At 41.9% G+C, this 132,316-nt stretch overlaps 3 protein-coding genes, 1 long non-coding RNA gene and 1 pseudogene across 7 annotated transcripts; 2 read left to right on the forward strand and 3 right to left on the reverse strand.

Annotated features, from left to right (window-relative positions):
* Window positions 1–24,184: 24,184 nt before the first annotated feature.
* Window positions 24,185–56,856, reverse strand: LOC311113642 (spastin-like; annotated as a pseudogene). Its single transcript, XR_014615944.1, has 17 exons — window positions 56,499–56,856; window positions 52,816–52,899; window positions 52,429–52,512; window positions 48,134–48,218; window positions 47,372–47,562; window positions 46,895–47,031; window positions 46,518–46,611; window positions 44,899–44,973; window positions 44,186–44,257; window positions 43,886–43,961; window positions 43,532–43,623; window positions 40,068–40,147; window positions 39,093–39,135; window positions 38,900–38,979; window positions 34,682–34,752; window positions 34,539–34,579; window positions 24,185–25,116 (listed from the first exon to the last, which is right to left on the reverse strand). The product of XR_014615944.1 is annotated as a spastin-like (transcript).
* On the forward strand, window positions 56,588–58,717 carry LOC311113643 (protein dpy-30 homolog). The gene is made up of 5 exons (XM_084156911.1): window positions 56,588–57,134; window positions 57,643–57,683; window positions 57,794–57,841; window positions 58,171–58,313; window positions 58,508–58,717. Exons 1-5 carry the CDS (start codon window positions 57,125–57,127, stop codon window positions 58,578–58,580), a joined length of 315 nt encoding a protein of 104 aa, XP_084013037.1. The 5' UTR covers window positions 56,588–57,124; the 3' UTR covers window positions 58,581–58,717.
* Window positions 58,718–59,247: 530 nt separating this feature from the next.
* On the reverse strand, window positions 59,248–70,354 carry LOC311113661 (presenilin-2-like). Its single transcript, XM_084156937.1, has 11 exons — window positions 70,238–70,354; window positions 69,690–69,856; window positions 67,499–67,719; window positions 66,275–66,416; window positions 65,971–66,038; window positions 64,844–65,064; window positions 63,701–63,799; window positions 62,955–63,023; window positions 62,617–62,739; window positions 62,164–62,279; window positions 59,248–61,136 (listed from the first exon to the last, which is right to left on the reverse strand). Exons 2-11 carry the CDS (start codon window positions 69,816–69,818, stop codon window positions 60,981–60,983), a joined length of 1,344 nt encoding a protein of 447 aa, XP_084013063.1. The 5' UTR covers window positions 69,819–69,856; window positions 70,238–70,354; the 3' UTR covers window positions 59,248–60,980.
* A 10,007-nt stretch (window positions 70,355–80,361) lies between these two features.
* On the forward strand, window positions 80,362–92,039 carry LOC311113752 (3-oxo-5-alpha-steroid 4-dehydrogenase 2-like). The gene is made up of 5 exons (XM_084157057.1): window positions 80,362–80,745; window positions 89,186–89,349; window positions 90,003–90,104; window positions 91,260–91,410; window positions 91,603–92,039. The coding sequence occupies exons 1-5, from the start codon at window positions 80,468–80,470 to the stop codon at window positions 91,667–91,669; spliced, it is 762 nt and encodes a 253-aa protein (XP_084013183.1). The 5' UTR covers window positions 80,362–80,467; the 3' UTR covers window positions 91,670–92,039.
* A 1,066-nt stretch (window positions 92,040–93,105) lies between these two features.
* Window positions 93,106–94,506, reverse strand: LOC311113753. 3 transcript variants are annotated; one of them, XR_014611039.1, is made up of 3 exons: window positions 94,436–94,506; window positions 93,729–93,960; window positions 93,106–93,486 (listed from the first exon to the last, which is right to left on the reverse strand). It is a non-coding gene; the product is annotated as an uncharacterized lncRNA (long non-coding RNA). The 3 variants fall into 3 exon arrangements; XR_014611040.1 differs by having other exon boundaries at window positions 94,312–94,446; XR_014611041.1 differs by having other exon boundaries at window positions 94,322–94,439.
* Between the last annotated feature and the right edge of the window lie 37,810 nt (window positions 94,507–132,316).

The following is a 132,316-nucleotide window of genomic DNA, read 5'->3' on the forward strand; positions in this document are numbered from 1 at the left end:
CCAGCCCGATGTACCTCAGCCCAAGGATCACATTATCTGGTCACTTTGCAGCCTTGTGTACGGCAACCCATTCTGTTTCGGAATGTTAGCTGTGTATTTCTCCATAAAGGTGAGTTGGAATTCTCATTATATTACTTATTATAGAAATGTCTGGTATGGGTGCTTTTATTGTCTGGATTTAGAAGTTGAGCAAGTTACTATATAGGCGACCCACTTTGAACTATGGAAGGAGGAGGACAGTATAACATTTTTCTAAATTCGTGTTTTGCCTGCTTGTTATCACACTGTTATAAAAATGTGTAGCCTATACTTCATCTATAGGCTCTATAGACCTGACCTCCAAAAGTGTATTAAGGAGTATTAAACCACTGAGATAATACATTACTGAGATCCTCCCATTAGTGTGACATGTTATGTTGTGGGCATGTTGTTAACTAATATGCATAGCTACATAAACACAATCAGCAACATATGAATGATTCTATAATATAAATTATTGTACATTTTGTTTTCCAGTCCAGGGATAGGAAGATGGTTGGAGACTTGGAAGGAGCAAGAAAACTCGGGAATACTGCATGCTGCTTTAATACTGTGACCCTGACCCTGGTAATCCTCGGGCTGCTCTTCCTCTTCATCACCTATGGTATCATCATCAAACGACTCATACGCTGAGTAGTTCCAGTCTTAAACACACACACCACAGAAGTTCCTTCAGCAGTGTGTACCAGATCTTATTTGCACTTCTTTAGTTTTGTGTTTTAGAGATGCAAGATGATTCTGTTGAAGTTACATTGAAATGTTATTTTCATCAATAAATTGTATTTGTTTGTAAATGCATTACGTTTGAGTTGTTATAGCTGTTAATGGATGTTAATGTTTCTGTTTGACTCATCCAATATAGACATACACTCATTTAATGAGACATGGCTTGTCTTTCTACTTTGTTGTCACTCTTCAACAATGTTTAAGGCACAATCCGTACTATTTCTGGTTGCTAAGATTACTTGTCCTTGTGTGATATAAACATGTAGGAATTAGAGTATGTTGAACAACTTTATCAACCCCAAAAACGAACTGAATTAGGTATTTTTGACTTATTTGTCACGCCCTGGCTCTGGGGACTCTTAAATGTTGAGCCAGGGTGTGTAGTTTCTATGTTGTGTTTTCTATGTTTAGTTTCTAGATCGTTTAGATCAGGGGTGTCAAACTCATTTTAGCTCAGGGGCCACATGGAGGAAAATCTTTTCCCAAGTGGGCCGGACCGGTAAAATCATGGTATACAGTGGGGAAAAAAAGTATTTAGTCAGCCACCAATTGTGCAAGTTCTCCCACTTAAAAAGATGAGAGAGGCCTGTAATCTTCATCATAGGTACACATCAATTATGATAGACAAAATGAGAAAAGAAATTCCAGAAAATCACATTGTAGGATTTTTTATGAATTTATTTGCAAATTATGGTGGAAAATAAGTATTTGGTCAATAACAAAAGTTTCTCAATACTTTGTTATATACCCTTTGTTGGCAATGACACAGGTCAAACGTTTTCTGTAAGTCTTCACAAGGTTTTCACACACTGTTGCTGGTATTTTGGCCCATTCCTCCATGCAGATGTCCTCTAGAGCAGTGATGTTTTGGGGCTGTCGCTGGGCAACACGGACTTTCAACTCCCTCCAAAGATTTTCTATGGGGTTGAGATCTGGAGACTGGCTAGGCCACTCCAGGACCTTGAAATGCTTCTTACGAAGCCACTCCTTCGTTGCCCGGGCGGTGTGTTTGGGATCATTGTCATGCTGAAAGACCCAGCCACGTTTCATCTTCAATGCCCTTGCTGATGGAAGGAGGTTTTCACTCAAAATCTCACGATACATGGCCCCATTCATTCTTTCCTTTACACGGATCAGTCGTCCTGGTCCCTTTGCAGAAAAACAGCCCCAAAGCATGATGTTTCCACCCCCATGCTTCACAGTAGGTATGGTGTTCTTTGGATGCAACTCAGCATTCTTTGTCCTCCAAACACGACACGTTGAGTTTTTACCAAAAAGTTCTATTTTGGTTTCATCTGACCATATGACATTCTCCCAATCCTCTTCTGGATCATCCAAATGCACTCTAGCAAACTTCAGACGGGCCTGGACATGTACTGGCTTAAGCAGGGGGACACGTCTGGCACTGCAGGATTTGAGTCCCTGGCGGCGTAGTGTGTTACTGATGGTAGGCTTTGTTACTTTGGTCCCAGCTCTCTGCAGGTCATTCACTAGGTCCCCCCATGTGGTTCTGGGATTTTTGCTCACCGTTCTTGTGATCATTTTGACCCCACAGGCTGAGATCTTGCGTGGAGCCCCAGATCGAGGGAGATTATCAGTGGTCTTGTATGTCTTCCATTTCCTAATAATTGCTCCCACAGTTGATTTCTTCAAACCAAGCTGCTTACCTATTGCAGATTCAGTCTTCCCAGCCTGGTGCAGGTCTACAATTTTGTTTCTGGTGTCCTTTGACAGCTCTTTCGTCTTGGCCATAGTGGAGTTTGGAGTGTGACTGTTTGAGGTTGTGGACAGGTGTCTTTTATACTGATAACAAGTTCAAACAGGTGCCATTAATACAGGTAATGAGTGGAGGACAGAGGAGCCTCTTAAAGAAGAAGTTACAGGTCTGTGAGAGCCAGAAATCTTGCTTGTTTGTAGGTGACCAAATACTTATTTTCCACCATAATTTGCAAATAAATTCATTAAAAATCCTACAATGTGATTTACTGGATTTTTTTCCCTCAATTTGTCTGTCATAGTTGACGTGTACCTATGATGAAAATTACAGGCCTCTCTCATCTTTTTAAGTGGGAGAACTTGCACAATTGGTGGCTGACTAAATACTTTTTTCCCCACTGTATATAACTTAAAAACAACAACTTCAGATAGTTTTCTTTGTTTTAATACTATCAACATAAAACATAAAGCTGGAGCCTGAGGACAGTGTGTCCAAAATAGTACAAGCACAACATCACTATTAATCATAAAACACCTCAAGTTTATTTGAAAATTCTAAAGAAAAATAACACACAAACACACAATGCCTCAGTGATTCGCAGAACTGTTTCACAGATCACAGAACTATATCAGGGTGTCATTTCTCAGGCAGAAATGTAGATACAAATAATGAAATCCTGTTCCCCAAACAAGTGCAAGAACCACAGTCAAGAATAGGTTAAATATACAAATAAAATAAAAACAATTAAAAACAATAGCACATCAACATAAAAACATATAAACATAAAGCTGGAGCCTGAGGACAGTGTGTCCAAAAGCACAACATCACTATTAATCATAAAACACCTCAAGTTATTTGAAATTCTGAGGACAAACAACACACAAACACACAATGCCTCAGTGATTCACAGAAGTATATCACAGATCACAGAACTATATCAGGGTGTCTAATGCAGCACTTTAAGTGGGGTTGCATAGTTTATTTGACTCCTGATACCTGGCATCTTTTAGCTTTCACCAGCGCATCAATATCAGGCGTCACATCCTGAGTGGCAGCCAACTTCAGGATGTGATTCAAGTGCTTGTGGTTGAGCCTTGAGCACAGCTTTGTTTTATTTATGCTCATTACAGAGAACTTGCTCACAAAGATATGTGGTTCCAAACATGCACAACAGTTTTGCAGTGAGGGCTGTCAAGTTGGGGTAACCTGGCAAGAGATTCTGATAAAATGTGTCCAAGCCAGCTGCGGCAAATTTGCCCTTCAAATCCGAGTCACACTGCAAGTATATTATTTCAAGTTGGATGCTGACGGGCAGATCAGAGGGATTCACAGTTAATGGCGAACAAAAAACGTTGAAGTCTTTCTCCAGTTCACCAAAAATCTGAAAGCGTTGCTCAAACTCCCTTAACAGTCCCGTTATTTTATCTTTGAACCGCTTCATGTCTGCCACATGTTGGGTCGCCCACACATTTTTCAGACAGGGGAAGTGAGCTGTATCACCACCGGCGAGTTGCGTCTCCCACAATGACAGCTTCAACTTGAAAGAACGTATGCTGTCATAATACTGCGTGGCAACTTTGTTGCACCCTTGCAGCTGTTTGCTCAAGTTATTCAGGTGCTCTGTAACATCCACCATAAATGCAAGGTCCTGCATCCATTCTGCGGAATGAAATTCTAACACTGGTTTGCCCTTTTCTTCCATGAACTGTTCAATTTCTTCTCGTAAATCAAAGAAACGCCTCAGCACAACACCTCGGCTTAACCATCTTACCTCAGTGTGGTATGGCAGGCCATAGATGTGGTCTTTCTCTCTGAGAAGGCTGTCAAACTGACGTTGATTCAGGCTTCTGGATCGGATGAAATTAACAGTTTGGATAATATAATAATAATAATATAATAATAATATAATAATAATATAATAAAAATAATAACCACCTTCATGACGTTATCCATCTTTAATGACTTGCAACACAAAGCCTCCTGCTGCAAAATACAGTGAAAAGTCAAAAAATCACATCCTCCATTTGCAGATTGCACTTTCTCTCTGAACTTTGTCACAACGCCTGCTTTTTTCCCGATCATTGAGGGCGCACCATCTGTAGCCAGGCTGACAGCGCGGGACCAGTCCACTCCGACCCTGTCCAGCGCGCTGACGAGTGCAGTGAAAATATCAGCTGCTGTCGTTGTATCTGTCATCGGCACCAACTCCACGAACTCCTCGGTGACGGTCAATGTGTCATCAACTCTGTGGATGAAAATGGCCAGTTGTGCAACATCTGTAATGTCCGTGCTTTCATCAATTGCAACCGAAAACGCAATAAATTACTTTACTTTTTTCTTCAACTGGCTGTCCAAATCCACTGAAAGATCGGAAATCCTGTCTGCAACTGTGTTTCTTGTCAGGCTGATATTTGCAAAAGCCTGGTGCTTTTCAGGGCACACAATCTCTGCTGCCTTCATCATGCATGTTTTTACAAATTCACCCTCACTAAATGGTTTTGAAGCCCCTGCGATTTCATTAGCAATGAGGTAGCTAGCTTTCACTCCAGCGTCACTGATGTCTCGGCTGTGAGTAAACACAGACTGCTGTTTCTTCAGACCCGCCAACAGTTCATTCACCTTCTCTCTTCTCCGCTGTCCTTGAAAGTTGTCATATTTGTCGGCATGAAGACTCACATAGTGGCGACGAAGGTTATATTCTTTCAGCACTGCAACATGCTGTGAACACACCAAACATACAGCTTTCCCATTCAATTCCGTGAATAAATAGAAGGATGACAATTTTTCTTGGAACACTCTGCACTCTGCGTCCACTTTTCTCTTTTTTGACAGAGACATATTGGGGCAATGAGGGTGCCAAAGCACATAATGTTAAAAGTAGAAGCCGTAATAAATATCGCGGGCAAAACAAAGTAGCTCATCCGGACTGGCTGCACTTGCTTGACCTATTTGCTCTGCCCTGGTATAAACAGTTTGCTTGCTTAACACAATTGCTATTGCGCCATCCAGTGGACACAATTGGAACAGCAGTTTCTTTTATTGAAAAATTGCAGCTCATTTTTATACTTTACAAAATCATCTCGCGGGCCGGATTAAACCCGTTTACGGGCCTGATCCAGTAGCTCATCCGGACTGGCTGCACTTGCTTGACCTATTTGCTCTGCCCTGGTATAAACAGTTTGCTTGCTTAACACAATTGCTATTGCGCCATCCAGTGGACACAATTGGAACAGCAGTTTCTTTTATTGAAAAATTGCAGCTCATTTTTATACTTTACAAAATCATCTCGCGGGCCGGATTAAACCTGATTACGGGCCTGATTAAACCCGTTTACGGGCCTGACACCCCTGGTTTAGATCTATGTTGGCCAGGGTGGTTCCCAATCAGAGGCAGCTGTAGCTCGTTGTCTCTGATTGGGGACCATACTTAGGTAGCCTGTTGGCACTAGTGGGTTGTGGGATCTTGTTCCGTATAGGTTTGTTGTGTGTAACCTTAAGACTTCACGTATCGTTTGTTTGTTGTTTTGTCGTGTTTGCACAGTTATAATAAACATGTACGCTTGTCACGCTGCGCCTTGGTTCAACCAATCTTTAAACGATCGTGACAGAAGATCCCACCAAATGAGGACCAAGCAGCGTGTCCAGGAGCAGACAGCCTGGACCTGGGAGGAGATCCTGGACGGGAAGGGATCCTGGACTTGAGAGGAGATTCAGGCCGGAATGGATCGCCGTCCTTGGGAGGAGACAGTGGAGGCGCGCTATAGAGAGGAGCAGCGGCAACGCAGAAGGTGCCGGCCGAGGAGGAAGCCCGAGAGACAGCCCCAATATTTTTTTTTGGGGGGGCTAAAAGGGTGGTTGGCGGAGCCTAGTGTTAGAGCAGAGCCAACTCCCCGTACTCATGCAAGGAAGCGTGTGACTGGGCAGGCTCCGTGTTATGCGGAGCTACGTACTGTGCCGCGAGTGTTCCGGCACAGTCCTGTACGTCCTGTGCTAGCACCACGCACGTGTCGTGCGAAGATGGGCATTCAGCCAGGACGGGGTGTGCCAGCTCAACGCTCGTGGTCTCCAGTACGCCTCCTCGGTCCCGTATATCCTGCGCCGGTGCTACGTACTGTATCGCCAGTACGCGTGCACAGCCCCGTACGTCCTGTGCTAATGCCTCACACATATTGTGTGGAAGTAGGCATCCAGCCAGGACGGGTTGTGTCAGCTCTCCGCTCCAGACCTCCAGTCCGCCTCCACAGTCCGGTACGGCCCGTTCCTGCTCCCCGCACCAAGCCAGTGGTGCGTGTTCCCAGTCCGGCCCGGCCCGTTCCTGCTCCCCGCACCAAGCCAGTGGTGCGTGTTCCCAGTCCGGCCCGTTCCTGCTCCCCGCACCAAGCCAGTGGTGCGTGTTCCCAGTCCGGCCCGGCCCGTTCCTGCTCCCCGCACCAAGCCAGTGGTGCGCGTCTCCAGCCCAGTCCGGCCTGTTCCTGTCCCTCGCACCAAGCCAGTGGTGCGCGTCACCAGCCCGGTCCGGCCTGTTCCTGTCCCTCGCACCAAGCCAGTGGTGCGCGTCGCCAGCCTGGTCCGGCCTGTTCCTGCTCCTCGCATCAAGCCAGTGGTGCGTGTGTCCAGTCCGGCACGGCCCGTGCCTGTTCCACCGGTGCCTGGTCCGGCATCGGTCAGCTGCTCCACACCACGGAGCTAGAGCAGTCCGCTCCACCGGTGCCTGATCCAGCTCCGGTCAGCGGCTCCACGCCGGAGTCAGAGCAGTTCGCTCCACCGTCGTCGGGTCCAGCTCCAGTCAGCGGTTCTAGTCCAGACCCAGACGTCAGCCCCTCTCTAGGTTCGGGGTCTCCCACACCAGGGTCCAGACAGGGCTTGGTACTTCGTGGGAGGAAGGAGAGGGGAGCAGCGCGCCGAGGTCCAGACCAGACCAGGGGCGCAACAGGGAGGCGGATAATAGGTGGTGGTCACGCCCGGAGCCGGATCCGTCTCCGAAGCGGAATGCCCACCCCGCCCCTACCCTGTTATGTTTAGGTTGTGCGGTCAGAGTCCGCACATTTGGTTAGTACTGTCACGCCCTGGCTCTGGGGACTCTTAAATGTTGAGCCAGGGTGTGTAGTTTCTATGTTGTGTTTTCTATGTTTAGTTTCTAGATCGTTTAGATCTATGTTGGCCAGGGTGGTTCCCAATCAGAGGCAGCTGTAGCTCGTTGTCTCTGATTGGGGACCATACTTAGGTAGCCTGTTGGCACTAGTGGGTTGTGGGATCTTGTTCCGTATAGGTTTGTTGTGTGTAACCTTAAGACTTCACGTATCGTTTGTTTGTTGTTTTGTCGTGTTTGCACAGTTATAATAAACATGTACGCTTATCACGCTGTGCCTTGGTTCAACCAATCTTTAAACGATCGTGACATTATTACTCTGATACAAATTGTAAACAGATGTTGATGTAAAAGTGGAATTTCCAGCAATGTAAAAAGTCCAGGCCTCGTTTCCAGAGACAAGCTATGTCACCCAGAATTGCTGGCTGGCTGTGTCACAGTACTCTTGAATAGCTTCCTATCATCTATTTTCCCTCTGGAGCGATACACCGTGTAGGTTTGATGGGTAAAATAAACATTATTCAATTCATGGCCCTGTTAAAATACTTACATTCATCATTCCTTCTGTCCTTCCCCTTCTCCCTGCCTAATCTGACAAAGTTGGATTGGTGAAAGCAATAGCTGGAGACTTTATCCATTTACACACAGAGATTGCTTACTTCAAGATGGGGAGGAAGGCAGCAGGGCTTGTAACAAGGATGCATTTTAAAGGGATCACACAGGTTTCCTCTTGTCAGTATAGTTTGTAATGGAAAGCAGATGCGTAGCGTGAGATGATCCAGATTGGGGCTAAGAGGAGGAGACTATGGGTGAATGTTTATTTCCTACCCTTATTAAGGCTGCTGCATAATGTACATGTTTTCGACCAGAAATAGATTTGTATCAGAAAACGCCACATTAGACAACTATGTTCCGTTTGCAGTTTGCTAAAAGGCATAAAGCTCAAAAGGCAAATTATTATTCTGAGTCTCAAGCAGGGCATGAAATGAACACCCGCCACCCGCGAGTAGATTTAGATATTGGTGGGTAAAAATGTATATTTCACCAGCCACGTTGGCGGGTGGTCAATTTGTAAGGCTCTACTGTGCAAGCATTACATTCGTGAAAAATAAGTCAAAAGTCAAGTAAGAGCACACGTGCGAGTTAGGGTTAGAAAAATGCTTCAGTATCTGTTTTCAAAGTATTTCTGCTGTTTTGTTTCATAGCTGCTAATTGCACAAATAAATAGGAACCCTATATCCCACCTCGCAGTAACACTGCCTGGCAGGGGAGCTATGCACACTGAGTGAAGTGCTGATATATTCATTTTTGGAGGCGCTGCACACAGGCATAACAGTTAGTATAATTTACGCGAAAGTCTACAAAGTGATTCTTTGCTATTTACTTTGTTTTGCTCACAAGCTCGGTTGTTTTTCAAAGTTAGTTTGAGTCTGCTGCTTCAACTCATAGCAAAGAGACGCCCTTGTCAGATCCCAAATCTCTCTCTCTCTCTCTCTCACACACACACACACACACACACACACACACACACACACACACACACACACACACACACACACACAGGGCGTGTCTAGACTTGAGTTCATGCAACTATTCTGATCATAGAGTTCTGATCATGCAATTCCGAATGCGTCGTGCATCTACACCAACATTTAAATGTGTCTACCGTGTCCACAGTGTGTCCGGATTCCCTTTTCCCGCGATATATTAAAATGACAGTATGCATTCTACAAACGGTGGAATAGGCAAAATATGATAACAACAACTGATGGCAGTGGCTAACTACTGTTGCTAGCCAGCAAGCAACGCTAAAGGGATTGTAAATATGTTTTTTTCTTCTAAATATTAGTTAGCTGGCAAGCATTTATGAGGCCAGCAAACACGTTCCTCACACGCTAGGAACGTATTTCCTCCAATGTTATAATGAAAAGGTGCCTCTTGGTCCCAAAACACACGTTTTCTGGAGACTTGTGCTGTTGAAGTTGCCCACTGAGGAGAAATCTGTACACAATGCATTCCTGACCACCTCCTGAAGGGTAAGCCAGATCTGAACACAATCAGACCACAAAGCCACTTTTGTGCGTCCAGACTCGTCATTTCAATGCAATTTCCGTATTCTGATAGCAGAAGTCGCATGTACAGTGAGGGAAAAAAGTATTTGATCCCCTGCTGATTTCGTATGTTTGCCCACTGACAAAGACATGATCAGTCTATAATTGTAATGGTAGGTTTATTTGAACAGTGAGAGACAGAATAACAACAAAAAATCCATTAAAACGCATGTCAAAATTGTTATGAATTGATTTGCATTTTAATGAGGGAAATAAGTATTTGACCCCTCTGCAAAACATGACTTAGTACTTGGTGGCAAAACCCTTGTTGGCAATCACAGAGGTCAGACGTTTCTTGTAGTTGGCCACCAGGTTTGCACACATCTCAGGAGGGATTTTGTCCCACTCCTCTTTGCAGATCTTCTCTAAGTCATTAAGGTTTCGAGGCTGACGTTTGGCAACTCGAACCTTCAGCTCCCTCCACAGATTTTCTATGGGATTAAGGTCTGGAGACTGGCTAGGCCACTCCAGGACTTTAATGTGCTTCTTCTTGAGCCACTCCTTTGTTGCCTTGGCCGTGTGTTTTGGGTCATTGTCATGCTGGAATACCCATCCACGACCCATTTTCAATGCCCTGGCTGAGGGAAGGAGGTTCTCACCCAAGATTTGACGGTACATGGCCCCGTCCATCATCCCTTTGATGCGGTGAAGTTGTCCTGTCCCCTTAGCAGAACAACACCCCCAAAGCATAATATTTCTACCTCCATGTTTGACGGTTGGGATGGTGTTCTTGGGGTCATAGGCAGCATTCCTCGTCCTCCAAACACGGCGAGTTGAGTTGATGCCAAAGAGCTCGATTTTGGTCTCATCTGACCAGAACACATTCACCCAATCATTCAGATGTTCATTGGCAAACTTCAGACGGGCCTGTATATGTGCTTTCTTGAGCAGGGGGACCTTGCGAGCGCTGCAGAATTTCAGTCCTTCACAGCGTAGTGTGTTACCAATTGTTTTCTTGGTGACTATGGTCCCAGCTGCCTTGAGATCATTGACAAGATCCTCCTGTGTAGTTCTGGGCTGATTCCTCACCGTTCTCATGATCATTGCAACTCCACGAGGTGAGATCTTGCATGGAGCCCCAGGCCGAGATTGACAGTTATTTTGTGTTTCTTCCATTTGCGAATAATCGCACCAACTGTTGTCACCTTCTCACCAAGCTGCTTGGCGATGGTCTTGTAGCCCATTCCAGCCTTGTGTAGGTCTACAATCTTGTCCCTGACATCCTTGGAGAGCTCTTTGGTCTTGGCCATGGTGGAGAGTTTGGAATCTGATTGATTGATTGCTTCTGTGGACAGGTGTCTTTTATACAGGTAACAAGCTGAGATTAGGAGCACTCCCTTTAAGAGTGTGCTCCTAATCTCAGCTCGTTACCTGTATAAAAGACACCTGGGAGCCAGAAATCTTTCTGATTGAGAGGGGGTCAAATACTTATTTCCCTAATTAAAATGCAAATCAATTTATAACATTTTTGACATGCGTTTTTCTGGATTTCTTTGTTGTTATTCTGTCTCTCACTGTTCAAATAAACCTACCATTAAAATTATAGACTGGTCATTTCTTTGTCAGTGGGAAAACGTACAAAATCAGCAGGGGATCAAATACTTTTTTTCCCTCACTGTAAGTGTCAAGTCTAGACACGACCACAGACACATGTGACAGGACTCGAGTGGCCCCGTTACTACGGTAACCAATCGCCCTTAAAGGGGCAGCTGAACATTTTGTCTCTGATATTTCAGTTAACAGACGCAGGTCACAAAAAATTTTATGAAATGAAATTAAACAACATTTATTGTTTAAGAAACATTACAAAGCATGGTCATTTGTTTTTTGTGTGTTTTTTTAATGTATGTATGTATGGCGGTAAAAATATTTTGGCTGGTAAAAAATCTGAGTGGCTGGTAGATTTCTTTCATCTACCTGCCACAAGTAAATTTTTTGCCCTGGTCTCAAGGTTATATAGCACTTCTGAATTACTTATTCATCAAACATATTTTATCTATAGAGAACATTTCTCACAGGGGATGCATTTCAAAGTGCTTAAAATAAAATAGTAAAGATAAAAAATAGGTTTCCTAAAATTAGATACATTTAAATATTAAAACAATAATAAAATAACAGTGGACTTAAGAGACTAATACATTAAAATAAATACAAATACAATAGAGGGGGATAAAATAAATAAAATAGATAGTATGACTAAAAGCACCCTAAGGAAAAGCAGATTTAATAGAAATATGGAAACACTGGACAGTTACAGTGCATTCGGAAAGTATTCAGACCCCTTTACTTTTTCCACATTTTGTTACGTTACAGCCATATTCTAAAATTGATTAAATCGTTTTCCCCCCTCATCAATCTACACGCAATACCCCATAATAACAAAGCAAAAACAGGTTTCTAGACATTTTTGCAAATGTATTAAAAATAAACAACAGAAATATCACATTTACATAAGTATTCAGACCATTTACTCAGTACTTTGTTGAAGCACCGTTGACAGCGATTACAGCCTTGAGTCTTCTTGGGTATGATGCTACAAGCTTGGCACACCTGTATTTGGGGATTTTCTCCACTTTTTCTCTGCAGATCCTCTCAAGCGCTGTCCAAGCGGGCTGTCATGTGCCTTTTACTGAGGAGTGGCTTCCGTCTGGCCAGTCTACCATATAGGCCTGATTGGTGGAGTGCTGCAGAGATGGTTGTCCTTCTGGAAGGTTCTCCCATCTCCACAGAGGAACTCTGGAGCTCTGTCAGAGTGACCATCGGGTTCTTGGTCACCTCCCTGACCCAGGCCCTTCTCCCCCAATTGCTCAGTTTGGCGGCGGCCAGCTCTAGGAAAGTCTTGGTGGTACCAAACTTTTTCCATTTAAGAATGATGGAGGCCACTGTGTTCTTGGGGACCTTCAATGCTGCAGACATTTTTGGTACCCTTCTCCAGATCTGTGCCTCGAAACAATCCTGTCTCGGAGCTCTACCTGACAATTCCTTCGACCTCATGGCTTGGTCTTTGCTCTGACATGCACTGTCAACTGTGGGACCTTATATAGACAGGTGTGTGCCTTTCCAAATCATGTCCAATCAATTGAATTTACCACAGGTGGACTACAATCAAGTTGTAGAAACATCTCAACGATGATCAATGGAAACAGGATGCACCTGAGCTCAATTTCGAGTTTCATAGTAAAGGGTCTGAATACTTATGTAAAAAAGGTATTTCAGTTTTTTGCAAAAATGTCTAAAAACCTGTTTTCGCTTTGCCATTATGGGGTATTGTGTGTAGCGTCATACCCAAGAAGACTTGAGGCTGTAATCGCTGCCAAAGGTACTTCAGCAAAGTACTGAGTAAAGGAGTCTGAAAACTTATGTAAATAGGATATTTCAGTTATTATTATTTTTTTGCAAAAATAATCTAAAAACCTGTTTTTCCTTTGTCATTATGGGGTATTGTGTGTAGATTGGTGTGTATACAGGTACTCCTGAGTGGCGCAGTGGTCTAAGGCACTGCATCGCAGTGCTAACTGTGCCACTAGAGATCCTGGTTTGAATCCAGGCTCTGTCGCAGCCGGCCGCGACCGGGAGACCCATGGGGCGGCGCACAATTGGCCCAGTGTCGTCCAGGGTAGGGGAGGGAATGGCCGGCAGGGATGTAGCTCAGTTGATAGAGCGTGGCGTTTGCAACGCCAGGGTTGTGGGTTCGATTCCCACGGGGGGCCAGTAAAAAAAAAAAATATATTCACTAACTGTAAGTCGCTCTGGATAAGAGCGTCTGCTAAAATGACTAAAATGTAAAAAGATTGGTGAGGGATGTAGTAACTTGACAAGGAACGCCCACACGCATTTCAATATTCCTTTCCTTTATTTTCAACCCAATAAATAAAAGGTGTACAGCCATGTGCAAACAGTACAACAGCAGAACAACACAGCCCACTCAACCTGTGGTAAAGTCACATTGTACAGATCTGACTCTGATGATGACATCATCAGAGGGGAAAGGTCACGGTCAATGCCAATAATAACCATGCACACATGAATAGCAATCATACTATACTGCAGGTAAGTACAACACATATTCAATGTAATTATTTATATAGTGTCCACACTATAACACTCACATTAAACATGTGGTAGGAACTATGCTCTTCCTCCTCTGTGCTCTCTAGGTGGTGTGCTGCTGACTGCGGCTTCGGTGCTGTGAACTTGCCCAGCCCAGTCCGCATACCCTCTGGCTTGCTCCTAGGTCCCCTGTATTTTTTAGCTAAATGTCCCTTTTTGTTGCAATTGTGACAGACAGTATCCTTGAACTTACAGTTGTTTGCATAATGTGTTCCTCCACATCTGAAACATTCCACTGCTTTTCCCCTTTTTCCTGCCGCCTCTTTTGTCACCTGATGCACTGCATAACTTCCACTGTTGGCCTTTTGAATATTTTTCACATTACTAGCGGCCATCTCCATCCCTTGACATAGTTCCAAGGCTCTCTTGAAAGTTAGTGTGGCTTCCCCCAGCAACCGGCGCTGTATGCTGTCCTCATTAATGCCACAGACTAATCTGTCACGGAGCATGTCCTCTAACATAGCCCCAAACTTAATGTTCAGAGAGTTCACGTAATTCAGCAACAAAGTTAGCAACAGACTGACCTGTTTTCCGAAAATGGTAGTTAAACTTGAACCTCTGGACAATCACTGACGGTTTTGGATTGTGGTGAGTCTGAACGAGAGCAACTAGATCCCCAAAAGGAATTTCTCCCGGTCTCCGTGGTGTAGCCAAATTCCTCATTAGCTTGTAGGTTTTAGCCCCACACACACTCAAGAGAATAGAGGGCTGTTTAGCCTCATCTGTAATTCCATTTGCCAAGAAAAAGTGTCCCAACCTTTCCACATATTCCGTCCAGTCCTCGTGCTCTTCCACAAACTCAGTGATAGTCCCAAACATTGCCATTATAACGCCAAGTTGTCCTTGATCCTCGTTAGCGATTTTCACTTGCTGCTGATTGTCCCCGTCAGCGTTTCCGTCCAGCTACGGCTGCTCTCCGTCGCTCATTAAGCTAGCTAGCTAACTGACTACCTCCACTGTTTCTTAGCTAGCTAGCACATCGCCCTGTACATGTTGATAAAGTGTTATATTATATGTATATTCGCATACATACGTTTTGTATTGACATAACATGACTTCCAAACTACAATGTACTTTATGTACCAAAAGTGATTAGGCCATAAATACTCCAGTGCCTTTTTATTATACCCATAATGGACAACATGTTTTAATTATTTAAATTACAGAATTAGTTAATTATGGTAAATATCCACTTAGCAGTCCTCCAAAGCGGTTTCAGAAGCTTCTCGTCATTCCACAGCTGGCTGCAATGTTATCCTGAGTCATGTTCATTAGGCACAAAACCTAAGATAACAAACCTAGACTTGTCCAATAAGAAATGCTCATTTTCATTTTACGTTGCAGAATGTTTTAAAACATTTCCCTAATGAACACAACCCTACTCTTTTTGTTTGATTCGTCCTGGTTAGAAATGGCTGCTATGTTTGGCTTTGCTGTCTAAGACACTAAAATGTTGACAATCCTCTCATCCCTACCCCATATGCCTCATTCTTGGATGTGGCAAGACAACTTAACTTAGGCACCATCCCAACTTGTCACAACTGTGGGAAGCATTAGCGTCAACATGGGCCAGCATCCCTGTGGAACGCTTTCGACACATTGTAGATTCCATACCCTGATGAATTGAGGCTGTTCTGAGGGCAAAAGGGGGTGAAACTCAATATTAGGAAGGTGTTCCTAATGGTTTGTACACTCCGTGTACAGCTGTGTATCATCAGCGTAGCTGTGAAAATTAACACCATGCTTCCTAATAATGCTGCCAAGGGATAACATATTTAAACTAAACAGTATAGGGCCCAAAATCGATCCTTGAGGGACACCACATTATATCTCTACTTTTCCTGAGGCATGGTCACCCAGGGCAATAAAATATTCTCTGTCAGTCAGATATGTCTTAAATCAGTTCAGTGCTGAGTCTGAGAGGCCAACCCTATTCTGTAGTCTGTCCAAGAGGATACCATGATCTACAGTATCCAGGAGTACAAAGACAGAGAGCTTTTTAGCATCTGTGTTAGTGCTAAAGACGTCCACTACCTTGACAAGTGCCGTCTGCTGTGGTGGGTGCGAAAACCAGACTGGAATTATTCTGGAATTATTACTGAGGAAGTCATTGAGCTGTTTAAAAATGTTGCTTGGAAAAGGGAGGTTAGAAATGGGTCTATAATTGCTGAGGGCTGACAGATCTAGTGTGCTGTTCTTAAGTGGATTCACTAAGGCAGTTTTAAGTGCTTTTCACATTGTCCACCTAAGCTAATACCCAACCTCATTGACGACATCTTATCTCTGAAGTACCCTGCAAACTCTTCACATTTAGAAGCGGAAAGCAGATCAATAAGGCTCTCAGGATTAATAAGGGGACAGGATTAATAAGGCTCTCAATAGTTGAGAAAAGCACCCTCTGATTATTCTGATTGTCCGATTTCAATATGGAGAAATGAGCTCGTCTAGCATTTCAAATTGCCTTATTTTAATTAGCAATGTGTTCTATTAAAATATCAAAGTGGACCTGTAATTTCGACTTCCTCCATACCCATTCAGCCTTTCGAAAGTTTCTCGAGTTGATTTATTTCCTCATTCCTCCAAGGGAGGTTTCCGTTTAGGGATTACCTTTTTTAATTTGATTGGTGCAACAGTTACATTTAACTTGGTACAAAAGTAATTTACTAGATCATCACAAGAGGAGGGTAGAATAGGCAGTGGCATATAATTTATATAACCTCTTAGCTACTTCAGAGGTAAGACAACGCTTTTTAACAATACTCTCTAACATATTGCATTGTGGGAGTCAATGCAGTGAAAAATGCACAGTAATGGTCAGACAAAGCTACATCAACAAGAGGATATTTCAATGTTGAGCCTGTGTGTCCTCACTAGGTCCAAAGTATGGCCATTGTTGTGGGTCCATTGAATTCAATAGACTCAAAAATGTCATAGATTTGGTCTGATTATCTACAGTGCCTTCAGAAAGTATTAATACCCCTTGACTTATTGTTGTGTTACAGCCTGAATTCAAAATTATATTTAAAAAAAAAAAAACTCTACACACAATACCCCATAATGACAAAGTGAAAACGTGTTTTTAGACATTTTTGTAAATCTGCTTTAAATAAAATACAGAAATATCTCATTTACATAAATATTCACACCCCTGAGTCAATACATATTAGAATCACCCTTGGCAGCTATTACAGGAGTCTTCCTGGGTAAGTCTCTAAGAGCTTTGCACACCTGGATTGTACAATATTTGCCCATTATTCTTTTCATAATTCTTAAATCTCTGTCAAATTGGTTGTTGATCATTTCTAGACAACCATTTTGAAGTCTTACCATAGATTTTCAAGCACATTTGAGTCAAAACTAACTCGGTCACTCAGGAACATTCACTGTCTTCCTGGTAAGCAACTCCAGTGTAGACTTGGCCTTGTGTTTTAGGTTATTGTCCTGCTGAAAGATGAATTCATCTCCCAGTGTCTGTTGGAAAGCAGACTGAACCAGTGTTCCTGTAGGATTTAGCAGTTTATTTTTTACCCCGAAAAACACCCCAGTCCTTAACGATTACAAGAATACACATAACATGATGCAGTCACCACTATGCTTGAAAATATGGAGAGTGGGACTCAGTAATCTGTTATTGGATTTGCCCCAAACATAACACTTTGTATTCAGGACAAAAAGTGAATTGCTCTGCCACATTTTTTACAGTATTACTTTAGTGCCTTGTTGCAAACAGGATGCATGTTTTGGAATATTTGTATTCTGTACAGGTTTCCTTCTATTCACTCTGTCAATTAGGTTAGTATTGTGGAGTAACTACATAGTTGTTGATCCATCCTCAGTTCTCCTATCACAGCCATTAAACTCTAACTGTTTTAAAAGTCACCATTGGCCTCATGGTGAAATCCCTGAGCGGTTTACTTCCTCTCCAGCAACAGAGTTAGGAAGGACGCCTGTATCTTTGTAGTGACTGGGTGAATTGATTCACCATGCTCATAGGGATATTCAATGTCTTTATTTTTATTTTATTCACTGTTCGACTGAGGGACCTTACAGATAAATGTATGCTTGGGGTACAGATACGAGGTAGTCATTCAAAAGTAATGTTAAACACTATTATTGCACACAGAGCGAGTCCATGCAACTTATGTGACTTGTTAAGCAAATTGTTACTCCTGAATTTATTTAGGCTTGCCATAACAAAGGGGTTGAATACTTATTGACTCAAGACATTTCAGCTTTTCATTTTTTATTAATTTGTAAAAATAAAAATAAAACAATTCCACTTTGACATTATGGGGTATTGTGTGTAGGCCAGTGACAAAAAACAAATTTAATCAATTTTAAATTCAGGCTGTACCACAACAAACTGTGGAAAAAGTCAAGTGGTGTGAATACTTTCTGAAGGCACTGTATATTTAAATTGAAATCACCGGAGATCACAATTTTGTTATAATTTGTGTGAATGATGGGTGGGACATGGCTTTGGTGGTCTATAGAGGGTTTCGACAAGGACAGATGGTTGACATTTTAACAATACAGCATGATGTTTAAAGGAACTTAAGTGACCGACAGAGATGTCCCTGCCATTTCGAGCATTTGAAAAATAGTGACTGTCCCTCCACCTTTTTTTTCCTCAAAGAATGACAAAAACTATAGTTCGGGGGAGAAGCTTCAATAAGACAAGTTTCAGTTAGAAACATATAGTTCTAGATTGTGCTCTGAACTAATACTTATTAGAGTGATCTAACATTAAATAGTCCCATCCTCATTTTGACAGGGCTGCCCTGTCTTTAAGGAACCTGCCTTGAAACAGTTAATGCAACAGGCACAAAAGGCACAAGATTTCTCACATTTGATTCAGGCTGTTTTTGTTGTCTTTGCTGTCTAGATAACACCTGTGTGAAGCTAGCCACAATAAGGATTAACCACGATAGTGTAATTTGCACTTCACCTTCTAAATAAAAGTCCCCCATTGAAACTGATCCAAATAGTGGAATAGACAAACATTTTTAAAATGGCATTGAACGGGGTATGGTAGTAGGCTTGAGGGGGGGGGGGGGGGTGGGGGGTGCAGGGTGCAACTCAATGTCACCAGAAGTTGTGTTAATGGTGAATATGCTGAAAAGGCAGGGTTAGGGTTAGCAAGGCAGGACTCTCAGATCCACCTCTACGCAGACGACACCATTTTGTATACATCTGGCCCTTCATTGGACACTGTGTTAACAAACCTCCAAACGAGCTTCAATGCCATACAACAATCCTTCAGTAGCCTTCAACTGCTCTTAAACACTAGTAAAACTAAATGCATGCTTTTCAATCGAACGCTGCTAGCACCCGCCCACCCGACTAGAATCACCACTCTCGACGGGTCTGACCTAGAGTATGTGGACAACTACAAATATCTAGGTGTCTGGTTAGACTGTAAACTCAACTTCCAGACTCACATAAAGAATCTCCAATCCAAAGTTAAATCTAGAATCGGCTTCCTATTTCGCAACAAAGCCTCCTTCACTCATGCTGCCAAACATGCCCTCGTAAAACTGACTATCCTACCGATCCTTGACTTCGGCGATGTCATTTACAAAATAGCCTCCAACACTCTACTCAGCAAATTGGATGTAGTCTATCACAGTGCCATCCGTTTTGTCTCCAAAGCCCCATACACTACCCACCACTGTGACCTGTACGCTCTTGTTGGCTGGTCCTCACTACATGTTCGTCGTCAAACCCACTGGCTCCAGGCCATCTATAAATCACTGCTAGGCTTATCTTAGCCTTATCTTAGCTCATTGGTCACCATAGCAGCACCCACCCGTAGTCTGCGCTCCAGCAGGTATATCTCACTGGTCATTCCCAAAGCCAACACCTCCTTTGGCTGCCATTCCTTCCAGTTCTCTGCTGCCAATGACTGGAACGAATTGCAAAAATCTCTGAAGCTGGACTCTTATCTCCCTCAATAACTTTAAGCATCAGTTGTCAGAGCACCTTACCGATCACTGCACCTGTACACAGCCCATCTGAAATTAGCCCACCCAACTACCTCATCCCTATATTGTTATTTATTTTGCTCTTTTGCACCCCAGTATCTCTATTTGCACATAATCTCTTGCACATCTAGCATTCCAGTGTTAATACTATTGTAATTATTCTGCACTATAGCCTATTTATTGCCTTACCTCCATAACTTGCTACATTTGCACACACTGTATATATATTTTCTGTTGTATTTCTGACTTTATGTTTTTTTACCCCATATGTAACTCTGTGTTGTTTTTATTGCACTACTTTGCTTTATCTTGGCCAGGTCGCAGTTGTAAATGAGAACCTGTTCTCAACTGGCTTACCTGTTTAAATAAAGTTGAAATAAAAAAAAAAAAAAAAAACAACGAAACACACAAAAAATATATGGAAATAATTGTATTAAACTCCCACACATATAAATCACTTCTTTCAAGTCACTTCAGTAAATATTCCTTAAAAAACAGGAGAAATCATTTATACAGACACTCCATCTTTACATTTCCAAACTGCTATTGAAGAAACATTAATTTACAGTCAACACATAACTTAAATAGTAATATCGTGTAACGCATTGCTGTGAATGAAGCATGCCTGAATATGAGGTCCTGTATGTGTGACATGAAGTCCTGTGGTTTTCTGTTCTACTTGGTCCTCTGTAGCTCAGCTGGTAGAGCACGGCGCTTGTAACGCCAAGGTAGTGGGTTCGATCCCCGGGACCACCCATACACAAAAAAAAATGTATGCACGCACGACTGTAAGTCGCTTTGGATAAAAGCGTCTGCTAAATGGCATATTATTATATATTATTATACTTGATAATTAATTGCACATACCTGATGTCCCAGGTATAAATCAGTCCCTGATTAGAGGGGAACAATGAAAAATGCAGTGGCACTGGCTTCGAGGTCCAGTATTGAGTTTGAGGGAAATAGGCGATTCACTTCAAACCATGAAGTCCAAATGTAACAATCAAATTCAGTACAGCGAAAACAAGCAACAAAAAATGTAGTGGTGCGTTGCATCATAACTATCAAGCGGAACAAGCATTGAAAAAAAAGTTAACCAAGCAACCGGTTGCAACATATTTTACACAATAAGTTAGTTCGTTTTTTTACTATGAAGCTAGAATCATTCACAGCAAATCCTTCTATACACAGAAACAGATTATTTGTAAAGTGGGAGGGAGTACCCTGTCTTATTTTACACAAATGCATTACAAAAGCCCTGATTTATGTTTGACATCGTAAAAGTATCCCACTGGGCACAGACGTCAATTCAATGTCTATTTCACGTTGGTTCAACGTAATTTCATTGAAATGACGTGGAAACAATGTTGATTCAACCAATGGGTGCCTAGAGGGATGCTGCTCAAAACAGTTTAATCTGGTTTACCCAAAGGAAACACAAGACCCCTTTAAATCAGTTGCAGATAAAGTTAAACTGCATTGGGGATTAATTGAGAATGTTTATGCTGTATCGGAAGTGTGAATCAAGTTTAAATCAATACCCCAATGAGCTGTTTTCACGGACATTGTTCTATGTTGACGCCAAACCACACCTGTAACAGTGTTAACATTCTGAGAGAAGCCACATTGTGGTATCCCTATCTGTCATTGATTGAATTGGAGTCTTAATGTCAAGCATATTGGCACATTATTCCAATGCATCTCAGTCAAAAGGCAGTGTCCATTTTAAAAACCCTCCCTTACGAAAAAAGATTGCAGTATAACTGCAGTATGCTGCAAATACTGCGCGCAAACTTTTTTTTTACAGCAGTAACTTTGCAGTGTAACTGCAGTTAGAGTGCAGAAGCACTGCAGTTATTCAGCAATGACTTAGTCCAAAATACCACAGTCGACTGCAGTTACAAAACTGCAATCTTTTTTTGTAAGGGCTGCTGTCACTAAGGTGAATGGCCAGAGAAAAGGGAAAAAACGAAGGCACAGATCCATGCTACCATGCACACGACTAAGGCGTCACTCGTTGGAGGGACGTCACGCACAAACGTTATGTACAATGGGATCGTTATGCACAGTGCATTCAGAAAGTATTCAGACCCCTTGACTTTTTCCACATTTTGTTACATTACAGCCTTATTCTAAAATTTATGAAATACAATTTTCCCTCATCAATCTACACACATGGGAGAACCTTGCAGAAGGACAAGCATCTCTGCAGCACTCCACCAATTTAGGCCTTAATGGTAGAGTGGCCAGACAGAAGCCTCTCCTCAGTAAATGGCACATGACAGCCCGCTTGGAGTTTGCCAAAAGGCACCTAAAGGACTCTCAGACCATGAGAAACAAGATTCTCTGGTCTGATGAAACCAAGATTGAACTCTTTGGCCTGAATGCCAAGCGTCACATCTGGAGGAAACCTGGCACCATCCCTACGGTGAAGCATGGTGGTTGCAGCATCATGCTGTGGGGATGTTTTTCAGCAGCAGGGACTGGGAGACTAGTCAGGATCGAAGGAAAGATGAACGGAGCAAAGTACAGAGAGATCCTTGATGAAAACCTGCTCCAGTGCTCAGGACCTCAGACTGGGGTGACGGTTCACCTTCCACCAGGACAACGACCCTAAGCACACAGCCAAGACAACGCAGGAGTGAGAATGGCGCCGGAGGGGATGGCTGCCGTTTTATGGACTCTTGACCAAACGTGCTATTTTGTTAGTTTTTTCTCATTGTTTGTAACTTATTTTGTACATAATGTTGCTGCTACCGTCTCTTATGACCGAAAAGAGCTTCTGGACATCAGAACAGCGATTACTCACCTTGAACTGGACAAATAATTTTTCTTTAATGAGTCGGACTAGAGGGATTTGCTCCAGACACCTGACAGGGCCCTCATCCCAGTCATTCACAGTAGAAAGAAAAGGAGATATCGCAGAAGGAGATCGGGGTGCCTGGTAAGGAGCCTGCGACGAGTGGCTAATCTGTTTTTGCCATCGATACTAATTGGCCAATGTACAATCGCTTGATAATAAAGTGGACGAACTACAAGCACGTATATCCTACCAACGGGACATTAAAAACGGTATTATCTTGTTTCACCGAGTCGTGGCTGAACGACGACATGAATAACATACAGCTGGCGGGTTATACACTGTATCGGCAGGATAGAACAGCAGCCTCTGGTAAGACAAGAGGTGGCGGTCTGTGTATATTTGTAAACAACAGCTGGTGCACGATATCTAAGGAAGTCTCGAGGTTTTGCTAGCCTGAGGTAGAGTATCTCATGATAAACTGTAGACCACACTATCTACCAAGAGAGTTTTCATCTCTATCCATTGCCGATGCGAGTAAGACCTTTAAACAGGTCAACATTCAGACGGATTAGCAGGACGTGTACTCCGAGCATGCGCTGACCAACTGGCAAGTGTCTTCACTGACATTTTCAACCTCTCCCTGTCTGAGTCTGTAATACCAACATGTGTCAAGCAGACCACCATAGTCCCTGTGCCCAAGAACACTAAAGGTAACCTGCCTAAATGACTACCGACCCGTAGCACTCACATCTGTAGCCATGAAGTGTTTTGAAAGGCTGGTCATGGCTCACATCAACACCATTATCCCAGAAACCCTAGACCCACTCCAATTTGCATACCGCCCCAACCGATCCACAGATGATGCAATCTCTATTGCGCTCCACACTGACAAAAGGAACACCTATGTGAGAATGCTATTCATTGACTACAGCTCAGCGTTCAACACCATGGTGCCCTCAAAGCTTATCACTAAGCTAAGGACCCTGGGACTAAACACCTCCCTCTGCAACTGGATCCTGGACTTCCTGACGGGCCGCCCCCAGGTGGTAAGGGTAATAACACATCCGCCACGCTGATCCTCAACACGGGGGCCCCTCAGGGGTGCGTGCTCAGTCCCCTCCTGTACTCCCTGTTCACTCATGACTGCATAGCCAGGCACGACTCCAACACCATCATTAACATTTACATTACATTTTAGTCATTTAGCAGACGCTCTTATCCAGAGCGACTTACAGTTAGTGAATACATATTTTTTTATACTGGCCCCCCGTGGGAATCAAACCCACAATCCTGGCGTTGCAAACGCCATGCTCTATCAACTGAGCTACATCCCTGCCGGCCATTCCCTCCCCTACCCTGGACGACGCTGGGCCAATTGTGCGCCGCCCATGAGTCTCCCTTTGCCAATGACACAACAGTGGTAGTCACTTTAATAACTCTACCTATGTACATATTACCTTGACTAACCGGTGTCCCCGCACATTGACTCGGTACCGGTACCCCCTGTATATAGCCTCGCTATTGTTATTTTACTGCTGCTCTTTAATTATTTGTTACTTTTATTTCTTATTTAAAAAAATATTTAATGTATTTTTGGTATTTTTTTGCTATTCTTTCTTAAAACGGCATTGTTGGTTAAGGGCTTGTAAGTAAGCATTTCAGTGTAAGGTCTACACCTGTTGTATTCAGCGCATGTGACAAATACAATTCGATTTGATTATTTTGGGGGGGGGGGGCATGTCTCTGAATGTCCTTGAGTGGCCCAGCCAGAGCCCAGACTTGAACCCGATCGAACATCTCTGGAGAGAGCTGAAAATAGCTGTGCAGCGACGCTCCTCATCCAACCTGACAGAGCTTGAGAGGATCTGCAGAGAAGAATGTGAGAAACTCCCCAAATACAGGTGTGCCAAGCTTGTAATGTCATACCCAAGAAGACACAAGGCTGTAATTGCTGAAAAAGGTGCTTCAACAAAGTACTGAGTAAAGAGTCTGAATACTTGTGTAAATGTGACATTTCTTTTTTTTAAATATAAATGTGCAAACATTTCAAAAACCTGTTTTTACTTTGTCATCATGAGTTATTGTGTTTAGATTGATGAGGGGAAAAAACTATATAACTTAAAAATAAGGCTGTAACGTAACAATGTGGAAAAAGTAAAGGGGTCTGAATAGTTTCCGAATGCACTATACATGTGCCTTGTCTCAAGGTACTGTTTTATTAATCATTTCAAATTGAAATATATTGATATTTATTTATAAAATCACTGACTATAATAGTTTGGAAGACAACATAACACACAATACATTGTTTCTTAGAACAGTCCTATGACCTTAGAGTTAAAGTAAAACAATATCAAAAAAATCTCTGTTTAAAACACTTTTCAAGCTGCTGTATGTGTGTCCCCTCTCGTCTCATATACCCGTGGTGTCCCCATAGTCCTTGTTCCAGCGCACATACAGGCCCAGCGTCTGTGGTCCGACACTCCTCTTGATCTTCTTCAGTGACTCCACGAAATCAGAGAACTGGATATTCCTCACCTGCACAAGGGCACAGAACACTACGGTGATGAAGAGTGCAACAGCAGGGTTCATTCATTCACAGCAAACGGAAGAAAACAGACAAACTGTGAGGGAACACCTGAACCTGTCCAATGAGAAGCGCTCGTTTTCTGTAGAAAAAAAAAGTTTCGCTATTATTATTTATTCTCGCCCTGGCATGTTTACCGACCGACAGATCATTCGAAAATAAAATTACAAAATGTAGATAGTTTATTTTGATTGTACAAATGTTGTGGCATAAGTGTCGGGAGAAAAAGTTTTGCTATATGGCGCAAGCGAATTAGCCTACCTTCATCAAAATCTGTGTCTGGAATAAATGCAGGCAGTAGTAGCCAGCCATGCATTAGGATATTTATTAGCCTATTTCGTTGATAATTGAATAGGACTGAGTAAGTAAATCATGTGCATTTTCATCTGTCGGGGTCGTTTACCATTGAACATTGTGTGTGAATGAGTGAAGGAACATAACCATGCGCTTTGAGAGTGATAGTGCAGTAGTAGATCCAATTACAAGTATCAAGTGTGATAAAATGGATCCGAGTATAATGAGATACTCTTACCCTAGACACACTACAGATTGCATACTGCCCCAACAGATCCACGGACGACACAATCGCCATTGCACTGCACACTGCCCTATCCCACCTGTATAAGAGGAACACCTACATTGCATTCGGAAAGTATTCAGACCCCTTGACTTTATCCACATTTTGTTACGTTACAGCCTTATTTTAAAATGGATTATAAAAATTCCCTCAATCTACACACAATACCCCATAATAACAAAGCAAAAACATTTAAAATTTTTTTTTATTACAAATAAAAAATGAACCTTATTTACATAAGTATTCAGACCCTTTGCTATGAGACTCGAAATTGAGCTCAGGTGCATCCTGTTTCCATTGATCATCCTTGAAATGTTTCTACAACTTGATTGGATTCCAGCTGTGGTAAATTCAATTGATTGGACATGATTTGGAAAGGCACACACCTGTCTATATAAAAGTCCCACAGTTGACAGTGCATGTCAGAGCAAAAACCAAGCCATGAGGTCGAAGGAATTGTCCGTAGAGCTCAGAGACAGGATTGTGTCGAGGCACAGATCTGGGGAATGGTACCAAAACATTTCTGCAGCATTGAAGGTCCCCAAGAACATAATTCTTAAATTGAAGAAGTTTGGAACCACCAAGACTCTTCCTAGAGCTGGCCGACCGGCCAAACTGATCAATTGTAGGAGAAGGGCCTTGATCAGTTAGGTGCCTAAGGACCTGATGGTCACCCTGACAGCGCTCTAGAGTTCCTCTGTGGAGAAGGGAGAACCTTCCAGAAGGACAAGCATCTCTGCAGCACTCCAGCAATCAGGCCTTTATGGTAGAGTTGCCAGACGGAAGCCTCTTCTTAGTAAAAGGCACATGACAGCCCACTTGGAGAAACAACATTCTCTGGTCTGATGAAACCAAGATTGAACTCTTTGGCCTGAATGCCAAGCGTCACATCTGGAGGAAACCTGGCACCATCCCTATGGTGAAGCATGGTAGTTGCAGCATCATGCTGTGGGGATGTTTTTCAGCAGTAGGGACTGGGAGACTAGTCAGGGTCGAGGGAAAGATGAACGGAGCAAAGTACAGAGAGATCCTTGATGAAAACCTGCTCCAGAGCGCTCAGGACCTCAGACTGGGGTGAAGGTTCACCTTCCAACAGGACAACGACCCTAAGCACACAGCCAAGATAACACAGGAGTGGCTTCGGGACAAGTCTCTGAATGTCCTTGAGTGGCCCAGCCAGAGCCTGGACTTGATTACCAACAACGACGAGACAGCCTACAGGGAGGAGGTGAGTGCCTTGGCAGAGTGGTGCCAGGAAAATAACCCCTCCCTCAACGTCAACAAAACGAAGGAGCTGATCGTGGACTACAGGAGACAGCAGAGAGAGCACGCCCATCCACATCAACGGGGCTGCAGTGGAGAAGATCAAAAGCTTCAAGTTCCTCTGCGTGCACATCACTGATGACCTGAAATGGTCCATTCACACAGACAGTGTGGTGAAGAAGGCACAACAGCGCCTCTTCAACCTCAGGAGGCTGAACAAATATGTCTTAGCCAAATATTACATTTGTTATTTTTCCTGTGAAGATCATTGCGTTGCATTCCATGTCTGAAATGTGCTGAATAAATAAAGCTTGATTTGATTTGATTTGATAGTGTTTTACCCACTTTATTTGTAGTCATAGTTCATCCTATATAGTGTAACTACTGCTATACACACCTTTTCTATTCCCATACTGTCCATACACACCATTCATATACATATATATTGATTATATTCCGGACTCAGGTTCAGAAGCTAATTTCCAAAAATTCTATCAATTTTGCCATGGGGTTTTGTACTGTGTAAATATATAGTGTATTCTCGACATAGCTCATTCTAATATTTCTACAACTGTACATTGCATTTTAGTTACACTGTTTATACACACTGCATATTTATTTATATACTGGATTCTTGACATAGCCCACTCTAATACAGCGGTACCCAAACTAGGGGTCGCAACCCCATTTCCACAGTAAATGGCTAGGCCCGCTATACTATGAAATCACACACTATTGCAGAGACTTTGATATTACCGGCCGCAATTGATATGGTGAAAACAATGTGGGGAGGCAGAGGCACAGAAACCCACATCAATACCTTTGTCAGATAGCACTTTTAAACAAATCATGTATTATATTGCTAGCAATCAAGAGGAAACTGAATGAATGACTCAAACTCCCCAGCTTATGCTCTCCAAATGGACGTTAGCTGTGAGGCCCGAGATGCCCATCCATTGACTTTTGTTCGCTATACATGTCGGGGGATGCTATTCATGAGGACATATTGTTCTGTCTCACGATTCCCGAGCATGAAACATCACAGGGGATGTTCAGTGTGCTGCGTGTCTATATTGACATAAAGCTGATTCCATATGGGATCGAATGATGGGCTTTTGCACAGATGGGGCTCAATCTATGGCGGGACGGCGGGCAGGCCTCTGCACTCTAGTTATGAATGTGTCTCCCTCTGCCGTATGGACGCATTGTATGATACACTGAGAGCAACTGGCGGCAAAAGAGCTGAGCACAGAACTCAGAGATATACTGCAGCAGGTAACTTCAATTGTAAACTACATCAAACCACAGATATGGGATCAGAGCATGGCAATGTTCTATTTCACACTGAGGCTTTGTGGTTATCGAGGGGGAGTGTTGGAAAGAGTTTTCGCCTTGAGAGAGGAACTGTTGTCATTCACATTGGATGTAAAATAAAACTGACTTGGTTGACTTTCTGTGTAATGAAAATAAAATATGTCTCCTTGCCTATGTAACAGACATATTTGGGAAACTGAACGCAAGCATGCAGGGGAAATACAAAAACAGTATACAGATGAGTGACCAAATCAGTGAATTCAGAGGAAAGAATTCTCATTGGAGAGTCTTTCAAAAGTGAACCACGCCCCCTTCCTTCGGCTGTACATGTTTCTAACAGAAAACAGCATCAGTAACTGTCCCACACGAGTGATGACTGCTCACCTCCAACGCTTGGAAGAGCACTATGGGACCTACTTCCCAATCTGTTTGACTGTGATCCTGGCTCAGTTGACATGCTGGTAAGTGAAATCGAACAGCTGATTGAGCGGTCATGTGACCGAACGCATTCACGGGCCACTACGGAGGAGTTTTGGTCTCACTCTGAGCATTAATGCAGTGTTCAAAAGAACTTGGAAATCTCCGACTTCTGACTTCAGTGTGTTCAAGACAACTGGGAACACTGAAAAAAACGAGCTCCGACAGGGAAAAATCTATTTGAACGGTCATCCAACTCGGAATTCCAACTCGGGAACTTCTAGAGCTCCGACTTCCTGACCTGAAGATCACTGACATCATGATTTGACCTCGTATTTTTCCTGAGTTCCCAGTTGTCATGGTACCCTTCGCCAGCTCATATCTGTGGCTGGATTCAGTGCTCTCGTCTGCATTAAAACCAAATATCGATCCAGGTTGGATGTGACAGCAGAGATGAGGTGCGCACTGTCGACCATGCTCGCTGACTTTGAGAAGCGCCAACGCAACATGCATCAAGCACACCCATCTCATTAGTGGTGGTGAGATAAGATACATTATGTCACTCTAATTTGCAATTGACTGTCATAGCCCGACAATAAAAGTATGTGATGGTGAGTTGAGAAGACAAATCAGAAATACTGTTAATGTTTTTTCAATTGACTGCCATAGCCCAAATAAAAAAAGTAAACATTGGCTGTTATTTACATAATTTTTTTCACATGGTTGGGGTCACAAGAGTTTTCAGATATCAAAATGGGGTCGTGGGCCAAAAAGGTTTGGAAACGCCTGCTCTAATATAACTAATAGTGTAAATATCATTCCTAGTATATCTTTTGTAAATGTATCTGGTGTAGATATGTATAGATTCCATTTGGATTACTGTTACAGTGCTTTTTGCATTGTTAATTGGATTTGTTCTGACATTTCTTCATTTCTTTATTTTAACTTTTGGGATTATGTGTGTATTGTTTTGTATTGCTAGGTATTACTACAATACAGTTACTGTTGGAGCTAGAAACACAAGCATTTCGCTGCACCTGCGATAACATCTGAAAATCTGTGTACGCAACTTTAATTTGATATGTTTTTACAATTCCAATTCAAAAAGTCTAAACAGTCTAATTCCAATTCCATCACATTAAGATTTTTTTACATTTGCATTTAATTCAATGTCAATTCTCAAATTCATGAGTGAATTCAATAATTTTTATTTCAAATTAAATTGGAATTGACCCCAACCCTGGTAGATACCCTTTAATTCAAGTGAGCACCAGAAAGATACTTGTTGGTTAGCAGTGTTTCTGTAGTGCACATGTTTGCTAAGAAATCGCCACTGCATTGATGCAAATAATCATGATGTCATTCTGCCAGGTAGGCATAGGCTACTTTGTAGTTAACATTTAATTGAGAAGGTTTTTGGGAAAGCATTATCATTAGCATCATCATTAGCATCATCGCTAACGGCTACACAAATTAGACAAACGCGCACACACAGACAGGGGCATTCCTGATGCATTTTGTTAATGTTTTATGAATTAATACAAGTTCAATACATTTTTGAATATTGTTGAATTCCATTTTAAAATGTTTGGATTCCGTGATACCGCCCCCGTTCTCCGCATCGCAGATTTTATAGGGCCCTAGATAAGTGTGTTTTTGATTAAAATTAAGGCGTTGGCAAATAAAATTAACGTGAAATTTGGCTATAGGAACAGTAGAGTTTGTGGCTAAATGTATTGTAATTTAGGTGGAATGAGAACATCTCTACCAGCCCAGGAAAAACCTCCAAAACCCAGGCCAATGTCCCTGATGAAGTGGCATTCTGCTTATTAAAGAAACACACAAAACACAGCCGCTGTGTTTTTTACAATCTGCCAAGCAAGACTACCAAAAGACCAAAAACTAAAACATGTGAAAAACAAGCATATTCCTCTCCTACTCATTACTTTAAGTCAGGACAACGTGCAAAATACAATTCTGCATTATAAAAACAAACTAAAAAACGCAAGCATAAAAAAAAAGGTATTATAATTTAGAGTAGCAATACCCCGCCTTAAATCTTTGGATCGATTCAATGCAATTCAATCTATGAGGACTGCAACCATAGACATAAAACCGCTATATTTAGCAAGTCTTGAGACCTCTCCAATTACTTTTATTGGTAAAAAAGCCTAGCGACAAATTCAGCTACTTTCAAGCTGCCTTGGAGAGTTTTGCACATAGAATTAGGAATTAGAATAGTAATTTAAAGCTGCAATATGTAACTTTTTGGACGACCTGACCAAATTCACATAGAAATGTGTGTTATAGATCTGTCATTCTCATTGAAAGCAAGTCTAAGAAGCGGTAGATTCTGCATAGTGCATCTTTAATAGGGATCACTATGGTTTTGCCACCAATGGTTTTGCCAGCATCTAGTGACTTTTTCCACTCACAGCAACAACGCACACACAGGCAGGGAGGGGGTGTGCGGCGGGCGAGGGGGCGTAAATGCTAAGCTCGGTACCGTAACTGTGCCGCAGCAAAGCAAATTTGTGCTTTGACGTCGACGCGGCAACAGCAAAACGTAATCTAGCAACAAATCAAGCAGCCAACAGCAATTCTCACAAAAAAATGTGTTGGCAACACTGTTCATGCTACTAATAACCCATGCAGACCTGGGCAGAAAATAGTTATATTTTGTAGTTTATTTTAAAATACAAACTTTTCAAATACTCGAGGAAGTCAAATATAGTTTATATAGAGCAGTTGTCACTAACCACTGTAAAAAAATGAATATGTAAAACAACAACGATAAAGGCCTTTTTATATTTTTTTCAGTTTAGCGCTGTTGGCGGTTGGTGGACTTGATTCAGCAGCCCTAGCACCGGGAAGGCAAAGTGTTCCCATTTTGAACCATTTCATGTGTCTCAAGGTAGACCTCCGCATACCCGGCAGGCCCAGAGAGCAAATCAAGTGCACCTATAGGCCTACCACTGGCCAATCAGATAGATCGTGTCTGGCAGTTTCCTCGAGCCATAGGCTGTAAAAAAGAAGCCTCAGCAAAGTTGATAAAGTGATATTTCAAAAATGTTAAAACTATGACTAGAGATTGACTCAATGAATACTGCAAAGAGCTGCTGTTTTTATGAGTTAATGTTTAAGTTGTTATTCAGCACTTTGTTCAACACTTTAAGCCATAAAATCCACGTTCTCCCTACTTCCACTCATGCTACAACCAGCACTGCAGCTGCAATGAGTGAGTATAGCAAAGTGTTTCACCAGGCGATGATGCAACCAGTCAGGATGCTCTCAATGGTGCAGCTGTAGAACCTTTTGAGGATCTGAGGACCCATGCCAAATCTTTTCAGTCTCCTGAGGGGGAATAGGCTCTGTCGTGCCCTCTTCAAGACTGACATGGTGTGTTTGGACCATGATAATTTGTTGGTGATGTGGACACCAAGGAACTTGAAGCCCTCAACCTAATCCACTACAGCCCGTCGATGAGAATGGGGGCGTGCTCAGTCCTCCTGTAGTCCACAATCATCTTCTTTGTCTTGATCACGTTGAGGGAGAGGTTGTTAACCTGGCACCACACAGCCAAGTCTCTGACCTGTCTCTCCCTATAGGCTGTCTCATCATTGTCGGTGATCAGGTCTACCACTGTTGTGTTGTCGGCAAACTTAATGATGGTGTTGGAGTCGTGCTTGGCCATGCAGTCATGGGTGAACAGGGAGTACAGGAGGGGACTGAGCACGCACCCCTGAGGGGCCCCATTGTTGAGGATCAGCGTGGCAGATGTGTTGTTACCTACCCTTACCACCTGGGGCGGCCTGTCAGGAAGTCCAGGATCCAGTTGCAGAGGGAGGTGTTTAGTCCCTGGGTCCTTAGCTTAGTGATGAGCTTTAAGGGCACTATGGTGTTGAACGCTGAGCTGTAGTCAATGAATAGCATTCTCATGTAGGTGTTCCTTTTGTCCAGGTGGGAAAGGGCAGTGTGGAGTGCAATAGAGATTGCATCATCTGTGGATATGTTGGGGCGGTATGCAAATTGGATTCTGGGATAATGGTGTTGATGTGAGCCATGACCAGCCTTTCAAAGCACTTCAAAGCATATTCATAATATAGCTAACTTAGCTAGTGAACATACAGAGAAAACAAGTTATAATTAACTGGCTAGCTAATTAGCGTTAGCAGTGTTTTCAATGGTGGCAAGTGCAGCTAGCTAACCAGCTAGCAAACAATGGAACAAAAGTATAATTTTGGATTCGAAAACTAGTCCAACAGGCTCTGCATTTCAGGAATCACCCCTGGTGCACTGATCAATTATTTAGCCATTTAAACCATTCATTTTTTCATGAATACTCTGTTTTTGCCACTGCCGTCATTGGTATCCTTGGATTTCAAACGTGAAATGGTCGGACTGGAGTCTGGTTAGTGACGGTTGCTATCCAATGGAGCGCTGCGATTGGTTGTACAAAATTCTGGGCCGGGATTAGTGAAGAGTCAATTCCCACCCCAGCATCTAACGACTTGAAGGAAATCTATCAAACGCTCAGTCTGCTCTGGTCGTGTCTGTGTCAAAGAGTCAGCACACTCAACCCCAGCAATTATTAACTCAAACCCTGGTCCCTGCGACTAATTCAAAAAGTATTATACCAAAAGGTTAAGGTGAGGTCTCTAGATGTTGTATTAAGGTTGTTTCGTGTTTTTACAAGGGGTTCACTTTTTTTTGCATCACTTTTGAATAAAAGTTAATAAAACTTGTATGCCATTTTTTTATGAGAATGTGACTATAATAAATAAACAGAAAAATAGCACAGTATGGAATTATAGGTGCGATAATATCAGATATTTGGAGTAGCATATCATGGAATAGGTATTCCCAAATATCGCCGAACCCAAAATATGCTCTTATAAATAAATAAATAACAACACCAAGATTCATAGGTAGAAGTTGCTGCCAAGGGCGCCAAGTTGGCACAGGATGCCCACTCTGTAGACAGGCTGCCGAAGGGTGCAGTCAACAACTCAACAACTAGCCATTGTATCTCAAACCGAACACTATCACTCAATATGCACGTTCACGAGTCAATCTCAATGGCTAGTTGTCGAGTCTACGAGGGCTCCACTGCACCCTTCAGCAGCCTCTTAAACGAGTGGGCATCCTGTGCCGACACATCGCCCTCGGCAGCAACTTCTACCCATGAATTTTAACCCATTACCTAGCAACAACATGGCCACTACTACTTTGCCCTCAAAATAGTCATAATGAATCTAAGATAATCATTTATTTGTAATTATTTGCTGAGGTCTTAGTCGTGCAATTTTACATAAGGCATTTTGTGCTTGAAGGAGTATTATTTTGGAAGTTTTAAAAAGTGCATGAAAAACAGCTGACCCGACACTGTTTAGAGAAACATGTGGTTCTACAGACTGATTTATGAGAACACAACTTCATCAGCAAGCTGTAAATAAAGGACAAGTTACACGCTGTTTATCAGCGGCCAAAATCACTAGCTTGTTAAGTCCCATCCCTGTGTTTGTCAGTGAAGCTAGCTGTTAGAACTAGTTAGCAGGCACTATGAGCAGGCAGGCTAAGTTTTGGCGAGTTGCTTTGGTGCTTTTTTGTGCTGAAGTAGAGAGATGCCGTTTTGTTTTTATAAGTGTACTAAAACAGGTCGCAGAAGGAGACAATGCTCGCAAATGGGTTTGGAATTTTTGAATATTGACAAGTGGCAGTTGGGATATAAGTGGTCGACTGGTCAAAGTGTTTGGTTTATTATTCAGCCTTTGATGTATACAGTGAATAGTGTAAACGTACCTCGTTTGCGGCCATATTCCTGACTTGTTCTGGACGCAACTCTGAGAATTGAAAGAGATTGGATTAGGAAACAAATAGACACATTTGTAAAGAGACCAATTGCTGTTCCGATCAAAAAGGTTTGAATGAATTGTGCCGCTTACCTCTGATGGGACCGAGGGACGCATCTTTGGCCAGTGAGGTCAGGTCACTGCCAGAGTAGCCTTCTGTCATTCTGCAAGGATTACACATATACCAAGCATTTCCATTATACCACAATATATTTATCTACATCTCTTAGATCTCTATACAGTCAGGTCCAAAATTATTGTCACCCTTGATAAAGATGAGCAAAAACGACTAAAATAAATAATACAAATACTGAGCTATATTGTATGCTCCAATTGTTATTTATTTATATTATTTTATACTAATATAATTGCTCAGATAAATAGATTTTGTTTAACAAGTAATACAAGTAATATATCATTTTTAAGACCGGTGTCAAAATGATTGGCAACCCTAAATATTCTATCTGCATTTACATTCTACTTTTTTAAGTTAATCTCATTTTAGGAACTGTATTGTGACCTTCCCTGGCTTCCTGTTTCACTGGGGTATATCCAGGCTGTCGTAGCCGGCCGCGACCGGGAGACCCATGGGGCGGCGCACAATTGGCCCAGCGTCGTCCAGGGTAGGGGAGGGAATGGCCGGATGTAGCTCAGTTGGTAGAGGATGGCGTTTGCAACGTATGAAAAAAATTAAATAATAATGTATGCACTCACTAACTGTAAGTCGCTCTGGATAAGAGCGTCTGCTAAATGACTAAAATGTAAATGTAAAATGTATAACAATGAGGTAACACGCATGTAAAATCCCTTTGTTATTGTCACACCAGCCTTCGCTTTGGCTCCCCCTCCTGTCCAGCTCAGGCGTTCGGCGTCGCCGGCCTTCTAGCTTCGGCCAAACCTGCTGCTGGCAAACACCCTTCACTCATCAACCCCGGACTTGTCTCGTCATCATTGCACACACCTGGTTCCAATCCCCACGCTATCACTGTGTATATATACCCCCTCTGTCTTTTGTCTTGGTTGGTCATTGTATATGTTGCTTGTTTTCATGAGAGGAATCTCTCCTACTATTTCCTGAGTACTTTATATTTTGCACTGTGGGTTTCGTCCCGCTTTAAGCTATGGTGCTTTAATAAATTCAGTAGTTCTAAACCTGCGACTGCCTCCTGCCTACTCCTCTCTACACTTGTGACAGTTATCCATCACCATGGGAGAATTCGCAAACAAAAAGCCACAGATGGTTGTTGAACATCATAAAATCAGGCAATGGGTACAAAGAAATTGCTAAAAAAAGAACACAACTACTAGGGCAACGATTAAGAAGTTTCAAACCACTGGAACAGTGGTAAACTTGCCTGGTATTGGACACAAGTGTATCTTGTCCCCACACACAGTAAAGAAGATAGTTTGCGAGGCAAAGAATATTTACGGGCCAAAGTTGGAAAATTACAGAACTTGTTCACATCTTGGGGTCTCCAAATCTACAATTAGACGCCACTTCCATGCCAATAGGCTCTTTGGGAGGGTTGCCAGAAATAGCCTTTATTGAGAGCAACCAACTCATGTAAATTCCTGGAGTTTGCTAAACGGCATTGGCACTTGGATTGGAATAGGTGCTCTGGTCAGATGACACAAAAATAGAGCTTGGCGTTGAAAGAAGGATGCATATGAAGAAAAAAACCTCATACCTACTAGGGCTGGGAATTGCCAGGCACCTCACAATATGATATTATCACGATAATTAGGTGTCGACGATATGTATTGCGATTGTCATAATTCTACATGTATTGCGATTCAATACTGTGATTTTATTGAGATTCCATGGTCCAAACATATTGCTCACCACATGTCTGCTGCAGAGTGACAAGAGATAGCCATGAGAAAACAAGTTTTGATCAGTCATGGAAATAAAAGTGCTGAAAACAAATTGGCTCCCTATTTAAAAAGAAGATGGAGAACAAGCTATGAAGGAAAAATACTGGAGTTTTGGTGCAGTTACAGCCAACTAGCACAAACATATTGCGATATTGTCAAACCGGTACAATACGATATATCATCAAAAATAATATCCCGATATGTAACTATTGATTTTTTCCCCCCATCAATAATACCTACTGTCAAATATGGTGGTGGATCTTGGATGTTATGGGGCTGTTTTGCTTCCACTGGTCCTGGAGTCGTTGTTAAGGTCAACGGCATCATGAACTGTAGCAAGTACCAGGACATTTTAGGCAAAAATCTGGTTGCCTATGCCAGGAGGCTGAAACTTGGCCGTAAGTGGATATTCCAGCAAGACAATAACCCCAAGCACACATCAGAATCCACAATGAAATGGTTAACTGACCAGAAAAATCAATTTTGCAATGGCCATCTCAGTCTCCGGACTTGAACCCCATTGGAAACCTGTGGTTTGAATTGAAGAGGGCAGTCCATAAGCGCAGACCAAAGGATATCAAGGATCTGGAAAGATTCTGTATGTGTTCTCCAATCTCATAAAACATTTGAGAAAAGGGCTCAGTACCATTATCCTCGCAAGGGGAGGGTGCCGGAGTATTGAAAACAGGGGTGCCAATAATTGACACCTACACTACCGGTAAAAAGTTTTAGAACACCTACTCATTCAAGGGTTTTTCTTTATTTTTTACTATTTTCTACATTGTAGAATAATAGTGAAGACATCAAAACTATGAAATAAAACATATGGAATCATGTAGTAACCAAAAAAAAGTGTTCAACAAATCAAAATATATTTTATATTTGAGATTCTTCAAATAGCCACCCTTTGCCTTGATAACAGCTTTGCACACTCTTGGCATTCTCTCAACCAGCTTCATGAGGTAGTCACCTGGAATGCATTTCAATTAACAGGTGTGCCTTCTTAAAAGTTAATTTGTGGAATTTATTTCCTTCTTAATGAGTTTGAGCCAATCAGTTATGTTGTGACAAGGTAGGGGGTGTATACAGAAGATAGCCCTATTTGGTAAAAGACCAAATCCATATTATGGCAAGAACAGCTCAAAAAAGCAAAGAGAAACGACAGTCCATCATTACTTTAAGACATGAAGGTCAGTCAATAAGGAACGTTTCTTCAAGTGTAGTCGCAAAAACCATGAAGCGCTATGATGAAACTGGCTCTCATGAGGACCGCCACAGGAATGGAAGCCCCAGAGTTACCTCTGCTGGAGAGGATAAGTTCATTATAGTTCCCAGCCTCAGAAATTGCAGCCCAAATAAATGCCTCATAGAGTTAAAGTAACAGACACATCTCAACATCAACTGTTCAGAGGAGACTGTGTGAATCTGACCCAACACACCTCCAGGCTGTGCATCAGATCACCTGGCATCCGCAATCCCCCGACCTCAACCAAATAGAGATGGTTTGGGATGAGTCGGACGGCAGAGTGAAGGAAAAGCAGCAAACAAGTGCTCAGCATATGTGGGAACTCCTTCAAGACTGTTGGAAAAGCATTCCAGGTGAAGCTGGTTGAAAGAATGCCAAGAGTATGCAAAGCTGTCATCAAGGCAAAGGATGGCTGTTTGAAGAATCTCAAATATAAAACATATTTCGATTTATTTAACACGTTTTTGGTTAGTACATGATTCCATATGCGTTATTTCATAGTTTTGACATCTTCACTATTATTCTACAATGTAGAAAATAGTAAAAATAAAGAAAAACCCTGGAATGAGTAGGTGTTCTAAAACTTCTGACCGGTAGTGTCTCTTTTTTAGATTACTTGTTAAACAAAATCTCTTTCTCTGAGTAATTGTATTAGTATACAATAATATAGTTTTGCTCATCTTTATCAAGGTTGCCAATCATTTTAGACGTGACTGTATATCTCTATACCTATCACTGACTCTTTATCTGTATGTCATTCTGAAAGCATAAAGAGATAGCAAACATTTCAAATATAGCATTATGTCTCTTCATCTCTAGATATCAATATTTATTTATTTTTATTTTTTGTTATTTAGCAGACGCTCTTATCCAGAGCGACTTACAGGAGCAATTAGGGTTAAGTGCCTTGCTCAAGGGCACACCGACAGATTTTTCACCTAGTTGGCTCAGGGATTAGAACCAGCGACCTTTCGGTTACTGGCACAACGCTCTGAACCACTAAGCTATGTGCCGCCCATCCATCATTTTGAAAGGATTACAGAGAACAAAACATTCTATAAATTATAAAGATAGATGGATATCATGATCTATAGCTCTATCAACTACCTATTGTACAAAGTTAATTCAAACCATGGTAAAGGATATCTAAAAGTACATACCATATTAGGTAGGTTTCCAATTCAATTTACCTGGCGAGCTGGGACAGTTCTTTCTGTGCGAGAGGATTCCCGTGCTTCCCCAAAAGGTTCTTGACCAGTTTTAGCCGTGTCTATACACGACACACAATTATATACATTTTTGCAGGGAAATTGCATTGGGGAATGCGATTTGTTTACTGTAAGGCTACAATTGTAAATGGAATTAATAGGTTTCTTAACATACCTCTTCTGTTGGTAAAGCCACGTACACCCGTTTTGCAAAACGTCTGTGAATAAAAACAGTTTGAGAACATGTTGCCATTGGGTAGGACTTGAAGACTTGAAGGACAATTCCACCACTTTATAACCAGTTATTATGCTGCTAGGATACACTGAGTGTACAAAACATTAGAAACACCTGCTCTTTCCATGACATAGTGAATCCAGGTGAAAGCTTTTATTCCTTATTGATGTCACTTGCTAAATCCACTTCAAATCAGTGTAGATGAAGGGGAGGAGACAGGTTAAAGAAGGATTTTTAAGCCTCGAGGACAAAAAAATGTGTGTGCCATTCAGAGGGTGAATGGGCAAGACAAAATATTTAAGTGCCTTTGAATGGGGTATGGTAGTGAGTGCCAGGCGCACCGGTTTGACTGTGTCAAGAACTGCAACGCTGCTGGGTTTTTCACGCTCAACTGTTTCCCGTGTGTATTAAGAATGGTTCACCACCCAAAGAACATCAAGCCAGCTTGACACAACTGTGGGAAGCATTGGAGTCAACACGGGCCGCCAGATGCCCATCGCTGTATTAGACGAAGACAACCACAGCAACATATAGCAGGAAATTCCAATATGATCAGGAAACTATAGACATGTTATATAGATAGCTAAAAATGACTGTCCATCATTTATTTTATTAGTTATCTCAGGGATCCTACTTGAGAAGCAATTTCCAGTTTTGCACATCACTAAACAGTCAATAGCCATGAAATCATCAAATTACACTAAAACTGTGTGTATGACATCACTAAATACTTCATAATAACAAACCAAATGTTAAATGTGGCGGAGTTGCCCTTTAACAGTGCTACCTTTTGGCAGAGAGACCTCACTGAAAAGTAAACCTGGGTTGTGTTCAGTAGGCACACAAAAACATATGAAACAGGTAGGGAGGTACAAATTGGGCATCCCCTGCCCCAACCACACTGGCCTACAGTACCTAAGTACAGCCTCGTCCAGCTCCTGAGGCCTGTTGGTGGCACCCATCACCAACACCCGCTCATCCCCACCAGATTGCACCTAAACACACACCAAAATAAATATTATTGGCAGCAACACAGACAATATACAGTGGGGGGAAAAAGTATTTAGTCAGCCACCAATTGTGCAAGTTCTCCCACTTAAAAAGATGAGAGAGGCCTGTAATTTTCATCATAGGTACACGTCAACTATGACAGACAAATTGTGGAAAAAAAATCCAGAAAATCACATTGTAGGATTTTTAATGAATTTATTTGCAAATTATGGTGGAAAATAAGTATTTGGTCACCTACAAACAAGCAAGATTTCTGGCTCTCACAGACCTGTAACTTCTTCTTTAAGAGGCTCCTCTGTCCTCCACTCGTTACCTGTATTAATGGCACCTGTTTGAACTTGTTATCAGTATAAAAGACACCTGTCCACAACCTCAAACAGTCACACTCCAAACTCCACTATGGCCAAGGCCAAAGAGCTGTCAAAGGACACCAGAAACAAAATTGTAGACCTGCACCAGACTGAATCTGCAATAGGTAAGCAGCTTGGTTTGAAGAAATCAACTGTGGGAGCAATTATTAGGAAATGGAAGACATAATCTCCCTCGATCTGGGGCTCCACGCAAGATCTCACCCCGTGGGGTCAAAATGATCACAAGAACGGTGAGCAAAAATCCCAGAACCACACGGGGGGACCTAGTGAATGACCTGCAGAGAGCTGGGACCAAAGTTACAAAGCCTACCATCAGTAACACACTACGCCGCCAGGGACTCAAATCCTGCAGTGCCAGACGTGTCCCCCTGCTTAAGCCAGTACATGTCCAGGCCCGTCTGAAGTTTGCTAGAGTGCATTTGGATGATCCAGAAGAGGATTGGGAGAATGTCATATGGTCAGATGAAACCAAAATATAACTTTTTGGTAAAAACTCAACTCGTTGGGTTTGGAGGACAAAGAATGCTGAGTTGCATCCAAAGAACACCATACCTACTGTGAAGCATGGGGGTGGAAACCTCATGCTTTGGGGCTGTTTTTCTGCAAAGGGATCAGGACGACTGATCCGTGTAAAGGAAAGAATGAATGGGGCCATGTATTGTGAGATTTTGAGTGAAAACCTCCTTCCATCAGCAAGGGCATTGAAGATGAAACGTGGCTGGCTCTTTCAGCATGACAATGATCCCAAACACACCGCCCGGGCAACGAAGGAGTGTCTTCGTAAGAAGCATTTCAAGGTCCTGGAGTGGCCTAGCCAGTCTCCAGATCTCAACCCCATAGAAAATCTTTGGAGGGAGTTGAAAGTCCGTGTTGCCCAGCGACAGCCCCAAAACATCACTGCTCTAGAGGAGATCTGCATGGAGGAATGGGCCAAAATACCAGCAACAGTGTGTGAAAACCTTGTGAAGACTTACAGAAAACGTTTGACCTGTGTCATTGTCAACAAAGGGTATATAACAAAGTATTGAGAAACTTTTGTTATTGACCAAATACTTATTTTCCACCATCATTTGCAAATAAATATATAAAAAATCCTACAATGTGATTTTCTGGAGAGAAAAAAATCTCATTTTGTCTGTCATAGTTGACATGTACCTATGATGAAATTACAGGCCTCTCTCATCTTTTTAAGTGGGAGAACTTGCACAATTGGTGGCTGACTAAATACTTTTTTTCCCCACTGTACAATGCCTTCGGAAAGTATTTAGACCCCTTGACGTTTTCCACTTTGTTATGTTACAGCCTTGTTCTAAAATTGATTAAATTGCTTTTTCCCCCTCATCAAGCTACACACAATAGCCCATAACGACAAAGCAAAAACAGGTTTCGAAATGTTAGCAAATGTATTACATAAATAAATATCACATTTACATAAGTATTCAGACCCTTTACTCAGTACTTTGTTGAAGCACCTTTGGCAGCGATTACAGCATTGAGTCTTCTTGGGTATGACGCTACAAGCTTGGCAAACCTGTATTTGGGGAGTTTCTCCCATTCTTCTCTGCAGATCCTCTCAAGCTCTGTCAGGTTGGATGGGGAGCGTTGCTGCACAGCTATTTTCAGGTCTCTCCAGAGATGTTTTCATCAAGGATCTCTCAGTCCTTTGCTCCGTTCATCTTTGCCTTGATCCTGACTAGTCTCCCAGTCCCTGCCGCTGAAAAACATCCCCAAAGCATGATGCTGCCACCACCATGCTTCCCCGTAGGGATGGTGCCAGTTTTCCTCCAGACGTGACGCTTTGCATTCAAGCCAAAGAGTTCAATCTTGGTTTCATCAGACCAGAGAATCTGAGAGTCTTTAGGTGCCTTTTGGCAAACTCCAAGCGGGCTGTCATGTGCCTTTTACTGAGAAGTGGCTTCCGTCTGGCCACTCTACCATAAAGGCCTGATTGGTGGAGTGCTGCAGAGATGGTTGTCCTACTGGAAGGTTCTCCCATCTCCACAGAGGAACTCTGGAGCTCTGTCAGAGTGACCATCGGGTTCTTGGTCACCTCCCTGACCAAGGCCCTTCTCCCCCGATTGCTCAGTTTGGCCAGGTGGCCAGCTCTAGGAAGAGTCTTAGTGGTTCCAAACTTCTTCCATTTAAGAATGATGGAGGCCACTGTGTTCTTGGGGACCTTCAATAATGCAGACATTTTTTGGTACCCTTCCCAAGTTCTGTGCCTCCACACAATCCTGTCTCGGAGCATCTACGGACAATTCCTTCGACCTCATGGCTTGTTTTTTGCTTTGACATGCACTAACAACTGAGGGACCTTATATAGACAGTTGTGTGCCTTTCCAAATCATGTCCAATCAATTGAATTTAACACAGGTGGTCTCCAGTCAAGTTATAGAAACATCTCAAGGATGATCAATGGAAACAGGATGCACCGGAGTTCAATTTCGAGTCTCATAGCAAAGGGTCTGAATACTTATGTAAATAAGGTATTTCTGTTTTTAATTTTTAATACATTTGCTAAAATAAAAAAAATTACGTTTTTTCCTTTGTCATTATGGGGTATTGTGTGTTGATTGCTGAGGAATTTGTTTTATTTAATCAATTTTAGAATAAGGTTGTAACGTAACAAAATGTGGAAAAGGTCAAGAGGTCTGAATACTTTCTGAAGGCGCTGTATCTCTTGGACAGATTTCATGTGGAAGAGGCCAAATCTTCATGCAGGATATGGACAAGACAAAAAAATCCAATCAAAGTTTATTGGTCGCGTACACAGTTTAGCAGATGTTATAGCAGGTGCAGCGAAATTCTTGTGTTCCTATCTCCTAAACAGACATGGCCGGATGCAGGATGTGGCCAAAACAGACAGAATCCCTCCAGGGACAAACATTGCACACACGCTCATGAACTCATAAAACAACATTTTAAACAGTTGACAAAATGAACACTGGAACACACGTGTGCATGCGTTGAAACGCACACAGGGGGAGACCTCCTTACCCCATCAAATTCAATCAAGAACTCGGTCTTCAGACGTCTGCTGGCATCATGTTCTCCCTCTCTTCTCTCACAGAGTAGACTGTCGATCTCATCTGTGTGGGGTAAGTAACAGTAGTCACAATCTGAATGGAAGGGTCCCATTATCCTAGTAGTCTATGCATAGTCGCACTCTCGGTTTCCATCAGTTATTAAATAGAACATTCTTCCCAACATGCTATAATGCAACTTTCTTGCATAGAATATCTGTGCTTATTATTAGATTGCAGGTAATGAAACATTATCGTTATGTGCTTCCTTGACCAGTTCATTGCAGTTACGTATTCTTCTTGGTTTATCTAACAAAGTCAAAGTTACCTATGAAGATGATCGAGGGTTGCAGTTCTCTGGCGACGGCAAACAGAGCTCGCACCAGCTTCTCTCCCTCCCCCACCTACAGGGAAAGACCAAAAGAATAGCAAGTTTACTCTGAATTGCGAGTTTACTCTGAATAGCGAGTTTACTCTTTTTCTACAAGGGTCTACTTGAAATGACTGATATATGTTTTTCTACTAAACTCAGTTGAACGCACTGACTAAGTCGCACTGGATAAGAGCATCTGCTAAATAACTAAAAAATTAAAGTGTAAAGAGATCGTTCCGCTAATAATGTACTCACATATTTCGAGGTCAAGCTGGCTGCACTTATGTTGAAGAACGTGGCGTTGGACTCCATGGCCACTGCTTTAGCCTATCAGTAAAAAAGAAGAGGTAAAATGTAAAATGCAGAACATTATCCTTATTTTGAGATATTTTCAACTAAATGCTCTATAATCCTTATATTCACGTTTTTTTTTGGTTCACTTTGTTTTAAATTTGATTATAGCATACCCATATTCCTGCTCTATAGAATCACCATTTGTTTTTAATGCAGTTCTGACACATTTTGGGAGATTGAGTACATTAATGATGGCTAAACTACATTCATGATGGATAATACAATTTTGTATTAACACAAAATATTTAGCCATACATTCTGTGTCATCGGTCATAGTACTCTGCAGTAAAAGTACCACCATATAAAAACATAAAGTACTTATTAGCCCTAAACCAACTCTACTCTTGAACAAAGCATCTCACAGTTAGAGGATGTCAAAACAAGCAAATCCAGTGAAAGGACTCTGTCCATTGTCTATATTATAAGTATTATATTAGTCTTCTATTATAAAGATTTTACAATACAAATGTATCGTTTTGTGCGTTTTTCTATGAAAATTGTTAATCTATTTCATGATCACTTGTGGTCTTTGTGAGCCTAACCAAGCCCCACTCCAACTAGTCATTTCTCATTCGGTCTCTTGCCAATACCAAATGGTACTGAACCACACTCACCAGCATGGTCTTTCCGTTGCCAGGAGGACCGAAGAGGAGAAGGCCTCGTGCTGGAGCCCTCAAGCCTGTAAACAACTGGAAGAAAAAAAACATCTACTCAGCACTTCTGTTTCATAGTACATCGTCCTGAAGTTCAAAATTACTGATTGAACATTTACTGTATATATACACAGTATAAAGTGGGTAAAACAGTACGTAAACATTATTAAAGTGACCAGTGTTCAATGACTATATACATAGGGCAGCAGTCTCTAAGGTGCAGGGTTGAGTACCAGGTGATAGCCGGCTAGAGATGTTCAGGGCAGAGTACTGGGCAGAGGCTGGCTAGTGGTGACTGTTTAACAGTCTGATGGCCTGGAGATTGAACATGTTTTTCCAGTCTCTCGGCCCCAGCTTTGATGCACCTGTACGGTCTCTGCTTTTTAGATGGTAGCGGGGTGAACAGGCCATAGCTCGGGTGGCTAAGGTCCTTGATGATCTTCTTGGCCTTTCTGTGACACCAGGTGCTGTAGATGTCCTGGAGGGCAGGCAGTGTGCCCCCGGTGATGCGTTGGGCTCATCGCACCACCCTCTGGAGAGCCCTGCGAATGGTGCAATTGCCGTACCAGGCAGTGATACAGCCCGACAGGATGCTCTCAATGGTCCATCTGTAGAAGTTTGTGAGGGTCCTAGGGGCCAAGCCGAATATTTTCAGCCTCCTGAGGTTGAAGAGGCACTGTTGCGCCTTCTTCCCCACGCTGTCTGTGTGAAGGGACCATTTCAGGTTGTCAGTGCCGAGGAACTTGAAGCTTTTGACCCACTCCACTGCGACCCAATCGATTTTTCCTGGCACCACTCTGCCAGGGCTCTCACCTTTTCCCTGTAGGCGGTCTCGTCATTGTTGGTAATCAAGCCTACCACTGTTGTCGTAACATGACTGAACAAGGCGTTAATGGCCCGCAAATAGTTTTAGAATGGCTCGTGACATGGTTTATGAATGTAAAATGCGGCCCGCCAATGGAGATGCATCCAGCTGCAGCGCCAAAGTGCAATAGAAGGAAATAAATGTAGTGCCGGTAATATGGTCACAACTTTTGAACAGTTTGGGCTAGAGACAAGCGGTTTTCTCTGTAGTAATTGTGCAACCGAAAGCACTGTTTTTTTTCTCTATGGCACACGGAAACATTGGTACAGTGAAGCCTAATCATTACAACAATTATTATCTGGCTGATTATTTTTTTAGGTGCACTGGTGCTCCAATATAAAAATTCCAAGGTGAACAGCAAAATAGGCTCTCCTATGAAGCTTGAACACATTTGCTCGTACCACGGATCCCCCTCTTATTCATTATGATCTAAAAGCCTAAACGGATCCAAGATCAGCACTCCTACTCTGAGACGCTTTGTAGGCCGTCATTGTAAATAAGAATTTGTTCTTAACTGACATGCCTAGTTAAATAAAGGTTAAATAAAAAAATACAGACCATTATGTTAGGACTGCCCACATGAACAGTTGCTGCTCAAATTTTTTACTGACGACGTTACTGACAGGTGATACTTTGTAAGAGGCAGCCTGTGAAAATACTTCCATATTCACATCACTCCATGATCCATTGAGTTGCTGTTCCGCTCTAATCTCACCTCTGGCCTCAGTGCAGGCAGGATGACTATTTCCTGTAGGGCCTGCTTAGCCAGCTCCTGGCCAGCAACGTCCTCGAACCTCACTGATGAGCCACTGAAACACACACGAGACTGGTCTGAGTGCTCATTCCCATACAGAAATATAGACATACTCAACTCTGCCTGGGTTGTGTTCATTAGGCAGCAAAGATGGACTGAAACAGGCAGGCTGGACTTTTCCATGTCAGAACGTTATAAAAAGTGTTGCATCGGTGTGCCCTATTGAACACGACCCAGGTCAAGCAGTCAACGTCTATTGTGTTCCAAACTGAGACACCTTGCAAAGCACATGCTTTACGTCCAGTGAATAATACATAAGACTGATCATTGTCTCTCACCTGTCTATGATCTCACTGAGGATGAGGTTGGCAAGCTTGCTGTCCACGTTCTTCAAGTTCTTCACGTCCCTCTTCTTCAGTGGGGACATGGATGTGGGAGTGGTGGGTTTACAGTTTGGCCGGTTGCCCACTTTACCCTACAACAAAAGAACAATGACTTCAGATTTGGTTACGATTTTAAACAAGCTAATCTCTTGGAATGATGATTGGAAATTATCCTATTTTGTCTTCCCTTCATTAAAAATGGATATAGTCTGGAGATGTTCTATTAGCATTAGGTTTTTTATTCCAGCTCCTTTATAGCCCATGGCTATGGTGCTAGTCTAGCTATTCCTTTTAGAGCATAATGAATAAGATTACATGGACAGGGAGGAACTGATCCTAGATCAGAATTCCTACTCTGATACACTATCAATATGGGCCCTGGACTCTTGGCTAGATGTGGAGTTAGTTGAGGAAAGACAATCTGGGTCTCACCTTGTTGCTGTTGGACTGGGGGGCCGGTCTGTGCTGTGTGTGACTGCTAGAGGGCCCACTGAAGCTGGGGGAGTGCTGGTGGCCCCTGTGGCCTGCCGTCAAGGTTTTTTTTGGCGTATGCTTTGGTCGTGGGAGGGAGTGACTGGAGTGAGTAGTCAGGGAGTCCCTCTTTTTGGGTACGGCTCCATTTACTGCCAAGAGCAAGGAGACATTTAGAACCATCGAGGTAAATGATCGATTATTTATCAGTATGGTAGGTTAGGACATTTAATTAAGCTGTGTGTGAGCTAATGTCCCTTCAGTAGAGGCATATGATTCTCCAAGCCTGATTTAGTCTTAGACTGCGTGAATCTGAACAGGTCAAACAGACTTCAAGTCCATGTAGTCACTGGACAAAGCTGGATAAACACCTGCCAGTGTTTCTATGTGAGAGAAATATGACTGTAGTTTGAGGTAGCTATCAGTGTCAGTGTGAAGAACATATTGATAAATACACAGACAAAGCAGCAGAAAGAGTAAAATAAATAGGTAACACTTAACTTGAAGGGAGCTTACTGTACCATAGGCATTCAAAGATTAAATGGAAAAACCAGGAAAAGTCAGGAAAAGTAGGATATTGGTTTGGAGGTAGATCAATTTCAATGATGTATGAAGAGAATAAAGCCAGAAAAACTGGAATTCCTGAATAATCAGGAACACCCCTGAAAACACTTTTAAGAACCCAGTCATGACACCTGAAAGCAGATTCCCAGTAGCACCCACCTGAGCGTAGATGCCCGTTATAGTACGACTGGTTTGAGCTCTCTGTAAAAGATGTCTCTCTGAGCTGGCCCTGAACGCAGCTTTGCTACACAACAGGAATGACAACGACAACAACAAAACGAGGTTGGGAAAGGGAATAGGAGAATCGGAGAAGGGAGGGAAAAGAAGAAAAGGAAATTATACTTAAAATAAACAAATAAAATAAGGGGTGCCATGCCAGGATTCTTTGAATGGGGGATGAACAGCAATGTTTTGGGATGGTTCCTAAGTTAAGTTGTCATGCCACATCCAAGAATGAGGCATATAGGGTAGGACAGAGAGGATTGTCAACATTTCAGTTTCTTAGGCAGCAAAGCCAAACATAGCAGCCATTTCTAACCAGGACGAATCAAACACAAAGAGTAGTGTCGTGTTCATTAGGGAAATGTTTTAAAACATTCTGCAACGCAAAAGGAAAATGAGCGTTTCTTATTGGACAAGTCTAGGTTTGTTATCTTAGGTTTGGTGCCTAATGAACATGACTCAGGATAATGTTGCAGCCAGCTGTGGAATGATGAGAAGCTTCTGAAACAGCTTTGGGGGACCACTGAGTGGATTTATACCATAACTTACTAATTCTGTCATTTAAAGGACAACTTTTTTTTTTTGGGGGGGGGGGGGGGGGGGGGGGGGGGGGTCCATTGTGTGTTTAATAAAAAGGCACTGGAGTATTTATGGCCTAATCCCTTTTGGTGCATAAAGTACATTGTAGTTTGGAAGTCAATGTGATGTCAATACAAAAAGTATGTATGAGAACTATACTATGAGTTGCACACCCTTTTGCCCTCACAACAGCCTCAATTCATCAGGGCATGGACTCTACAAGGTGTCAAAAGCATTCCACATGGATGCTAGCCCATGTTGACTCCAATGCTTCCCACAAGTGTGTCAAGTTGGCTGGATGTCCCTTGGGTGGTGGACCATTCTTGATATACACGGGAAACTGTTGAGTGTGAAAAACCCAGCAGCGTTGCAGTTCTTGACACACTCAAACCTGTGTGCCTGGCACCTACTACCATACCCCGTTCAAAGGCACTTAAATATTTTGTCTTGCCCATTCACTCTCTGAACGGCACACATACACAATCCATGTCTCTCTGAAAAATCCTTCTTTAACCTGTCTCCTCCCTCCATCTACACTGACTGAAGTGGATTTAACAGATGACATCAATAAGGGATCATAGCTTTCACCGGATTCACCTTGTCAGTCTATGTCATGGAAATGTTTTGTACACTCAGTGTATACAGGCCCTACACGTTTTCTTTTTTCTCCAAGAGATACAAAGCTATGGAACGATTTCAGTGCCAACAGCAATTATATTTGAAATCCATAATTTTGAATTTGTATTTGGATATTACATTTCAGTTCAATCATTTTGAATTTGTAATGCACAAACTGAATGAATAATTGTACATTTCAATTTCAATTGAATATTCAAATTCAATATCTATACATTAAGTTTCAATGTGGTAAATATTGCATTCATTGTCTTGTATATCAAGTTTACAAACTATCATTTAAAGTTTATCAAAGTTTCAGATATTCAACTTCTCAGATGCATTCAGATTCCATTTTTTTTATTCAGCCCTCTAAATTAAGATTCAAAACCAGAGACAACATCATGGTACTTTACCAGCCAGGAATGGTAGAGGAGAACAGATAGAATCAAACGCTCTCTGTGGAAAATAGAAGCGTCTGGTGGTTTCTAAAGTCAGTGTGGCATGTTTAATTTATTTTCTTCCTATGAATTTGGCTCTAGCGTTTTAACCGTTTGGGCTATAAGATATTACCTTGAGAATGTCATTTTGGAGTCACTTTTACCTTGTGGATGTCATTTTAGAGTCACTTTTATTGTAAATAAGAATAGAATACATGATATTTCTGCCTCCATCTTTCTCACTCATCAATATTCACGATTCATTCTGAATTATCCGTAATCATGGTAGCATCCACATTAATGTAGAAATGTTTAGAAACATATTATATTCTTATTTACAATAAAAGTGACTCCAAAATGACAATACATTATTTACCATTCATTTCTATTGGGCACAAAATAATCTGAAACACAACCAAAACAAACAGCAAATGCATTCAACAAGTTTGTAGAGTCACAAGCTTGCTATAGTCATTGTGTGCTTTGAATATGGGACCAAATACAAATGTTGTACTCCTTTAATACACATAAGTTAATTTGTCCCAATACATTTGGTCCCCTTAAATAGGGGGACTATGTAGAAAAGGTGCTATCATTTCTAAACGGTTCACCCAATATGGATGAAAATACCCTCAAATTAAAGCTGACAGTCTGCACTTTAACCTCCATCACTGTATCATTTCAAATCCAACATGCTGGAATACAGAGCCCAAAATATATAAATGTCACTCCAATGATTAATCCACAGACAACGGTGGTGGGCCTGATCACCAACAACGATGAGACAGTTTATAGGGAGGAAGTCAGAGACCTGGCAGTGTGGTGCTACATTTACATTTTCATTACATTTTCGTCATTTAGCAGACGCTCTTATCCAGAGCGAATTACAAATTGGTGCATTCACCTTATGATAGCCAGTGGGACAACCACTTTACAATATATCAACAAAACATTTTGGGGGGAGGGTGGGGTAGGGGGAGGGTAGAAGGATTACTTTTATCCTATCCCAGGTATTCCTTAAAGATGTGTTTCAAGTGTCTCCGGAAGGTGGTGAGTGACTCCGCTGTCCTGGCGTCGTGAGGGAGCTTGTTCCACCATTGGGGTGCCAGAGCAGCGAACAGTTTTGACTGGGCTGAGTGGGAACTATGCTTCCGCAGAGGTAGGGGAGCCAGCAGGCCAGAGGTGGATGAACGCAATGCCCTCGTTTGGGTGTAGGGACTGATCAGAGCCGGAAGGTAGGACAACAACCTCTCCCTCAATGTGGACTACAGGAAACAGAGGGCCAAACACGCCCCCATTCACATCGACGAGGCTGTAACGGAGCGGGTCGTGAGCTTCAAGTTTCTCTGTGTCCACATCACTAAGGACCTATCATGGTCCAAACACACCAACACAGTCGTGAAGAGGGCACGACAACCTCTTCCCCCTCAGGAGGCTGAAAAGATTTGGCATGGACGGCAAGGCGCTACAGAGGGTAGTGCGTACGGCCCAGTACATCACTGGGGTCAAACTCTCTGCCATCCAGGACCTCTATACCAGGCGGTGTCAAAGGAAGGCCCTAAAAATGGTCAAAGACTCCAGCCCCCAAGTCATAGACTGTTCTCTCTGCTACCACACGTCAAACGGTTCTGGAGCGCTAAGTCTGGGACCAAAAGGCTCCTGCAGCTTCTACCACAAAGCCATAAGACTGCTAAATAGTTAACCAAATAGCTACCCAGACTATCTGCATTGACCCTTTTTGCACTAACTTTGACTCTATGCATACACACTGGACTCTACCCACACACTCACACATACAGTACTTACACTGACACTCCAACACACACACACACACTCACCTCACACATAACACGTACACACATTCGCCACACACACACACATCACATACGCTGCTGCTACTGTCTATTATCTATCCTGTTGCCAAGTCACCTTACCCAAACCTATATGTACATACATTATCTCCTCAATTTCCTCGTAACACTGTACATCGACTCGGTACCCCACGTATATGCCAAGCTATCATTGCTCATTGTGTATTTATTCCTTGTTTACAAAACAAAATCCTATCATTATAACATTTTTTTATTGTATTCTGCATTGGTGGAAAGGGCCCGTAAGTAAGCGTTTCACTGTTAGTCTACACCTGTATACGAAGCATGTGACAATTAGAAATGGATTAAAATATTTAATATTCAATCAAATTGAAATTGAATTTTAAAACTGAATGCAATATTCATTCAATTCAGTTTCAAATCCTGAAATACAAGTTCAATTTATGAATTCAATGATTCAATTTGTGCATTACAAATTCAAAAATATTTAATTCAAATTCAATATCCTTATACAAATTCAAAATTATGGAATTCAAATACAATTTCCATTGGCACTGAAATCACTCCATACAAAGCTAACAGACATACTGTATCTAAGCTATCATGAAAAGCAACAAATGTCACACAATCAAACATTATGTCACACAATCAAACAATGTCCTGCCACGCATTCAACATGCATGTAGCCGGTCAGAAGGTGCCATGCGGTATCAATGCGGACGCGGAGGCAAGACATTCAAAAAATTTCCAAATGCTCCATTCTCACCTAAAAGCTCCAGGCGATCCTTTGCCATGATCAGATTGGTGATCATCTTGGCCTGTAGACGTTTATCACGTTCACATTTCTCGCCTGGAAGAGAAGAGAGATTAAAAACAAATCAATAAGTAAAATAGCAGTTTTCGTCATTGTTTTCTTGCTATAGAAGAGATCTCCAACTCCGGTCCTAGAGCTACTGGGTATGCAGGTTTTTGTTCCAGCCCAGCAGCCACACACTAGCTGTTTCAAATCAGGACCACTGAGCTGAACAATGTGTGTTAGTGCTAGGCTGAAACAAAACCCTGCATATCACTAGCTCTCCAGAGTTGTTGAAGAAATCTGCACTATAGGTCCTAGGAAATACAAAATACAGCAAAGTATGCACAGTCAACTCACCGCTTTCAGCTACCTCGATCGCGATGCCCCGCTCGAGCTCTGCGATTCCGCGTTTGTACCACTGGACTGCCTGCTCCTTGTGCACTAATAACACACAAGCCACAAGGTCGGGACAGTCAGACAGGCCCAGAAAAATAGCATTTTGAGGTTAAAGTACATACAAAGAAATTGCTCACAGTCAAATAAGATCCAACAAAAGCCAATGTAAAAGCATGAGATAGGCTATTTAGTACTTTTGCAGTAGGCTAAGCATCCTTTAGTCTACAATACATATTTGCCATGCATTAGGCCTTCATGTTTTAGGCCACATATTTTACATGTTTATGTATTGCCTAAAGGTATAGCATCTCAAGAGGCATGGGAAGTATAGTAAAAACAGACATTTGCGTGGCATAACAGACAGTCATGACCTCAAACAAAGCTACAGAGATTCATGGATCAATCAGTGTGTAAACCATAATGAAGTGAACTATAATTAATCATTTCACATGACTGACCCAGTCTCTTAAACTCCCCTGGCCTGGAGCAGTGTCAAGTCATGGGACTGATTTTCATAGCTGTGAGAATATACAGGATATCCACTCATGAGGTGATTCTGAGTATTTTTGAGACCGGGGCTCCCTAATCCCCAAGGCAGTCAGACAGGCCCTAAAATTCAACTGGGTTCAGTTGAGTTGTGTTCATTAGGCACTAAAATGAGAAAACAGGCTGAAACAGGGAGGAATTGTCGAATAAGAATCGCTGATTTTAGTTTTTCCATTGCAAAATGTTTTGGTTTTTTATTAAGTTGCATGCCCTGATGAACAAGACGCTGCTGTGGCCTATGTATTGCTTCTATTAGGATCTTAGCAATATGAGAACTGTCATGGTATCCTCTAGCCATTTAAGGACAATGATAGCTGCCACTCCGGCCCTCCCCATGTCAATATATAAATAAATAATTCAGATGGATTTTCGACTTTCACTTCAAATCACCACTCATCTCTACAGATTTAGGTTACTTAGGGGCATGATACAGGCCAGAGCCTTTTATTGCTAATAAATAGATGGATGTGATATAAGCTTAGCCTTCATTGAAAAGGTCATGACTCATGATAAGATATGAAAAGATTCCAGATCTAATTCCATGTATAAGCTAATGTCCAACCATGGTAAAAACAAAGTAGGACATTTAGATAGACCAAGACAGGGACTGGGAATGCCCCATCTTTCAGTGAGACAAACCAACAAACCTAGATTTCAATAACACAAGTCGTTTGTTTCAAAAGATGTGGGCCAACAGTGCGGCATACTGGGGGACTCATGTTCAAAGTGACGGCAGAGGGAGAGCTAAGCGTACAAAAGCCTCACAAAAGAGTCCAAGGCCCTCGGTTGAATCGGGCCCTTTGTTCCGTGATCCCAAAACCATTTTCTCTCCCCATGCCATCACAATGGTGCTACACAGGGAAACTGGATGTCTGATATGGGAGTGGCCTAGTTGGAAAAGAGCACAAGAGGCTTCCTACACTGCAGTATAGGCCTACTCGGAAAAAAACACTGAGTGGTAGAAATATACAATATACAGTCAACCCCTGAATATATGCAATGGTTTGGGACTGGTGTGACTGTGTTCACTAGGCTAAACCTGAGGATGTACAGTATAGCGGTAGAGTACAGTAAGCCCCTTGGCACGTCGCTCCAGCCAGTTCAGTAGGTCAATCGAACATTGGCAGAGAAGACGAGGATGCAGATGTAGGGGGTTTCCAGGGCTGGAAGATTAGGCTGGACTCTGCTTTACTCCAACTACTACGCTAAAGCAGATGATCAGATGTCTTAAAATTCTGCCTTCAGCACGGTAAGGGTTTGGCTTATCTATAGCCTGACTCAAGACACTGCTGTGCTCAATAGCTTGGGGACGAGGTTAGCTTATGACAGACCTAGGAGTCTGGGAGAAACATAATCAATAGATTTTGGGTGTGTGCATTGAAAACGCGGGTCTAACTAACCAAACTCACCAACTTCACGAAAGTATAGCCTAGGCCTTTCAAAACATAGCAAGATGCCCCACTGACTGTAGCCTGTTTTCCTATGTGCTCCGGCCCCTGTGTATTGAGGGGAGGAGTTTCTTAAACGCAAACAAACGGAACGGGGAGGGACCTACCTGAATTTGTCCAATAGAAATTATTGTTTTAGTTGCAAAACCTTCCTTTTTCCAGCTGTTTGGACTAATGATTACACCCCAGTTACAGTACATTGGAACATTGTAAATAGTCACGAAGGAACTTGATCCATTCTGTTCACCCATGCATGATGACACGGCCAACTCTGAGAGGAGAGGGAATCGGATGGCATTTTCCACCCTGCTGACGATACCAATTAATGTCGGCTCACATCATCCCAGCACATGTCTATTGATCCCCTGGGATCACACAGATTGGAGCAAGGCACATGCAGATAGGCAGTAGCTCTGCTGTTGTATTGTATAGGCTACTGTGTGTATGTGAACAGTATATTGGGAATGTGAACCGTCCTGGTTTCCAAAACACGGTGGTACGAAGGAGGACCAACCATACTTATTTGCTGGTTTTTGCATATCCACAGACTATTGCCCATCTTTCTTATTTTCCTTTTTTAACTAACTGTAAAATATTCATTGGCACCTTAATTTATGCAGGCTAGTTAGACTAGATCATCACATTTTTTTTAAAAAAAGGTGCGAATAGTGGGCTGGGTCTACTGGTGGCTGTCCCCCGCACTTAGCCGCTAACATAGCCCCTTTCGCCCCTGGGCCTACCATATGCCTGACTGCATTCAGCCAGTCTGAGACCTAGCTTGAGAAGGAAGACACATTCTCCTAGCCATATTGAACAGTCTGCATAACTCTGTCAACCAGCTCAACAGTAAGCTATTGTAGTAATAGTGTGGTGGTATAATGGACAGATATGCATCTGTAGTCCAATAAGCTAATATCGGTATGTGATTGCAGACTGAATGTCATTGACAGAACAACTTTTCTCTCTTTGTCTGCATGATGACTTTATAAAAACGATGTGCGGTTTCTATGGAAAGCCCCATAAATACACAACATGTCAGGGATCAACACTTCAGCACCACACCTTTCATCATGCAGAAAATCACAACTTGAACTAGTAAGAAAACAGACCTCTCTTTCTGTACTTCCTGGTTTGCATTTAGAACGTCATAATATTTTGACATGCTCCATTGCTTTGCTGTTTGGGTACAGAGCCTGTGTTTGAAGCAATAGGCCTAGTTAAATTGAACCAGTTGTTTCAATCTGTATTGACAGTAGTATATTTGTTTGCATTATCCACACATGGGTGTATAACAGTTGATAACTTGACAACTGCTGTTAAATCAAATCAAATTGTATTTGTCACATGCGCTGAATAAAACAGGTGTAGGTAGACCTTACCGTGAAATGCTTACAAGCCCTTAACCAACAATGCAGTTAAGAAAAATAAGTGTTAAGTAAAACAAAAAATATATATATAAGAAAAATTATAAATCATTAAAGAGCAGCAGTAAAATAACAGTAGCGAGGCTATATACAGGGGCTACCGGTACAGAGTCAATGTGCGGGGGCACAGGTTAGTCGAGGTAATATGTACATGTGGGTAGAGGTAAAGTGACTAAAGCTAAGCCCAGCTAGCCAACAGTCATTGGTGCTGCTGCAAATACCATACCTTTGTCATCCTCGTCAATTCTCAGAGCCACTGAGATGTACTCGAATGCTTGTTTGTGGTGGTTTCGGATCTGCTCGCCGCTGTCCTGCTCGCACACCTTGATCACATGTTCGTCTGCTGCCCGTTGTTTGGGTCTCGCAGCCATAGCACGAGACAGCCGCTCGCAAAGCCAGGCGAAGAGTACGCCAAAATGCAAGACGAGGACACGGAGCACTGCAAACAACGCCAGCAGTGGGTAGGAGAAGTAGTACAAATTTCGTTTATGTAGTGACACCTGGTCGCAAGTGTCCCCTCCGTCGGGCGGGGACCCTGCAGGGCCTCGCTTCTTTCTGCTGCCTCTTCCTCCCGGAGAACTCATTCACCCGACGACTCGCTATCGTATCCATAACATAACGGTATTGCCTTTTGCTTGGGTTGCCTCTCAACTTTTGTAGCGTCTACAGTTGCCACACATTCTCCGACATGGTGGTCCAAATGTTGATCAAATTGGACGGGACGATTACCAAACTAACAAAAGGGTAAGAGAGGAGGGGCACTCGCACTCTTGTCCTATCAGAGACAGTACGTAACTGCAACCAAGATTTTACGTAGAGACCACGCACATTGCGTAAATACTAACAACAAACATGGCAGACGGTAAGTGAAATGTGGTTCGTTTATTGGCATGTTTGTACGTTCTACTATAGTTGTTGTCAATTTTAGTGGTACATTTAGCTTGAAATATTTTCTTATACCCCAACAATTTGTTTAATCCAGTCTGTTATCTCGGTAACAGTCAGTGGTTAACAGTGGAAGGTCGTTGCTAGCATGATAACGTTAGCTAGTCAATTAGCTAAAGTAACGTTCGTTAACCCGCCACTTCGACATTGCTGTAGCTAGCCTACATGTAGGGTACCTTCTTTGGCTTGAAGAGTGGATGGTCATGCTATGTAGTTAGCTACCTGAACTTAATCTGGAGTAAGTGTGTGTATTTTACGTTATAGATAAACGATGGCAGAACCACCGTCCTTGCGGTTGTTGACATTTTGATATTGCTGCTGATCTGTCTCCGAATGATTCTGAAGACATTTACGTTAACTGACTGACTATCCTCTTTATGTTGTCTAGAATGTAGGTAGTTGACATTAATGTATGTTTCTCTCAGATCACACGGACGCAGACCAATCTATGGAGGGGCACACTCCAGTAAGTCTAATACAAATGTAGTTAGGGATTTAAAGTGGTTCTGTTGATTTTAAATGTGTGTTTGATAGTTACACTAATTTAAATGAATACATATTCCTGCTCCTTTTTAGATTGCTGAAAACCCACATTCTGAATTTGGACTGACAGAAAACATCCAGGTATGACAATCAATACGATAATTTGTCTGGATGCAAAATGTGCCTTTCAGAAAATCATGTCCATGAAAAGGGGGCCATTTCAAAGACTCAAACTATCACACTGAATTGTGAGAGTTATGGTAACCTTGATTGTCTACTGAATAAGCAATTTATGCACAGCTCTCTAGCATAGCAGGCACTAATGTGTGAAACTCTGCTTTTTGGTTAAAAAAAACATGAGATTGCAATTCAGAGTACACTTTTAAGATGCTAACATACATGGATAGTGGCTTGAGTAGTGGTAACTGTTGACATTTCTGTATCTCTGCTTTCACCACCTAATTGTGTAGAGAATAGTTGAAAATGAGAAAGCCAACACAGAGAAGGTCTCCAAACAGAAGGTGGATCTGCAGTCGCTCCCCACCAGGGCATATTTGGATCAGACAGTGGTGCCCATTCTTCTTCAAGGCTTATCTGTGCTGGCCAAGGAAAGGTATGTTGAAAATGTCTGTGCAGGGGTTCAGATTTTTTTTCCCATTCACATTTCTGAGTGACATGTTTGGCAATGCATTTGTCAAATGTATAGAACAGGCAGTACTATGAAAAGGGAAGAGCATTTGGGTTTCAAGTAACTGTCAAGTTACCAGACTTTAAATATGTGCCTTTCTCCATGTTGTCTTCTTTCAGACCTGCAAATCCTATTGAATTCTTAGCAGCCTTCCTTCTCAAGAACAAATCACAGTTTGAAGATCGAAATTAAGCCCCGGGCGGATGGAAATGTGCACTTTGAGGCCATATGTTTAAAATCAAGAAAATTGTTGTTTCTGTCATTGGTTATGTTTGCTAATGATACTGTGTCGTTTTTTAAACCAGAATAAAGATGGTGCTGCAGGGAAATATGGTACTCTTCTTTTAGTGCAAATGTCAGAGGTAAAGTAATATCTACAAAACAGACAAACACACTAGTTTGCACCTCAAGTTCCCTTGTATCATGGTCCCCTTCAGGTCAAAATATTCAAATTCAGTCCATTTACCAAAACGCCTACAAGAGGGAACATTGCTTTTTAATGAACAATGTCCCATTTTCTATGTTTTGTGATGTAATGTTGAGAACCAGTCCAGTCCATGTTTCATATTGCCAAATGACGCATGTATTATTCCAGTGCCTTGTTTTATTATACCACAAGTTGAGCTACAGAGCTGGTGATGAACCCCTTTTGATAAAAGGGTCAAATCTCAGATGCCCCAACCTCCATTCTATTAATCATAAGAAATACAACAAACAGGGAAGTTTGTGCTAAATAACTCTAAAATGTAATTTTGGAATCACCCTTTCATCTTGTGAGATTTGTGCTCTTGGAATTAATTTAGCAGAAGTACCACTTTATTGCACAACACAATGAAAACAGTACACGACAATAATTAAATAAAATCCATCCAGAACTTCATTTAAGTGTAAGATAAATAAAATCAAATGTTACATCATTACATTCTATAAAATATATATATTCAATATAAAGACACTCTCTGTGCATATAAAAGCACTCCATTCAAACAGCAGACCAGTATTTGAGTTTTTCAAGCTACCACCAACAAGTTTTAGTCTTCAGTGAGCAGTTAGAACCTAGACTGCAATACAAACTGATAAACAGAGAATGTCAGTTTGGATTTCAGGCTAGTTAGGACCAGCATGCTTCATGTTTAGTTTCTGTTTTTGAGCACTCCGGGATAATGTTTCCCCTAGGTACAGATCTAGCATCAGCCTCTGCCACAATCCTAAACTGAATCATTAGAGGGGAAATGCAAAACTGACCCAAGATCAGCATCTATGGGCAACTTCACCCTACACCTTTTGGCGCCCTCCTTCACCATACATGGCAACTCAGAAGCAATTAGCAAAATGGAGTATGATTTGACTTCTATTTGGATACAAACCAACTATTAGAAAATAGAAAATGTCAAGTTAAATAATTTCCTACGAGTCCTACAAGATTGAATCGATTGACGAACAGAACGCCTCAAACAAAACTTTCATTTTAATCTATGCTTGATTGTGTTATTCTATTCATTTCATTCAACTTATTTACAGAAGGGCAACAGGGTTGGAATCTTGATATTTCATTTATCAAGTAAACACTACTCTCGAAGTGAAGCACTAAAATATATTTGACTTTCTGGGTTTCCGCTTTCTCAAGACATTAAAGCTCCCATGCAGTCTTTTTTTTATTACATTTTTAAATCATCACTGTCTAATAAATCACTGTTTATGTCATGAAAATAACACCAAATACACTCAGTAACCTGTCTGCCTGCTTTATATAGCAAGCCTCAGCCACAGAATTCAATGTCTGTAGGAGCGAACCATTTTTGTTAAAGGGGTCATTGGTCAGAATACTCAGATCAGATTGTGATGTCATACTGTGGGCCAAAAACTCCATCCCACTTGAACAGGCATAAAAAAATTAACCTCTTACACTAAAAAGGGCATTATCATTTTCACAATTTCAGTGTGAAAATATCATTAAAAAAGAAAAATCAAGTTTGACTGCACTGCCCCTTTAAAAACCAGTAGCCTTGAGCAGAGATTTGAGGGGGAATTGACTTGAATGGATCACTGCAGCTTGTCTTGACTGTTCAAGTTACCACTTCACTTGTGATCTATTGAAGTTGGAGTGCCAAGTTATCCTCAAAAGAACCCAAAGTTGGTTGAGAGGGACATCAATGCCTAATTCAAATTGATCAATAGTGCAATTTGTAAGTCGCTCTGGATAAGAGCGTCTGCTAAATGATTTAAATGTAAATGTAGTGCTTAATACAAATGTGATTTCTCCTGATAATGTCCTGTTTCTGACCTGCATCTTATCGAAATTGACCTATCTAATGAGAAGAAACAACTTGACGCCATCCTATATCTGGAAAATAAGAACTGAGACACATTGATACAAGACAGGTGTATCTGTCTATCTGCCCCATGAAACAATCCCTGATGCATTTTACCCTCGTTTGTGGTGACCTGTTAGCAAAATATACACAATCTGATTTAAAAGCATTCTAGCCCCCCCAATCAAATCTTTGCTCACAGACTACCATTGGTGGAAAACACGAGAACAGGCGTGGGGGAAAAAATGGTTGTGCGTTCCACTGACCCCCAGAGGGGAAGTCAGATGTAGAACTGGTGGGCGGCGAGGTTGTCCATAAAGGGGCGGACCAGGTTGTCTGTAGAGAAGTAGAAGACCAGGCCGAAGGTGATGGAGATGGGGAGAGCTGGGAGGGCCTTCTTGAATATGGCCAGCAGCAGAAGAGTGAGGCAGAGTCCCTGTGAGACACAGAAGGGGTCATTAAAGAACAGTTCAAATCCACAAATGGGCCACATTTGGTGCTTTATCACACAGTTTTTAGGGCTATTTCAGCTTAGCCACCACACTAAATAGGCTAGCAATCAACACCCATTCCAAAGTTTCTGCTGAAACTACCTTTCTAGTTTACTATGGGTCTGCTTATCATGAACCTTAGTTCAGACTTGCAACTGAGCAGTTAAACATACATAAATACAATTAGAAAAAACTAATAAAGTTATAAACTATAATTGTAAGCTAACTCTGTAAGCCACCCTGCCTAATCAATGAACCAACAGCATCACCTAGGCCTATACGTTCACTCCCAGACTCATGGATAGAACGTTTGGAGCGTAGAATACGGTAACCAGTCCATCCAGTATGCATAATAATACAGTCCACACTCAAAGGCAATTACTAGAATTTGTTGAATTTTAGAGTATAGGTTAGACCAATTATGTACCAAATACATTATTATTATTTTTTTTAAATGTTTTACTGCCGTGCATAATATGCGGTAGGCTATGTTTAGTATATTATGGGACAATCATTATTTTAATTAATTTAAAATTAAGCTTGGGCTCATATAGGCCTATGCATAAATAAGCTTTAATATACTTATTGGTGTTTTGAATTAATTATCACCTTAGAAAGAGCTGTTCACTTTGAAACAACATCCACAAAGACCATGTTTTCCACTCAGTTTCAACCTGCTGTTGAACTTCAGTGAGGTGAGTTTTAAAAGCACAATACTGTTTTGATGATAAGTGTTTGATGTGATTTTGCATTGATGTCAGAGTGGTTAGAGGGACAATAGAGCCCTGAGTACCAGACCATTAGCAACTTGATGGTCGTTAGCGAGTTGAGTACTACCAACGCATGTCCAGAGTGCATAAAAGGAGATTACTCAATGGTCACATGGAATTTTACTGCGGTTATGACTCATGATTGACGGTGTGGCGCTAATACGGTCACTGCAACAGCCCTAGGTCTGGCTGCAACACTCACGATGAGAATGGCCACAAAGCAGGCCAGCGTGGTGTTCCAGTCTCCTCCGGTGGCGGCAGCCTTCCCCACCAGCACACTGTAGAAGATGAAGTCCCCCAGTCCCAGCTTGACTCCTCCTAAAGATTATACCACACCACAGCATGTCCATTTGGATTAGTTTCACACCACAAGAGACCACATTTATTATAAAATAAAAAACAAACAAATTCATTCTAAAAATAATTGAGAGAAAATGTTGCTATGGGAGATGTTTGCCCAATCAACCCCTAGAACACTACCCCCTATGCATTTGTGGAGACCTTAAAGGATTGGCTAGAAATGGCAAATGACTACATTTTGCCCTCTGATAGGCTTGGTGTAATGTTCACCACCATTGCTTACACCCATCCGATCCTACAGACGTGCGTAGGGGGTAGGGGTTAGTGGTTGATTTAGGATTCAGAAAGTACTCACGGTCTTCCTCGTCTAGGTCGTCCTCGGTTGAGTAGGACCTGTTCATCCCTGAGGACACTTGTGTCTCTGGCTCCGCCCAGTCTCCCGCCAGGGCGCTGCCCTCACTCTGATGTGCTTCCTCGTCTGAGGAACCGAAAATGGCAACAGTTTCTTCATTGTAAGTCCTTCATTCAAATCTGTTCTGCATTCAAATCTACAGTGCACTTGAACGTTACAATGTTAAACTGTTTGACTGTTGATACCATAGACAATATAACTATATCTATGGTTGAGACTAGGAACAAACTGAGCATTGTTAAAGCCAAAGGGGTTATAAGCAGAAATTATACGACACCTACCTGTATCTTCATTTGTGGGCTCTGCATTTCTTGCTGGGTTGGCCATCCCAACCATCCATATCATGGCAGCTAAAACGAAATGAAAGTCTTATTAGGAAACTGGTGCAATTCTGCAAGACTTGTAATTTTGGTCGAAAGGCATCCTTATGGAAGGAAATTACGAACCATACCAAAGGCTCGAGAACCAGCTCAAAGAAACCGAACAAACATTTTGGTCAAATCTGAATTGAACTAAAACAAACACACATAAAGGGCACCAAGACAACGAGCCACTGCTTTGTATGATGCCTATTCCCTCAGAGCTGGGTAGTGTTCATTATGTGTCCTTGACCAAAGCACTTAACCCTAAATTGCTCCAGATGATAATGGCAGACTGTGGCTGTGACCCTACTCTCTGAGGGTGTCTCAGGGGGAATTGGGAGATTGATTTTATTTTATTTTATATAAATTATATTTCCAATTCACACATGCGTATAATACACACTTGTGGACAAATATATTCACCCACCATATTTACAATAAATTAAAATTGTAAGAATGATAATGAAAAAAAAAAAACTCAAATGGTAACAAAACCTTTTGCACCGTAGGTAAACAATGTGCAAAAAAAATGAGAGTTTATTGGACAAATTCATTCCGTTTGGTTTCAAGATAATACACACCCCTGAACTTGTTTAACAAGAAACACTTTCTGTTGCAAAACAGTTTGCTACGGTGTGCCCCAATGAACAAAACCTTGTACTTACATGAATATATGAGTGCAGGGAAGATGGGCTCGTTGCGCTCCTGTGCTGTCTCTACAAGCATCCTGAGAGGACCTTTGGGGCACAAGACTGCAACCAAATCTGCAAAACAAAGGACAACAGCATGACACGGGAATTTCTGAATGAGAAAAAAAAGTACTGAACTACTGGAAGAATGATTGCAACATTTATACATGATGAAATCGCACACTTTTTGATAGGTGGTGCTCAGCTAATAGTCAATGTCTGTACAGCAGCATGATAACTGCTCTACCATTACAGACAAAAAAAAGTGTCAATTTAACACCTATACCATTAAATCAAAGGGCCCGTCCAGAAACAACCTGTAGCCTCTAACCCTCTTGGCTATTCACGAAGATCTGAAAGGATTAGATAGGTATAAGTAATAAGATGGTAGATTCACCTTGCACTGGGATAGGCTAGGTGGAATTTATACCCATCCAAGGACCTTGCACCACTCCAATACTTTCAAATCTGCTACGTTTCTAGACAAAAGATGGAACCTCCACCTTGCCTACAGTCGTGGTCAAAAGTTTTGAGAATGACACATTTACATTTACGTCATTTAGCAGACGTTCTTATCCAGAGCGACTTACAAATTGCACTATTGATCAATTTGAATTAGGCATTGATGTCCCTCTCAACCAACTTTGGGTTCTTTTGAGGATAACTTGGCACTCCAACTTCAATAGATCACAAGTAAAGTGGTAACTTGAACAGTCAAGACATGCTGCAGTGATCCATTCAAGTCAATTCCCCCTCAAATCTCTGCTCAAGGCTACTGGTTTTTAAAGGGGCAGTGCAGTCAAACTTGATTTTAATTTTTTAGTGATATTTTCACACTGAAATTGTGAAAATGATGATAATGCCCTTTTTAGTGTAAGAGGTTAATTTTTTTATGCCTGTTCAACTTTGTGAAGACCAATACTTGTGTCATTCTCAAAACTTTTGACCACGACTGTAGGGATATCCTAAGTGGAAATGATTATACCTATTCAAGGATCTTATACCTATCCAATCGTTTCAAATCACCTCAGTGTCTAGACTAGAGACTAAATTGCTAGGGGTTGTTTCCCCAGACAGTAGAAACCACAAGCAATATGTTCTCTGAGCCCTCCTACTCACCGTAGACGGAGATGGCTCCCAGGATGACCCAGGCGGACCACTCGGGCAGGTACTTGATGAACACCAGGGCCATGAGGGCCGAGATAGAGATGAGGTAGGCCTGCTGCAGCTGCAGGGGCCCCTTCCAGTGTATGCAGATCATTCCCACCGCCCCAAAGTTCCAGATGATCATGGCTACTGTGGGGTAATCCATGGCCATGTTGTAGGTTTTAAATACCTCCCTGGATAGGAGGAGAGAGATTTGTCAAATCAAACTTTATTTAAAGTGCATTCAAACCTCTGCTTTACAGACAAGGGACGTATCTCAATGGTCACTAGTGGCTTCCTTTCCTCACCTCCTATCCTTCATCCATAGTGATCTGAGTAGGTCAGATGAATACCCTTCCTTTCATCTGTCCTGTCTTTTAGGATGAGGAATTCACATTAAACTGTTGAGATGCTCCCATCCAGAGTTTGAACTGAGGAATTAGAATGCTGCCTTTGCTGTAAGTGAAGACAGTGGGATTCTGTTTAAGTTAAATCTCTGGCCCAGGGACTAAGGTGATCTTTCAGATCTGTCAGACAGTTCTTTAAATAAGAAAAGCTGAGGGGGGAGAAGTTTTAGCTAACAACACAAGCATTGTAATATAATATTTTTCATTTCAATAACAAAGTTACTTAATACACTAGTGTGGTGGAAATTTCTATAACGCAATATTTTTTGGAAAATTGTCAATAGCCACAGAGAAAAGTGGCAGCAAAATACATATTAACAGGTTCTGCTTCCAATGAGGCAGCAGTATCAGTTCCCCTTGCTGCGTGTATCAATAACACCGGGCTAACGCAAGCATTGTTGAACAGGCAGGGGCCAAGTAGGCCACACACACACAATTTAACTTGCCCAGAATAACCACTTCCAGTTTACTGTCCCAAATGCATATGGTGTGTTGGGGTGTAAAACAAGTGACATCTCAAATGACATCCTAAAGTGCACTACCTTTGACCAGAGCCATGAACTAAGCCCATATAAAGAGCCTATATATTATTTGAGACAGCCTTCCTGTCCCGCTCTCTCCTTGAAACAACCACAACAGCCAGGCATGATACCATACAGCTGTCTCCAAACAATTGCAGGGAGGGCCACTCACCCCAGGTACATGAAGCTGAACCAGAAGAGCAGCATCAGTGAGGACAGGATGAGCCATCCGTGAATGAACTAGGACAGAATGAACCATGACACACAGCATTAGAATGTAGCACTCCAAGCTTGGGGCCTGTTCAGTAGGATGTAATGTTACAGAACGTTTATATAGAAATGCACGGTGTAAAACAACAGATATGATTACCTGTCAGATAGAATACCAGGGAATCGTGTCCGCTGTATTCATTCTATTTCTATCTGCAACGTTCAGAATGTTTCACATCACTGAATACACCCTTGGTCTGTCTCACCTTGTAGCAGCGGTATTTGTAGAGCACGACCAGGAAGATGGTCATGACCACGATGACGCTGATCATGATGAGGGTGTTGAGCACAGAGTTGAGCAGCCGCTCGCCCACCGTGTCTGTGTCCTCTGTGAATGGCGTGTAGATCCTAACAGGGCCAGAGTCAAATCAACAATCATGAAATCGGCCTGACACTAATACTATGCTCCGTGGTGTCTCCCGAGTGGCGCAGTGGTCTAAGGCACTGCATCGCCACTAGAGATCCTGGTTCGAATCCAGACTCTGTCGTAGCCGGCCGCGACCGGGAGACCCATGGGGCGGCGCACAATTAGCCAGCGTCGTCCAGGGTAGGGGAGGGAATGGCCTGCAGGGATGTAGCTCAGTTGGTAGAGCATGGCGTTTGCAACGCCAGGGTTGTGGGTTCGATTCCCACGGGGGGCCAGTATGAAAATGTATGCACTCACTTAACTGTAAGTCGCTCTGGATAAGAGCGTCTGCTAAATGACTAAAATGTAAATGTAAAATGTGTAGTTTCCCCTTAGGTACAGATCTAGGATCAGCTTCCCCTCCCCAAGCCTAACCTTAACTATTGGTGGGGGAAATGCAGAACTGACCCTGGATCAGCATCTAGGGGCAACTTCACTCTAAACCTAATATTATCTACACCTAATCTTTATCTCATAAGTGGCCAACCCTTCTCAGAATACTAGCTAGCTACCCTCCTGCAGGATTTTGCTCCAGCCCTACGCGAACACACCTTATTCTACTGGATTTCAAGATGTTATAGTAGGGAGGGTGGACCACCCCTAATTTAGCCTTAGTTCCAGTGAGCTAGATATGAACTTAGCTTGTACTAAAGTGTGGGAAAACCAGTTGCGTAACATACTCAAGTTATTAAGACTACTAAGTTCTAAGCATGTCAGTGTCAAATCCCAGGAAAAGTTCCCTTAAGGAGCTGTCATAAAGATCTGCGAGAACCACCTCGTCTCATAATGTCTTGCATAGAAGCAGCTCATCTCATATCATCACGCAAAGAAGCGTCTCTTCTCATATTACACTGGGTTGTGTTCATTAGGGCACACAACAGAAAACTTTTTGAAACAGAACACACATTTTTTTATTTCTTATTGGACAGGTCCAGGTAGCAGCCCCTTCCCGCTGTCTGTTTTCTTCCGTTTGATGCCTCATGAACATAACCCAATGTTACTAAACGGAAGGAAAAACACTTACAGCTGCTGTCCGTTCTTCTCAGTGTAGAAGCTGACCGACTTGATGGTGGCTACGACGACCACCATGCAAAGGGTGACGGGGACGAACAGCATGATGACATGCTTGGCGCCGTACTTGAGGGTACGTTCCTCGTCGTCCTCCAGGTCTACGGGCTCCCGCTCCACGGCACTCCTGTCCAGGCTGGGGGGCTCAGCTGCAGGCTCTGGGGCCACCGGGCGCCGCTGCAAGGTAATGGAGCATTTTTTAGCATTGCTTATTACATGGAAATAGTACATGGTGTGAATAATAGTGTTATTATTGCACTATGAAGGAGTCAATCGAAAGTAGTGGCTGTGGTACCCACAGTACAGTCGTGGTCAAAAGTTTTGAGAATGACACAAGAATTGGTCTTCACAAAGTTCGCTGCTTCAGTGTTATGAGATATTTTTGTCAGATGTTACTATGGTATACTGAAGTATAATTACAAGCATTCCATAAGTGTCAAAGGCTTTTATTGACAATTACATTAAGTTTATGCAAAGAGTCAATATTTGCAGTGTTGACCCTTCTTTTTCAAGACCTCTGCAATTCGCCCTGGCATGCTGTCAATTAACTTCTGGGCCACATCCTGACTGATGGCAGCCCATTCTTGTATAATCAATGCTTGGAGTTTGTCAGAATTTGTGGGTTTTTGTTTGTCCACCCGCCTCTTGAGGATTGACCACAAGTTCTCAATGGGATTAAGGTCTGGGGAGTTTCCTGGCCATGGACCCACATTTTTGATGTTTTGTTCCCCGAGCCACTTAGTTATCACTTTTGCCTTATGGCAAGGTGCTCCATCATGCTGGAAAAGGCATTGTTCGTCACCAAACTGTTCTTGGATGGTTGGGAGAAGTTGCTCTCTGAGGATGTGTTGGTACCATTCTTTATTCATGGCTGTGTTCTTAGGCAAAATTGTGAGTGAGCCCACTCCCTTGGCTGAGAAGCAACCCCACACATGAATGGTCTCAGGATGCTTTAGGGTTAGCATGACACAGGACTGATGGTAGCGCTCACATCATCTTCTCCGGACAAGCTTTTTTCCGGATGCCCCAAACAATCGGAAAGGGGATTCATCAGAGAAAATGACTTTACCCCAGTCCTCAGCAGTCCAATCCCTGTACCTTTTGCAGAATATCAGTCTGTCCCTGGTGTTTTTCCTGGAGAGAAGTGGCTTATTTTCTGCCCTTCTTGACACCAGGCCATCCTCCAAAAGTATTCGCTTAACTGTGCGTGCAGATGCACTCACACCTGCCTGCTGCCATTCTTGAGCAAGCTCTGCACTGGTGGTGCCCCAATCCTGCAGCTGAATCAACTTTAGGAGACGGTCCTGGCGCTTGCTGGACTTTCTTGGGCGCCCTGACGCCTTCTTCACAACAATTGAACCTCTCTCCTTGAAGTTCTTAATGATCCGATAAATGGTTGATTTAGGTGCAATCTACTAGCAGCAATATCCTTGCCTGTGAAGCCCTTTTTGTGCAAAGCAATGATGACGGCACGTGTTTCCTTGCAGGTAACCATGGTTAACAGAAGAAGAACAATGATTTCAAGCACCACCCTTCTTTTAAAGCTTCCAGTCTGTTATTCTAACTCAATCAGCATGGCAGAGTGATCTCCAGCCTTGTCCTCGTCAACACTCTCACCTATATTAACGAGAGAATCACTGACATGATGTCAGCTGGTCCTTTTGTGGCAGGGCTGAAATGCAGTGGAAATTTGTTTTGGGGATTAAGTTCATTTTCATGGCAAAGAGGGACTTTGCAATTAATTGCAATTCATCTGATCACTCTTAATGACATTCTAGAGTATATGCAAATTGCCATCATCAAAACTGAGGCAGCAGACTTTGTGAAAATTAGTATTCGTGTCATTCTCAAAAGCTTTGACCACGACTGTATATCTTCATCACAATCACCACTATCTAAGAGTTAGACACTTTATTCAAATGCTCTTTCTCAATTCATTGCATCCGCTCTCCTCGCCTACTTCTCAAAATGCTTTGGGGAGGGTCCTGGGAGGGACCTTGGACCATCTCCTCCAATACGGTTGCGAAGGAGGTGAGGAGATAGGATGCAAGGAATCACAAAGACCAATTGAGATAGAGCCTTGAAATGATCCAAGGTGTCCCCGCTCCGGGAAAGAGCACTTGCCCAACAGTGCAGAGGACACCTACCCTGGGCTCCATGTCTGCAGGCTGGGGTTGGTCGGGGTCTTGTTGGTAAAATGGCACAGGCGGTATCTTGGATGCAACCAGAGCTGTCCTCTCATTGTAGGAGTCCTCTTCACTGTCCGAGGCACTCATGGATGGAATGTTAGCAACGGCTGAGGAGAGGGACACTGCTGCAAACATTTTTACAAACGAGTCAAGGCAAAATTCATTGCGACGTTATTGACAAAAAAAACCCGAAGGAACTGCAACTTTACTGACGCCCAATCATTATAGTCCCGCAGGCTCTTTTTTTGACTGACTACATTATCGAGTATATTGGCATCGAAAAACGTAGGCTAAAACTGTATACATAATTTCAGGATACTCTAACGTTATGTAGCTAGCTAAAAGGAGACTTAACGCAATGGATTGATTTAGCCACTACAGTCTGGTATTTAGATCAGATTGTGAGAAGTGCAAGTTAGCTTGCTGACTAGCTAGCAAGCGTATTAGTATAAGAAAAAAAGCTGTACATATTATATTAAAGTTAGTTTTTAAACGTGTCAAAGTACCTTCTTAATCCTTAATTTGACATCAACAAGACCAAGGAAACCGAGTCCGTTCTTGGATGAAAGAAAGCGCTTCTGCAATCTCCAACGACAAGCAGAAAGGCAACAACAGAAGTCATCAGCTGATGCCTGGTGGACCACGTGATCCGTGCTTCTGAAACGTCACTAGACAACTTGTGACTTCAAAAAAATGTTGCTTCGTAAAAATACACAAAAAAATAAGAATAAAAAATATAGAAAAAATAATTTATTAAACTTGTAACCATTTTTTTTTGTGCAAATACAACTCCCTCATCTTACAGTGCCTATATAAAGTCTACACCCCCTTTCAAATGATTTGTTGCCTTAAAGCCTGGAATAAAAATACATTAAAATAGGTTTTAAAATTGGCACCAGTGGCAGTCGGTGCCGTTTAAGATTAGGGAGGACGATCAATAATGTTTATGAGCATGGCCTTATTTCTATTTCAGCATATTGGATGACTGTCCTTCATATTCCATTCACCCAGCTCAATGTAACATCGATAGGTTTAGGCTACTACATGATATTTGAGCATTGCATTTGGTACAAATCATTCCCTAAACTCTAGACCACAGCTGAATCTGGAAATGAATGGTGTGGCTGTTGAACAAGTTGAGGAGACTCAATTACTTGGTGTTACCTTAGTTTGTAAACTGTCATGGTCAAAACATGTAGATTCAATGGTTGTGAAGATGGGGAGAGGTCTGTCCATAATAAAGAGATGCTCTGCTTTTTTGACACCACACTCAAAAAAGCAACTCCTGCTGGCTCTAGTTGTCCAGTCATGTGGTCAAGTGCTGCAAAGAAAGACCTAGTGAAGCTGCAGCTGGCCCAGAACAGAGTGGCATTGTAATCAGAGGGCTAATATAAATACTATGCATGCCAGTCTCTCTTGGCTAAGAGTTGAGGAGAGACTGACTGCATCACTTCTTTTTATAAGAAACAATGTGCTGAAAATTCCAAATTGTTTGCATAGTCAACTTACACACACACACACTTACTCCACCAGACATGCCACCAGGGGTCTTTTCACAGTCCCCAAATCCAGAACAAATTCAAGAAAGCATGCGGTATTATATAGAGCCATTATTGCATGGAACTCCCTTCCATCTCATATTGCTCAAACCTGGTTTAAACAACCCCCAGATAAAGCAACACCTCACAGCACAATGCCTCTCCCCTATTTGACCTAGCCATTTTAAAATGTATGTAGTTCTGTCCTTGAGCTGTTATTGTCTATTAATGTTCTGTATTATGTCATGTTTCATGTTTCGAGTGGACCCCAGGAAGAGTAGCTGCTGCTTTTGTAACAGCCAATGGGGATCCTAATAAACAGTTGTGTAAAGTACTCAAGTAAAAATACTTTAAAGTACTACTTAAGTAGTTTTTTGGGGTATCTGTACTTTACTATTTATATTTTTGACAACTTTTACTTCACTACATTCCTACAGAAAATAATGTACTTTTTACTCCATCAATTTTTCCTGACACCCAAAAGTACTCGTTATATTTTGAATGCTTAGCAGGACAGGAAAATGGTCCAATTCACACACTTATCAAGAGAACATCCCTGGTCATCTCTACTGCCTCTGATCTGGCGGACTCAATAAACAAAAATGCTTTGTTTGTAAATGATGTCTGAGTGTTGGAGTGTGCCCCTGGCTATCCATAAATAAATAAAAAGAAAATGGTGCCGTTTGGTTTGCTTAATATAAGGAATTTGAAATAATGTATACTTTTATTTGACTTTTGATACTTAAGTATATTTTAGCAATTACATTTACTTTTGATACATAAGTATATTTAAAACCAAATACTTTTAGACTTTTACTAAATAAGTATTTTACTAGGTGACTTTCACTTTTACTTGAGTCATTTTCTATTAAGGTATCTTTACTTTTACTCAAGTATGTGACAACTGCTAATAAAATACCAAATACTCTAATTTTCCCTATACCCATCAAGAGGTTGGTACAACCTAGCCTACGAATGAAAGTTTAAAACGTAGGTGCACAGGTGGAGAGAAATGTTTTAGTAATCAAGGTGACAGACAGTTACACATTCAATACCGCCTTGCACACTCTTGCCTGCATCTAGCTGATCTAGGGTGTAATCATTAGTCCAAACAAGAGTTTTTATTGGACAAATGTAGGTATGTTTATACCCGTTTCGTTCGCTTCCATTTAAGAAACGTTGTTCAACAAAATCAGCGGAATGAATACACCCCTGATCAACCGCAAACACAGTTCACTTTCATAGCAGCCCACATACAAACAGCGTGATCACTTTGCTCATAGTATAATTCCTTCTCACATCTACGCGCTATCCTCCTCTCACCTTTTCCCTTCACTTGTGGACCTCAGTGCACAACACAACAGCTGTTTGTGACCAGGTGAAAAAAACTTTCCAACCAAACCTTCATACCATAACCGCTACACACAGCCTACATCATTGTCACCAAATTAGCTAACGTCATAGTCAACATAACTACTAGAACTAACGCATTAGTAAATCCGCTAGCTACAATCATGCAGTACAGTGTACAGCAAGCAGTTTAGCAGTTACACTGGTGGGCCCCGGTGGCAATACATTAATAAAACCAAAAGCTTACCTTGACTTGGAAGAGTTCCAGTGTTGGATAGCCATAGCCAGCTACCTAACATCGCATCCCTCTCTGTTTGAGTCGGGTGTTTGAAACTAGCTAGCTGCATTCGCTAGATAAGTAAGTGAAGTGAAAAAATTATGAAATATAGCTACAGTGGGGAAAAAAAGTATTTAGTCAGCCACCAATTGTGCAAGTTCTCCCACTTAAAAAGATGAGAGAGGCCTGTAATTTTCATCATAGGTACACGTCAACTATGACAGACAAAATGAGGACAAAAATCCAGAAAATCACATTGTAGGATTTTTTATGAATTTATTTGCAAATTATGGTGGAAAATAAGTATTTGGTCAATAACAAAAGTTTCTCAATAGTTTGTTATATACCCTTTGTTGGCAATGACACAGGTCAAACGTTTTCTGTAAGTCTTCACAAGGTTTTCACACACTGTTGCTGGTATTTTGGCCCATTCCTCCATGCATATCTTTTCTAGAGCAGTGATGTTTTGGGGCTGTCGCTGGGCAACACAGACTTTCAACTCCCTCAAAAGATTTTCTATGGGGTTGAGATCTGGAGACTGGCTAGGCCACTCCAGGTCCTTGAAATGCTTCTTACAAAGCCACTCCTTCGTTGCCCGGGCGGTGTGTTTGGGATCATTGTCATGCTGAAAGACATAGCCACGTTTCATCTTCAATGCCCTTGCTGATGGAAGGAGGTTTTCACTCCAAATCTCACGATACATGGCCCCATTAATTCTTTCCTTTACACGGATCAGTCGTCCTGGTCCCTTTGCAGAAAAACAGCCCCAAAGCATGATGTTTCCACCCCCATGCTTCACAGTAGGTATGGTGTTCTTTGGATGCAACTCAGCATTCTTTGTCCTCCAAACACGACGAGTTGAGTTTTTACCAAAAAGTTATATTTTGGTTTCATCTGACCATATGACATTCTCCCAATCCTCTTCTGGATCATCCAAATGCACTCTAGCAAACTTCAGACGGGCCTGGACATGTACTGGCTTAAGCAGGGGGACACGTCTGGCACTGCAGGATTTGAGTCCCTGGCGGCGTAGTGTGTTACTGATGGTAGGCTTTGTTACTTTGGTCCCAGCTCTCTGCAGGTCATTCACTAGGTCCCCCCGTGTGGTTCTGGGATTTTTGCTCACTGTTCTTGTGATCAATTTAACCCCACGGGGTGAGATCTTGCGTGGAGCACCATGACCGAGGGATATTATCAGTGGTCTTGTATGTCTTCCATTTCCTAATAATTGCTCCCACAGTTGATTTCTTCAAACCAAGCTGCTTACCTATTGCAGATTCAGTCTTCCCAGCCTGGTGCAGGTCTACAATTTTGTTTCTGGTGTCCTTTGACAGCTCTTTGGTCTTGGCCATAGTGGAGTTTGGAGTGTGACTGTTTGAGGTTGTGGACAGGTGTCTTTTATACTGATAACAAGTTCAAACAGGTGCCATTAATACAGGTAACGAGTGGAGGACAGAGGAGCCTCTTAAAGAAGAAGTTACAGGTCTGTGAGAGCCAGAAATCTTGCTTGTTTGTAGGTGACCAAATACTTATTTTCCACCATAATTTGCAAATAAATTCATAAACAATCCTACAATGTGATTTTCTGAAGAAAAAAAATCTCAATTTGTCTGTCATAGTTGACGTGTACCTATGATGAAAATTACAGGCCTCTCTCATCTTTTTAAGTGGGAGAACTTGCACAATTGGTGGCTGACTAAATACTTTTTTCCCCACTGTACCTGTCTGTCTTTGCAGACAGATATACTTGTTTTTGCAATTGTATTTGCACAATTGATCATCCAAATCGTGAAATAATCAGATATCACTTGGATCTGTTGCATCTTTTGTTATTGAAGTCTTTATCATACCAGACTGTTATGCTAAGACTAGGTCAGACATTCAAATTACCATTTCCTTTTTTACTGGCCACAATTTACCTGACGGCTCGGTGTAGTAGGCCTATTATTGCACAATCAAAGAATGAGAGTTGGGAATGCTTTTCCTGGAACTTGACAGTGAAGCTGACATTTTAGCAGTGATGCTGTTTAATCAACAAGATGCAGCAGACAGCTGAGCCAGCACTTTCCCAAAGATGCTGGGAAGTTTTGGGAGAGCAGAGTTAGAGAGGAAACTGATTGGTCTGCATCATAAACTGAGGAGGCAGGTGCTGTCTAACCAATGAAGTAATCCACTATTTTTGAGTAATCCAATAGATTTAGTTACTGCATTTTTCAAGTAATCTGCCCAACCCTGGAGAAGTCACATCCAAACGTACCAATGTGCATATACAACTTACTTATCATAATATCTCAACATTATTGTTTTTACTTTAGTATTTTAAGTAATTCCACATTTCTTAACTGTTTTGAATTATTCAATAATGTTTCAAAGACATACAGTGCCTATAGAAAGTCTACACCTGTTGAACTTTTTTCACATTTTGTTGTGTCAGCACCCCAGAGTTTCATGCATTTAAATAAGGAATTTTCCTTTCCCCCTACTTACAGTTGAAGTCTGAAGTTTACATACACCTTAGCCAAATACATTTAAACTCAGTTTTTCACAATTCCTGACATTTAATCCTAGTAAAAGTAAAAGTTTACATACACCCAATTAGTATTTGGTAGCATTGCCTTTAAATTGTTTAACTTGGGTTAAACGTTTCGGGTAGCCTTCCACAAGCTTCCCACAATAAGTTGGGTGAATTTTGGCCCATTCCTCCTGACAGAGCTGGTGTAACTGAGTCAGGTGTGTAGGCCTCCTTGCTCGCACATGCTTTTTCAGTTCTGCCCACACATTTTCTATAGGATTGAGGTCAGGGCTTTGTGATGACCACTCCAATACCTTGACTTTGTTGTCCTTAAGCCATTTTGCCACAACTTTGGAAGTATGCTTGGGGTCATTGTCCATTTGGAAGACCCATTTGTGACCAAGCTTTAACTTCCTGACTGATGTCTTGAGATGTTGCTTCAATATATCCACATAATTTTCCTTCCTCATGATGCCATCTATTTTGTGAAGTGCACCAGTCCCTCCTGCAGCAAAGCACCCCCACAGCATGATGCTGCCACCCCTGTGCTTCACGGTTGGGATGGTGTTCTTCGGCTTGAAAGCAACCCCCTTTTTCCTCCAAACATAACAATGGTCATTATGACCAAACAGTTATAGACCAGAGGACATTTCTCCAAAAAGTAAGATCTTTGTCCCCATGTGCAGTTGCAAACCGTAGTCTGGCTTTTTAATGGCGGTTTTGGAGCAGTGGCTTCTTCCTTGCTGAGCGGCCTTTCAGGTTATGTCGATATAGGACTCGTTTTACTGTGGATATAAATACTTTTGTACCTGTTTCCTCCAGTCCTTTGCTGTTGTTCTGGGATTGATTTGCACTTTTCGCACCAAAGTACGTTCATCTCTAAGAGACAGAACGTGTCTCCTTCCTGAGCGGTATGACGGCTGCGTGGTCCCATGGTGTTTATACTTGCTTACTATTGTTTATACAGATGAACGTGGTACCTTCAGGCATTTGGAAATTGCTCCCAAGGATGAACCAGACTTGTGGAGGTCTAAAAAAAAAATTCTGAGGTCTTGGCTGATTTCTTTTGATTTTCCCATGATGTCAAGCAAAGAGGCACTGAGTTTGAAGGTAGGCCTTGAAATACATCCACAGGTACACCTCCAATTGACTCAAATGATGTCAATTAGCCTATCAGAAGCTTCTAAAGCCATGACATCATTTTCTGGAATTTTCCAAGCTGTTTGAAGGCACTGTCAACTTAGTGTATGTAAACTTCTGACCCACTGGAATTGTGATACAGTGAATTATAAGTGAAATAATCTGTCTGTAAACAATTGTTGGAAAAATTACTAGTTTCATGCACAAAGTAGATGTCCTAACCAACTTGCCAAAACTATAGTTTGTTAACAAGAAATTTGTGGAGTGCTTGAAAAACGAGTTTTAATGACTCCAACCTAAGTGTATGTAAACTTCCGACTTCAACTGTATCTACACACCATATTGTTTTTATTGTGAAAAAAAGTATATATAAAAAATACAAAAATGAAATATCATAATTGGATAAGTCTCCACCCCCCTGAGTTAATATTTAGTGGAAGCACTTTGGCAGCAATTACAGCTGGAGGCTGTTGGGATAAGTCTCTACCAACTTTTCACATCTAGATTTGTCAATATTTTACCGTTCTTCTTTACATAACTGTTCAAGCTCTGTCAAGTTCCTTGGAGAGCGTTGATGGACAGCAATCTTCAAGTCATGACACACATTTTTCGATTGGATTTAGGTTGGGACTGACTGGGCCACTAAAGGACATTTACCTTTTTATTCCTTAGCCCCGCCACTGTAGCTTTGGCTGTGCGCTTCGGGTCATTGTCATGCTGAAAGGTGAACTTCCATCCAAGTATCAGCTTTCTTGCAGAGGGCAGCAGGCTTTCCTCAAGGACTTTTCTCTACATTGCTCCATTTATTTTACCTTATATCCTGGGGCCTTATTTATAAATGTTGTGCCTATTTTAAAGTAATTCAATATCAATTTCTGAAAAGACTGTGCACGCACACAAATATTGAGATTCATAAACTTGGTGCACGCCATACATACACGTTTCCCATTATAAATCAGACCTGTCATAAAACTGTGCGCGCATGAACGAGCATTATGACTCCACCTGAGTAATGACCATCATTCACCTTTTATGGTGACAATAACCCCCTTATTTGTTGTATACTTTGGAAATATTTGAATTAGGCCAAGACAGTATCCAAAGGAAATAGCAATTGCGAACTTGATCAAATGTCTTTCAAGGTTTTTGCAGAATGTTTTCTTTTGCAGTGACATTTGCTGTATCTGGCCATTTCTGAAAGACAAAAACAATTGTAAATTGTTGTGGACCTGTAAACCGATCGTTTGAATTCAATAATGTTTTTCATTAAATTTTTCCCGAACCTAAATATGCTGCACGGCCCGCGAATTCTGGAACATTGTCTACTCTGAAAAATATAGAAAATACAGTAGGCCTACTTACAGTGGTAGCCTGCGCACTTCCATGCGAAATATCAACTGTCTGTTCAACTGTTAAATGCTACTGTATGTTATAGGGCTACTTTTGCCTTCTTGCAATACAATACTTCAACCACTAGAAACTGTGCGTAGCTTATGCATGGTCTAAAGTTTGCGGGAGGATAAGCACTTTTCTCACGTCAAATTCAGTTTTTATAAATGCCAAATTTTGCGTGAAAACTGGCGCACGCATGTTTTGGGGCATATTTTGAGCTTACACAACATTTAGAAATGAGGCCCCTGATGAGTGCCACAGTCTTTGACGATGAGAAACATCCCCATAACATGATGCTGCCACCACCATGCTTCACAGTAGGGACGGTGTTGTTTGGGTGATGTGCCATGTTGGGTTTGCGCCAAATATAACACTTGTCATTTAGGCCAAAAGGTTCCGTTTTAGTTTTCGTCAGACCACAAAACTTTTTGCCACATGGCTACAGAATCTCCCGAGTGTTTTTTTTGTTTGCATACTTCAAGTGGGATTGAAGGTGGGATATCTTGAGTAATGGCTTTCTTCTTGCCACCCTATCATACATGCCAGATTTGTGGAGCAGAGGAGGCTGGTGGGAGAAGCTATAGGAGGACATGCTCATTGTAATGGCTGGAATGGAATAAATGGAAACTGAGTCAAACGTGGTTTCCATATGTTTTGATGTTTGATACGTGGTTTCCATATGTTTTGATGTTTGATACCGTTCCATATATTCCATTCCAGCCATTACAATGAGCCTGTCCTCCTATAGCTCCTCCCACCAGCCTCCACTGTTGTGGCTTGGGATATTGTTGTCACAAGCACACTTTGACCAGTCTTGGCCATAAAAGCCTGTAGCTCTTTCAATGTTGCCATTAGACTCTTGCTAGCCTCTTTGATCAGTCTCCTACTTGCTCGGTCATCCAGTTTGGAGGGACAGTCTGATCTAGGTAGGGTCTTGGTCTTGCCATACACCATCCACTTCTTAATAATTGTCTTGACCGTGCTCCAAGGGATATTCAAGGCCTTTGAAATATTTGTATACCCATCCCCTGATCTGTGCTTGGTCCCGGAGTTCTTTTGAATAATATAATATAAAATGTATTTATAATAAAATGTTTGTATACTGCTCTAGACGAGATCTGCATGGAGGAATGGGCCAAAATACCAGCAACAGTGTGTGAAAACCTTGTGAAGACTTACAGAAAACGTTTGACCTGTGTCATTGCCAACAAAGGGTATATAACAAAGTATTGAGAAACTTTTGTTATTGACCAAATACTTATTTTCCACCATAATTTGCAAATAAATTCATAAAAAATCCTACAATGTGATTTTCAGGATTTTTTCCCCTCATTTTGTCTGTCATAGTTGACGTGTACCTATGATGAAAATTACAGGCCTCTCTCATCTTTTTAAGTTGGAGAACTTGCACAATTGGTGGCTGACTAATTACTTTTTTTCCCCACTGTAGATTTTAGTGTACACATTTTCATGGAAACTAGAGATTTAGCTGAGTAAGCAGCTGACCTGTAATGTGTGTCATCCCAGTGCATGAGAAGTGAACTGGATGGAGCTGTGTTGACTACTGTCATTTTGACACAAAGATTCTGATGAAAGGTGGAATGATTCAGTTCTCCATAATTTGGCAGTGTTTATATTTCAAATAGATTAGAACAGCAATTCCCGGACTGTGTGGGTCAGCACAGCTTTCAGAAAACCTGCCATTTTAGTGTGTTTGAGGCAAACACTTGCATCTTGATATTAGATGAAGTAATCTAAAATGTAATCAACTGTTTTTAAGAATGTAACTGTAATCTGATTAAACAATTTCTTTAAAGTAATCTGTTCTGATTTCAATTACTTCATTTTTTAAAATCTGATTATGTAATCCCTGTTATGCGTTAGTACCAAACCCTGCTCTTCTCTCACAGTACAATGTCACTGACATTGGAAGAAGGCCGAGCTCCTTTTGAAACAATTGACCCCTTTCAAGACAGAGTGCCTCGTGGCAAATTTTCTACATTCTTGAGAAGATTGAATGGTCAAGGGCCAACTTTGATCACTCATCATTTTCACTATTATAAAACATCAGTATAGTGGTACATGTAGTATGCAAGGACTGGAGGGCAATGTTATTAATGGTTTTGATTAGGTCTATTTGTTCTGCAATTGTAAGTGGAAGTTATCCTTCACTTAAAAAATAAATAATAATTATATCAAGTAATCACTCATCTTGGTGATGTTTCACACTCAAATTATAGTAGTGCTGAGAAGTTACTTACAAGCTACTTACATAAAGCACGCTTACTTAACCAGCAAGATCACAATCCTTCTCAGATTTCAACAGTGACTGAAGCATGAGAGACTCCCGTTATTTTAAAGGGGAGGAGTTGGGAGTAGTAAGTGTTCCTCTCCCATTCACACACCAGCATACACAGATGGAGGCTACTCAGTCTTGACAAAGCGTGGAGACCGTAGAAGCTTTGCTGGACACGAGGACCTGAAGGAAGAGAAGGATAAGAAAGGAGAGAAGGAGAGGGGGATAATAATGGAGTGCAAGGAGAATGTGATCCACTACCTCAGCTGGGGGTTCATCGTCGGTGGGGTGGCGTATCTCCTTCGGCAGACCAGGACCCAGACCCAGTACGGACGCTACGTGACCTCGGATGGGACCCCAGGGAGGACCTGCCCTGCCAAGCTGGCCTGGTTCCTCCAGGAGCTGCCTTCTTTCCTGGTGCCCATGCTCCTTCTGCTCTCCACCGACACACAGCCCAGCCTGGGCAAAGACTTGCTTCTCTGGACCTTCTGTCTGCACTACTTCCAAAGGTATGTGTCCACATTAGCCTGGTCCCCACTTGGCTAGACGGCAGAATTAGGTCTGTGATGGTGGGACCAGACATGTCCACATACCAACTTGCAATGGAGTCTGGAATCTTTTAACTCATAAATCAGCTGAAACACACGGACAACGTTTTTTGGGCAACAGCAGTCATTTCACTTAAAAGGTGTTGAACATATGTCTTTGCCTCCTACACAGTTGATCTTTGTGTGTGCAATACAAATGCAGGCCATTCAATGAAAAGAGTCCCCTATTCACTATTTTGAGTGAAGACTAGAGGGACATTCCACGCCCCGGTAAAAGAGTGAGGCTTAGACTCAGATTTGTATCTTTAAATGTATGATGGTATAAACAGAAAAAAACAATCTGTTACAAAACTTTGCATTTGCATTGTACTTCAAGTAAATTTTTTTGTACAATTTCCAGTGGAAATTGTAGAAATTAAGCCTTGTGCATATACCGTAATTTTCGGACTATAAGCCGCGCCTTTTTTCCAATTTTTCGACCCTGCGGCTTATATAACGGTGCGGCTAATCTATGGATTTTTACAGCTAACGGCCACTAGAAGACCTCCTAAATCTATGGATTTTACAGGTTACAGTCCACCAATTTTAACTCTATGGGCTCTATGACCGGTCCGCGCCCCCCACCTTTAAGCGGCGGGCTCCGGCAGGAAAAGCTGGAGGCCGGAAAAGAGTGAGGTAGCGCACAAAAGTAAAAGTGGAACCAAGAGTGGTACGAGAGACAGAACGAGAGACAGAACGACAGCAAGACAGACAGACATTATGAGAGCGAGACAGTTTGTCTCTTTCCCGACAATCCCCTCTGTGCACGAACCCTTACATATGGTAATTAAACATTAAAACACCTGCGGCTTATAGTCCAGTGCGGCTTATATATGTACGCATCATTCAATATCATTCAATGTAGCTGCTGCGGCTTATACTCCGGTGCGCCTTATAGTGCGGAAAATACGGTAGTTGTATGGTTTGTTTAACTTTGCAATTATTTTTTGAGTCTCAGCGTCACTCTGCATGGTCACTATTAAGAGGTCATCCTGCCTGGTTTCCTAATAAGGGGATGAATCACATTCAACAGAACATGACTAATTTGGTTGGTAAATGTCCTCATTCTGGAGGTTCCATGTATGCCACTGTTCTGAATTGTGTCATTTGAAAATGAAAGTAAGAAATCTCAGCAACGGAACTATTTTGTAACTCAATTAAGCATGAAATCTGACTGCTGATAGACTGCCGATAGGTACTTATCACAGTAGGAGACCATTCCATCTCTTTCTTGAAACAAAATATGTAATGTGCGCCTAGACATGCAGACCATACTTGCTTCAAAGTTACAGAAAGCTACTCGGCTCTGCCTCGTCGTCCATTATTTCCGAGATAATGTACAGAACGTCAGCGTTTATTCCTTACGTATACCCACTTTTTTTTGTGAGCACTTCTTACTACGATGCGTATCAAAGTAGTGTAGCGGAGGTATACGTCATATCAATTAATAAGACTGATAGAACAGATCAGAATGTTAGATCCAAATGTTTTTTTTTTTTTTTTTTTAGGGGGTAGATCAGCTTTAATATTGCATCTAGATTGTAACTTCCATCAATGTAATTGTTTGCATCACTTCCAATCCCCCATATGTTTTTTTTCTTCTCGCAAATATATATATACACATACATACAATCACATACATATACATATCCTTTTACTTTCCAACCCCACCACCCCTTCCCTAATTGGAGTAAACTAGTGAACAACAATGCTTAGACCTCTACTTCCAGCTTATACATACTATATACATTTTATGGACACAGTCAATTTTACAATAATTCTTTTTTGTTTGTTTTTACTCCTGAACTTCCTTTACTCTCAACCTCTCTGATCATTTTCATGATGTCCATCCGGTTTGCTTCTATATGCCATATCTTTCTAACTGTGCTCTTTCACAAAAGCTCTCAACCTATAACCTATATACTTATTATGGACACAGTATGCTTACATTATTAGTTATCTTGTTGTTATTAGTTGTTATTAGTCCAATCCTTCAACTCCATTCAACACCACCCATCTATCTCTTAACACCATCCATATTGGATTTCTATTTGCGATATATTTTTCAACTGTACTGTGATGTTTTACAAAAGTTCTGAACCTTTCTATTCTCTAGATCAAAATGTTGATAAACTATTTATTTCTTCACATTTTCTACACAGTTATGTGCACACGGCGGTAGGCCTAGAATGATGTGAACGTTCCAAAATGCAATTTGTGGGAAAACACCATTCTAAAATGTGCACCGCACATGCGAGCGGTTTAATGTACAGAGATGGAAATATCCGTTGCTAATTTCTTTTTATTTATTTATTTATTTAACCGTTGCTAATATGACTAGGATAATGCATTTGTCTGCTAGACAATGAAAGTTGCTTTGAAAACCAATAGAACAGGAGAGGGCATATGAGGAAATCTTTATAAAATAATTGCCGCCACGTTTCTATGGTGGGATTTTGGCTATAGGCTACTTTGAAGCAAGGTAAGACATGCCTCATAATATGAAGTAAAACGTCCAGGTTTCAAACAATTAAGGTACATGAAAAATATAGAGATGCTAGTGACAGGCCTAACCGTCTTCTGGTAGATGGAAAGGCTTTCCCAAAAACCTTCTCAATTAAATGTTAACTAGCTACAAAGTATCTTATGCCGACCTAGCAGAATGGTATTATGATTATTTGCATCAATCCAGTGGCCATTTGTTTTGCAAACTCAATCTCATGTGCACTACAGACACACAGCTAGGTGCCTGGATAGTTGAATTAAAGGGTAACTACACTCAAGAATCTACATTTCTTCGATCTTTCCCAGACCTCAAAAGTGGTCTCCTGATGTTGTTTAAGCATTGTTGTGGACTTAGAACATCCCATTTTGTTGTTGTCCCCCATGGTCTCCGTCCATCCATCTATCCCTTAGTCACACGCTATATCTCAGACAGCACTGGCCCGATTTTGATGACTGGGCCCAAAATCTGTCTTCTCCATCAGGTGGCGTTTGTTCTTTGGCACATGACATGGAGTACAGGGAGTGGATCAGCTAAAGAGACTGCAGGCTCAACATTCAGGGCTGCCGGCTAATCGGGCCAGTTAATCAACCTTTCATATGGCCCGCTTGGGCCAGTACATTTTCAAACTCCAAAACAAAACCAAAACAAAATATATACAGTACCAGTCAAAAGTTTGGACACACCTACTCATTCAAGGGTTTTTCTTTATTTTTACATTGTAGAATAATAGTGAAGACATCAAAACTATGAAATAACACATATGGAATCATGTAGTAACCAAAAAGTGTTAAACAAATCTAGGTATATTTTATATTTGAGATTGTTCAAATAGCCATCCTTTGCCTTGATGACCACTTTGCACACTCTTGGCATTCTCTCAACCAGCTTCACCTGGAATGCTTTTCCAACAGTCTTGAAGGAGTTCCCACATATGCTGAGCACTTGTTGGATGCTTTTCCTTCACTCTGCCGTCCGACTCATCCCAAACCATCTCAATTGGGTTGAGGTCGGGGGATTGTGGAGGCCAGGTCATCTGATGCAGCACTCCATCACTCTCCTTCTTGGTAAAATAGCCCTTACACAGCCTGGAAGTGTGTTGGGTCATTGTCCTGTTGAAAAACAAATGATAGTCCCACTAAGCGCAAACAAGATGGGATGGCGTATCGCTGCAGAATGCTGTGGTAGCCATGCTGGTTAAGTGTGCCTTGAATTCTAAATAAATCACAGACAGTGTCACCAGCAAAGCACCCCCACACCATAACACCTCGTCCTCCATGCTTTACGGTGGGAACTACACATGCAGAGATGATCCGTTCACCCACACTGCGTCTCACAAAGACACGGCGGTTGAAACAAAAAATCTCCAATTTGGACAAATTTCCACCGGTCTAATGTCCATTGCTCGTGTTTCTTAGCCCAAGCAGGTCTCTTCTTCTTATTGGTGTCCTTTAGTAGTGGTTTCTTTGCAGCAATTCGACCATGAAGGCCTGATTCACACAGTCTGAACAGTTGATTTTGAGATGTGTCTGTGACTTGAACTCTGTGAAGCCTTTGGGCTGCAATTTCTGAGGCTGGTAACTCTAATTAACTTATCCTCTGCAGCAGAGGTAACTCTGGGTCTTCCATTCCTGTGGCGGTCCTCATGAGAGCCAGTTTCATTATAGCGCTTGATGGTTTTTGCAACTGCACTTGAAGAAACGTTCAAAGTTCTTGAAATGTTCCGTATTGACTGACCTTCATGTCTTAAAGTAATGATGGACTGTCATTTATCTTTACTTATTTGAGCTGTTCTTGCCATAATATGGCCTTGGTCTTTTACCAAATAGGGCTATCTTCTGTGTACCCCCCTACGTTGTCACAACACAACTGATTGCCTCAAACGCATTAAGGAAAGAAATTCCACAAATTAACCTTTAAGAAGGCACACCTGTTAATTGAAATGCATTCCAGGTGACTACCTCATGAAGCTGGCTGAGAGAATGCCAAGAGTGTGCAAAGCTGTCATCAAGGCAAAGGGTGGCTATTTGAAGAATCTCAAATCTCAAATATATTTTGATTTGTTTAACACTTTTTTGGTTACTACATGATTCCATATGTGTTATTTCATAGTTTTGATGTCTTCACTATTATTCTACAATGTAAAAAATAGTAAAAAATAAATAAAACCCTTGAATGAGTAGGTGTGTCCAAACTTTTGACTGGTAGTGTATATATATATTTGTATTTAATCCTTCAAAATCTTCCCGATGTCTGATGCTTCACACTTGTTATCAACCAGCAACCGGTTTGAATGGCAAGAATGTCAAAGCCTTCCCTCTCCGTCTCGAGTGACTCCGCCTCAGTAGGCTACATCCTGGATCCTCGCACCAGACCCGTCTCAGCGGAGGCGGGAACACCATCAATTCAGAGTTGAACATCGCCACGCACATTCAAAAGTCCCCCACCTGCTCCCCCACTTGCTTCTCAGTCGTTTTCCCTATAAGACACAGCGATGTCATTATTAGCAAAGAAAGGTTTACATAGGCCTACACTATGGAGCTGCTTGCTTGTCAAGACATGAACATTATTTACTCAAATCACTTGTTGGTTCAATACAAAATTAATATTGTAATAATTATATTCTGTAGTCTAGGCCTATATAATTGTTTAATACGAGTCTATTGTCACACCCGTGCGTCAAATGAACATAATAAAAAAATCCCCATCAAAATCCGTCTCAATCCATCACCTCTGAGTTGGAAAGTGGCAGAGCTACAGCGCTGTTCGTCAGACCAGGAGACATCCCGAAAATCGGTCTTCTCACGAAAACGTCTGTAGCGTCAGAACGGTTTTGCTCTACAACCCCCGCAAGCCCCACGGGACTCGTCTGAAGGTAACCCATACAAATTAATGGAAGTATGGAGGTATTTTTGTGGCAACAAAAATAAGGGGTTAAATGTGTCCAAAAAACAAAAGTATTTCCAGATATTTTTTTTTTATATCTCCTAGATATTTACATTTACATTTTAGTCATTTAGCAAGATATAGGACAGACACTTCAAAACCTTATTCCTTATGATTTTGAAAATGGTCTTTTTGTGTGCAATTTATGAATGTTATTTAATACATTTCTATAGTAAAGTGGTCCTAAAATTCTAACGCAAATTATCCATGGTATGACCATCTTAAAACAATTCCATATGTTAGCTCCATATGTTTTCTATTAAAAGTGTGAGAGTAACCACGTTTCCAGCCACAGTTTTTATGTGAGTAAAGTCATAGCATATATATACAAAAATCAGGACAGCTGTGATGGAAACAGAAGTTTCAGTACAATTTTATAAATGTCGACAGATAATTTGTTCATTCGACATGCTGTGATCTTTTTGTGTCTGTAAAATGTATTATGTGAGAAATGGCGGTGGAAACGCCTTTAAGCTCAAATATTGATATAACCATCATATCCAAGTGAAAGTGCTCGGTGATGAGCTTGACGCTCCTTTCCAATAAATATCGAGGGTCTTATTCTGATGACATGATGATCGATGCTTGACTGCCGTTTGACAAATACAAATATTCTCGCTCTTATCCATAAGAATCTCATCATGTAGCCTAGACTAGCATCTGTGAGCTGTTGGCTAGAACGCACGTGAGTAGGCAAGACCAGAGTAGGCACATTTGCTATTTAACGCAACAGTTTTTGTGACAAAACTATCAGTAGAGTTGAAAATGCAATGGAAACACATTGAACCTTAGAATTTTATTTGGCACATGAAAAAGTACATTTTGTGCGCACTATGTCATCACCTACTGCTTTTTATCCGCAACAAGTCTGTCTGGTGGAAACCTGGTGGAAACACACTACTGGTGGGAAAATGTGCATATTTTCTTTATGCAGGTTTTAGAATATTGCATGAACATTTTTCGGCAATTGGATGGAAACCTAGCTTTTGAGAGCGAAAACCTGAAACCTGTGAATTTCTGAGTCAGTTGGCAGTCTCATTCATCTATTTCAATAATAAGCCTACTATTAGCTTACTTGCACAAAACAGCTTGGGTTGGCCTGACTGTGAAAGTGTATGTCACTGTTTGTCATATAATTTTTCACACAGGGCGCCTTTCCTTCACCGGGCAGGCCGTTTGGGAAATGTTTGTAAAAATTAGAGTATACCCACTTCTCCAGGCACCACTACACCACTGGACGTACCTGCTGCGTACCGACCTGGTTCTGACGAACCTGCCGTTTCTACTTGTAGAATCACAATGCTCGGCAGTGGCCGACAACTTGACTTTGAGCCAATCAGATAGCACAAACATGTTGCGTTTATATTTTTGTTCAGTGTAAAACAAAGCTGCATAATACATATTTTGTTCTAGAGCAAGTCTTTACATCTTTTACGTCTATCTAAGGAGTTTTTTGCTTGAAAAATGATTTTGTTAGGTTTGATAATGTGCACTAGCTTCGTAGTTAGTGAGCTAACGTTAGCTTGCTAACTGAGCAAGGCAGTCACACACACTTCATATGAAATGAATGGGGTAGTAAGTGAAGCACAATGCACACAACACTAAATGCTTTACCAAGCTAGCTATCTAGCCACTGCTAGTAACATTATAATTAAATCACAATGGTTTAGTTTCCATGAAGCAGCTGCCTGTAGCTGGCTGCCGAGGGTCAATGCAGTGTCTTTACTTGACCTAGCTAGCACAAGAGCTAGCTAGCTAGCGAAACATGTTAACCATTTAACTAAAGTTAGCCAGCTAGCTAAAAATGTATCTATGGGCTGTATGCGATTATGGAGTGTGAATTAAATTGTTTCTTTGTCATCTTGCTAGTTAGTTATATAGCTGTGGCCATCTATCTAGTATCAGCAAGGGCTTTCTACAACATTACCGCAGCTAGCTAACATTGACTTGACCATAAAGCAACACACATGGACATGCCTTCCCAAACATTGCTACTGCCACCTTCTGGTGTGGAGTATTTTAACAAGGCTGAGTGGCTGACGACTTCAAGGTCTTTGCTGTGTGAACACAAAAGAGATTGACTGCCGACACTCTGTTCAGAGGTGTTAAGTACTGTCGGCAGGCAAACGTTTGACAATCCTACCGGTGTGTCTGAGCTCTTACATAGTCAAAACCTATGGAGAACTCTCAAAGGAGACCTGGTGTGAACATATTTACATGGTAGGGAATTAGAACGTGCATAAAACTCACAACTGCCCTTAAACCAGGTCAGCACACTTCCATTAATGTATGTTAGTCACCACATTTCTTCTCGTCATCATATCTGCTGCCATATCAAACTTTACTCAACAGGGTCATGTCCAGTATGGAGAAACATTTTTGAAACGGGGAGGTAATACCTGAACTTGTCCAATAAGAAACAATAATTGTTGTTCTGTAACAATATTTTGTGCCCCACTGAACATGACCCAGGGCTTTGTTGTGAGCCACCAAGCACATAAGCCCTTACCTGGAGCTCACTCAAATGACAGAAGAGGAAGGAGCAGAAGTCAGAATAGAAGTGCCCCAGGGTGTGACTCAAATCATGTTCCACTGTTTACTAGTGTTACAGGGAATGGGGAGTATGTAGATTGACTAGAGGCCCAGGGTGTAAGGAGAAGGGAGGGGAACCATTATACAGTACCTACTCGATCAGTATAGGGCACAACTTTGAAGATAGAAATGTAATGAAGAGATGACGTGATCCCTTATTCTACTTGTTACAGGGGAATGTTTGTTCTACATATTCTATTTCTATCTACGTTAAGAAACACGGCCCTGCATGGCTTCCAGTTACTCACATTGTTTGTCCACAGCAGTGCTATATTGACTAATCTTTGACTACTTTATCAATATTTTTCTATTTTTTGCAAGAACGTTCATCTACTCCTTGCTGACCAAAGGCCGCCCTTCCCCTCTCTACATTGTCTTCTCTGCGGTAGTCTTCTGCACCGTCAACGGTTTTCTCCAAGGCCACTACATGCTCCACTGTGCCACGTACGATGATGCGTGGCAGACCGACATTCGTCTGGGCACCGGTAAGTGAGATCTTAGATCCAAGCGGAAATGTTTAGCAGTCTTTTCCCAGCACTTATTCTGAATATTACAGTGCCTGGATGATGTTCACAGACATTTGACAGTCATTTGGTATCCTATGTTGAAGCCCTAAATAAATGCTATAGATTTATTTCCAAAGTAATTAATTTCACCCTTTAAAAGGGTAACATTTGATAACTGCTAGAGCTACTGTAGATTAAGTCTGAGATCAAAAACTGTTCCCAAAAAAATTGTTAGGAAAACACACAAGGGGAATACCAGCCTTGCAGTCTGGGAGACTCTAATCTGGCCAGAGAACTTTGTGGCTTTCAGCCTGGAACTGTGATGAAACAAGTTGGCATTCGCTTCCTCCTTGTCAATGTTCTGTGTTTATTGGTCAGTTAATGAGGCTAGATTCTTCAAAACATGCATTTATTGGTCCCAGCAGGATATGGGATGATAATTTTGACAGTATTCATATTTTGACAGTATTCATCCACAAGAATAGAAATAATGATTTGTTGACAAAGTCTGAGTTTGGGGTCGCATTGCACAAGCTTCTGCCAGCATGAAAGCTTTTAACAGCTCATACATTTGAGTTGTTTTTATAGAACTAGAATGTGGTTTGCGTTAAGTGCCTGTATTTTTTTTTCAGGTTTGCTGATGTTTTTCCTGGGAATGGCCATCAACATTCACAGCGACCACATTCTTCTAAATTTGAGAAAACCCGGAGAGGTTGTTTATAAGATTCCCAAAGGTACCAGATGGAATTCTGTATAACAGATGTCAGGCAGTGTTTCGGCAACTGTTCTAGTCTTGTGAAACAATAGCAAAAACGTGACTCTTTTGCCAAATAACCATGTTCTGTACTCTTTACTTAGTCACTGTCTGCACAGCCATGTGATGATAAACAGAAGAAGCAGAGCATATTCAGAACATTCTGGTGTCAATGTGACCTTTTGCATTGATCTCTACTTCCTTTTGCTTTGTAAGCACTATGCCTGTGTTGATCAAAAGATGTTTAAAGGCCCAGTGCAGTCAAAAATCCGTTTTTCCTGTGTTTTATATCATACTGTACAACAGCTGATGAAACTAACACTGTAAACGTGTGAAGAAATAATAATTTCCTGATAATTGCTGGTTGAAAATACAATCTACATAGGACCTTCTATTCAGCAAGTTTGCATGGGCAGGAGTTTTGGCTTTCCATGGTGATACGCCCATGTAAAAAAATGGGTTAATAGACCAATAACAGAGTTCCAAACCTCTCTGCCAATAACAGCTAGTTTTCAGTTTCCCCCTCCCCACTCAGACCACTCACAGATAGTCCTAGCAAAATTATTGCTTGAGAAATAATTGTTGTTGTTCCTAAAAAGCTATGTTTGCCCCATTTTAATAGCTATCTATTACAGTAAGGTACTTAATTGTTACCCAGAAATGATTTGATATTGATTATAAAAACAGCTGCATTGGGCTTTTAAGTGCCCTATGTAATCACCAGGGTCATATAAGATTGTGAGCAATGTAAACAAGGCATTCAAAGTTTGGCCAAGAAACTTCAGACACAGGAAGAAAACATTCCAGCTTTCTGGGCCATTACCTCACGGAAAGGTTCAAAAGGAACATCTTGCAACTATTATCAGAACCATGCGGCAAAAGCTAGAGAAAGATGAAACAGCGATGAAGGCCACAGCAGATTTGTTTTCACCCACCTTTGGGTGAATTAACTATCCAAGTAGTATATTCAAACATGGAGCCCTTGACATGGGGTGCTGGGTCCAAAAAAGGTAGTAGACATGAAGTAAGGTCTGAAAGGTCAGGGATTGAAATGTTGCGAACTACTCTCAAGGTATGAGTGTAAAGACCCTACTTCATTACTACTGAATTAACTGTCTGACACTTTTTATTCCAGGGGGAATGTTTGAGTATGTCTCCGGAGCAAACTTCTTTGGAGAGATTCTGGAGTGGTGCGGGTACGCCCTAGCAACGTGGTCCCTGCCGACGTTCTCCTTTGCCCTTTTCACTATGTGCTCGATTGGACCGCGGGCCTACCACCACCACAGGTACTGACAGGTCCAACTTCTAGAGCCTTCTGTAATCTCGTCATGCTCATTCTCCCACTGATACATGTTCACTGGTATTGATACAATGTATAGGTCTTTCAGCGAAGCAATAAGCATGGACTGTGTTGATATTTTACAATGGAAAAGCATGGTGGTAGGATTCCTTCAATCTGACATTCTCTTCTCTTTCAGGTACTACCAAGAGAAGTTTAAAGACTACCCTCGGTCGAGGAAAGCTGTGATACCTTTCATATTATAAGAAGAACAACAAACCAGAGAAGCCGGAACAAATGGACATTAGTCATAGCCATGATATTGGCGTTTACTGAACTCTTAAATGAAATGCTTGTCCTATATTGCTCTTTTCTGTGGAGCCCATTTTACCAGGCTTTAGCTTTCATTAAGTAGACATATTGAACCTATCATCTCATTGTAGTCAGAGCTAGATGATATTCCACACTTGCAGCAACAGATCTGTAATGCCATTCTTCCATAGGCTTGGAGGAATGAATTATGTACCAGCATTCAGCATGGTCAAAGCTCAATGAAGGATAAAGAATTCATGGGGAAGAGAAAGGGGGGCGGTGGGGGTGTCTTGAAAGAATAAAGGAAAAACATGTTTTATATCGAAAGGGATGACTGACTGCCTTTTCCTCTTTGTGCAAAAACGGATCTCTTGGACAGATTAACTACTTCACTTTTGGAAAGGCTCATTAAAGCTCTGCTTATTTACCTTGGGTCTGAAAAAAAAACCACATGGTTTGTTTTTCTTATGCAGTTAATCAAATATTATGTGATTAATAACTGCTGCATATATTATTACACTTTTTAATTTCATGCTTGCTTGGTTGATTAGGTAAGTCCAAAGGCAATGCCATCCTTCATTGGGTGGGACAAAGGCTCAGCTTACTGGAAATCATGTAAATGGAATATCTGGCTAAGCAGTGACATTCATCAATCAATTAAGTTCCAGAGAGTTGGCAAACATTGCCACCCTCGGGAACTAGAGTCGAGCTACTGCATCACCTGATGTTCTTGACAGACAAGCTTAACAGTACTGTTATGACATGACAGTAGTTGTAATCCTCCAATTCCACCCCTAGAGGGTAGTATAAGCTTTTTCATGTGGGTATCGTGTTTTAGAGAGCACAACAACATATTCCACTAAAAGCAGACATTGACCACATCAATATTTCAATCCAAGGTGGCGTTCTAATTTCCTTCATTGGCACTGCTCTGGAGAAAGAGCAGTGCTGATGACGGAAAATATTAAACTCTTTCCACATTACTGAGCCAGCCGAGCTTTATTGCACAGGCCTGGTTACGCATTCACCATAGTTGCTGGAACCATGCTGGAAAGGGGCATGTGAAAATAAAATTAATGAACCAGCACAGTACGGTTTGGGTCAGCACAAGAGTGTGAAAAAGGCCTTAGAGATGTTTGGGATTAAACATGTTAGGAATGGAGGTCCCAATATTGCACTCAATTGCAATGGTACTTAAACCAACTCCTTGTCCTAATTTAATATAATCTCAAATGTTGTTTCAATGGAAATAATCAAATGTTTGTGTTTCATGGCTGACATTTTAAATGTAATCGATTATGTGATGTCTGTAAAGTGTCTTGAGATGCAGCCCTGGTCTTCCCTGGGTGAAATATGTTCACCTGTAAGCAAATTACTCTGCAGTTCGACCTATTGTGAAATTCATCGTTTTATTTGATCTCTAACAGAGGAATAACATTTACAGCTAATCAAGCACAGGTAATTACATCATTATCTTGAGTTCAGAATTAAATTCCATTTACTCCACACGTGAGTCATTAAATAGATAGCAGTCCCCTGGCAAAATGCCTCACCATCAGTCACTCCTGGGAATCCTTCTCTTTCAGTGCCATCTCAGAGCGGGCGACGCTTCTCATTGCCCTCTGCATGAGCCAGGTGGTTAAATGGATGCCGAGGAAGGACCCTGCAGCCACCCACAGCCAGTTCTTCCTCAACCAGCTCTGGGGCTTCATAGTCTCAGTCCACTATATAGCCTTGTAGGTGTTGTCCTTTCTGAAGGATGTGTACGTCACTGGACAAAAGAGAGAAAAATTAGGATACAAGATACTTGTGGTTCCCTACCATGGCAACTCAGAATGAAGGTGATCTACACAACTGAAGGATGTGTCACTTAGGAGTTACTTGAAATATGATTAGGCTGCTACAAGACCTTGACATGCCTTAGATTAGAGTGCAGAAAGAAAATGTCACATACTCCATCAAGATTGATAGGATGATAATCATAACAATAATAAAGTGCTCCAACATGCTTACCTCACTCTCCTTCACCAGCTACTTTGCCTTGGCAGGGGCTTGAGGTGGCGAAACATATGCCACAATGCCTGGTTCAGGAATATAGTCCTGTTTATTCTTGTGTACTGCAGGGTGCGACTTGACGTTGTACCAACCCCAGTGTATGAGTCCAAGGCTCGTGCCCATTACAATCAAGACTTTGTAATTATTCCAGATTGTCTGCAATCCCATGATTGAAAGGCACTTGGCTCAACTATAACCACAAGCATAAGGAACAAATGTATGTCAAGAACCATTGATTTGTTAATGCATTATAACCTGCTATTCAGTCAAACTGTAGACTTTTTAAAAAGGGTGTCATGTCCCATGCATTTCTCTTTTCTTGACAGTTTTAAATTGTTCAACTGGTCACAGTGATCAAATTGCAATATAGCACGAATAACTGTCTTGGGTGGGTTAGACTTCTCATTTGAGTCATTTGAGCACAAGGCTATTCTCTGCCCTAGCATAGCTAGCTAGCTAAGTTATGTACAGCTTTTGCTAGTGAAACAGCTGACTTTATGATACATTCAGAGATTAATAATTAATAATGCTTAATACATACAATGACACACATTTTCCATGTTGTAACCTTCAGTAATGTCGTCTTTCACCAAATGTAAAAGCTCGCAGGCTAGCTGAATGTTTGGTAACTTGTGGCTAGGTTTAGCTAGCTAGCTAGTTCTCACCTTCAAGAATCAGCAGTTTCTCGTACGTCCACCATTTCTGGGTCCTCTCAATATTGTCGACTTGAAGATGCCTGAACATGAGTGTAATGTTGATAATATCAGCAAAGAGAATCCACCTCTCTTATATAAATATTAGAAAATAATATGTTTTCACTGAAAACAAATGTTCCGTTTAATATTTGAAACAAACGTTTTTACATAATGATAATTGCAGGCAATATTTTAGCCACCTAGTGGTTAAGCGCGTTGGGCCCATAGAGAATCATAGAGGCCTCTAGTGGCCAAAAGGCTATTTTTGCATGGGGCAGTACCATTGAGGGCTGCTATCATTTTAATGAAGTCAACTGGGTGCAATTTTAAGAAAGAATACCAAAAAAAGACACAACATTTTTTTAAATAACAGACGCCATAATGGCACAGATACAATGATGAGGCCTCTTTCCATCTCTATGGTTGGGCCAGTAACTGAAAGGTCACACTGGTTTATGTGAAAAATCTGTGGATGTACCCTTGAGCAAGTCACTTTACCCTATTTGCTCCTGTAAGTCGCTCTGGATAAGAGCGTCTGCTAAATGACTACAACTTTGCCAGGACGAGAAACTGTTTTCCTGCGTTTTCAAAATGTCATGTTGAAGTGGTAAGCAGAAGCTATGTGCTTATTAAGCTAAATGAATGTTCATTTGGCTGGTTAAATGTTGACAATTCATTATTGTTACATTAATAAACACGTCTCTCTGAAGCGCTCTAAAATCGATTAGAGGTTTGGGCCAGCAGAGGGAGCGGTCTGCCTATGTAATTCTTGCCTCTCTCTCTCTCTCTCTCTCTCTCTCTCTCTCTCTCTCTCTCTCTCTCTCTCTCTCTCTCTCTCTCTCTCTATCTCTCTCTCTCTCTCTCTCTCTCTCTCTCTCTTCCTCTCTGTCTCTCTCAACCCAGATTTCAGCAAAACAAAATAAAAAATTGTAAAAATATTTGTGGAGGCAGGCATGTACAATAAGCTAACATGGTTAATTGGCCTACTCAACAATGTCAACAGACTACACACTGCATGGAAACCAAAAAACAAATGGAATCCAGAACCAGTTGTTTTCTGTCTACTACTATACAGTTTGGCCAAAATGGACAAGTACTGAACACAAAATGTAGTCTAAAGAGAAGGGGTGTAACTATACAGAAGATACTGTATATAGAGCTGCATTGAGGTCAGCCATCATTGGACAGGAATGTAAAAGGCTCAAGGCCTGGAAGGTGATGAGGAGCAGCGTCATGGCCTGTCTGTGCAGCACAACAGTTGGACAGTAACACTCTTGTGACACGGGGTAGAAAGATAAGGTTTGGTGGTGGCTCGAACCGCAGATGATGCAGACCAGATACTGACAGAGGATTAGTGTGGAATGAATGAGGAGGCATCTGCTATAGCCTGAACTTGGCCGAGGATGAGTGAAGAGTAGAAGCAGTTACTCGAAGTGGACGACTCCCCCATTCTTTTTGGATCAGATTCAAGATTACAGACTCACAAAATTGTTTTGATTATTTTTCTCTGACTGGGACAGTTGGAAACGGTTCAATACAGTTGAAGTCGGAAGTTTACATACACTTAGGTTGGAGTCATTAAAACTTGTTTTTCAACCACTCCACATATTTCTTGTTAACAAACTATAGTTTTGGCAAGTCGGTTAGGACATCTACTTTGTGCATGACACAAGTAATTTTTCCAACAATTGTTTACAGACCGATTATTTCACTTATAATTCACTGTATCACAATTCCAGTGGGTCAGAAGTTTACATACACTAAGTTGACTGTGCCTTTAAACAGTTTGAAAAATTCCAGAAAATGATGTCATGGCTTTAGAAGCTTCTGATAGGCTAATTGACATAATTTGAGTCAATTGGAGGAGTACCTGTGGATCTATTTCAAGGCCTACCTTCAAACTCAGTGCCTCTTTGCTTGACATCATGGAAAAATCTAAATAAATCAGCCAAGACCTCAGAAAGAAAGTTGTAGACCTCCACAAGTCTGGTTCATTATTGGGAGCAATTTCCAAACGCCTGAAGGTACCACGTTCATCTGTACAAACAATAGTACGCAACTATAAACACCATGGTACCACGCAGCCGTCATTCCGCTCAGGAAGGAGACGCGTTCTGTCTCCTATAGATGAACATACTTTGGTGCAAAAAGTGCAAATAAATCCCAGAACAACAGCAAAGGACCTTGTGAAAATCCTGGAGGAAACAGGTACAAAAGTATTTATATCCACAGTAAAACGAGTCCTATATCAACATAACCTAAAAGGCCGCTCAGCAAGGAAGAAGCCACTGCTCCAAAACCGCCATAAAAAAGCCAGACTACGGTTTGCAATTGCACTTGGGGACAAAGATCGTACTTTTTGGAGAAATGTCCTCTGGTCTGATGAAACAAAAATAGAACTGTTTGGCCATAATGACCATCATTATGTTTGGAGGAAAAAGGGGAAGACTTGCAAGCCGAAGAACACCATCCCAACCGTGAAGCACGGGGGTGGCAGCATCATGCTGTGGGGGTGCTTTTCTGCAGGAGGGACTGGTGCACTTCACAAAATAGATGGCATCATGAGGAAGGAAAATTATGTGGAGATATTGAAGCAACATCTCAAGACATCAGTCAGGAAGTTAAAGCTTGGTCGCAAATGGGTCTTCCAAATGGACAATGACCCCAAGCATACTTCCAAAGTTGTGGCAAAATGGCTTAAAGACAACAAAGTATTGGAGTGGCCATCACAAAGCCCTGACCTCAATCCTATAGAAAATGTGTGGGCAGAACTGAAAAAGCATGTGCGAGCAAGGAGGCCTACAAACCTGACTTAGTTACACCAGCTCTGTCAGGAGGAATGGGCCAAAATTCACCCAACTTTATGTGGGAAGCTTGTGGAAGGCTACCCGAAACGTTTGACCCAAGTTAAACAATTTAAAGGCAATGCTACCAAATACTAATTGAGTGTATGTAAACTTCTGACCCACTGAGAATGTGATGAAAGAAATAAAAGCTGAAATAAATAATTCTCTCTACTATTATTCTGACATTTCACATTCTTAAAATAAAGTGGTGATCCTAACTGACCTAAGACAGGGAAGTTTTAATAGGATTAAATGACCGGAATTGTGAAAAACTGAGTTTAAATGTATTTGGCTAAGGTGTATGTAAACTTCCGACTTCAACTGTATATTTTTTGGGGGGTGCAAGCACAACAACGTATGACTTCAAAGCATTGTATATGATCACATAATAATGCATTAGCCTATACAGTACCTGTTGGCCTCATTTTAAGTGTTACCAAATAATATATTCAGTTAGGCCTAAAGCTAAAAAAATATGTGAAAAAGCAAAATATGTGCTAAATCAGGGATGGGCAACGCCAGTCCTCGAGGGCCTGATTGGTGTCACACTTTTACCCCAGCCCCAGATAACACACCTCTCCAATAATCCACTAATCATGATCTTTAGTTTAGAATGCAATTAGTTTCATCAGCTGTGTTGATTAGATATGTGGAAAAAGTGTGACACCACTCCGGCACCCGAGGACTGGAGTTGCCCATCCCAGAAGAAATGTCACCTAGGGACATTTTGCATCCAGTGGGGTTCTGGTTAGTTACAATGTGGTTGGGAACAAACGGTAGCAGCAGTACAATGAAGAAGTTGGGCTTAAGTGGCCAGTGATAGCTGAGCCTCTATCAGTCATAATAGTCCCAACTCCCTGTACACCACAGTATACATCACTTCTTATGAGAACCAGGAACTAAAGCCACGTTGGCCCATTTAAAGGCTGTGAGAAATGGGAGCTTCTTTCAAAATGGTCCTTTTCAGATGTCTTGGGTGGGACACACTGACGTGTTCTCTCTATTGATGGAGAAGCTTATCTAGATCTATCTGCCCTGTGGGGCAAGCTGCCGACAGTTTTCTAAAGCCATGAAAATATACTTTACTGAATAGAAAGCAACCTCCGGGTATGAAGAAAATCAAAGTTGTGACAATGCAGTTCAGTTGGCCTCAATTAATGGACTATCATGCACAAATGTTGTTTGTTTAAACAAACAATGACAACATTTAAAGCCACAAGTACATACAATCTCACCTTGGTAAACAACAGGTGTAGACTAACAGTGAAATGCTTACTTACTGGCCCTTCCCAACAATGCAGAGATAAAGAAAATAATGGTCCAGTTACATCTGTTTGGTTTGGTCTTTTTCTAGGCTGTGATGGTCAAGGTTATGACTGATTAAACCTGATATAGCGAATCCCAGACTTTTATGGAATACCTATGTTGCCCCATGCAGCTGTGGCTACTCAAAGAGTTGCTATGGGTGTAGGGAAAGGGGGGCTTTTCTGGACTGGCCAGACTCTAGCAGCCAATATCAATGTGTGTGTGTGTGTGTGTGTGTGAGAGAGAGAGAGAGAGAGAGAGAGAGAGAGAGAGAGAGAGAGAGAGAGAGAGAGAGAGAGAGAGAGAGAGAGAGAGTGAGTGAGTGAAAGAAAGAGATAGAGAAGGGGGGCTTTAGTGGGGAATTTCATCTGTGCAATGTCAGCCCTTACACCAGAGGAGGCTGGTGGGAGGAGCTATATGAGGATGGGCTCATTGTAATGGCTGGAATGGAATTAATGGAACGGAGTCAAACATGTGGTTCCATATCTTTTAAGTATTCACTGTTCCATGTTCCATTCCAGCCATTACAATGAGCCCGTCCTCCTATAGCTCCTCCCACCTGCCTCCTCTGCCTTACACCCCTCTTTGAGTCACCAATGCGTTTGTCACGAGACGACTATCACCCTACACACACCCACACGTGCACACGTTGACCCACCCCAATTCCCCAAATAGCCCCCCATCTCTCTCACACACACATCCGACCTAGAAATCAAGAAATATCTTGGGTTCATCATGTCCTGGTATGAATGAGAGATATGAAGAGAGGGAAGAGGGATGACTGAAAATAACCATTCACTTAGGGTCATGCGACGTTGTAAGCCTAATGGTGTTTGAAGGGCCACTGAGTTCTCCAATACTAACCACTCACCTTTAATCGTTCCAAAATGTTTTTGGGTGGTTCAAACTGAACCAATCAAAGCTCCATCAAAAGTGTTAGGTGCATGACCCATGATGATCCAAGCCTGGTCCCAGATCTGTTTGTGTCTTGCCAACTCCTATGGTCATTGTCACATGCAGAGTTGTGTGACAGCACAAACAGATCTGGGACCAGTTTTTGATGACAGTGCAATATCACGAAATGGCGTTGGATTTTTCCCCTGAAAGGGACAGAGGGCCAAAACAACCTATTGCATGGCACCGTTTGTGCGAGAAGCGTGGAGTCAGTGCTGATGTTTATGGTTAGTGTGCAAATGGGTCTCTCCACAATCTTGCCGAGAGTAATTCGATAAAAGGGAGATATTCCAAGCATGGCCCGCAATCTGGATCCCGGCCAAAGGCGAAGCAATGCGGTTTCTTAAACTCGCCACTTATTTCGCTCCCACCCGCTTTACACATAGTAATGGAGGGAGACGTTTCAGCAACATTCCCATTGCGTTCCAGTTCTAATATTAGTATTAATTTCAAGAACGCAGGGCATGGCAATTGGAGATGGAGAAAATACTATTAGTGTCCCTAGTTGTTTATTAGAAATGTATTAATTGCTTAGGCTATTCATGGTTTGAAATGTAACATCAATTTGTAATGTGCTGTAACTACATTCTGAAACCACAGCTACTATTCCTGAAAGTCTGGAGAAAATACTTGAAAAGTTCAGTCATTGGCCAGAAATAAAAATAAAAGTATCTATGTTCTATGGAACTAACTGTACCATCATTCATTCCAACGAGCAAGAGAAGAGAGGCATAGAAAAATATTTTCCCTGCATCAATTTGTTGATTTACCACCCAGCGGTACGGCCAAATAGCTCTTATATCCATGACCCACCGATGAAATTCTGTGTCTAACAAGGTTCGCTACGTATCGCATTACATAGACAGTTATTTTTTTCGATGCAATTCCAGTGGAATATTTTTTTATACAACCACTTACTCAACATTGCATCGGGGGGTTTTCAGAGAGGGGCTTGACCTTGTTCTGGCTTGTCTTAATGGCATGTGACAAGACAGTTCAGGGGCACTCTTTGCATCTTTGATGTGAAGACTGGGAAGCAAATTTAATTCATTTGATTAGTATTAACCAGTGGAGTTTGCTGAGGGGAGGACAACTCATAATAATGGTTGTAACGGAGCAAATGGAATGGCATCAAACACCTGGAAACCATGTGTTTGATGTATTTGATACCATTCCACGTACTCCGCTCCAGCCATTACCACCCGTCCTCCCCAGTTAAGGTGCCACCAACCTCCTGTGGTCTTAACTGTGCCTTTAGCCTGGTAAAAGTGTCTTGATAAGTGTCTTTCTTGTGATAATCTGCCTACTCTCACATTTGTTCCCACGGTGGATTCCAGTCTAAAATACAGTCATCATTCATACTAACCAGCCAAATGTCAAGGGGTTAACTACAAGGCTTGGCCGCACCAAGAAAGTCTTCCACCAATGACAATGCCCTCATAATTAAGAGTAGATTCATCTTTAATCTAATAGATTGTTTTGCCACAGCTACACCTATTCTCAAATTTCCTACGGTCTCCTGTGAACCAACAGGCAAATAAATACCGATCCCAAAAACTCCCAGGTTAACGCTGAAAAGACAAAAACCCAAGAGAGCAATTGCCATTGGTGAATCATCAGAAAATCAGCTATTATCATTTTACCAGACTCGTGAACCAAAGTTTCCCAGAGATATTATATTTTGCGGTGAGATGTCTGCAGAGAGTGGGCGGCAACTATTCATCCTTGAAAGAGAAGACAAATGACTTTCTTCATTTCTTTTTTTCTTTCTTTCGCTTTGCCTTTTTAATGGCGTGAAGTGAAAATGTTGGTTTTGAGGAGGGAATTGCCATCACGATACGATATTATCACGATACTTAGGTGCCGATACGATATGTATTGCGATTCTCACGATTCTATATGTATTGCAATTCGATAATGCGATTTTCTTGTGATTTGATGTTCCAAACATATTGCTCCCTGCTGCAGAGAGACAAGAAAGAGACATAATAGAAACAAGTTCTGGCGCAGATACAGCCAACTAGCACTAGCTAACGCTACCTAGAATAAAAAAATATGTATAGTCCAAAGTAATATTGCGATATGTAACTGTATCAATTTTTCCCCCGATCACAACAACACTTCCCTCAATAACAATACAAACTGTAAATATTATACATTGTCATGTTGGCCTTTATCCTACCCGGCAACTTAATTATTTTGAAGTCAAGTGACCCATACTTTAGCTACGTGGAATGACTGAGAATTTTAATGACCGGGAAAGGAGAGGGACATAGAGAAAGTGTAACTATGGGAGATGGATGGACAGGTCGTGCGATAAAGATGATGAAAGATTGAGCGAGATGGGGGGGAGGCAACAGAGAGATTCAAAGAGCAAAACAAAGAAAAAGAGAGAGAGGATAAAAGTGAAATGAATAGAGGAGAGAATAGAGACAGAGAAAGAGTGCATAAACTATATACAACGTGGTAATTGAAGAGTATCACAGCCCTGCCTACTTAGTTGTAGGTAATAATCTTGCTCCTATCATTTACGTCTCGCTCTCCTATCCTTGCCACTTATCCCTGTGTGGTGTGTTGTGTGGTGTGTCTTTGTTGTCTGCGGGGGCCGTGCGCATCGCTAACCCGTGGCAGTCCACCCCTCATTGTCTGACAGTGTGGGAACCCTGTAAGCTGGTGCATCTTCAGGTTCCACCCCCAGGGGAATAGGCTAAAGACACCAGCTGGTTATCTGAATGGAGTTAGGTAGGAAGATACCATCACCGGGATGGGGGGAGGAGAGTTGCTAACTGCTTGAACGTTTTCTATTTTCTCCAAGGTGAGAATCTATGAATGTGATAGACTTTGAGGTTGAGTTGTATATGTGTGTTCATTCTGCATTTATGAATTCCATTGCCTTTATCATTATGTAGCAAATCAATTGCATTGATTGGCTATTGTTTGAATCAGGGTCTGGGTCAATTCCATCTCAACTCCAGTCAATACAGTGATTTGAAGTACATCATATTCTTATGGAGAAATTCCATGTCAAAATCCACAGACATTAATTGATCTGGAATTGACTCTAACTCTGGAATGAATCTAAACTTGGGTGACCTAACGATCAGGATTTGATCCCCCAAAAAAGCATGCACACACAAACACTGTGGCTTGCTCAGACAGAGCAGACAACAGACAGCTTCGAGAGAGAAGTAATGTCTGTGCAGGTATCCACATGGTGACAGGATCATTTTTGTTCCAGCCCAGCACTAACACACCTCATTTAGCCAAAGGCTGGATGATCACCTAGTTGAATCATCTAGTTGTGTTAGTGCTGGGCTGGGAAAAAACTGTGCGATCCTGGCTATGCGTCCCAGGACCATCTGGAGTTGAGAAACACTGTCTGGCACCGACCCATTCAAAGAAAGAGATAACAGGAGACCAGACAGAAAAATTGGCTGGAGACTCATTAGTAAGTCTAGGTCTAGGTCATCGTTTAACACAACCCCTGTTGTGATAAGTACTCATAAGTAGAGAGAGGAACAGGAAGCGAGGTTCCATTGTCATTAGCATCATTTTGTTTTTAGATTACAGGACACAAGACCTAATTCCCGTCCAATCAAAAATACACTTTGTTGCAGACTCACAGTAGAGACACATGGCAGTTCCACTTAGGCTTTAGGCTTGAGGCTGTGATGTGTGTGTGTGTGCCTTTTCAGAGATTGTCATTTAAGCCCCATTTCCTGTTATCAGTGATAAAATCAGCAAGGGGCAGAGCTGAAGTTGAGGAAACTTTACACTTTGTGTGTGTGTGTACATGCTTGTGTGTGTATGTGTGCGTGCGTGCAAGCACACGCACATTAGAAAGAGAGACAAAAAGAGATGAGAGAGAAAGAAAGTAGGGAGGGAAATAGGGTGAAAGCATTTTATTGATGGCCTGGAGGCAGCTTGCTGGAGTTGAGTTCTTGTCTACTGTTGGCATGACACAGAGAGAGACCGGACAACAGTGGCAGACAGCAAAAGAAGACTCAGTCAAACACTTAGGAGTGATTTCCCAGACACAGATTGAGCCTAGTTCTGGACTAAAAAGCATGTTCAATGCTTTGCTTTATCTTGGCCAGGTCGCAGTTGTAAATGAGAACTTGTTCTCAACTGGCTTACCTGGTTAAATAAAGGTGAAAAATAAATAATAATAATATATAGAAAATCTCCTTTGAGCATGATTCTTAATCCAGGACTAGGTTTAATCTGTGCCTCCCAACAATCGACAAGTGTCCTAGTCCAATCGCTACGTATTATGTGTATTCTGATCGGCATTCATGTTACATCAATGTGATTTGACCAAAGGCTACAGTTGCCATTTTGTGTTTAAAGTTAGTAAATAGTGTGTTCTTAGCTATTTCCCGTCACATTTTGTACAACCGCCCTGAATATATCACGGACATTATGAATGTCGTAACAATTTACTAAATCTTAGAATACGAAGCTAAATCTACCACATGGGTAGGGGAACCCTGCAGGCTCACACGGATGTATGGGCCAATGTTTTGTCCGCTGTTTGTTTAAACGCTGTGTGAATAATACCGTGATGCGGGTGAATTAATTCCATAGAGGGAGATCGAGCTCTGTGTGGCTGCTGCTGGTGTTTATAGGATAGCAGGCAGCTCACATACACGTGCACATGCAACATACACACGCACACGCGCGCACACACACACACACACACACACACACACACACACACACACACACACACACACACACACACACACACACACACACACACACACACACACACACACACACACACACAAACTCTCTCTCTCTCTCTCTCTCTCTCTCTCTCTTTCTCTCTCTCTCTGTCTCTCTCTCTCTCAAACACAACAGTCAGGCAGGCACACACACAGAAACACAGAAACACACACACACAGCATTAGGCGTTAATACCAGGAACTACACTATCCCAGATGTGTTATTTCCAAGGATTTGGGTTCCATTACATGGTCTCCGCCATGGTATACATCCCCAAAGCCTCCTATGTTTATTTGTGTAGCTAATTCGACATGACATGGCAAATTGAGAAGGGACTCTTTTTTTCCCCCATGTAGATTGACGACTCGAGGATCCGTGCAAAAGTGGATGGGCAAAAATGCAGTTTTCAATAGCTTAATGATTTGGTGCAATTAGTGGCTGTGGTGCAATTATTAGTTGTCTGTAGCAGTCTACACCATTATTAACATTAATAATGATCAAGGTCCTCTTTAGCAGAATTGCATTTTAATTGCTTTTATTGCATGTTTTGCAGAAGGAAGTCACTCTGGATCCAATAATTTTGATTAATATTTTATCAGCAGAGAAATCCTGGGCCATAGAGAAAGGTGGAAACACAATACTACGGCATCCATATTAGGAAGTTGTCAGTTGACAGAGTTTTGTCTGACCACTATCTAATATGGATGCCGTACAATATGTACAGTATGTACATAAAGCATAATTAAGGCCAGAGGTGACTGACCAGAAAGCCAGAGATGTGTCTGTCCAATCCACGTTCATGGACCCACTGACTCCCTGAAACTTCCTGAGACTGTGTAAAGGTTTTCCTCTGGTATGTAAACTTAGAGTTCCCATGGATTTAGATAAGCGAGCAGAAGCTCAATGACCTTAGTGCACCAGTAGCACATGCATACATTTCCACTCACATCAATTATTATCATCATGGGAAGCAGACCTTTCAGGGCCTAAAGAGCTCGGTTGGGGTCAATTCCATTTGAACTGAGTCGATACAGGAAATTAATTGAAATTCAATAAATCTGAACTGAGATTATTGTTAGGAAAACATCTTATTGTTAAGCATGAATCCTATTCTTAAAGTTATGGGCAGTTTCCAATTAGTGTATTAATATCTTGCATTAAATGGGTTGAAATTGATCTCACTCAACCCTTGTCAAGAGTGAGGATAAGAAAGGGTGAGGGTGAGAGAGGGTAAGGATAGATGATTAGATTGGCAGAATGTCCAGGCTTGACTTCAGCCCTGACCAGAGAGCTACGCCCACCCCTTGCCTTATAGGCTGATCCACTGAGTCCTTTACTGGCAATCACTCACTACATTTACATTTACATTTACGTCATTTAGCAGACGCTCTTATCCAGAGCGACTTACAATTAGTGCATACATTATTCTTTTTTATTTTCATACTGGCCCCCCGTGGGAATCGAACCCACAACCCTGGCGTTGCAAACGCCATGCTCTACCAACTGATCTACCTCCCTGCCGGCCATTCCCTCCCCTACCCTACCCTGGACGACGCTGGGCCAATTGTGCGCCGCCCCATTGGTCTCCCGGTTGCGGCCGGCTACAGCAGAGCCTGGATTCAAACCAGGATCTCTAGTGGCACAGCTAGCACTGCGATGCAGTGCCTTAGACCACTGCGCCACTCGGGAACCCCACTAGATGGCCATGCTTGAAGGGACACACTCTTTTCACGCCATACGTCACGTGGGCGTCATGATGGGCGTGGGTTTCAAAGTGCAAGGACTGCCACGTTCTACCGAGAATCCTCCGCCTGAGACCTCATTCATGAATGAAGCTATGGTGGGTTTATACTTTATAGTTTACAATAGCACTTTCGTATTAGTTAATCATTTTGCTTTATTTGAACTAACAATAGCTAGCTACCAACTAGCTGGACCAGTTTCCCCAACCAACAACGTCAATGCCGCTATCAAGCCAATCTACAAAATGTAACTGAATAAAATAAATGAAACTGATCATGACTAATCTAATTTCAATGCGATTGGTTAGTCAACATGCAATAATACCTGCATACTGTCAATCAGTGAGATGAATTATTTGCGTCGCTGGCTTCATTAAAAACGGTTAATCTGATGGATTTTGGATACCCTTGTTCTTATTCATTTGTTCGAGGACCTATACATGAGGCTAACTTTACCATAGTGCTAGCTGTGCCACTAGAGATCCTGGTTCGAATCCAGGCTCTGTCGCTGCCGGCCGCGACCGGGAGACTCATGGGTGGCGCACAATTGGCCCAGCGTCGTCCAGGGTAGGGGAGGGAATGGCCGGCAGGGATGTAGCTCAGTTGATAGAGCATGGCGTTTGCAACGCCAGGGTTGTGGGTTTGATTCCCACGGGGGGCAGTATGAAAAAAAGAAAATTATATATATATATATATATATATATATATATATCAAATCAAATCAAATTGTATTGGTCACATGCGCCGAATACAACAGGTGCAGACATTACAGTGAAATGCTTACTTACAGCCCTTAACCAACAGTGCATTTATTTTAAACAAAAAAAGTAAGAATAAAACAACAACAAAAAAGTGTTGAGAAAAAAAGAGCAGAAGTAAAATAAAGTGACAGTAGGGAGGCTATATATACAGTAAAATAAAGTGACAGTAGGGAGGCTATATATACAGGGGGGTACCGTTGCATAGTCAATGTGCGGGGGCACCGGCTAGTTGAGGTAGTTGAGGTAATATGTACATGTGGGTAGAGTTAAAGTGACTATGCATAAATACTTAACAGAGTAGCAGCAGCGTAAAAAGGATGGGGTGGGGGGGCAGTGCAAATATTCCGGGTAGCCATGATTAGCTGTTCAGGAGTCTTATGGCTTGGGGGTAGAAGCTGTTGAGAAGTCTTTTGGACCTAGACTTGGCACTCCGGTACCGCTTGCCGTGCGGTAGCAGAGAGAACAGTCTATGACTAGGGTGGCTGGAGTCTTTGACAATTTTGAGGGCCTTCCTCTGACACTGCCTGGTATAGAGGTCCTGGATGGCAGGGAGCTTTGCCCCAGTGATGTACTGGGCTGTACGCACTACCCTCTGTAGTGCCTTGCGGTCAGAGGCCAAGCAGTTGCCATACCAGGCGGTGATGCAACCAGTCAGGATGCTCTCGATGGTGCAGCTGTAGAATTTTTTGAGGATCTGAGGACCCATGCCAAATCTTTTTAGTCTCCTGAGGGGGAATAGGCTTTGTCGTGCCCTCTTCACGACTGTCTTGGTGTGTTTGGACCATGATAGTTCGTTGGTGATGTGGACACCAAGGAACTTGAAGCTCTCAACCTGTTCCACTACAGCCCCGTCGATGAGAATGGGGGCGTGCTCAGTCCTCTTTTTTTTCCTGTAGTCCACAATCATCTCCTTTGTCTTGGTCACGTTGAGGGAGAGGTTGTTGTCCTGGCACCACACGGCCATATCTCTGACCTCCTCCCTATAGGCTGTCTCATCGTTGTCGGTGATCAGGCCTACCACTGTTGTGTCGTCGGCAAACTTAATGATGGTGTTGGAGTCGTGCCTGGCCATGCAGTCATGGGTGAACAGAGAGTACAGGAGGGGACTGAGCACGCACCCCTGAGGGGCCCCCGTGTTGAGGATCAGTGTGGCAGATGTGTTGTTACCTACCCTTACCACCTGGGGGCGGCCCGTCAGGAAGTCCAGGATCCAGTTGCAGAGGGAGGTGTTTAGTCCCAGGATCCTTAGCTTAGTGATGAGCTTAGAGGGCACTATGGTGTTGAATGCTGAGCTGTAGTCAATGAATAGCATTCTCACGTAGGTGTACCTCTTGTCCAGGTGGGAAAGGGCAGTGTGGAGTGCGATAGAGATTGCATCATCTGTGGATCTGTTGGGGCGGTATGCAAATTGGAGTGGGTCTAGGGTTTCTGGGATTATGCTGTTGATGTGAGCCATGACCAGTCTTTCAAAGCACTTCATGGCTACAGACGTCAGTGCTACGGGTCGGTAGTCATTTAGGCAGGTTATCTTAGAGTTCTTGGGCACGGGGACTATGGTGGTCTGCTTGAAACATGTTGGTATTACAGACTCAGTCAGGGACATGTTGAAAATGTCAGTGAAGACACTTGCCAGTTGGTCAGCACATGCTCGGAGTACACGTCCTGGTAATCCGTCTGGCCCTGCGGCCTTGTGAATGTTGACCTGCTTAAAAGTCTTACTCACATCGGCTACGGAGAGCGTGATCACATAGTCGTCCGGAGCAGCTGGTGCTCTCATGCATGCTTCAGTGTTGCTTGCCTCGAAGCGAGCATAGAAGTGGTTTAGCTCGTCTGGTAGGCTTGTGTCACTGGGCAGCTCGCGGCTGTGCTTCCCTTTGTAGTCTGTAATAGTTTTCAAGCCCTGCCACATCCGACGAGCGTCAGAGCCAGTGTAGTATGATTCAATCTTAGACCTGTATTGACTCTTTGCCTGTTTGATGGTTCGTCGGAGGTCATAGCGGGATTTCTTATAAGCGTCCGGGTTAGAGTCCCGTTCCTTGAAAGCGGCAGCTCTACCCTTTAGCTCAGTGCGGATGTTTCCTGTAATCCATGGCTTCTGGTTGGGGTATGTACGTACGGTCACTGTGGGGACGACATCATCGATGCACTTATTGATGAAGCCAGTGACTGATGTGGTGTACTCCTCAATGCTGTCTGAAGAATCCATATATATATATATATATATATATATATATATATATATATATATATATATATATATATATATATATATATATATATGTATTCACTAACTGTAAGTCGCTCTGGATAAGAGCGTCTGCTAAATGACGTAAATGTAAATGTATATTATCCTGGAGGCGTACTTACACACCCAGTTTCATTACTTTGTGTGAATGATATCTCTCAACTACACAATGCGAAATTCAAATACAAAATAGTTTTGTTTAGATTCTTTATATTCTGTGGCTGCATGAAATAGCAAACATAATGTAAATTCAACGACTAAATTTGTTAACTTCATCTTTGTGGCTCCCTGATGAAACAGTAACATCCATTACTGTAGTTAGGCTTAGCCAACCTGTACACTATGGCTTAGCGGTTGTGTGCTCTGCTCGTTATCGACACTGTGTGTACCCGCATGCTCGTTGAAATCTACGCCCACCGTGACGTATAGCACCGCCCACCAGGCGAAATGGCGTGAAAAGAGTCTGTCCCAATGTTTGAAAGGACAAAAATGGCAAAAAAACTAAAGGAAGCAAACAGCTGAAACAGGGAGGGATCTGCCTAAATTTGTCCAATAAGAAATGCTTGTTTTGTTTTTTATTGCAAACTGTTACTGCAACCGTGCGAACTCATGACTACAACCCTGGTGAGCTAGTTGGCTAACTCACTTGGGGGGGGAAAAAAACTTTATAGAAAGACCAGATAGCAACAACTGACCTAACCGTCCTTTGCAGGGATTGATCATCTGACTGACCAGAGCCGGAGCCGGAGGCTTGGGACTAGAGGAAGTCACCAGGTGCCAGTGGGGGGTGGGGGGGCGGGGGGGGGGTCACTGCTTGGGACTGGGAAGTAGAACACCTGCCAGGGCCCTTGGCTAGTCCCTGATAGAGGCACGACTTGCAGCCACTTTCCCAGGCTCCTGGATGAATGGTCACTAATATCCGTGGGAGACGGCTTTTCCCTCAGAGCAGCCACAGCTCCAGCCCCAGTATTCAGCACAGCGCGGTGCGGCACTGCTGACACCCGGATTGGCAGTCTTGTGAGGGCTTAAGCCATTCCCTGTGGAAAATAACAAGCGATCCTCGATAGGTTTACAATAGAAAGAGAGAAAGAGAGAGAGAGGTTTGCAGAGTTGAATAAGGGTTAAAGTGTTAAAGTGAGTAAGTGTTTAAAGTGTTAAAGTGAAATAGGTGATCAAATAACAAGAAGTAGAAGTAATAAGAAGTAATAAGAAGTACATAAGTACCAGGAATTTCAATGCCCTCTTACATACACACTTTCTTTTTTTATCTAAGCCTCATATCGAAAAGCCCTGCATGTCAATTGCAAACACAGCTCTTGAGCCCCAGCGCAACAACAACAACATGAGCGAGTTAATTTGCTTTAGTCAAATAGAAAGCAAAACACAAAACGAGGTAATGGCATTCAAGTATGCACCCCAATCTCCCCCCCCCCCCCCGAACAAATTATTCCCTCAATTCAAATCAGATGAAGATATTAGTCTCACGTAGTTGGAACACTAACATTCCATAAAAATCTTAGCACATTTTCCAATTTGGATAATTCGATATCGACAGGCTCCTAAGTCCAGTCAGGTCTCGCTAGAGGTTTAGATTTCAAAATGCGGGAAGAGAGCGGAGCGTGGAAATCATGGAAATGGCAACTCCACCGTGACAATACTGGTTCTGCTGCTAATGGTCAAAAGTATCGACTTTGAATCACTTTACCCTCCTCCTCTACCGTCTTTCCCCAAGGTCCAAGGTGTGTGTGTGTTAATGTTGCCCTCATTTAACTCATTTCCACACCGCCCAGCATTGGGGCTCGCCCCAGCCTCACGACCTGGAGCTGTTTGGATAGAGTCGTGTTTACAAAATGCACACACACAAGTGTTTACTTTGCACCCACCCACGCACGCACACACAAACCTACTCAAACCCACACACACTCAGGCACACACACACACCACCCCCTCTTCCAGAAGTAATCATTCCCTGTAGCAGGGGGATCTAGCAGGGTGCTGTAGCAGGGTGCTGTAGCAGGGTGCTGTAGCAGGGTGCTAGCATAGCTGTTGGGGTGGTCAGAGAAGGGAAATGGATACCTCCTATTCAAGTTATTTTTACCTCATGTTCAGAGTCAGCATATCTGTACCATACTTTACCGCACAACACCTCAGACCATACCATGTAATGCCATACATTATACAAGTTTACCATGTTGATGAGTGGTCCTGTGTGGCTCAGTTGGTAGAGCATGGCACTTGCAACGCCAAGGGTTGTGGGTCTGATTCTCGCTGGGGCCATCATACGAAAATGAATGCACACATGACTGTAAGTCACTTTGGATAAAAGCGTCTGCTAAATAGCTTAAATGTCTTATGTAGGCTGTTTTACGAAATAAAATGAAAAGCACACGCATCCAAGTCTTCATTAAAGCAGCTTATAGTATGTAAACTGAACATATCCCTCCCACAACTAAACTCAGTACCACTAATTCTTAGCTTTCTTCAACGTTTTTATTGCGGTTAACTGCTTATGAGTATAGTATGATGACTGGGCTATATTATGCATGCAGTGGCTTGGTGGCCACGCCAACTACGTTTCCCAGAATACCACGAGACTTAGCTCCAGGTTTAGCGGCCCGAGGCCCTGGGCAGACGACCACAGAAGCGACCGCTGGTGTCACACCATACTGTTTACATACAACCAGACTCTACCAGAGCAGAGAAAGTGCAGTAGAAAGCAGTAGTTTTGAGTCGTTTTCACTCAGCAGCAGCACCTAGTCAGGCAGGCTGGCAAGCAGATACACACACACGTACACACACACACGGATAGACAGACTGACACACAAACACAAGCATGCACACACACACAAACACACACACACACACATGAACTGATATGAACCTGGTTTGGGTGACTCAGCTAGCGCAAGGTTGGTGCCTTTAATTTTAGAGTGATGGACCACACAACTGGACAGGTCCAGAGTACAGCGAGCGACATATGGTAGATGTTAGGAGTTGAATCTTGACTTGGGAAGTTGGGATAAAGACAAGGACTGTTACTTGAATTTATGTGCAAATCTCCTGCTGGCATCGACACATGATTCCAGCTAATGTTGGGATTCAAGTTCAACTTTCACTGGAGATTATCCATTGAGCACCCTTTTTAGTCTAGGACTAAATCAAATCAAATCAAGCTTTATTTATACAGCACATTTCAGACATGGAATGCAACACAATGTGCTTCACAGGACAAAACGAATAAAAACAATGAAAACTGAAAGACTAAAAAGCACCCTAAGGAAAAGCAAAGCTAAAAAGGTGTGTTTTAATATCTCTTTTAAAAATGTCCACAGTTTCGGCCCCCCTCAGAGAACCTGGCAGGCTTAATCTGTGTTTGGGAAACCAGCCCATAGTCTTATATACTACACTATCTGCTACAGCTTATAGACACTGTAAAGTCTTATAATGCATTATGATTGTATCATTGTGAATTATACCTGTTGGGTTTAGATACAATAAATAAATCTTAAAGTATTAAAATATTCTGTGCATTTTATATTTCTTGCAACCACCCAGAGAAATGTTACTCAGATAGGTTCCCAGTCTTTTGTCTGCTCACACAGGTTACACCCATAGACTTGTACTAGCAGGTAAAGCATACTAACAGCTGTGCCATGATGGATACATGGGAAATGTTGTGTGTGTGTGTGTGTGTGTGTCTCAAAGTGTGTGCGTGCACTTGCATGTTTGTCTGGTTGTGTGTGTCTGTGTGTATGTGTCCAACTAAGTGATTTTCTAGGTTTGTGAAGTTGGGTGTCTGAGGCTGCAGATGTGATTGGGTGTGTCAGTGTGTGTCAGTGTGTGTCAGTGTGTGTCAGTGTGTGTGTGATCTTCTTCCAGTCAAGCCCCAGTAGCTCCTTAAATGGAAGTAATAGATGCAGATGATGACATCCCGATTCCTGCCACACCTGACGGGCAGTGTTCCTGGAAAAACATGACTCGGAATGACTTGGAAATGATTCTACCAAAGTCATTATTTAGGATTCTCAGAATGTGGATCAGAAACTTTTGATTTGATTTATTTGACAATAAAAAATATAGACTCAGTGGCCAGTTTAGTAGGTACACCACATCGTTCACAAAAATGGTTAGCTCCTACAGACAGTGAGTCACGTGGCCATGGCTTGCTATAAACTATAAAACAGGCAGACAGGCATTGAGGCATTCAGTTACTGTTTGATTGAATGTTAGCATGGACAAAACTAGTGACCCAAGTGACTTTGAGCGTGGTATGATCGTCGGTGCCAGGCGCGCCGGTTCCAGTATCTAAGAAACGGCCAGCCTCCTAGGCTTTTCACGCACGACAGTGTCTAGGGTTTACTGAGAATGGTGCGATAAAAAAAAACATCCAGTCAGCGGCAGTCCAGTGGGCGAAAACAGAGTGTTGATGAGAGAGGTCGAAGGAGAATGGCAAGAATCGTGCAAGCTAACAGTAAAAATAACGCTGCAGTGCAACAGTTGTGTGCAGAATGGCATTTTGGAAGTCACAACTCATCGGTCCTTGTCATGGATGGGCTATTGCAGCAGACGACCACACCGGGTTCCACTCCTATCAGCTAAAAACAAGAAGAAGCAGCTCAATTGGGCACGCGATCACCAACACTGGACAATTGAGGAGTGGAAAAACATTGCTTGGTCGGAATCCCGGTTCCTATTGCGTCATGCTGAAGGCAGAGTCAGGACTTGGGCCCATCCTGCCTGGTGTCAACGGTACAGGCTGGTGGCGGTGGTGTAATGGTGTGGGGAATGTTTTCCTGGCACGCGTTAGGTCCCTTGATACCAATTCATCAACATTTAAACCTTGTAGAATCCATGCCCAGAAGAATTCAGGCTGTTATGGAGGCAAAGGGGGTTCAACCCGGTACTAGATGGGTGTATCAACGGACCTAACGCGTGCCAGGAAAACATTCCCCACACCATTACACCATACACTGAGTGTATATAAAACTGCTCCAGCAGGAAGTAACAACACATACATTTTTGAGGATTAAACACAGTAAAGCACAAAGACTTATTTCCGTTGAAGTCTTCTTAACCCTAGATTAATTTGAAATACCAACACCCATTCCGAGTTTACATTCATTTAACGCATTGCTAACGTTGCTAATACACTCCTCTAACGTTCCTTAGAGTCTTCCTCCTGCATGACCCTGCATGCACGCACAGTCAGTGTAGCGTACAATACATTTTCACCTTGAATAGGGTGCGGTCTCAAAATCTGTGTACCAGGATTTCTTGTCACTTAGCAACCTCTGTGGTTAGGCTTCATTAGATAGGGGTTATGAGAAAAAGTGTTCCATCACCACGTTCCATGTCAGGATGTTTACATAATAAGTGTTACAGGAATGTTAACAGGTTTATAAACACTGTTATAAGATGTTATAAATACTCATAGTTTTAACAAGTTATGTAGCATTATACCTGCAGGCTTTAAATAAAGTGTTACTGAAAGGTTAATGGTTTAATGGATTTAGATAGAAACACTGTGGTGGTGCCCAGGCTATGCTGAGGGTCTGCATGCTGCCAAAGCAAGATTTAACCAATAGACACATAACAGTACGGGCTTAGCAATAAGCCTGGGCGCCAGGCCAAAACCAACTGCAAACTGTGCAGCGTTTTTCTAGGTATGAACAGCAGTGGATGCCTCGACTTGTGCTGCTGTTGATCGTTTTGCTTTCTGCTTGAGTCCTCTCTTTCTTCCGTGTTCTATCTCTTTATTTTCCCGAATTCGGTGTCTTCCATTGCTGTAGGAAAGATTCTAATTAAACTAACGTGAGTTATAGGCTTAGTTTTTGTCAAAATTGTTATTAGAGGCAGACCAAGGCGCAGCGTGATAGGCGTACATCTTTTAATGAGTACCTTACACCAACAACAAAACAACAAAACAATACGTGAAGTCTAAAGGTTCACCAACAAAAACCTATACAGAACAAGATCCCACAAATAACTAGTGCCAACAGGCTGCCTAAGTATGGTTCCCAATCAGAGACAACGAGAATCAGCTGCCTCTGATTGGGAACCACCCTGGCCAACATAGAAAACACGAACTAGAACAAAACATAGAAAATCACACATAGAAAATCCACACCCTGGCTCAACATATAAGAGTCCCCAGAGCCAGGGCGTGACAGTTTTAGTAAGAACTCCTAAGTACTTGGTCTTAGAAAATGTTCTGATGACCAATTTTAGAGTATAATATAGTTTTGAATATCTACTTTGGGATTGACCCATGGAGGAAAGTTGACGTTGATAAATATTACTCAGCTAATTAGTAATAAAACAATGAATTGCTAATGTATATAATCGCAAAGAGCTATGCAACTCCACTATAGCAAGCACATAGCACAAATGCATCTGTCTGAAAGCTGCAACTTGATATTAGTCTGTCTATAGTGACATCATACATGTCAATAGATGCGGTAAAAATACTAATGGAAAGCAGACTGTGGGGGATAGAAAAGGGTCATTGGCGCCCATTAAAAAAAATCTGATCTAACAAAGTGGATATTCATCAGATCGGTCATGTACAGTGGGGAAAAAAAAGTATTTAGTCAGCCACCAATTGTGCAAGTTCTCCCACTTAAAAAGATGAGAGAGGCCTGTAATTTTCATCATAGGTACACGTCAACTATGACAGATAAAATGAGGGAAGAAAATCCAGAAAATCACATTGTAGGATTTTTAATGAATTTATTTGCAAATTATGGTGGAAAATAAGTATTTGGTCAATAACAAAAGTTTCTCAATACTTTGTTATATACCCTTTGTTGGCAATGACACAGGTCAAACTTTTTCTGTAAGTCTTCACAAGGTTTTCACACACTGTTGCTGGTATTTTGGCCCATTCCTCCATGCAGATCTCCTCTGGAGCAGTGATGTTTTGGGGCTGTCGCTGGGCAACACAGACTTTCAACTCCCTCCAAAGATTTTCTATGGGGTTGAGATCTGGAGACTGGCTAGGCCACTCCAGGACCTTGAAATGCTTCTTACGAAGCCACTCCTTCGTTGCCTGGGCGGTGTGTTTGGGATCATTGTCATGCTGAAAGACCCAGCCACGTTTCATCTTCAATGCCCTTGCTGATGGAAGGAGGTTTTCACTCAAAATCTCACGATACATGGCCCCATTCATTCTTTCCTTTACACGGATCAGTCGTCCTGGTCCCTTTGCAGAAAAACAGCCCCAAAGCATGATGTTTCCACCCCCATGCTTCACAGTAGGTATGGTGTTCTTTGGATGCAACTCAGCATTCTTTGTCCTCCAAACACGACGAGTTGAGGTTTTACCAAAAAGTTCTATTTTGGTTTCATCTGACCATATGACATTCTCCCAATCCTCTTCTGGATCATCCAAATACAGTCTAGCAAACTTCAGACGGGCCTTGACATGTACTGGCTTAAGCAGGGGGACACGTCTGGCACTGCAGGATTTGAGTCCCTGGCGGCGTAGTGTGTTACTGATGGTAGGCTTTGTTACTTTGGTCCCAGCTCTCTGCAGGTCATTCACTAGGTCCCCCCGTGTGGTTCTGGGATTTTTGCTCACCGTTCTTGTGATCATTTTGACCCCACGCGGTGAGATCTTGCGTGGAGCCCCAGATCGAGGGAGATTATCAGTGGTCTTGTATGTCTTCCATTTCCTAATAATTGCTCCCACAGTTGATTTCTTCAAACCAAGCTGCTTACCTATTGCAGATTCAGTCTTCCCAGCCTGGTACAGGTCTACAATTTTGTTTCTGGTGTCCTTTGACAGCTCTTTGGTCTTGGCCATAGTGGAGTTTGGAGTGTGACTGTTTGAGGTTGTGGACAGGTGTCTTTTATACTGATAACAAGTTCAAACAGGTGCCATTAATACAGGTAACGAGTGGAGGACAGAGGAGCCTCTTAAAGAAGAAGTTACAGGTCTGTGAGAGCCAGAAATCTTGCTTGTTTGTAGGTGACCAAATACTTATTTTCCACCATAATTTGCAAATAAATTCATTAAAAATCCTACAATGTGATTTTCTGGGGAAAAATATTCTCAATTTGTTTGTCATAGTTGACGTGTACCTATGATGAAAATTACAGGCCTCTCTCATCTTTTTAAGTGGGAGAACTTGCACAATTGGTGGCTGACTAAATACTTTTTCCCCACTCTAACAGGCCCACAATGTGATTACTAAAATCCGATTTTGATATATTTGGCTGTTTTCGCTGCATAATAATTTAGAAGTTGTCCTTTTTAGGTTTAGAAAAAAATTCTGATAAATGCTAACTCCCGTTCGTGTAATGAACGGGGACGCGTGAGTGGTGTTTCCATGGCGTTTCCATTGTTTTGGTCGAGTGCGATTGATCTCTTTAGCGCATCTATTACATCAATGACGCCATCTGACGGAAGACAATGATCAATTACAGCATAATAACTAGAACACTTCCCCTTTGTGAGATGCCATAGTGACATCATTCAGTGTTGGGTCAAACTATGTGCTCATTTCTAATACAGTACTGTCAAATAAGTAGGTGTTGGTCTATTCAATTTAGTTACACATTTATTTATGAAACTTTTTTATACATAAAAAATTTATAACAATGAGCTGAGTGACAAAATTAAAAGACTATGACAAATGACAGCCATTACATAAAATGAAAAGTGTGTCTCTTCAACAAATCCTCACATCTGTGGCCTGGTTGATAGAAGGCAGTTATTCTCTGCTTTAAATTATCACTGCAATTTACCATTAATTCGGTTTCATTTACATTCTAGTAATTTAGCAGACGCTCTTATCCAGAGTGACTTACAGTTAGTGAGTGCATACATTTTCATACTGGCCCCCCGTGGGAAACGAACCCACAACCCTGGCGTTGCAAGCGCCATGCTCTACCAACTGAGCTACAGGGGACTACCCCAAATACACACCCTTACAATATGCATGGGTTTTATTTACATGTTAAAATGTTATTAGTTACAGTCTGTCCGGAATTATTGACAGCCTTGATAAAGATGAGCAATAATGACTGTATAAAATAAATAATTCAAATACCGAGCTATATTGTATGCTCAATTTTTTGGGGGGGAATTATATTATTTTATACTAATAAAAATAGATTTTGTTTAACAAGTAATACATTTTTTTCTCTAAAAGGTAGGGTTCAAAATAGTCAAAGGTTTAGTGTTTGGTCCCATATTCCTAGCACGCGATGACTACATCAAGCTTGTGACTCTACACACTTGTTGGATGCATTTGCAGTTCGTTTTGGTTGTGTTTCAGATAATTTTGTGCCAAATAGAAATGAATGGTAAATAATGTATTGTGTCATTTTGAAGTCACTTTTATTATAAATAAGAATATAATATATTTCTAAATACTTCTACATTGATGTGGATGCTACCATGATTACGGATAATCCTTATGAATTGTGAATAATGATGAGTGAGAAAGTTACAGATGGATCAAAGATCATACCCGCTAGACATACTAACCTCTCACCATTACCAATAACAGGAGAGGTTAGCATGTCTTGGGGGTACGATTCTGACCCTCTGTAACTTTCTCACTCATCATTATTCACAATTCTTTCAAGATTATAGGTAATCAAGGTAGCATCCACATTAATGTGTTTAGAAACATATTCTATTCTTATTTACAATAAATGTGACTATAAAATGACACAATACAGTATTTACCTTTCATTTATATTGAATTAATGAATAATATCCCTTTGAACATGGTGAAGTTATTATTAATTACACTTTGGATGGTATATCAATACACCCAGTCACTACAAAAATGCAGGCATCCTTCCTAACTCAGTTGCCGGAGAGGAAGGAAACCGCTCAGGGATTTCACCATGAGGCCAATGGTGACTTTAAAACAGTTAAAGAGTTTAATGGCTGTGATAGGAGAAAACTGAGGATGGATCAACAACATTGTAGTTACTCCACAATACTAACCTTATTGACAGAGGGAAAAGAAGGAATCCTGTACAGAATAAAAATATTCCAAAACATGCATCCTGTTTGCAACAAGGCACAATTTCTTTCCTGAATACAAAGTGTTATGTTTGGGGCAAATCCAATACAACACATTACTGAGTACCACTCTCCATATTTTCAAGCATAGTGGTGGCTGCATCATGTTATGGGTGTACTTCTAATCTTTAAGGACTGGGGTGTTTTTCAGGATAAAAAATAAACAGAATGGAGCTAAGCACAGGCAAAATCCTAGAGGAAAACCTGGTTCAGTCTGCTTTCCACCAAACACTGGGAGATTCACCTTTCAGCAGGACAATAACCTAAAATACAAGGCCAAATCTTGTGGCCGAGTTACAGTTTTGACTTAAAAGTACTTGAAAATCTATGGTAAGACCTGAAAATGATTGTCTAGCAATGATCAACAACCAATTTGAGAGAGCTTGAAGAATTTAGAAAATAACAATGGGCAAATGTTGAAGAATCCAGGAGTGGAAAGCTCAAAGTGACCTACCCCAAAAGACTCACAGCTGTAATCGCTGCCAACCACAACACTTTCACCCAGTTCTCCTCTGAATCATTCAGATGTTCATTGGCAAACTTCAGACGGGCCTGTATATGTGCTTTCTTGAGCAGTGCGGGCGCTGCAGGATTTCAGTCCTTCACGGCGTAGTGTGTTACCAATTGTTTTCTTGGTGACTATGGTCCCAGCTGCCTTGAGATCATTGACAAGATCCTCCCGTGTAGTTCTGGGCTGATTCCTCACCGTTCTCATGATCATCGCAACTCCACGAGGTGAGATCTTGCATGGAGCCCCAGGCCGAGGGAGATTGACAGTTATTTTGTGTTTCTTCCATTTGCGAATAATCACACCAACTGTTGTCACCTTCTCACCAAGCTGCTTGGCGATGGTCTTGTAGCCCATTCCAGCCTTGTGTAGGTCTACAATCTTGTCCCTGACATCCTTGGAGAGCTCTTTGGTCTTGGCCATGGTGGAGAGTTTGGAATCTGATTGATTGATTGCTTCTGTGGACAGGTGTCTTTTATACAGGTAACAAACTGAGATTAGGCGCACTCCCTTTAAGAGTGTGCTCCTAATCTCAGCTCGTTACCTGTATAAAAGACACCTGGGAGCCAGAAACCTTTTGTGATTGAGAGGGGGTCAAATACATATTTCCCTCATTAAAATGCAAATCAATTTATAACATTTTTGACATGCGTTTTTCTGGATTTCTTTGTTGTTATTCTGTCTCTCACTGTTCAAATAAACCTACCATTAAAATTATAGACTGATCATTTCTTTGTCAGTGGGCAAACGTACAAAATCAGCAGGGGATCAAATACTTTTTTCCCTCACTGTATGTATATTAGATATTTCTGTACTTCATTTTCAATACATTTGCACACATTTCTAAAAACATGTTTTCACTTTGTCATTATGGGGTCTTTTGTGTAGATGGGTGAAAATAATATTTTAAATCAATTTTGAATTCAGGCACAACAAAATGCGGAATAAGTAAAGGGGTATGAATACTTTCTGAAGGCACTGAATGTAAGGTTTATCTAAGATGAAACTGTCTCTTTTCAATGAATCTTTCCCCGATGCCTCACATCCTCAACTCCTTCTAAAAACATAGTAGAGGAGAAGATCCAAGGGGCTGGATCTTGGACCTTCTCCTCCAATATGGTTGAGAAGGAGGTGAGGAGATAAGATGTGAGGACTTGCCTAAAGATGAATTGAGACTGTGAAAGAAGGAGTGGATTGACATCATGCAGGTCAGAGGTTACCTCTTGAATGATAGGGCAAAATGTAGATTTCCGCCTAAATAGACATACCCAAACATAATAATTTTTCATGAGATGGCAATAAACAATAACTGGTAATGTTGCATAGTTTTAGAAAGGTCTGGTACACACATTGCTGAGGTGTACTCACTTTTGAGGACACAAGCTCAAGTACAAAGTACAAATATTATGAAAATATGAAAAATCATACAGTATATACAGCTGTGGAAAAAATTAAGAGACCACTGCACATTTTTCTTAAATCAGCATCTCTACATGTATGACAGCCATTGCATTCCAGTGTCTGTTGAATTCCAACACAGGCACACCTCATTCTACTGAATTAGGTACTGATTAGGTGATCACATGAACCAAATCTTATTTAACGAGGAAAAGTACACTGCTCAAAAAAATTAAGGGAACACTTAAACAACACAATGTAACTCCAAGTCAATCACACTTCTGTGAAATCAAACTGTCCACTTAGGAAGCAACACTGATTGACAATACATTTCACATGCTGTTGTGCAAATGGAATAGACAACAGGTGGAAATTATAGGCAATTAGCAAGACATCCCCCAATAAAGGAGTGGTTCTGCAGGTCCTGGCTGATGTTTTGGTCACTTTTGAATGCTGGCGGTGCTTTCACTCTAGTGGTAGCATGAGACAGAGTCTACAACCCACACAAGTGGCTCAGGTAGTGCAGCTCATCCAGGATGGCACATCAATGCGAGCTGTGGCAAGAAGGTTTGCTGTGTCTGTCTTCGTAGTGTCCAGAGCATGGAGGTGCTACCAGGAGACAGGCCAGTACATCAGGAGACGTGGAGGAGGCCGTAGGAGGCAACAACCCAGCAGCAGGACCGCTACCTCCGCCTTTGTGCAAGGAGGAGCAGGAGGAGCACTGCCAGAGCCCTGCAAAATGACCTTCAGCAGGCCACAAATATGCATGTGTCTGCTCAAACGGTCAGAAACAGACTCCATGACGGTGGTATGAGGGCTCGACGTCCACAGGTGGGGGTTGTGCTTACAGCCCAACACCGTGCAGGACGTTTGGCATTTGCCAGAGAACACCAAGATTGGCAAATTCACCACTGGCGCCCTGTGCTCTTCACAGATGAAAGCAGGTTCACACTGAGCACATGTGACAGACGTGACAGAGTCTGCAGACGCCGTGGAGAACATTCTGCTGCCTGTAACATCCTCCAGCATGACTGGTTTGGCGGTGGGTCAGTCATGGTGTGGGGTGGCATTTCTTTGGGGGGCCGAACAGCCCTCCATGTGCTCGCCAGAGGTAGCCTGACTGCCATTAGGTACCGAGATGAGATCCTCAGACCCCTTGTGAGACCATATGCTGGTGCGGTTGGCCCTGGGTTCCTCCTAATGCAAGACAATGCTAGACCTCATGTAGCTGGAGTGTGTCAGCAGTTCCTGCAAGAGGAAGGCATTGATGCTATGGACCGCCCGTTCCCCAGACCTGAATCCAATTTAGCACATCTGGGACATCATGTCTCGCTCCATCCACCAACGCCACATTGCACCACAGACTGTCCAGGAGTTGGCGGATGCTTTAGTCCAGGTCTGGGAGGAGATCCCTCAGGAGACCATCCGCCACCTCATCAGGAGCATGCCCAGGCGTTGTAGGGGGGTCATACAGGCACGTGGAGGCCACACACACTACTGAGCCTCATTTTGACTTGTTTTAAGGACATTACATCAAAGTTGGATCAGCCTGTAGTGTGGTTTTCCACTTTAATTTTGAGTGTGACACCAAATCCAGACCTTCATGGGTTGATAAAGTTGATTTCCATTGATAATTTTTGTGTGATTTTGTTGTCAGCACATTCAACTACGTAAAGACAAAAGTATTTAATAAGATTATTTCATTCATTCATCTAGGATGTGCTATTTTAGTGTTCCCTTTATTTTTTTGAGCAGTGTATAAAAACCACTGCTGTGGTCATCACTATCCTCTTGCAATAGGACCAGCTGGATGGCAAAAACTGTGCTAATAGTACCTCAAAAGTAATATTAATCAAAAAATAACTATTGACCATGCCAAAAGAGTTGAAAAGGAAAGTTTTGTGTGAGGAAAAGAAGGGTTCAATTCTGCCTTTACTGGCAGAGGGATACAGTGAGCGTCAGGTTGCTTCCATCCTTAAAATTTCAAAGACGGCGGTTCATAAGAACAAGGTCAAGCAGCAGACATTGGGGACAACAAAGCTACAGACCGGCAGAGGGCGAAAACGACTCTCTACTGACCGGGATGACCGCCAACTAATTTGAATGTCGCTCAACAACCATATGATGACATCAGGTGACCTACAAAAAGAATGGCAAACGGCAGCTGGGGTGAAGTGCACGGCGAGTTCGAAACAGGCTCCTAGGGGCAGGGCTGAAGTCGTGCAAAGCTAGAAAAAAGCCCTTCATCAATGAGAAGCAAAGAAGAGCCAAGCTGAGGTTTGCAAAAGACCATAAGGATTGGACCGTAGATGACTGGAGTAAGGTAATCTTCTCTGATGAGTCCAATTTTCAGCTTTTCCCAACACCTGGTTGTCTAATGGTTAGACGGGGACCTGGAGAGGCCTACAAACCACAGTGTCTCGCACCCACTGTGAAATGTGGTGGAGGATCGGTGATGATTTGGGGGTGCTTCAGCAAGGCTGGAATCGGGCAGATTTGTCTTTGTGATGGACGCATGAATCAAGCCACGTACAAGGTTGTCCTGGAAGAAAACTTGCTTCCTTTTGCTCTGACATTGTTCACCAACTCTGAGGATTCGTTTTTCCAGCAGGATAATGTTCCAAATCCCAATCTCCAGACCTGAACCCCATTGAAAACTTCTGGAATGTGATCAAGAGGAAGATGGATGGTCACAAGCCATCAAACAAAGCTGAGCTGCTTGAATTTTTGCGCCAGGAGTGGCATAAAGTCACCCAACATCAATGTGAAAGACTGGTGGAGAGCATGCCAAGACGCATGAAAGCTGTGATTGAAAATCTGGGTTATTCCACCAAATATTGATTTCTGAACTCTTCCTAAGTTAAAACATTAGTATTGTGTTGTTTAAAAATGAACATGAACTTATTATTCGAGGTCTGACAACACTGCATCTTTTTTGTTATTTTGACCAGTTGTCATTTTCTGCAAATATATGCTCTAAATGACAATATTTTGGGGGGGAATTTGGGGGAAATGTTGTCAGTAGTTTATAGAATAAAACAAACTAAAATGTTTACCAAAACACATACCTATAAATAGTAAAACCAGAGAAACTGATAATTTTGCAGTGGTCTCTTAATTTTTTCCGCAGCTGTATATATATTTTCCTATTCAACAAAAGGGGGGCAATAGGGCTTGAAATGACTGAAATGCTTTCAAAATTTAGCAACAATACAATTATAAACAACTTACTGTAAGATTTCACCTTATAACTGTAAAATAAATATGATCATACTAAATGACAATACAACATTGTCACTATTTCATATAACTGACAACAGAGAATTTTCTCCTAAACGTCCACTGAGTGGCGCAGAGACACCATACAAATGTGTCCAGATTCGTTACAATTTCATCTTTAAGCACAATGTGATTTCGTCCATCTGTGACCAAGAGAAAGTGGTCTTGTTTCAATTCTATTAAATTATTTTGTATTTTTTCATGTGAGAGCTCTAAATCCAGCTGAGAATATCACAGTGAGATGAAACTACTATTGTTGCATGCATCTGCTAGACTCTCCCATTTCATATGCACTATTGCAAGCACAGCTGTGAGTTTCACAGGCACAGGAAATAGTTCCTTTGTCTGGATAGGCCAGAAAATGACACGTCACACCCTATGCAAATGTAGTGTCTGAAACCTGACACTTCAAGTAATTTCCACTGAGAGAGTGAGAGTGGAGAGCAGACAGATGGGGCTTTTTTGGCACTATAAGGCACGGCACCCTACAACACTCACAGAGTGCCAAAATGTCAGTCGGAACCAGTCCAGAACCTCTCAAAGTCTCCCATATAAGGGACTTAACGTCTAAGAGAAAAGCACTCAATCAATGGCCCAAGACAAGACTTGACTTATCCTATGGCAGGTATGTAGTCGCCAGAGACACTCATAGCAGGTTATTATCCCACACACGTTGCTGATATTGCCCCCCAAAAATGAGTTAATGACAAACAACAACAGGCCTAACACAGCCATAGAAAGCTATAGGAATTACAAATAAGACATTTAACTAATTTAGATAGTAATTTAGTTAGTTCCTGACTATTTAAGTGTCAAGCACATTTAAAGGTAGAGTCAGCGATTTGGCGTAGATGCAGAAGGTAAACAGCATAGTGGGTCAATTTCCGCAACAACTAGGAGCGTTGAAGCACGAGGCTCAATTTCTCTGCTGTTTTGGTCCCGTGGTGTAAAGTACTTAAGTAAAAATACTTTAAAGTACTACTTAAAGATGCACTCCAGATCTTAAGCACAACAAATTCGCACAAATTGGATTTGTAACATATCACACTAATTGCAAAATTCATATGATATCATACAAATTGCAAAATTCGTGACATATCATACGAAATGGATGATGTAGTACACAATTGAATGACGTAGTACACAAAAAACGGGGACCCGTTTTGACTCGTGAACGCCACTTTCAAAACTACTGGCTGAAATTATACAAAGGTTTGGGAGTGCATCGTTTTTTTTGGGTATCTGTATTTTACTTTATTATTTTATTTATTAATTTATATTTTACTTCAGTCATTTTCTATTAAGTTATCTTTACTTTTACTCAACTCCTGTATGGAAATTGAGTACTTTTTCCACCACTGCCCGTGTGGCTACCACGTTGTAAAAGCGTGAAGAGAACCTGTGCACATGTGCGGATACTGTGTGTGACTGTGTGGTAGCGAAGTCTTGCATCTTGCTCATCGCAATATCTGCTGGTTTCCTGGACACAGATTAAGACAAATACTGGTCTAAAAAGCAGTGGAGATTCTCCTTTGAAAGTGCTTCTTAGTCCAGGACTAAACTTAATCTGAGTCTGTATACTGTAGATCTGAGCATAGACCTTATTGTCACTGGCCACCTAGCTGTATAATACTTTAAAAACAAATATTTCAGATTTTCTCGGAAGTCTATAGCTTTGATGTCGCATGCAGATTCTCGTCTCCGTAACCAAAGATCCCATTTTCACTTGGAAGAGACCTTATGAGCCATGCCTGCCTGATGTACTTTCCCTTTCTTTCTGTTGATTTAGCTGTAATACTTACTATGGTGATGACATATATTCTTTTATAGTTTTTTTCTAAAAGTCCTTTGATTTCACATCCAGTAGAAAATGAAACTTTTAGAACAGGCTTTATAAAATATGATTCAGTTGTATAAAATTGTCTAATTCACTACATGAAAATAGGTATATTTAAGCAATAAGGCCCGAGGGGGTGTGGTATATGGCCAATATACCACGGCTAAGGGCTGTTCTTACGCACGACGTAATTAGATCAGTAAAAATAAATGTTTTATCATACCCATGGTATACGGTCTGATATACCACGGCTGTCAGCCAAAGAGCATTCAGGGCTCGAACAACCCAGTTTATAATTAAGTATTTATCTTAATTACAATACCTATTACCATTCAACAACATTGTGGGGCAATATTCAGGTGGTGTTTGCAGAAATACCCTTTGTTTTACAACTGTTTTGGATACCTTTGCAGGTTTTAAATTGTTACTACTGATTTGTATAGTGAGCTTTAATTCCATTTCAGTAATCAATTTCAGAAATATTTATACCTCATTGTGAGATACAGTCCGGTAATACCACACTTCGAAATGTAGGTCAGTCAAGCCATCATAACATAACATATAACCATAACAAAACCATAACATAACACCACAACATTCATCCAACAAAGAAAAGCGATGTTCGCTTACAAAAATATATGGGGCGTGTTTGTGAAATCACGTGTATCTGATTGGGGGAAAGAATGGTACGTGGAAGACAGCAGCTTTAAAAGCAGTCGTTGGCACCGAGGATGGTCATTGTCTGTTATTTATGACTCCCTCCCTCTCTTTCTCTCTCCTCTCTTTCCCTCTCTTTCTGGGTGAGTTCCAGCCTGAGGGAGAGTTGGCATCATGCGTCTGCTCTCTCCGACTCCTGCAGTTCCCACACACTCTGTCCCAGACTGAGTCATACGGTACTGCCACACACGCAGAAGCGCGCACACATACTTGCGAACATTAATCCATGCACGCGCACACTACTGTGTTTTCATAACAAAGACTGCTCTATGAGGGGTGCGGTTGCGATGTGTGTATATCTTTCCGAGTAGGCATTTTCCTTCAACAACTGTAAGCCCACTCTTTTCTCAGCCAAAGCATTGCTAAGAAGAAGTGACTTCGTTTAATGTCCTTATCAAAATGTAAGGAGCAAATGTATTATCAAGCCAGCCATGTCGAGCATCTTAACATCTTTGCTCATGTAATTGAGTATACCAGAATCAAGTTTCTGTGACGGATTAAAGTAATGTAATATCAGTCTGGTCTCATAGACTGTGTAGTCTATGAGACATAGTAAAAGCAAATCCGGGACACTTAAATTAATATGATTTGTTAGGTTAGGTATGGTTACATAATAGAGATGGTTACATAAAACAAAAACGAAAGTGGGTGGTTGGTCGGGGTTGAGGGTTAGGCGAATAACCCAAAGGTTGTGAGTTCGAATCTCATCACGGACAACTTTAGCATTTTAGCTAATTAGCAACTTTTCAACTACTTACTACTTTTTTGCTAATTGCATGTTAGCTAACCCATCCCTAACCCTAACCTTAACCCTTTTAGCTAACCCTTCCCCTAACATTAACCCTTTTAGCTAACCCTTCTCCTAACCCTAACCTTAACCCGTTAACCTAACTCCTAAACTTAACCCTAACCTTAAACCTAACCCCTAGCCTAGCTAACGTTATCCACCTAGCCACCTAGCTAGAATTCGTAATATATCATATGTTTTGCAAGTACATAACATATTGTACGTTTTTCACATTCGTAACATATAATACGAATTGTAATTCGTTACATATCATATGAAATGTGTGATGGACATCCACAACTGATTACATACAATACAAAATGTAACATATCATACTAAATGGAGTCTCGGATTTACATACAGAATAATACGAAATGCTCTGAGACCAGGTTGGTAATATAGTCACAACAGCATTTGCTTCTCACAGAGGATAATCAACTGAGGTAAAGTAGGTTTTACATTCAACAGACCAGACATTCGCCGTTAGCCTAATTACACATTGACAACAATTTCCATTCCTCTCTGATTACTACAAAGGATCTTTCACGAGCAAATGTTTTTGTTAGGGACCAGACAGATTATTATTAAAATGTTTTGACTGGCGTGAAAGTGCAATCGCTATAAGGGCCCTTGAGGTGGTGATTACGTACGTCAGTTCCATTGAGGGTCTGGTTTGAATAATTTGGTTTTACTTTGATGTTTCTATGACAATCCATGAAAAAGTTATAGCGGATAAGAGATTTAAATGCAATTTTACATGATTTGATTATTTATATCAAATCAACACTTTACTTTTTATGCAAATCAAAGGTTGTAAAAGTAGGCCAGATGTTTTTCGAATAACTTGCACTTGTTTTGATGTTTCTATGACAATTGCTGAAAACAATATAAATGCATTTATATATTATTTTACTATTTCTTTCAAATAAAAACTTGTGTTTATTATTTTAATTTTATTTGAGGTTTTTGTAACAATCAATAATAAAATTATTGCAGTTAAAAGATTAATACAACATTAAAAAAAAAATGGAATTAACCACATCACTAACCACATTTCCATCCACAGTTTTTATGCGAGTAAAGTCATACCGTATAAAAAAAATCAGACAGTTGTGATGGAAACAGGAAGTTTTGGTACAATTGTATAAATGCCAACAGATAATTCCTTCGCTTGACATGGTGGAATCTTTTTGTGTCTGTAAAATGTATTATGTGAGGAATGGCGGTGGAAACGCCTTTATGCACAATTATTGATATAATAACCATCATATAGAAGTAAAGCTGGAGTCACGCAATGATATGTTGTGTGGTCCTCCCACTATGACTCAGTGCAGTTTGGCTACAGATTGGTGAGAGTGCATGGTGATCTTGATGCTCATTTCTCTTGACTTGAGGATGATGCTTGACTGCCATTTGACAACAACAAAAATATTCTCGCTCTCATCCATAATAATCTCATCATGTAGACTACCTGTATCTGTAAATTGTTGGCTAGAGCGCACGTAACAAACCCAGAGTAGGCACATTTGCTATTTAACTCAACAGTTTTTGTGACAAAACTATCCGTAGAGTTGAAAATGCGATGGAAACACATTGAACTTTAGATTTTTATTTGGTACATGAAAATGTAAGCGAAAAAGTTAATTTTGTGTGCACTATATGATCACGCACTGATTTTGATCTGCAACAAGTCAGTTTGGTGGAAACACACAACTGGTGGGAAAATTCGCATATTTTCTTAATGCAGATTTTAGAATATTTGCATGAAAATCTGTTGCTAATTGGATGGAAACCTAGCTACTGAGATGTTCATCTCATGATAAACTGTAGACCACACTATTTATCAAGAGTTTTCATCTATATTTTTCATAGCTGTCTATTTACCACCACAAACCGATGCTTGCACTAAGACCACACTCAACAAGCTGTATAAAGCCATAAACAAACCAGAAAATGCTCATCCAGAAGCGGCGGTCCTAGTGGCCGGGGACTTTAATGCAGGGAAACTTACATCCGTTTTACCTCATTTCTACCAGCATGTTAAATGTGCAACCAGAGGAAAAAAAACTCTAGACCACCTTTACTCCACACACAGAGACATGTACAAAGCTCTCCCTCGCCCTCCATTTGGCAAATCTGACCATAATTCTATCCTCCGGATTCCTTTTTACAAGCTAAAACTAAAACAGGAATTACCAGTGACTCGCTCAATACGGAAGTGGTCAGATGACGCAGATGCTAAGCTACAGGACTTTTTTGCTAGCACAGACAGGAATATGTTCCGGGACTCATCCGATGGCATTGAGTAGTATACCACATCAGTCACCGGCTTCATCAATAACTGCATTGATGACGTTGTCCCCACAGTCACCGTACGTACATACCCCAACCAGAAGCCATGGATTACAGGTAACATCCGCACTGAGCTAAAGGGTAGCGCTGCCACTTTCAAGGAGTGGGACTCTAACCCAGACACTTATAAGAAATCCCGCTATGCCCTCAGATGAACCATCAAACAGGCAAAGCGTAAATACAGGACTAAGATTGAATCCTACTACACGGCTCCGACACACGTCGGATGTGGCAGGGCTTGCAAACCATTACAGACTACAAAGGGAAGCCCAGCTGCAAGCTGCCCAGTGACACAAGCCTACCAGACGAGCTAAATGACTTCTATGCGCGCTTCGAGGCAAGCAACACTGAAGCATGCATGAGAGCACCAGCTGCTCCGGACGACTGTGTGATCACGCTCGCCGTAGCCGATGTGAGTAAGACCTTTAAACAGGTCAACATTCACAAGGCCAGACGGATTACCAGGACATGTACTCCGAGCATGCACTGACCAACTGGCAAGTGTCTCCACTGACATTTTCAATCTGTCCCTGGCTGAGTCTGTAATACCTACATGTTTCAAGCAGACCACCATAGTCCCTGTGCCCAAGAACATCAAGGTAACCTGCCTAAATGACCACCGACCCGTAGCACTCACGTCTGTAGCCATGAAGTGCTTTGAAAGGCTGGTCATGGCTCACATCAACACCATCATCCCAGAAACCCTAGGGTAGTGCGTACGGCCCAGTACATCACTGGGGCCAAGCTTCCTGCCATCCAGGACTTCTATACCAGGCGGTGTCAGAGGAAGGCCCTACAAATTGCCAAAGACTCCAGCCACCCTAGTCATAGACTGTTCTCTCTGCTACCGTACGGCAAGCGTTACCGGAGCACCAAGTCTAGGTCCAAAAGGCTTCTGAACAGCTTCTACCCCCAAGCCATAAGCAGCTCATCAAATGGCTTCCAGGACTATTTGCATTGACCCCCCCCCCTCCCCTTTTTTTTTTTACACTGCTGCTACTCGCTGTTTATTATCTATTATCTATGCATAGTCACTTTACCCCTACCTACATGTACATATTACCTCAATTACCTCGACTAACTTGTACCCCCGCACATTGACTCGGTACTGGTACCCCCTGTATATAGCGTCGTTATTATTTTATTGTTGCTCTTTTATTTTTTGCTTTAGTTTATTTAGTAAATATTTTTTCTTAACTCTTATTTTTCTAAAAACTGCATTGTTGTTTAAGGGCTTGTAAGTAAGCATTTCACGGTAAGGTCTACACCTGTTGTATTCGGCGCATGTGACAAATACAATTTTATTTTATTTGATTCAAGGGCCCTTATAGTAATTGCACTTTCACCCCAGTCAAAAAAAAAAATACAAATAAATAAATAAAAATAAAACATTCGCCCGTAAAAGATCCTTCATAGTAATCAGAGAGGAATGGAAATAGTTGTCAACATTTAAATAGGCTAACTGCGAATGTCTGATATAAAACCTACTTTACCTCAGTAAATGCAGGGGTGTCTCATTTTTCCCCGGGGGCCGCATAGAAAATGTGTTATATTTCCTTGTCAAAATCTATCCACATTTATTTATTTTTTTGATGCTACCTGATCGTCTAGCTTTCCTTTCGGTGATTATTAGCGAGCTGGACATAGTCAATAAACTGTATGAATGTAGGTCCATTATAATTCTACAGTTTCGATTTTATTTCATTTGAAAGTATATTGAGTAAGTCCCCCCCCCCCCCCCGAAAAAAACAAAACAAGGTGTAACCTAATGTAGCAAGCATAAAAAGACACCTGAGCGGAGTCCCCACATAGGTTGAAAATACTGTATCTTTCAAAACCGGAAACATCCGCTTTCTACCAACCTTGCGGAAAGCGCACAAAGTGCTATGTTACAGGTCTGAAAGAGCTTTGAAATGGTTATAGCCGAGTGGCTTTGATTTCATGACCTAGTAGCCATGAAACGGTTTCCCAATGTCACTATCAGACATCTGATCAATTGGGGTGTCTCGGTTTTTATACAGGATTATAGAGACAGAGGACAAGACAGGGTAGGGTGTCATTATTCATACACCAGTGGCATAAATAGACACACCCTTTGCATAAACAAAGACACACCCAACCACCCACTAACCTTACCCCCCTTAAAGTGCAATAAAAACACATTTTGCTGAGTCTCCCACTGGCTGAGAAACCAGGAAGAGAGAAATTGGCATTCGTTGGCTGGGAGTCAGCTGAGAGGCTGCGTCCCAAACGGCACCCTGTTCCCTATAAAGTGCAGACAGAGGCAATAAAAAATGTAGAGCACTATATAAGGAATAGGGTGCAATTTGGGACACAGCTTGAGAGTTGG

The sequence above is a fragment of the Coregonus lavaretus genome (assembly GCF_964263955.1).
Source record: "Coregonus lavaretus genome assembly, chromosome: 40".
In the NCBI taxonomy this organism is placed as follows: Eukaryota; Metazoa; Chordata; class Actinopteri; order Salmoniformes; family Salmonidae; genus Coregonus; species Coregonus lavaretus.

Bases quoted from the DNA above. Each gene is read 5' to 3' on its own strand.
- LOC311113643 (XM_084156911.1), top strand. The intron at 57,842-58,170 runs GTATGACAATCA...CTAATTGTGTAG, and splicing joins GACTGACAGAAAACATCCAG to AGAATAGTTGAAAATGAGAA. The intron at 58,314-58,507 runs GTATGTTGAAAA...GTCTTCTTTCAG, and splicing joins TCTGTGCTGGCCAAGGAAAG to ACCTGCAAATCCTATTGAAT.
- LOC311113661 (XM_084156937.1), bottom strand. From the start codon at position 69,818: ATGAGTGCCTCGGACAGTGAAGAGGACTCCTACAATGAGAGGACAGCT. The intron at 67,720-69,689 runs GTAGGTGTCCTC...ATTACCTTGCAG, and splicing joins CTGCAGACATGGAGCCCAGG to CGGCGCCCGGTGGCCCCAGA. The intron at 62,740-62,954 runs GTAGGTGTCGTA...TCGGTTCCTCAG, and splicing joins GCCCACAAATGAAGATACAG to ACGAGGAAGCACATCAGAGT.
- LOC311113752 (XM_084157057.1), top strand. From the start codon at position 80,468: ATGGAGTGCAAGGAGAATGTGATCCACTACCTCAGCTGGGGGTTCATC. The intron at 89,350-90,002 runs GTAAGTGAGATC...TTTTTTTTTCAG, and splicing joins CGACATTCGTCTGGGCACCG to GTTTGCTGATGTTTTTCCTG. The intron at 90,105-91,259 runs GTACCAGATGGA...TTTTTATTCCAG, and splicing joins TGTTTATAAGATTCCCAAAG to GGGGAATGTTTGAGTATGTC.